The sequence below is a fragment of the Lathamus discolor genome, chromosome 6 (assembly GCF_037157495.1).
Source record: "Lathamus discolor isolate bLatDis1 chromosome 6, bLatDis1.hap1, whole genome shotgun sequence".
NCBI lineage: Eukaryota > Metazoa > Chordata > Aves > Psittaciformes > Psittacidae > Lathamus > Lathamus discolor.
Window position 1 is genome coordinate 57,203,419 of NC_088889.1, and position 112,550 is coordinate 57,315,968.

A 112,550-nucleotide genomic window follows, 5' to 3' on the forward strand; every position below is an offset into this window, starting at 1 on the left:
GAAGGTTTCTTCTCAGTATAAGATTTTTACTCTCTTAACTTTGATTTCACTGATAGTAACATTCTGCCAGGTAATACAACCTGCGCAGTAGGGTATCATATATGCCAGATGCTATCACCTCTGGTCTCTTGAAGCACAGCAACCAAAAGATGATCCACAAGGTACAGATTCCAAAAGAATCCTTCCAGTCAAATGTTTCTGACTGTGTTGTGCGCTTTTAAAGAGTGTCTGTAGTACCGGATAGAACCAATTAAGTGTCAGTCCCTTAAATCCATTAAGCATCTATTATTCAGTACCCTGATTGTATCACAACAATAGCATTTAAAGTCAGCCAATATCTGGACAGATGTTCCAATCTCAGTAACAAAGGAAAAGAGTTTCTTCTTTACTGGAATCACTGTCTGTATCTTAATATTACTAACTATAAAAGCAATTGCTAGTTACTCTTTTTTTTTTTTTTTTTTTTTAATTTTGAGTATTGCAGGTAACCAGAAGTATTCTTTCCAGTCTACGCCAGAAATGTCTTAGAGAAATGTGATTAACGAATGTCCAGCAAAACCACTGAGATGATAGAAAAGTTCTGTATCTATTAGCTAGATTCAATCGGATGTGGGGGAGGTACACTATGTCAGGAGGGTCACTGCCAACTAGAAACTTAGGTGCACTGGAATGTTTATTCTATAGCAGCTTACTCCATAAGCGTAATTTTGTCTTTCCTCTGAAACATAAGACTTTATTTTTTCTCATTTAGCAGAAGACAAAAGTACTAATTACTTATGGCCCTATTAAATGAAATCAGATAGGGACTAGTTTACAGATGCTGTTTTGCCAGCTTCATCTCGAGAATCTGCAGTATGATTCTTATAGCAAGTTCAAGGCTTCCTTCAGAAGATATTAAAAGTAAAATTCTTTGCAAAAATGAAAGCAATTCATAACCTCATTTGCCTCAACACAGACATGAAGCAGCATGTTGTCCAGAAACACAATTCTGAAGAAAGCTGAAGGAAAAAAAAAAACATTTTATCATAATTTTTGTACCTCATTTTACCAATGTCATATTTATTTTCCCTCATCTAATCTTTATCGATGACAGAAAAATAAATGTTCTTAAACTTGCATTACAAGTTTAAGAAAATTTAATTATTAGTAGTATAATTTAATTTTAATTTCTATTTTCATTTTTAATAATCCAAATAGTTTTACCAAAGTTATCCTGTTTCCACATTCTATCTAAGACAATGAACTGGCTCGAAACAATAAACTGTCTCTCTTCTGAAGATGAACCATGTGTGAGTGTATGCCATCCTTAACATCTTTCTAATTCTTATCACTAAACCAACTCCATCTTTTTACTCCAAAGTATGTCTCTCAGGCAGGTTCCTGATCTCACACTCATCAGTCAGTGTTTGAAAACATGTTATTTCATTATATTTTTAAAATTAACTTCCACTTCTGCACCTCTCACACCTTCTCAAATGATTTTTGGACAAAAGGGAAAGTACTGCACTGTGAATGTTTGTACCACATGCTAGATTACCTCAGATTCTGTGTATACTTTTAGAGGAACCAGAAGCCCAGCCTCAACTATGCCTTCCAAAGAAGAAGCACCGATGTTAAAAGTGACTTCTTGAATTCTGGTAACTCCTTTTGTTGATTTACCTGCCACTGGCTGTGGTTAAAACTGAATCCAAGAGCAGAAATGGTTCTATACACAGAGCAAATCAGGTCTTGCAAAACTTTGTTAATTTGGACTTACCATAACCAACGTTACACCAGTCCTTTCATTCTGAATCTTAGACTTACCAACCAAGTTTGTCATGGAGGAAGAATTCATGGGAAAAGGATCTATGTAGTTAGTTTTGACTAGTTCAACACCACTATAACATCCAGATCTTCAAGGCATGGAAGGAATTAGGTCCTTACAGAAAACTTTGTAGTGAAGTTCTGTATCCACTCTATGCATAGAAGCAAGTAATCCAACGTACATTGTAGAAGACTTTACTTAAACCTGAGAATGTTATCCATAAAAGGTATATCTACTGTAGCAGCATAAACTTCAGTGCAGGCTAATTTGACCTACTTCACATGCACACACACAAAAAAGTGAGTATTGCCTTTGAAAGTATTTTAGGTGTGTTCTTTTGTGGACTTTTGTGTGCTCCTTAGCATCCCTTGGTAGCTGTGAATTGAAGTGTGACCACAGATGTAGATCGGTTGTAATTATCTCGTTGGGTTGTTACCAGAATAAGTGATATGCCTCATATGGAGATGTATTATTGTTGACAACAGCTCAATCAACAGTCAGACCTTCTATTATCATTTCTGAACAATTAAGACAACTTCAGCTACAGTTACATCCACCTAGAATCATAGAATAGTTAGGGTTGGAAAGGACCTTAAGATCATCTAGTTCCAACCCCCCTGCCATGAGGAGGGACATCTGACACTAAACCATACCACCCAAGGATTTGTCCAACCTGGCCTTGAACACTGCCAGGGATGGAGCATTCACAACCTAACTGGGCAACCCATTCCAGTGCCTCACCACTCTAACAGTAAAGAATTTCTTCCTTATATCCAATTTAAACTTCCCCTGTTTAAGTTTTAACCTGTTACCCCTTGTTCTGTCACTACAGTCCCTAATGAATAGTCCATCCCCGGTATCCCTGTAGGCCCCCTTCAGATACTGGAAGGCTGCTATGAGGTCTCCATGCAGCCTTCTCTTCTCCAGGCTGAACAGCCCAAACTTTCTCAGCCTATCTCTATGCGGGAGGTTCTCCAGTCCCCTGATCATCCTCGTGGCCCTCCTCTGCACTTGTTCCAACAGTTCCATGTCCTTTTTGTGTTGAGGACACCAGAACTGCACACAATACTCCAAATGTGGTCTCATGAGAGCAGAGTAGAGGGGCAGGATCACCTACTTCGACCTGCTGGTCACGCTCCTTTTGATGCAGCCCAGGATACAGTTGGCTTTCTGGGCTGTGAACACACACTGAAGCCAGCTCATGTTCATTTTCTCATCAACCAACACCCCCAAGTCCTTCTGTGCAGAGCTGCACTGAATAAACTGAATTGTCCCAACACCGATCCCTGAGGGACACCACTCATTACCGGTCACCAACCGGACACTGAGCCATTGACCACAACTCTTTGTGTGCGGCCATCCAGCCAGTTCTTTATCCACCTAGTGGTCCACCTATCAAATTGATGTCTCTCCAATTTAGAGACAAGGATGTCATGCGGGACAGTGTTGAACGCTTTGCACAAGTCCAGGTAGATGACATCAACTGCTCTACCCCTGTCCATCAGTTCCGTAGCCCCATCATAGAAGGCCACCAAATTGGTCAGGCGGGATTTTCCCTTAGTGAAGCCATGCTGGCTGTCACCAAGCACCTTGTTGTTTTTCATCTGCTTTAGCATGCCTTCCAGCAGAGTGCTCCAAGATCCTGCCCGGCACAGAGGTGAGACTGACTGGTCTGTAGTTCCCTGGGTCATCCATTTTCCCCTTCTTGAAAATAGGGGTTATATTTCCCTTTTTCCAGTCGTCAGGAATTTACCTGTTTTCACTTCTGCAGACATGCTCTGAACCAACCTTTGATAACATTTGTACATTCTTTTCCCCTTGCTCTTGGAGTACCAATTAGTTGCATATTCTGTATACAGAAATAACAAATATTTTAAGGTGGATTCTAAATGCATTAATAATTAAATGTATCTTTGAAACAAGCTGTTATAACTTGAAAATATCTAACTGGAAATATGTATCAGCACTACATTTTATTGAATAAACACTGAGGTTTGCTACTTTTTTCTGAATTTTAAAATTGCTTCAGTATTTCTAAACAGTTTATGGAAACCCTGAGATAAAAAAGTTGCTGGCAAAGTTGTCACCAGATATAAATGCTGCCAATGCTTTCATAATAGATAAAATGTTATTTTTACCTTCTTATTTTTTCTTTGTATTAGTTTTAAATATTCATTTTTAAAGGAAACTAAGTGGAAAACTGCTATGTAGAATAATATAGCTGTAACTTCAGACAAGGTCATTTGCATCTTTTTTCAGTTAAAGCAAAATGAAACTAAACAGTTATAAAGTGAATTTTTTATACACAAACAAAATCTACACACAAAATGCTGACAAAACAGCATACTGAAACAAGCATAATTTCTGTAGACTTCAAATTATCTGTTAGGAAAATATATGAACAAGATAAGTAAAATACAAGTGAATGATCATTAAGTGCCAGCTTCAGTAGTGCAACATTTTATTAATGAAAGAAACACCTGTTTTTTAACACTGCTTATGTTACAAAAAAATGCAGTGATAGTAATAATGGCAGCAAAGGGGGATTTGGCACTGAATATATAAAATAGCAAAAGCATGTCTCAGTGGTCTTCTAAATGGAGGAACAAAAAGCTTATTAGTAGAAAATAATAATAAAAAAAAGAATTCCTTTTAGTTATTTAAACTGGCCAATTAAAGAGCAGAATAAAAATTTGTTTGTGTAACATAGTGCAATACAATTTACACAAGGTTTTCTTAGGAATGTTACCTTTTTTTCAAGTCAACTGATGTAAACACAAATATGCTAAGTTTAGGAATTGCATTTGTTTCTATTCAATGCAACTGCACAACATAGAAATGTTTAGTACTCAAAAGGTGCACTTTTAAAACTAGTTTAAGTTGCAACTTGCTTGAATATTTGTAGCCAAATTTATGCCCTTTTTTCTTACTATTATTTAGACTACAATGGTAGTGTTCCTAAAAATACATGTGTGGAATGTCTAAGTTTTATCTAAATCTAAAATTTAATATAAGACAGTGATATTTATCTTACTATTAGGCTTTACACGAAGTTTTCACCATCTGCTTTCCATTTGTCTGTTTCAGGATGTGCATCAAACTTGAAGGCAATATAATGCAGGGCACATTAAAATAGCCATTTTGAAACAGTAGTTTATCTTTTTTTTTTTTTTTTAAACTTTAATTCTCCTGAAATTTTACATACAAAGAATAAATGAAATACGATCTTATTTCCTTAAAATTTAATACCGGAAATTGGTGCAAGGTAAAAATCTACGATGTGGTTGACTTGTTTTTAAACAGGAACCTGAGTAAGGGCAGGAAATATAGCATTAGACTTAAAGAATAAAATTCCTTAATAATTTAAGTAGCAGAAAAGGTTTTTAATGTTCTACCACAAAACAGCAAGGCAACAGATGATAATGGCCTTGTATTCGATGAATTATCATGAACACCCACTGCAAACCTTAATATTTTTCTGCAAAAATAAAACATCAAGTTATGCACAATAATAAAAAGCATCAGAAATAGATGCACCTGGATTATTTTTTTTCTTTTTTAAACCACAAATATCAGAACTCAGCATTTATGTCACAGTCATTGAACAGGTGCTGAGGTGACTACATTAAGCACACTACTGCACTAAGTAGACACCCCATAACAGGCTTGCACTGCAATGATAACATAGTTTTCTTATAGGCACAGACTTTTTCTCATTCATGTTCAAAAACAACATGAAATAAACAACTCAAGACAATATTAGGATTCATCCTACATTTCCTTGTTAGCAAAAAGTTCTTGCCACTTTGGTAACAGAAGTCACTGAATGCTTTTAAAAATTGCAGGTACCTCAAGAAAAATGAGTTCCATATTCAGCAAGGCAGCATTTTATCAGGATATTTTATACCAACTAAGGCATAAAGAACTTTGCATCAGGGTATATAATACTCAATCTTTGAATAAAGTTTCATATTCTGTGTGGCGAAAGTGCATAGGAGTGGGATTCCACTAGAGTAGAAAGAATCCTCTCACAGTATTAAGGCCTTTCAAATATTATGTGAAATGTGTCAGGCTAAAGTCAGCACAGTGGAAAAAAAATAGGCTATCATCATACTGGACACCACTGAAGATTTCTTAGCATGTCTTGTCTTCTAGTTGTCGCTCATCATCTTCATCAGCTTCCTCAATAACCTGAATTTCATCTGCTTGAGGTAAAGGTGAGATCTCACCCAGCAGTTTAGCTCCTTCAGCTTTATTTTTTTCTTCCTCTTCAATCATTTTCTTCCATATTTTGTGATTTTCACTGAGATGGTGTGTTAGCTGGCAAAACACTCGTCTACCTTTTTTTCTTTGAGCTTCTGTAAAATTATAAGCATATTTGATTGTTTGAGATTCAAAGTAATTGTATTTTACACATAAAAACCCAACGGCACATTTTAACATACGGATGCTTATTCAGAACATTTAAATAGTGACAGGGCAAATGATAACAATGAGTTGTTTTCAAATTTCATGTCTCCTGGTATTAACAAAATTTTATTAAAAAACTTATTAAAAATGACAATATTTGTACTGTACAATTTCAAGCATCTTTGCTATGTTTGAATCTATTAAATGATAACCGTAGGCACCAACTGAAGTACAGAAACTTACTTAAAATAAGATCATGTTCCATTTCTTCATCATCACTCTCCAACTGTGCTCCATCATCATCTTCAGTACTTTCTGCATCGTCCTCTTCATCAACCCATTGGCCTGGAAGCAATCCAGCTGCATCATAGGAATTACAAAGGGGGCCAACTATGTGAGTGATGAAAGATTCTTGCAGTTTTGCAAGCTGTGGAGAAGAACGATCCATGAAGGGGCTTATAGGTAACCCAAGACTTGCTTCTTCATCACCCTGAAAAAAAAGTGAAAAAAAATGATCAGAACTTCTCATAAAATTAGCTTTAAATGTTTATTTGAAAGATTAGTTTTAAGGAACCAAGTAACCATCACATGGATTGTATCATCTTTTTACTAGATGCAATAATAGGATAGACTAAGTGAATGAACATGTAATTAGGCCAATTTAAAATAAAGACACACTATGGCTCAAACTTGCATAGCCTGTAACTCTTCTCCCTTCAGCTTTGCTGTGAAATATTCTTCTGCATAGATAAAGACCTAGTTCTACTGGAGCTGCTATTCCTCTTCCTTTATAGGCCAGCTTCAGGGTAGGCAGAGATTTTCAATTGCTGAGCTAACGAACAGAGAAAACAAGAAAGCAATCAGCTCGAGCAAGGCATTGTAGTAAATGGCTTCCTCCAAAAGTCATAGAAGAATGAAATGAACCATAACATCTAGAATAAATGGTTTGGTTTAGGTTTTTTTCCCATTTTATAAATTGGAGAAGAAAATATTGAACAGGTGCTCATACATAACTGAGTTACAATCCTTTACCTCACCACTTCTGTGCACCTGACAGTTTTGCAAAAAGGTTTTTCTTAAAGGAACAACTTAGAATACTACAGTCTTACAGCAAGCGTGAACACTTCTGATTATTATTGCTATTGCTTAAATCTCCCAAGTGATTTTGTTGTTCATTTTTATCTTCTTGGTTTGAGAAGAATATTTTTCAGTCCTTGCTTTTTGCCTCATGAATAGTTAACTCCTCAGAAAATTGACTATGGAAAAATGACAGAGTGAAAACAAAATATATTTAGGGGGCTTACAGAAGTTGTAAAAGTAAAAATAGGCAATGAATTTTCAGACTTTTTCCCAGTTAATCTTGATAGAATTATTTACCAAAGTTCTGCTGTAAAGTTCTTGTTTACATTTTAATACTATTAGTTACTAATGTGTATTTTTAATATTTAATTTTTAAAGTTTTGAAATATTTTCTGTCTTTGCACTGCATTAGCTGAATATACATTTCCAATCTTGTGGATACTATACATATCGTTTCACCTGGAAACATACCAGTTAACTTCTCAACGTAGAAGTTACTTTGGTTTATCAACATCATCCTACTAAAAAAAAAAATAAAAAAAAAAAAATAAACTGATATCTGAAAAATGGAAAACATTGGCACAGAGCTTGTTTGCAAGCTTCTAACGCAACTGATAGCAAGTAAAAGGTCATATTCATACACTACCTGTAAGAAAAAGTTTTCAGTATTCAGAAAGAGAAGACAGAAGTACCTTATCTTCAGATTTAACACAAGGAGTAATGTTTGGTTTAGTTCTATATTAGGTAATGCAAAGAGCTGTCATTAAGAAAAAGAGTAAATTGCACTTTCCATACCCACCTGTTCATAAAATTCATTAACAATGCCTTCTGTCCATTTCAGATGCAGCTCTCTGTCTTTTGCTGGGCCATTAATATCTGCCAGTTTGATGCATATTTGACAGGCCAGTAGGCGATCATTTTCATTGCTCCATTCTATACCATGACTGTTGATATCATTGACCTGGATTGAGGAAATACATTTTTAAAACTAAGTTAAAACAACAGACACTTGCATTATTTTTTCTATATAATTTTTTATCTTATACAGTAAAAAAAAAAACCAAAATAAAAACTAACACAAGAAGAACCACCAAAAAATAAAACCACCCAAAAAGCCCTCATAAAAAAAACCCATAAAAGCCCAAACTAATTTACTATCTCTCAGAAGATGGAAGTGAGAGGTATGATCACTGTCTCCTGGGGGTTCCTATGTCACATCTTCTAGGATTATTAAACAATCAACAAACTACAGTTGGTTTGTACAAAGGAAATAGTTTATTTGCATTTTTTAGTAACTTAAATTTAAATAGAAAACTTTAAATGCAAGCCATTAGTATCAATGATTAGCAAAACTAACCAGTATATTGTGCCCAGCTCAGTGCAGACACTAAAATGTAACAAACCTTGGCATTAAATTCTGCAAGGAAATCAAAATGCTTCTTCAGATCTGTGGCAAGGATTGCTTCAATCACTAAGAAACGAAAGCGCTTGAATTCTACATGATCAAGATTTGATAAAAAGTTGTATTCTGGTCGTGATAAGAAAAGATTCCAGGCAGAAGCAGCATGGTGATTTTCTAAGACTGATCTGTCATTGTAGAGAACAGCCTACGAAAAGAAAGGAGAAAAAAAAAAAAAAAAAAGACAAACCCAAAAGAGTCATAAATGACAGACTAAAGATTTAAAATTATAATAAATATGCTGAAGCTTAAGAGCTAGTCAGAAACGAGTCTTTAATAAAAAAAAAAAAAAAAAAAAGAAAAGCATTGGCAATGATGTTTTGCTTTCTAGTTTTGAGAGTTAAGGTGAAAGAAAAATGGCAGATGAGGAAAAAAAGAACAATGAAACTATACAATTAGTGAAGTTTTTTTTCTTTCCTGAGAAGTCCTTAATGATATCCTAGTGATGTCTACATTCATACTGCAAACACACATAAACAAACCACTTAAAATGTAAACCTTGCACTCTTGGTAGGATTAGGGAAGCACACATCCTGACATTATAAAAAACCTCAAATCAAACCTAAACCTGAGATCTAAGTATATGCTTTTAATTCTTCTTAATTCCAGTATTGTTAAAAAAAAGAAGAAAAACAACCAAAACCAAACCCAAACCAAAACACATGAACTCCAAAGCATATAAGAACTGTGGTTAATATGAAATGGTGTGAAGAATCACTAGTTTTCAATGCGCTAAGTTTAATGCTGATGAATACATTTTAACTGTGAGTTAACTAAAATATTAAAACAGTAGGTTTTACTCACAACTCCCGTGTTTATACAAAACATCCTAGAAAATAATTAATTTAATATATATTACATAGGACCTGAAAAAGTTACTTGGAAAATGGCAAAATAATCTGTATGTTTTGAGGAAAGGAAGACATCATTTACAAAATGAATGTATTTCTGAAAATCAGAGATGAATCTCTGTATTGTTTGGTTTATTCTTCCTTGCATCTGTTTTCAACAGAAATATATAACTGCCTATATCCTAAACGTCTCTTATTTTGCAATGAGGAATTGTTGAAAACTGAATGAAAAGTTAACTTTTAAAGTCTCCATCTCCTGGCAAGCTGTACTGGTTTCTGGTTTACTACTGTGGTGGTGTTATTATTTTAAGTTTTTTGTCTCTAATTTTTAAGAGATCCAAACAGCCATTATAAATATTCTTCCCCAGATACTATTCCACTCTTTAGATAAGAATATCTCACTATGCAGTTTAGGCATCTTTTCTGCAGTGCTTTTCCTTCCTTCCTTCCAATTCTTCCCTGCCCCACCATTTTTTTTAATTTTTTTGTTATCTGCTATTTTGTTCAGCTTTATCCTGTTTTACCTCTCGTCTTAGCCTTTTAAACCCTGAAGAGCACAGTATCTCCTCTCTTTCTGCTCTCTGTTCTAACAACAAAGTCGAATAAGGGAGATAAAAACAAGGATGCCTTGTTATTTCTTCTTATTTCACTCACCCTCCCTTAAAGGTAATGCTTATTTACATTTTTACAGTAATGGCAGACACCACTATGATTTCAGAGGACTCCCAAAGGTATTAATGAACTAGCTGCTTAGACAGTCCTAGGGCCAGCTCTCTATGAAATAAACTTTTACTCTAACCTTCATTGCTTTATATTATTTTCAATTTTGCAAATTAAAAATTATTTTTACACATATACACAACCAATATGGAATTTATCAGGCCAAATAAAAAAAAAAAAAAAAATAGAAGTACTATACAAGTTAACTACAAATTACTTCCCCCATTTCTTAAATTGGCAAAATGATCCTGAACAGGCTACAGAAGGGATATACAGAAGAGAAATTGTCATTATTCTGATTTCAGATACAGACAAGTAATTTTCTGGTTAAAGAATTTCTTACCTGAGGTGCGTTTGTAGCTACTAGAAAAGCATTTGTACGACCAGGATGATCATAATCATGCATGGCAGCTGCTACATATAAAGCCATCAATTCCAAAGCAGGAATATTTGATGCCAGACAACCATAACTATCATCAGCAATAAAACAACTTTTTGAAGAAATGTAGCTGACTTGAACAGGAGAAATACCACTGGCTTCATCTAAGAAAATTTAAAATACAAAAATAAAGGCGGTTTTTTTGAACATTATTTCATTCATATTTTTATAACATTTTAAATGACTCAGCTAGATAACTATCCTGAGCATAATCTTAATACAGTTATCCTTGTAACTGGAGCTGAATAATTGGCAAAGAAAAACTTGTACCTAAAAAAGAGAAGTCACACTGTTTTTTATAGATAAACTACCAATTCTGAAGAAGTTGAAATGCCAGTAAATCATAAATTCATCATAGCCACACAGGATGTATAAAAGAGGAGGGAGGGCAGCCTTCCAAATACATAAAAAGCTTCAGCTATTTCATGACATTAGACAAGGAGGGCAAAATCCTACAGGATGTTATGGAGCCTGTAAGAAGTGTCCCAAAACTGGAAAGTGGAACATTGCTGTTTTGAAACCAATTCTTTACCTAGCACTGCATAAAGATACACCTTCGGATCAATTTTTCAGACAAGAATTCGCATTACAATGCTGAGGGATAACTATCATTCACACAAATAAAGGACACTTTCAGAAGAGCTTTGAACAGTCATAATCAGGAAAAAGAAGTATTTTTAATACACCACAGTCAGAGATCACTCTTGCCATGCAACTTTAGAAAAAGAAACAGACTTTACAATTCTGGCAATATTGTATTATAGGGCACAAATCCAAGCTTCCTGCCCTCATCAGAAGAGGAGAGGAAGGAAGAAAAATTTGCTTTGGTCCTTGAAACTCCGTGGTGCCTTAAAAGACATAAACCAGATGAAGTCACTCTCTTTGCAGCTACAGTTCACTCCATGCTGCACAAGGCTGGTTCAGAGGAATGTTTCAGCAAGTGCAGAAGGTAAACTAGTGGAGTAAGGAATACCGCCATCTAGTCTGTGCCTCTTGACTGCAGTAGAGTTGTCATTTAGATTAGAAAGCAACCGTAATAATCTAAGCTTTTAATTATTAATATGCACTTGTAGGTATTTGTGCCGTGAGAGGGAATGAAGAGGAGAAAATCTAGCAAAAATGTACATCTCAGAATCTAAATTACAGATCTTGGAAAACCCACATGGATACAAATGGCTCCACATTACTGTTAAGGTCTATCACTTTTTTACTTTCCCCTTACTGTCATGATGCTAAAGACCTCCTGCTGTTATGTACAACTGGAATTTCATTGCCTTCTTAAAAATGACAGCACTAAAAGAGAATGCTACGATTTCTCTCCAATCTCAGTAAGGCCAATAAAGGATCTTTCAGCATCTTCTGTACTATTTCTATAATTCGCCCATTTCTTGAACTGCAGACCTATAAGAAAAGCTCAGGGGACAGTGGAAACTACTGCAAAAGGAACTAAACCCCTTATGTTAGAAACATGTGCATGATAAGGAAATTCATAGTTTTACTCTCCTCTTCTTCCAGACAAAATCACTGCTTAAAAAAAAAGGAAAGAAAAAACAATAGTGCTTCTTTAGTCACTGCATAAAAAAGGAAGCCCTTTTGCCTTAATATAATAAGTGAGGATTAAAAATCCTAATAACACTGACAGTGGAAGTTCCAAAACAATAAGAATATATATTTATTATTTTAATGTACCTTTTTTTTTTTTGTCAAAGAAAACAAAATTATTTTTATAATTTTTCTTCCCTCTAGTCAAGTCTCCAGTCTGAACCCTTTTATAACACTCAAAGGAAGAAAATGCAATAGGGTGCAATCGGTGGGTATTGACAAACATAGAAAAAAGAGAAAAGTGACAGCAGAGGGGCTAATTAGTAAGGAAAAATAACATATAGTGTATGATGTTCTGTACAGTTCACATATTAGTTCTTAAAATTACAGACCCATCTTGTCTTTTTTTACTGCACATATAAAACAGAGTTCTTAGAGAATGCTTGATTTCCCCATATTATTTTTATTAAATACATAGTTTTTAATATAAAAGTGTATATTTAGAATCATTCTACTTTACTTACAGTATACATTTTAGTAAAAACTACAAACCTAAGCTTATAAATTAATTACATGAAATCACAGACAACAGAAAAGTAAGCTTCATTAGAACTAATCTCATACAAAAGTTGAATTTGAAGTCTTTATTTCTCTTTAAGGGATGTTATTGTTAGGGCAGTCATTTGAACGTCTGCATGTGATACCTAATACAGGATTCTGAAATACTCATTTTTACACTAAAACCATTAAGCAGAACTTAAATTAAGTTACATACTTTGACTTCGGTATTTTTTCTTTGGTCTATTTAATTTTCTAATTAAGAAATACTAGTCTAATGTATTTCAAATACCAAAAATATGCTGACTGTAGAATTATACAGGAGTTTCATTCAGCATAGAAAATTTATTAAGTGAGCCTGTACTCTTGTCTAACAAACTCAACATTACTCATCTAATAATTTTTCTAAAAATCTACTACATGGTATTTCTGAATGGTGCATACTAACGCTGTGATATTTCTATTGCCTTATATTAAAATGCAAGGCAATAAAAATTTAGAGTTATGAGAATAATTAGGTATTTTCTTCCAGAGTAATTTGTTTTACCTATTGTAGTTTCATTAAAATATTCTTATAGCAAAAGAAAAACATACCCCAACCTATGTGAATACATACCCATATCACTTTCAATCATTTGCTCATTAGGAATTTGCTGGAATCCAGGAATAGGCCGTGTTGTCAGATACCATACTGCATGAAGAACATCTGTTGCATGTATGCGATTGTGATCTGAAAATTATCAAAATATAATAAAAATATTATCTGAAATATAATCAAGAGGATCAAAAAGGGGAAAAAAATAAATAAATTCAAAACAAAACCAAACCCAGAAAAACAGACAAACAAGAAAACAAACAAACAAACCAAAAAACCCCCAAAAACCAAAAAAATCTGTAAAGTACCAAATAAGGGAGATTTTGATTAAATATAAAGGAAAAATTGAATTTAAATTGTTACTGGGGGCTGTATCAGCAAATGTTTAAGAAGCAAGCTAGATAACCATCAAACATCCTCTAAGCATACTGCACATCCTTCCTGAGAGTCAGGAAGGGATTAAGTAGCCTTTTAAATCAGTGATGGTGAGCCACTAGCATTGCTTCTAATCTAATACCTACAAGCACCGTGGTATGAACATATGTGACATGGGAGCTGGAGGGGTAGGGGAAGCTGGAGGGTGGTTTTTTATTTCCCAATAAATTTGTCTGCCCTAAACAGCAAGATGAATAATTATGGTCAAAATTCTCTATTTTCTTATTATTCTATTATGGGCCTAAACCAAATTTCTATTAAATCAGCAATTCACCCACTGAGTTCAGTATGTTTGATTCAACTACCCATCAAATTCAACCTATATATTAACAAATTCAGATATTAAGTCCACCGATTTTTTTTTTGTTGCAATTCACTAATCAGTTCTAAATTCTGAAAATTTAAAAAATATATTAAGTTCATATATTGTCTGTATTAAACATCAAAATAATGCACAAAAGAAGACACAAATATAAAGGAAAATAATATGTAATTGGATAGTACTTACAGGGAATATTTCGGTAGCCATTTTCTAGTGCACGAAAGTAATTCATGAATTCTCGAGTTGGGATTTTGAAAATTTCAAACAAACCAGTGTCTTGAAATAAGGTGTAAGTTACCTAAATATATATTAAAGTGAATTTTAGTTTGAAAAATATACCTAAGCATAGTCTGCTTTTTCATGTTTCAAAACATTCCTGTATTTAAAATTTTGCTTGCTGATAAGTTGGAAATTACTGACATTCCATTAAAGATTATTTGAAGTTATTATTAAAGAGATATGTTTAATGATTTTTTTATCACCCTTGCAAATACAGAATAAGTTTTACTTTACCGATAAATTCTAAGCACAATTGATTATTTTTAATAAAATTCTCCCAAATTTGCATAATACTCATACTTTATTCCATTAGTGACCTAAAAAAAGGCAAAATCTATATTCCTACTTATTAAAAAACTCAAATTACTAAATATAGTAGCGGAGGTAAAACAAAAACAAAAAAACCTAAGCAATACTGACAATAAAAATATTTTGTGGTCAGATCAGAAGCAAATCCAGCCCACACTATAGCTCCATGATTGCTAAATCCACTATAAAGAAAGAGACAGAAGCTTACAGATGACATTGATCAATGGGAGAGGCTGCGGAAGAGCAAACAGGATTATGCTTTTGCACCTGCCAATAGATTTGCTTCAGCACAACATGAAACTGCACAAAAAGAGCTTAATAGTAAATCAGAAAGAGATAAAAAGGGTTACTACATGCAGAAAGCAGCATGGAAAAAAAAAAAAATCCCATTGTTTGCATGATTGAGAGGCAAAAGACTGCCTAAAGGATCACTTCTCTTCCCACACAGGTGTAGCGCTGGGGGAAATATCTTACTGAAATAAAGAAAAAAGAAATGGTTCACAAACACAGTAATTCTGAAAGCAGGAGACATTTTTTTATAGGAAATGGCATATTACTACAAAACCTAGTGAGTGTGAATCTAACCTATTTTTACATTGAGAATAAAATTCAGAAAATTTGGAGCAAGTCATCTAGAGATCAATCACTTTCTATGGCTTACAATGAGATGGAGAACATGAGAAATTACATCTGCACTTTTCAAGTTAGCATTCATATCTATGTTGACTACAAAATTTTTTCACAGTTTAAATAAAATATGATAGCCTCACAAGCTTTACATACCCTCCCACATATAATAAAAGACAACAAACCTGGCTAAGGATCCTTCCAGACTGATCTCCCAGTTCTTGTACAAGGTCAAAAATTTGGAAATTCCAATTGCTCATCTTCTCCATTAGTGAATCATGGTCTAATAACATTAGTTCTAATGCAGGACTCTGATCCACCTGTGTGAAAGTAAGGTACTTTATCATCCCTAAAATAGCAATGAAAACTAATCTTTCAGTTTTATTGGCAAAAAAAGCCATGAAAACGATAAATCACCATTGAACTTACTGAACAGTGTTCTAACTATGACTATGAGGACATAATAAATCAATGGTATAAATAGCACAGTTAGGGCTTGACTTTTCATATTCTAAGGCAACAGATTCCAGGCCTTCTTGAGACAGTGCTATGTTTTCATTCTTACTCCTATTTAAACAAAATGAGTTAATAAACCAAAGCAAAAATATGCATAGGCTTACAAAACATTTACTGAGGTTTAGTAGCTCATTAATTAAACAAGCTTTAAAAAAAACACATGTATAAACCTAGAATGTTAGTAAAGCTTAAACCATTTGTCTCCCTGCACTTCCAATGTACTGCACTGTGTGAATGTTAATTTATAAGCCTCACTGAAACAGCCCCATCTTTCATTAACTTCCAGGAGAAAATACTAGGCAGTTAGTGTTTGAGCATTCTATCAACACTACATCTACACAAATTAATTTTGATCAACAAAAAAATTAATACAATCACCATCGTTCTTGTCATTTGCAAATAGAATTTATGCAAGCTGGAACACAGCTTGTTAAATGAAAATTTTAATTTAAATGATGCACCATTTCCCTTCAGAAATCACGATTCTTAGCAATGCAATGACTTCTTTACAGCATGTTGGAAGTAATAAAGGAATACTGTGTTGATAAAAGTTACTGCAAGTTTTTTTTTTGCAGTTACATGCTTACAAGCAGATTATTTTGTGTTTGATCGATCATTTCCTTCGTTTCAACTTTTTTCTTCTCTGTATGGTGGAAAGATTCTTTTGAAACACCAGCACTTCCAATTTCACCTTAAAGAAAATACATGCATAAATACTACATCAATAATTTATTTGTAAATTACTACTGTCTAATAATTCTTGAGCTGATCATACAGATTATTCACAGAAATATCAGTAATAGCTTTTTTAAATATTTTTTAAGATTTCCAAAACAAAAGTTGTAAAAGACAAAATTTATTAGCCAAAACCTATTTGAAGATTGAGAAAAGCTAGAGGCACAATTTTTTACTTGCAAAAATTTGTTTAGTGATTAGGTTAGCTGAGATGGCAGAGAACTTGTCTGATATATGGAGTACAGAACCACAATGTTTTGACTAGAAGCCTATTACAAAATCCTTACTATGAAGCAGGCAATAGGATGATTAAGATAATCTAAAATAAGTCACAAACTAAAACAGAATATATGTATAGAAGTTACTTCGGGTATAGGAAAAAAAAAATGGGTAGAACTACAGAAATTTTAATTTCATTGGCTTTTTAAGAAAAAAGGCAAACTGATAGCAAATATTTGTCTATTTTGAAAACTCACCGGATTTCCTGTCTTTATACTCTGCAAATTCCTGTTCTGGCATTGGGACAGGCTTGAATATCTGACGTCCACAGCTTACAGAATACATGAAAAATATTTACAACATTGAGTAATTTTTCTTTTGATACAGCTCTGCTGTACTGAAAAATAACTGTAAATTTCTTAAAAAGACATGCTTTTGAAGGTTCCTCCATAAAATTACCTTAGTATTTTTTCCTAAATTGGGCACGTACAGATTAAGCCTGTAATTTAGAAAATAGTCAAGCAACACCCCTCATGGACTCATCTCACTGAATTAATAAAGTAGAGCTAATTATTTAGAAAGTATTCAGAAATACAGGATACAATTCCCAGGTAGGAAGTCCTCCTTTTCTAAAAGTTTGTAAAATATTTTTACTCTGTAATAACTGCTGCCTTTGAGGATGAGCTATTTGAAATCAGTGGCATACATACAGCATTCTTTAGTCTCCTCTGGACAATATAGTTACAAATTATTATGAAATCTTTATTTTTTTTCTAGCATACTAGTAGCTGTATAAGTCTTGTTCTGTTTTTCATTTTAATTGTATTATTTTCAACACACATGAAGTTACTAAAAACGTAACAGTTTACAGTACCTGCTACACATATAACCTACAGATGTTTTAACTTGCTGCTGAAAATCTGGAGAACTAAATGTGTATCCTGGAGGCTTATGTATATTAATGCTTGGTTTTGTAAGAAAATCAGCAGTATCAGGAAACTCTACAGGCGACCAGCAACTGAAAGCCCCGCTGGAGACAGATCCATGACTAGGTGAACCCACAGGACTCAGGCCAGGAGATGCACCTTCCAAAACAAACATTGCATGGGGTTCAGATTACGATTAAAACATTGCTGCTTAGAAAGACTGAAATTAAAAAACAAAAACCTTTTATGTTGTAAAGAATGTGCAAGCTGTCAAGACACAGTCTCTAGTTCACACTGTCAAACGCATACTAAGTACTTAGATCTATTCCAAGTTTTCAGATCTACAACTATGTAGCAGTCTAGACCACACACCTGAATGGCCAAACTATGTAATGTATTATAGCATCTGGCTTTTAAAGGTTTGATTTTGGTTCTAGATTTGGCAAAATTAATCAGTAGCTAAATCTTTCCATATTCCTTTCTGATTCAGGACTGCTTTTTTAACTTAAAAAAGAAAAAAGAAAAAAGAAAAAAAGAAAAAATCATCAAAATCAGTCCTGTATTTATAACTGACCTAGATAAAACTCTTTTACCACATTGTTTTGCAATAGAGAAAAAATATGCTTGAGACCTTTTTAAAAACAAAGTAAAAACCCCTTTTTCTCATGGGGGATTTCAACCACCCTGACATATGTTGGAACGATGGCACTGCACGGCACAAGCAATCCAGGAGGTTCCTCGATTGTGTGGAAGACAACTTCCTTCTGCAAGTAAAAGAGGAGCCGACAAGGAGAGGTGCCATGCTTGACCTCGTGCTCACCAACAGGGAAGGGCTTGTTGAGAATGTGGTACTCCAGGGCAGCCTTGGATGTAGTGATCACGAGAGGGTCGAATTTGAGATCCCCAGGACAGTGAGAAGACCATGTAGCAAGCTCACTGCCCTGGACTTCAATAGAGCAGACTTTGGCCTCTTCAGGAGCCTGCTTAGTAAGGTTCCATGAGATATAGCCCTGGAGGGCAGGGGGGCCCAAGACTGCTGGTTGATATTCAAGGATCACCTGCTACAAGCTCTGGAGTGCTGCATCCCAACTAGAAGGAAGTGTGGCAGAAGGGCCAGGAGACCTCCTTGGATGGATAAGGAGCTGCTGAGGAAAATTCAAAGGAAAAAAGAGGCTTATAAAAAAATGGAACCAAGGACAGGCGGCCTGGGTAGAGTACAGGGATATTGTCCGGGAAGCTAGGAACCAGGTTAAGAAGACTAAGGCCCAGTTAGAATTAAACCTAGCAGGGATGTTAAGGATAACAGGAAGGGATTCTACAGGTACGTAGCAAACAAAAAACAGACTAGGGACAACACAGGCCCCCTGAGGAAGCTTTCAGGAGAACTGGCTACACAGGATTTGGAGAAGACTGAGGTTCTGAATAGCTTCTTTGCCTTGGTCTTCACTGGCAAAAGCTCTGACTGCACCACCCAGTTCTTAGAAGGTGGAAGCAGGGACTGTGAGAATAAAGACCTTGGGCCCACTGTAGGAGAGGATCTGGTTGGAGACCATCTTAAGAACCTGAACGCACACAAGTCCGTGGGACCTGATGGAATCCATCTGCGGGTCCTGAAGGAGCTGACAAATGAAGTTGCTAAGCCACTGGCCATCATATTTGAAAAATCATGGCAGTCAGGTGAAGTTCCCGACGACTGGAAAAAGGGAAATATAACCCACATTTTCAAGAAGGGGAAAATGAAAGACCTGGGGAATTACAGACCAGTCAATCTCACCTCTGTGCCTGGCAAAATTTGGAGCAGATTCTCCTGGAAGGCATGCTAAGTCACATGAAAAACAGCAAGGTGCTTGGTGACAGCCAGCATGGCTTCACTAAGGGGAAATCCTGCCTGACCAATTTGGTGGCCCTCTATGATGGGGCTACAGAATTGATGGATAAGGGTAAAGCAGTTGATGTCATCTACCTGGACTTGTGCAAAGCGTTTGACACTGTCCCACACGACATCCTTCTCTCTAAATTGGGGAGATATCAATTTGATGGATGGACCACTCGGTGGATAAAGAACTGGCTGGACGGCCGCACACAAAGAGTTGTGGTCAATGGCTCAATGTCCGGTTGGTGACCGGTAACGAGTGGTGTCCCTCAGGGGTTGGTGTTGGGACCGGTCTTGTTTAACATCTTCATCGCTGACATGGACAGTGGGATTGAGTGCGCCCTCAGCAAGTTTGCCGATGACACCAAGCTGTGTGGTTTGGTTGATACCCTGGAGGGAAGGAATGCCATCCAGAGGGACCTTGACACGCTTGTGAGGTGGGCTGATGCCAACCTTATGAAGTTCAACCACGACAAGTGCAAGGTCCTACACCTGGGTTGGAGCAATGCCAGGCACAGCTACAGGTTGGGCAGAGAAGAGATTCAGAGCAGCCCTGCAGAGGACTTGGGGGTGCTGGTCCATGAGAAAATGAACATGAGCCAGCTTCAGTGTGCACTCGCAGCCCAGAAAGCCAACCGTATCCTGGGCTGCATCAAAAGGAGTGTGACCAGCAGGTCGAAGGAGGTGATCCTGCCCCTCTACTCTGCTCTTGTGAGACCTCACCTGGAGTATTGTGTGCAGTTCTGGTGTCCTCGACATAAAAAGGACATGGAACTGCTGGAACAAGTCCAGAGGAGGGCCAGGAGGATGATCAGGGGACTGGAGCACCTCCCATATGAAGACAGGATGAGAAAGCTGGGGCTGTTCAGCCTGGAGAAGAGAAGGCTGCGTGGGGACCTAATTGCAACCTTCCAGTACCTGAAGGGGGCCTATAGGGATGCTGGGGAGGGACTCTTCATCAGGGACTGTAGTGACAGGAGAAGGGGTAATGGGTTAAAACTTAAACAGGGGACGTTTAGATTGGATATAAGGAGGAAGTTCTTTCCTGTTAGGGTGGTGAGACACTGGAATGGGTTGCCCAGGGAGGTTGTGAGTGCTCCATCCCTGGCAGTGTTCAAGGTCAGGTTGGATGAAGCCTTGTGTGGGATGGTTTAGTGTGAGGTGTCCCTGCCCATGGCAGGGGGGTTGGGACTAGATGATCTTGAGGTCCTTTCCAACCCTAACTGTTCTATGATTCTATGATTCTATGATAAAAACACCCAAATGGGTAAGTACAGATAAATAACAAAAGCAAACACACTTTCATCAAAAAGAATGAAGTGCCCATGAGGAAGAAGAGTATTGCTAGTAAATAAGGAATGCATAGATAATACACTTCCAATAGCATCATAGGCTACAGTGATTTGACGCACACATCCTGATAGTAGTATATAATTGCATTTTCTTACAGTAAATGACAGGATTTTTCAAAGTTCTCATTGCTTGGTTTTAGAAACAAATGTCACTTCACTACCGCAAAGAAAGACTGGAAAGTTGAGAAGAAATTTGTAAATTCCCTTCCAGAACTTAATCAGATTAATACTCTAATGTTGGTTAATTAATTTCATCCTTTTTTACATGTACAAATTCAGCAGGTTTTAATGCATAACATTACACTTTATTGTCCACAAGATTAAGTGGAAAAAAGCAGAAAGCAGCTCAGCTTTTATGAAGACAGAACCATTAAGAATACACAATAGTGTGTTTACATTCAGATCTGGCCTGAGTTTGTACACTTCCTAGTGTTTAGAAGACTGAAAGGGAAACAACCAAACCATCAGTAAGTAATTCAGAGAAAACTGGTCAACTTTGGGGTTTTTAAACAACAAAAAAATAATAATTAGAAGTGCATTCTCCTCACTCAATGCAACCTGCTTATTCTAACTTTTATAAAACAAAATTATTAGACCAGTTTATTTTTAATCATGGTAAAACAGATAGGCAGAGATGTCAAAAGAAGTATCAAGTTTTCACTTAATATGGGCAAACAGACCAGTTATAATTTCTGAAATACTGATATACACATTATTTTAGCAGTACTGATACAGTATTTACTAGCTTATTATACTGACAGTGTTAGAATGAATTCTATGCCAAATCCTTCCACAATTTTAATATTCATCTCAGATGGCTATCAGATGGTCTTTAGGAGTGTCTTACCTGATCGTCTGGGACCTATATGATGAGCCAGTGTCACGGAAGATGATCTTTGTTTTGGTATTGTCAGCATATTTGCACCAAAAGATCCATTTGAATGAGATCCTTGGCTGTAAGTAAAACAGAGTGGTTTTTTTCTTTCCTACCTTGTTTTCAATTTTTGTTAAATAAAATGCTTATAGAATAGCCAGACTGCTCTGTTACAGGCCCACTACCATGCAAGAAAAAGAGAGTACAGAAAGAAGTAAAATTGAAGTTCAGCTAGAGAATATATGTCAATTATAGGGACTAAAAACTGTTGGGTACTGAGTAAAATTAAGAGAAAACTTTATACAGTCCTAAAATGACAGAGTATATTTGGACAACATGCCATAGGTTTTACTTTCTAACATGGTTTCCTTGAACATTATAACAAAGCAGGATATTTTCTAACAGATTTGAGAACATTTAAGATTGATTACTTTGGAAATACTATGACAATCTTACACAGCCATGGCTTGGCTTTTCGAATCAATTTTTCATATTTAAGAATTTTATTTATTATAATCTTAAAACTAAAGCTGGTTTTGACAAAGACATACTGTATTTCAGTAGTGAAATCGTTAAACTCAACTGTTAAATTATGCCATCTGCTGTTCTAGCCATGAAATTGCACTCCAAAATTCCAGTTACATATTTCCTTTAGTAAAAAAAAATATGTGATATGGAATTAAAAATAACTGTATGCATGTATTCTAAACTACAAATATTTTATGTAAAACTAATTCTTTCATTTCTGTGTGGGAAAACAGTATTTACCAAAACAGATTTAACCTTGTTTGATCAGATTTCAAACAAAAGTCAAATACAGAAATAATACTTGATCTCCCATAATTTGTTTAAAAATACTAATATACAGAAATTAGTTAAGTAATAAACATGGATTTATTCTTCTGAAGACTGATGATTCTGACGTGTTAGTCAACTTTAAAAAATGTTTGGGTTGACAACTGGGAGAGATTGAACTTTTCACTATTTGTACACTGTTTAGCTATCACAGCTTGCATGTATTCTTTTAACACACATAAAAATGCTGCAACAGTATTTAGTGTAGGAAGACTGTATATTAAGCAAGGTTAGTTCATCTTGAACTCGTGTTTGAATAAGAAACCAAATAAAGAATCTGAATGCAAATAAAACAGCAGCTCTCAAGAGTGTTTTTTGAACATTGTCTGGATAGAAAAAAAATCTCCAACATTTTGTAGCAATATTAATTTTTTGTTCCATTATTTAATATCTTATCTTTCTCAGCTAGAATTCAATTGAAATCAGTCATTAAAAGTAAAAAATATTTTGACTTTTTATAAGCTTTCCTATTAGTGAACAGTTTGCTGTTTTACTCTCCCTTTTTGCTATTAGCTTGCTGCTTCTTGCTTTTCTTCTAACATTCATTAAATCCTTCACTGGACTGAATCAGCTTCCCAAGTCAGGAAAAACTGTCTTTTTATTGCTGTTACTTTTCTTACAAATTAAGGGGCTGACTCAAGAGCCAGAGCCAATGGTACTGAGTGCTCTAGGAATGCAGGACTGCCTTTTTTTGGCAGCAGGAACAGCTATGACAGTTTGGTTATTTCATTTCACCTTAGCTGTAAGGTAAGCATCCATGGTGGATTTTTGAGTTGATTATGTGTTAGAAGTTAAAGGGAACCTGGTAAGAATGATCACTGGGAGAAGAAGATGGGGGCAGTGCAAGTGCTGGCAAGTACTCCGAAGGGCAGGACACAAATCACAAAAAAGGCAAACACATATTCTGGGGCTGTATGGAGGTGACAGGAGCAGGGAAAGGGCACATGGCTAACTAGAAGTACTGGTCATCAGGGTCAACAGATAATAGAAGTGATGGAGGTATGAGCAACGTTGTTTTCTGTATTGCTACTTTCATTAGGTGAGCCTGAGTAGGTTCTTCGGTTGGTAGAAGCTGCAAGGAAACTCTGCAAACATGCACTGCATCTGCACCAGCAGTGCTAAGCCTCAAACTGAGATCCAACAGTCTGTTTAAAGCAATTTCTCTGGCCTCTGATTATTTCTCGTGGCTATAACTGGGGAGATTCTTTCAAACACTGCTAATCAAATCAGCATGAAAATACAGTCTTTACTACTACTGTTATAACTAGTATGTTCAATTATATTTTACACACAAAATTAAGTTTTGCTATGTTAAAACTTGAACAGCATATTTTACCAAGAGGAAAAAGCTATTGGCAAGGGCCAAATTATCTAAATGATTCACTTCAAAAGTAAACAAAATACTGATATAATAAATTCTTGGATGTGTGTTTATAAACTTTCATCCACTGCTAGTAATTATCAGTTATCAGCATAATACATATTTTCTTTTAAAGAATGCCCTTATGACCTATGTAAAACCATTAAAATCTTAAGAAATACCAAGTGTATTAAAAAAATAAAAAAGGCAGCAAACCCACACACATTTTAATGTATTTAAGCTGCAACACAATTTCAAACATCTGTTGGACTTCTTTTAGTTGATGTGAAGCAAAGCCATACATATTTACACATTTAAATAAAACTAAATATGTGACATTTCACTCGTAAGGCACATTAAACAAAAAAAGAAAAAATGTACTATTATTTTAATCCTAATTTAAAACGTAATCTTAATTCTGGAAAGAAAAACTATTTGCACCATACTGACTAACAAGTAGAGAAGAGATGATTTTCTTCATCTACCTTACTGACTGATTGATGACCATAGGAATAATAAATGTTGCAATACACACAACAGTGGCTACTAAATGAGAGAAAGCTATGTCATCTTTTTTAATTAGAAAGAAACTAAAAGGAAAATATTTTTAAAATTAAAAATACGTTACAAAGGAAAGAAATTTTGCGGCATGTGGAAGTTGGAAAGAGATAAAATTTTAAGTAAAAAGGAAAAGAAGGAAGTCCATAAAGGTTTAGAAGTTAAACAAGTTTGTTTTGCAACCGTGTATTTTGAGCTTTTTTTTTTTTTATTTCCTACTAAAACTGATAGGCATACCATTCAACCTCAGAATGACCTGATTTCTACTTGAGATCAGAGTTACAAAGTATGGTATATAATTAACTTGAAACATTTATCCAGTTTTTTCTGGCAGAATTTGGAGACTTGATTCATAAAATTTTACACTAAACACTTCTGCTACCATGTTCCAACCTTGCAAACATGAACATTTCAGAAAGGATGCATTTATTATTGCCCTTAAAATATGGTTAAGTGCTGACCTTAATGTGTTATATTCCTGATGAGATCTCTTGCTGTTACTCCGTTCCCATCTAGATGTTGATTCCACAGGTGGAATACCAGAAACTCCTGAAGTCCGTCTCAGCTGTGGTGTTGGCAGGCTATTTCTGCTATTTAATCCCTGTTGAATAATTTAACCATGATTAAAATCTATGTAATTAAAAGCAGACATTAAAATTTTATTTATAGTTTGTGAAGACTATTTATTGGAATTTTTTATAACGAAACAATAAGTATGGTATCTTACACTTATTCATTGCTCAAGAAAATAAGATAGATGCAAAGTATTTTGCTTACTAGGAATAATTATTTTTCATATCTGTTTTTTTCTTTCCCCAAATTAAAATACGTAAAGATACTTGTAATCCAAATTCCATGTGGTCCAACAATTACTCTTCAGAGTTTTTAAAAACGGAGACCTTCTAGAGACAGCTGCAGAAGGATTATGGATTACTTTTTTATATATCCCAATCACATGACTATATAGTCAGCTCTCAAGATAGCCTGAGATTTTGATAATTGAGATACTAAATATTGACAGTGCAAATATGATGGAGCTTCTGGAAAGGGCGATGCACAACGCCCAGGATCAGTTCTAGTCCATCAAGGCTCCCTCTCTGCTTCCATACCAGACCCACATCACACAGAAACCTTCCCAGACACCTCACCACTTCCAGCCTGGACACTGTGTTAGTTTAGGCACACTGTAGCCCAGGCACTGGGAGTCATCTTTGTACTTGAACACAAAGCCCTCTGCAAAGCAGGACAATGTACTCAAACAGTCCTGTATGGAAATAACTCAGGACTTACTAGCTCTGCTTTACTGAAATACCCTCAAAAAAGTATATCCATGTTTAAATAACAACTAGTAGAACCTAAATAATAGAACGGATAGGATCACTGAACTGAAACTGCAAAGTCAGCTCTGGCAATTCAGCACTCCTTGCAGAGATGCTGTATTTTAAACAAATTTGTAACAAAAAAAAAGAAAAGAAAAAAAATTATCTCTAACTGCATTCAATCCCCAATCCACTTGCTAACACATTCCTAGATTTGGCACTCAGCAGAGGGAGGGGTGTGTGTGAAGGAGGGAAGATTCTTCTGCATGGCATAGATGTGAGTAAAAAGGATGCCAGGGGAAAAAAAAAAAAAAAAGTTTAAAACAAAAATCCAGAGCAATATTTGCAGTTTTGGGTAAGGTCTGCAGGGTTGTGTGTACGGACAAGTGACCCTTTGAAAAGTACCATTTCAAAAGTCTGGCAAGAAATTACTTTGCAATTTTAAGCTTCTTCTGATGATCAAAAATCACACTTAATTCACAAAGCCCTCACATATTAAAAAAGAAAAAAAAAGAAAAGTGTTGACAAAGAAGAGTATGGTCTCTTAGCCTGAAAAATGAGACTGCTTTGGGTCCTTGATATGGGATGTACCTCTGCTTTGCTGCAAAGCTGTAGTCACATCCAGTAAGGAGGAACTGGACAGGCAGAATAAGACCACCATACCACACACAGAAACATGCAGCGGTCCTTAACCAGCCCTTCCAGAAAGAGAACTGGAGGAGCTTATTCTGCCTGCTATCATACAGTGGTGGTGCTCTAAGGCTAGAATGAACTTCTCTGTCAGCAGACCATATCAATCTCACCTGAGTGCTCTCTACAACAGTTGAAAATCCCCAACACTGGAGGAGAAATATTCACTCTGAAACAAATGCACTCATTAACACAGTATGGAAAGAAGGCCCTAACACTTGTACTTATTTTTTCTTCTTCCTGGCTATTCCAAGAATGAGGGAACAGAGAGCATATGACAAAACTCCCCTACTAGATAAAGAAGCAAAGAATAAAAAAACATGGGCAGCAAAGGACTAAGGAAGTCCAGATTGCTCTGTGCTAGGCAAAGTCACTGGTAATCACTATATAAAGAGGAAAAATTGCTCTGGAAACAAAATCTAGACTGTGCCAGAAATCAAAGTTATTATGAAAAGAATTTCAGTTACCAGCAATAGCAAGGCCAGGAGACAAGAGGTGTGGATACTCAAGTGCTTGCCTAGACAACTTTTATTTGCCTGAAATATGAAAACTGTTAACATCATGTCTCTTAGTAACACCAGAAATCCACCAATCTGGCAAGTATACTGTCATACACTAGAAAATCTGGGAACAGTTCTGTCATGATGGAAGTGAAAAGTCTTTCCGTTGCAGAACAGTTCTGAGATAGTTTTTCATGCAACCAAGATTTTCTTTTTAGGAATTTAAATAGACAGATCAGTGAATAACAACAACAGGGCAGTTTACGCTTACCAAGAAATTTGAAGCAAAGAGTTCTTATCAGACTACCAGTTATTGCTTCAGTTTCTTTCTTTTCTTTGCTTTTTTTTTTGCTTTTTTTTTTTTTTTCCTCTTTATCATCAGAAGTGAAAAAAAACCCAACCAAACCAGAACTGAATTCACTTTGGAAGCCAGTCAGAGAAGAGAAATTACAGTGTACATATAATCCTCAGCAAAGAAACAACTTCTTTAAAATATGGAGGCTTTTTCTATTCCATGTCAGGGAAAGAGAGAATGAGAAACTTTCAATACAGTCTGAGAAGTTCCATTTCAAAAAATACTTTCCATGGTGTATCATAATCTGGAGTTTACCCCTCAACCTACATCAAAGTCAAACATTCAACGAATGACAGTGACAAGCATGATTTTATCCATCTGGTAGACTAATATAAAAATAAACTAACCCCCAAGCCTTAAAGAAAGAGTTCCTTTCAGGAAGGAGGAAAAGAGAATAGCTGTGAAAAAAATGTAATCTTTCAATCTCACATAATCTTTATAACCAGTCTTCAGCAATGAATATTTTTTCATTTTAAACAATTCTGACTAGCTGGATAGAATTAATTTAAATAGTTAGATTTTCACATTCACATAAATGATATTTTTCACATTGGTATACCAATCCTTAGCAGTAAAGAAAAACATATGCTGAATGATTAAGATCCATAATGTCCTGGGTTCATCAGGACACCTACCTAACTGATCTCTGCAGACATCCATGTGAAATTCCAAGTAATTTCATGCTACAATAATCCTACAGGATCTTCTACAGAATGATCTGTAGACACTGAGCTTTTCCCTAAAAGCCTTTGTTGTGACAATGGTTCTCAACAGGTATTTCACAGGATGAATCTGGCTGAAATCTGGCAGTTATCTGGCTCCAAAATAGCAAGCCAGTTTGGGACAAGCTGCCCACTGTCTGGAAATGGAAGCAACTACAGGGCAGGGACCTCCCAGACCACCCTCCAAACAGTTTCAAACTGCCGATACTGGGTTACTCTAGCAAGTAATTCTAGTGCTGGTACACTGCAGCCAAGTTCCTACAGTTGAATGTTTTTCCACCACATTCTTTAAGATGTCATATAGTAACTACATTCTTGCTTCCACTCATGGAGAATTGACAGTAGATTTACACACCAGTCCCATAATGGGATGTGCTGCACAGAAAGAAGAGTTATTTCTCCTTTTACACAGCTGATTTGCTTCTGTCTGATGGCTAGTTTGATGCTCACAAAAGTAAATCTATTTGGAAAAAAGGCCAAAGAAAAAGCCACATTGACAGTAATTGCTTGATCAAGAATGTGGAAGAATCAAGGAGAACCCTGTTTGTGCCATATCATGAGAATATAACACCTTCATTTTATTTTTGGTTTTAGCTTTTTTTAATCCTGTGTTTGAGAAATCATGCATCAGAGTGTAGGCCAGTGCTTTTACCTGTCTATCCATCAACCCCTTAGATTTGGATTTTGGTACCTATCTACATTCCACTCAATGTGTTTTCACAGCTGCTCTCTTCTGACCCCAAACATAGTTCACAGATACTCAGTAAAGAAGGCACTATCCATACGATTCTTTCCAGATTAATTTTCCTTGATTCTCTTTTTTTTTTTTTTTTTTTTTAATTGCAACACAGACATGAAAGGGAATTAAAGTCATTTGACCTTGAGCAGCTTTTGATCTTTTTCAGCAGGATCCTCTATTTCAGGGCAGGGGAAGAAACCAGGAAATGGTGTGAATGGACTAGCCTTTGGCCTGCATGTGCCTGAGAAAGCACCAATCAAGCTATTAATGCTTCGAAGGGAAGAAATCACTTGTGGTGGAAGGGATGGGTCAGTCAGGAGGTCTGTTAGCATGCTCCGAGCCTCATTTAGTACTGAAAGATCAACTCCATTTCCACTGCCAGCATTCTAGAATAGATGGAAATGTTGCAAGCTATTAACATGTCAAAACATTTCACAGTATTCTAAGATTTAAATAAGCATCTTATCCATTGCAAATGTAAAATATAAATTAAAAAAATAATGCAATGTATTTTTCTTTTGAAGAAAATATATACCTATACACATGTTTACACACCAATTTTGTGTTTTTTTTCCACACAATAATAAAATATTTCAGAATGCAATATTAGCTTTCAGTTTATTTTTCTCCATTTAAGATAAACATTTGGTGCCATTTTTTTTAACTTACATTTTCATTAATTTCTTTCAGAATTAAACTTAGTATTCTATCTCTTTCAGTAACACCAAAAGAAATTTTGGTGGCCTGTCATAAGCCTCTTACAGAGGTGCAATTTCCACAGCTTCATTATTTTTATTAACCCTAATTCTAATGAAACAAATCCTAACAATTTTGTAAAAAAAGTGATTAGTTTTTATTTAGTATAATTCTCTGAACTTGAACAGCATTAGCTGATTAGATAGAAGGTACAAGAGAGAGGGGGAGAAACAGGCAATCAAGAAAAAGGTGAGAATCTGACAGACCTGCACTTGGTGACATTGCTGGGGAATCACTCCTTAACTTTATGCTGTTGGGTATTTCAAAAAAACTCACTCCCACCTTAGTTAGGTTTGAGACTATTCCCATATACACCACAGAAAGAAGACCCCTGACAACTTGGTCAGAACTGCTAAATATCAAGCCTCTCTTACATAGAGCTAGAATGTACTAGGTCAACTTAGGTAAATAAAACATCAAAAGAAAAAAATTGAAATGTGACAGTTTACAGTGAACTCTGTACTCAGTCATATACTGACCTGGTAATAGGGCTTGTACCATTGCTTCAAATCCCAATCCCAAAGTATCATCTGTAAAGATAAAAAAAAAAAAAAAACAAAAAAACAAGGTGATTAATAGGTGATATGGTAATGCTGTAAACCAAAAACGGAATACATCTGGATTATGTGATGCAGCGCAAACCGCTTCTCTCCATGTTTTTATATATAATTTAGGCCATCTTCTCAGTTAATGCTACCCCAGTAAAAGTCCTAAAGAAGAGTCTGAAGAAATTGCATATAACAGAGGCATCTTAATGACAGAATTATTATATGGCCTTATTTATTTCACTATTTCTGGAATGTTTATAAATCATTTAACATGTTCATTAAATTAGGTGGTGACAGTGCTTTCCTGCTTCTATTCACCTCAACATATAAAAGCAAATCTATCCCAAAACCTCCAGTATATTTAATAAATTTTTTCTTTCCAGAACCATTCAAATAGTAGCTATTTTACAAATACAGTGCAGAAAGAATTACATTAACATAATTTGGTATTTTAAAAGGCAAAAAGCTCCCCAGGTTAAAACCTGATAATTTTAAAAGCATTTTCTTGCAGGAGGTTTTGTTAGGTTTTGCTTGAATATGGTTACAAATCTACCTGTTCTCAATAACTTCACAAAACCCACCAAACCCACAAAAGAACGTCAGCAACACAATCTGAAGATACTATCAGCTTCAAGTACGTCAACAGCACTAACTTTATTTCTGTTCTATACCGACAAAAAATAAAAACAACATGCAAGAAATAAAATTCAGTTGCCTGTTTTGCTTCAAAAGTGTTCAGTCTTCCTGACTTGACAGGTTCTTATTATTCTCTGATAAATGAACTCATTTGCACAACATGTGTTCAAAATTAAACAAATATAAAGATAACCCTTTTTTTCCTTCTTTTCCATAACTACAGAGCATGAATGATGTGCCAATACCCCACTCAGCAGTTTATATTCTGAAGTCCTGTATGTTTTTCTGCTTATTTTTACAGGTAAGAACTATGTTTGGTTTTGTTCCTTTCAGACTAACAGCACCTTCATGGACCAAACATAGTGTTCCAGACTGTCACCTTCTTTCCAGCAGAAGGTGCAGAAAGTGTCAATTAACAAACACAGGCTGACATGTCAGCAGTAGCCAGGCAAAGGCTCTTCTTCTCTTCTGCTATCTTCATAGAGATACCATTAAACCATGTTTAAAGTTAATAGTTATGACTTGCTATGAAAAGTGAAGAGATCCATCATTAAGTACATGCTTAAACTACAACTAAGATAGGCTATGTCAGAAAGTCATATTGCGCACAGCAAGCAGATCAAGAATTAATAATATAAGAATTTGAGTCTTTTGGGTATTTTTTAAGTGATTAAAACTTCCATCTCCTCATTTTTTATCATTTTTTTATTAATTTTTTTAAAACCTTAAGCATGAGATGACTGTTACACAGTGACAAGCATTAAGGTGAAGATCACCATTTGTTGATCATACTCATTTTGCACAATTCATCTGGTTTTAGCATGATCATTGTAAAGACAAAGGGTTTTTTTCTTCTGTAATAAACTAGAATTAGTTGTCCATCTGGGCATTTGTGTTTGTTTCTTCATTCTCAGGTATCTCTTTCCAGATTGACATTTATTTACTGCAGCAAACAAAAGAAAACCTTCTGGTTTCATTCTGTCCACCCTAGCTTGGATGCTGAGACTGCATTAATTTGCTGCATTGACTTTTGACTCAACTAGCAACAAAGATCAGACGTGCATGTGAGTTTTGTTACTTGTATCAGTAACCTTGGAAACTGATGGTCCACAAAATCATGTCAGCTTGCTTGCAATTTTGCAAACTTTCATTAGTGGACACAAAGGAGGTCTCCCTCTTCTGATATTCTATTTTTCTTTTAAATACTTTGTAAGTTAGCTAATTTTATCTGTTTGTTGTATATAAGAACATAATAAAATACCTATAGTCTTGCTAACTCCAGAATATTTCTCTACTAAACTTTAAACTGCAACTGCTTTTACTGATGCAATCTCCTTTATTCATTCTTTAAGCTTTTGTGTACATGTATGTTCACACACACTCATGCTCACATAAGGTACACTGTTACAGTTTTGGGGCCAACCTATATAGCTAAACAAGTTCAAAACTTTCTTTTGGCTTTAGCCCTGATATTGTAAAAAAATAATCTCAAAGTTGCAGAGGCAGCAAATATTTAACGGAAAGTGCTACTGCTGCATCTAGTGTCCCATACCAACCTAGTATACACAAGGTAAAATAATGTGCACAGCTCATGCAAAATCTACTTCCAATGCAAAAAATTATATTTTAAATGGTAGGGCACCATTTTATACAATTTTAATTAAAACCAAAAATTTCACAGGTTGGATTCATGATTGAAAATTTTCTGTTGTCATTTAAACCAGAATATTTAAGTTTCCCTGCTGATACCAATTTTACAGCAAAGAAACTAAAATAGTTTTAAAATAAACAAAACTTAAGTTTACCTGTATGGTGACAAGAGAATTTTTTATTTATAATTTATTTTTTTAATTCACTATACATCACCGTTAATTTGAAGTCCCATCCCCTGAAAGAAGACAGGGGTAGTATATTAACACAGCTGGCAGGCTACCACAGTCTATATTAGCTGTAAAATGTTCAGGGCTCTTTCAATGTGCCACACACAAATAAAATAAGCCAAAATAAGCGGATGAAAACTTTAGGCACAAAGCAACAATTTCTTCTACTAAACACAAAGGAAAAAAAATGCAGATCACTATACAATGAATATTTTCCCATGGTAAATACAACTCGGTACTTTTCAATCCTAATCACATCTTTACAGGTTAATAACGAAAAGGGGGTTATTACCTTCCCTTAGCTGCTGACAACACACCACAAGATGGCACTCAAATCCAGAAATCCTCCCCCTCAAAAACAATCTCGGGAGAAAGGAACAGAAACCAGCAGCATATCCCTTAGCAGAACTTCCGCAGAATTGAAATGGTTTGAGGGACAGGGGATGTGTGCGGTGTGTGTGACAGTTTTAAAGGATAAGAGCTGGTAAATTCTGCTTCTTTACAAAAACTTCTCTGTTTAAAGAAGAATTTACTCTCTACCATGCTATTCACAAACTGACGGTAAAGAAACCATACTTTGTTTCTCACTACTTAACAGACCTAGTTTCATCAGCCTAACTTCATGCCTTACAAGTTAAATCTGGAATACTAAAAAAGCAGCATATTTGGCATTATTTTTGTTGAGAGTCTGTTAGTCAAAGCCTTAATTAATTCTGGTGGATCATTAACAAAAGTTACAAAGTATTCCTAGAGCTGCATGAATGTTGCAACAGGAGTAAAAAGGACACAGTTTACTTTTAATGTGAATAGACCAACAGACCTTAAAATAGGTCTTAAGCAGAGACTTGGCAATTTTTGATTTTGCAACCATAAAAGTTGTTGCAGAAAGATCTGTAGTCTGTAACGCTAAGATTTTGTAATCCACTGCACATAACGTTCTTCCTCGCCTCCTCCAACAAGAAACACCTGATCTAGGAGGGACTTGAGTCACAGAAGTTCCAAGCTACAACTTAAACCTCTGTGTAGCAACTCATACACTTTTAAGCACCCACTGTCAGTGCCAACTCCGACAGCAATTGCACATCTGGGAGGTACTCTGAAAATAAAACTGCAGTGGGCTCTGATACTGCAGATGAAAGGTGAAAAATGTATAGCCTTCTCTCCATAAGCACATATACCAAATTACCAGTCAGTTTGGAGGAAAAGTCCTCTTATCAGCCTGACTCTAACCCTAGAGTCTCCCAGTCAATTCAAAGAGCAATGGTCACACTTTTGTGATTTTTTATGATAAGAATTTTGAAGGACAATTAATGAAAACCAAAACCAAACCCCATGCATAACACAGAACTATGCCTTGCTGTTTAACAGTCAGGAACTGTTTACATTTCTGCTTAACTACAGTAATTGAATCTTTTTAGCCTATGAAATAAATTTCAACACAGTTAAAAGAAGACAAGCCAGCTTATGAAAACCCTTTCATTGTGATATTATCTGATTTGGCTGCAGTCAGGCAGTGATAGGTTTAGTTCAAACTGAAACATGTCATTCAAAACAGGCAATGAGTATCAACAGAAAGAATTTACATCACTGGAAATACAATTTTTTTAAAGGCTTTAAAAGTTGTTAAAGCTCAGCAAATCCTCCAGAGGGTTGCTATTCTGAAGAATGACACTATATTCAGTTCTATGGGTGGTTAGTCAAACCTAAGGAGATTTTTTAATATATATGACTTACTGGGAATATGCAGGAAAATTGACAATAGCCATCAGATATTACTTTTTGTTTATATTTTCTAAATCAATGAAAACAGTATTTCCATATACTCCAGAGGCATTGCCATGCAATTTGAACTTGAGGATTTTAGAATCAACTTCTCTGACACTATTTGTAACGCATCTATTCACTGGGGAGGAGGGGGTGGGAGAGGTGAGAGGAGTAGAAGAGGTGAAGGCCCTGATCGTTGAATCAACCCAAGAATTACCAAAACTTGAGGCTAGCACACACTGTCAGCAACATAAGAAAAATTCGTTTAGAAAATACACAAGGTAACAGTAATAAAGGCCTTCCCTAATATAATACACCTTACAGCTCAGACAGCAACAAGAACAAACAATAATAACTTTTACAAAGAAAAAGGGAAAAAGTGCTCCTGAGAACTTTATAGACTAGATAAACTAAAACCAGATGAGAAAGAGGAGAAGACAGTCAGTGAAAACCAGCTTCAAGGGATTTTGTTTGTTTTTTAATGATTTTTCTAAACAAAATGTTATCTTTCCTATGATGGTACAACCAGTATTTTCCAGGGCCTGTAAAAATGTGGCTTTCAGAAGTGAGTTGATGCCATGGAGGGTGAAGTTCTTTTGGATCTTCTTTGTGCAAGTGCCATAGCTCCATCTGGCTAAAGTCACACTGAGTAGTATTTTCAACTTCTAAAGGTTTAAATGCAATAAAAGTCTATAGGGTTTACTTTTCTTAAGTTATAAACCACTAGAAGTACTATCAAAGTACACTAAGCACTTTGAAACTTTTTTTTTTTTACTTTAATGCTCAGCTTAAACTATATTTGGCTAGATAACTGGGTACTAATATTTTCAGAATAATTTAACTTATAAAATACAAAATTTTATCATTTTGGCTACCTGAAAATTACTTGTGTTTATGCAAAGTTATACTAAGGACAATATGCAGAGATTTAAAATATATGGCTACCAAAAATGTTTCAGAGCTAAGAAATCTAAAAATCAATTCTAAAACTAGAATATAATATCTACTCTATAACCTAAGGTGAAATGTGCACACTATCTGAGGCCATACACAATGTAGTATCGCTGTTTGACTGCCTGAACTAGGTAAGGGGAAACTTTTAGTTCCAATGATGATATTGTTCAGAAGATTCAGCCTATGCTTTAATGCTTGTTAAGAAAGCTTGTCCTACCTGCCACCACCCATTCACATTCCATGCTCCAAAATTTTAATGGGGAGAAAACAAGTGCAAAAATGAGCTTCTACTTTTGACTGAGTCTTTCATTGATCAACTATAAAAAAATTCCTAGTTGCTAGTAGCATCTATTTGACACCATTAGGCATTAGCTCTGTAAATAAGTATTTCCATAGCAACCAAGCATAGAATTAACTAAACAATGAAAGCAAAACCATGGCAACTTGATTCAGAAATCAAGTCTGTAAAACATCACCTCATTCAAAAGCTAAATACTACAACCAGATGAGAAACTAATTTATTGTGAAATATGAAAAGGATAACCTCACTTATCCCTTTCTTTTCATGACTGCCTTTCAAATGTGACTGATGCTAGATTCATTGATTTTACTTCTAAATTAGTCTTTTGTTACAGCTTACAATCATTTAGCTTTTCTAATCCATGTAATTTAATGATACAAAACCAACACAGCAGTATACAACCTAGAAGTCTTGATTTTATTTATTTCTGGGGGTTTCTCCCGCTCTCTAAAAAAAGGTAGATTTTTAAAAACAGTATGTTATTAAGTAGTTAAGTTGTATTCAGTAACTAAGGTGATGCAACCAAAGATGACTGTCAAAGTAGAGATAGCATTATTTAGATAACACAGACAACATGCTGTTGTGAAATCTTGCAGGCCAAGACAACAGCCACTAGAGTGAATTACTGTAATCAAGACAAAATTTAGCACTTGGAAAAATCATTCGATACGATACTTATGGCATTTAGAGTCATGATATTTCTGCACTCACTAAACCTATGAAAATAAATGGGACAGGAAAAAAATAGGATATTTTTTGAGTCTTACTACTTATCACTTCCTGACTCTACACAATTTATTTATCCAAGGTTGCAAATGGCTAATAGGTTATGAAGTCTGCAGATAGCCACAATCTTTGAACAGAAACAAAGTGTTTGCATGAGTCTAAGGTTTAGATACATGTACTGAAGGAAAGAGACATATCCTGCCCTAGATGCTGTTTTTGACTTTACTGGACTCTTTTATGAAAGGCATTATCTTCAATTTTTTAGGAAGTCTAGAATCTTCTTCAGAAGAAAGAAACTTACTTCTACTTTATTGCTTTAGTTAATACTATTCTATACATTAAATAGTTCCTGTAACACATTTGGCCAAACACACAAGAACAACACTGGCACATACAGGTGTCTGGACACCATAATGTTTCCACCAGACTCCACAGTATTCTGTTCTTCCCTGGAAACACAAATCTTTGACAAGAGCCGCACCTAAGTAAACTTTAACAAATCACTTTAGACTGTTCATGTATTAAGTTACTGTTTTCAGTAACTTTGTCCTCAGCAGAGGTATAAAAGCAGAGCAAAAATGTCCCACTGTTATGCCTTCAGCAGGCTTATTCTTAAATTTAGTATTTCTCCCTGTGAGCTGAAAAATATTTTTTGGTTGGTTGGGGTTTTGTTTCTTTTTTACACATTTGTTTCATTTGTTTGTTTTTAAAAAGCCATGCTACTTCTGCTTTTGTAACCAGGAGTATCAAGCAGGTCAGCTTCTACTTTTTCTGCTGTAAAAAGTTTCATGGGTTTTTTATTGCTTGTTATGTTTGCTCTGATCTTCCTTTAAATATTTTCATTTTAAGATCTTCAAATGTTTCAAAAAGTTTTTAAAAGGTGTTTTGTCTATCAAGGGAATGTAGGATTTTTTTAATTTTTTTTTTCTTATGTAGTAATGAAAAAATGGCTAAAACCACACTTAGGTCATTTCCTGTTCCTTCTAGGTTTTGTCAGACTTGCGCGTCAGACTAAAGGCCAACCAGTAATTTATGGCAAGTGGGGGAGGGAGGCCAGAGGAAAAAAGCCTGCTATGTGCAGATGTTTTAATTGCCTATTATAAGCATTTTCCTTTGGAGCATGTGGTCCCAATCACCATCAAAGAAAAGAAATAGTGCAAGGTGGATTATTCCTCTGACCAAGTACAGTTGCTTCGGTGTTCCAGCATTCTGTACTTCTTTTACTGTCATCCAAAACCTAAAACCATTTTTTAAAGTTGTGTTTATTTTATAAAAAGCAAAATCTAGAAATTGCTCCCAAAACATCCTTTTCACATTTACCTATTGGATTATTTTACAGTTACACATAGTAAAAACCTTTACTGCTGTGTTGACACACTGTCAATGTATCATACTGGAACAGAAGGAGAGAGCAACCTTGCATTTTGTCTTTCTGCAATAGAAGGATAAGCACAAATCTTATGCTGAAGGATTTTACTGTATGCTGATATTTTCTTCATGCAGTAACTAAAAACACTAGAGATGAACTGATTTCCCCTCTATTTACTTGATTTTTTTAACCAATGGGTTTTTTTCCACCTCTTATACTAGAGATATAGGAATGAGTCTCAAGATCTTTTTTCCTCTCAGCAAAAAGAAACTATTTCATATGACCTCAAGTTGGGTTTTTTTCAGCACTGAGCTGAAGAAAAGGAGATACGAATTTTTCAAAGATTTTTATAACAACCTTCTCTATAAAAATCTCATAAAAATACTTACATTTCTCCTCTCCTCCCAAGTACCCCTCAAACAAGCAGCATAAAGTTAAGCTGTACAACTCTGTCAGCCAAAAAACTAACATGAATGTAAGAATGGGTCACATCAAATGAATTAGACCAAACAATCACCTAGACCAACCTCAAGATAAGAATATTTGTGACTAAACTGTGTTAATTCTCAGAATATTTGTCAGCCTCAGCAACAAGGAGCCCTAAGTTGTATGCCTTCCATATTACAAAGGTCAGTAGATCTTTCATCTTTGCATTTCTCTGATCATCTTTTCAGAACCTACGTAAACTTCTGGCAGATACAGCATCATACACCAAGGCATTTCACAAGTTAAATGAGGATTATACAAAGTTCCCTTCCTTTCTGAATCTGTCAGCACTAAATTCCTACAGTGGAGAAGCAAACAATCAGCAACACTTTCATGAAGTCTATCCATGGAACAATTTGTTTTTGCAAAACCTCACAGTTGTTCCTCAAGCTAAATTCAGGCACAAGACACTATTTTTCTCAGACCATGAGGCTGTATTTTCAAATCCCCCAGGCTAGATCAGAGACACAGCACCTTCAGAGTAGCAAAATGACTAAACACTGCCACTTTTTTTATCGCATTAACTGTTGTCTTCAGGATTTTTACAAAATTGTGACAAGGTACAAGCTTTACACAAAACGGTTTTGTTTTCTTTATATAACTTGATGATGACCCAAAAAGAAACATTACAGGGACCAAAGTTAGGGAAGTAAGCTGAAAGAAACTGGTCAAGAAGCCAAAGAAGATATTATGTCATAAAGGAAAGCAAATATTGCTGCAGTGCTGTGGTTGGAAGTTATGCATGGGGACTGAACTAACTAAATTCTCAGCTGCTCAAGCTAAAGAATTAAAAGCAATAATTTAAAAACAGATGAGAATATAATTATGAGTTTGATTACAAAAGCACTTGTTAGTGAAAGTCAAATCAGTATTAAAAAAACCCCAGACTTAATGGACATGTTTCTGGTTGAAGTGCCAGGAAATACAAGATGAGGTCTCTTGGGGGAAAAAAATATTGAAACTCTTAAGAACGTCATACAGATTGCTGTCAGAAACAGAGAACAATGGAATGCAAATTGCTGCATTCTACAGAAAGTGCCAATTTACTTTTCTCTAATGTATTCATGTTAAGTAGTACTTTAGCTGGCAGCTTCCTAAGCAGCTGAAGAAAAAAAAATAAAAAAATCAAACAGCAGCAGATTTGAAAGAACAGAGAAAATTATTTTCCATGCAGTAATGTTGTGATGCTGCTCTAAACAGGGAAAAAAAAAAAAAAAGAAAAAGAAAACCCACAAACAACCCAAAACTTGATACACTCATCCATCCAGGAAGAGAGTATGCAGTCAGACACCTCTGTGGTAGTTGTTACTACTTGTTAATCTTGCTGTGAAAAAGCTATCTACGAAACGATTGAGGAATGAACAAGCTCAGTTTTCAGTTATAAAATGGAAAGAGAGTCCCCAGTACCATGAAACTCCAAAGTCCTTGTGAAATGTGTTGTGGTTTTTTTTCTTTAAATAACATTTAATAGCACGCCCTCCTGATATGTACTCACTTTATGTAGATATATGCTGAATTTCACACTCTGCTAATATGGTAATTAATGGTACACTTCCAGGAAAGAAAAATCATCTCTGTGCCACAATCAGCATCTCCAAAACTACAGGTTCTTTTCTTCATTGGCCTCTTCATAAGTTATGTTTCATTCTGCTGTTCAAACTATCACCGGACTCTCCTTTGGTTGAAGACAAGACATACTGTATAACCTACTACCTACAAAGGTAATGTATGTATGTAGTATCCTATCCAAAAGCCTGTTTTCATTCCAGTGTTTTGACTTACTCTCTAAGCCACTTTGCTGCCCAGTTCATGAGCACAAGTTACAGCTAGGTACAACATTCTTATTGCAAAGGTTTCTGAATACAGGTATAGGAAATTCTAGTTGACTTGTTCCTTATTCTAAGTAACCTACTGACTTCTGCTTCTATAAGTGGTTACCCTAAGATTTCAAAAAGTGATACCCCGCCCCGAAAAACTCAAACCTTGTGATAAATCAAGTTGAAATGATCTTAAAAATACCCAGACTTCACTATTTTTTTTTCTTTTATTTGATAGCATAGTTCAAATGAGGAAACTAATATGAAAGTAGAAGGTCAAGAAGTGTCAAGTGTCTTCCAGCAATTGTAAGACTAGCTCGCCAGCCTTTTCTATACAAGCAGAACATTGAGATGTCTTTTTAAACTGCAAGACATTTTTGGCAAAATCATCACAATAGTGAACAACACTGCCAGTGAGAATATCATTTGCCATTTGGGACAAGGATTACAATAAAGTTGCAGTGTAGCATGCCCAATAAATCTATCAAATATTATAAATGCATGCAAAGTAACTTTTCCTTGGGGAACACCGCTAATTTTTTATTTCTCAGACTTTTACTAATAGCCTTTAATGTGTTTTCTATGAAGTCTCTTTTAAACTATGTTTTCAAAATAGCTATGAATGAGCTGAACCTAACAAAAACAAGTTCACACTCATCTGTGACTAATTCTGTTCCTATCAACAAATTCAACTCTCAGCTAGCATCTCCTCTTGCATATGTTTTGACTTTATTTTTTTTAAGTAGAAAAGATGAAAATACCTAGAATTTCAAACTAACGCTAACCATAGAAAAACTATGGGATGCCAAGATTCCCAGCAGTATCTAACTCGAAAAATATTGTCCCAATGAGGCAAGCAAAAAAAGCTTTTGGAACATTAATCAGACCATTGTAATTGGCTATTCCATTTAATAAAGATTATGAGTCTTTCAAAAGGCAAATGGTTATACAGTTGGGGAGGAGGGTGTTTAACTGAAATCTATGTATCTCATGCTTTTTTTTTCATTACAGGAATTATAGTTTTAATTCTAAAATTAATACACATATCCTCTAAAACATTTAAATACAATCTTTACACTGAAATGTAGCAACTAGAATTTTTTTCCTCCAAGTATTTTAATGTATCAGTTAACTTATTATATTCAAAATGTATATATTAGTCAAATATCCTTGTAAAGTACAAACTAAATAAGGAGATAGACTGGCCAAAATAAATAATCAAATATTTAATCATGCCTGATCCAACTCATGAAAGATGAGATTTAATTACAGTAACCTTCAAAGGAATAAAATCTGTATAATGCGGTATAACCAATCACAAGCAGTGTCTTGCATCACAGGACTAGAAATTAGCAGCTATTACATCAGCTTCTAAAGAGATCCAGAAGAACGTGGGGAATCTGTCAGAGGAAATGGCCAGAAACTGGGAAGGTGGAGGTAGAGAAACTCTACGAAATGAGTTTATAGATGCACCATTTAAATGACACATCGACAAAAATCAGTAGGATTTTCATACGTCGATACCATGGCCAACAAATCTACTTTTGAAACAGATTACACACAGCAATAGGAGTGAACCAGTCAGCCGGTGTACTTTGATCTTAAAACCAACAAAAATCTTGGACACAGTTTCCCCTTAACCTCTTTGAAGAAATTGTATTTATATGGGAAGAAAGAGATGGCTCTCCTCTGGGTTACCAATTTATTAAAACATGGAAAGTAAAGAATAAGAGTAGAAATTTCACAAAAAGAAAAAAAAAAAAAAAAAGGCCAGTGGCACTTCATCAAAGGCTCAATCTGGGATCTATCTTAATCAACTCAAAATGAACTGAAAAGGCGAGAGAAGCCTGAAGTGTCAACATGCACTGATGACTCAAAATTCCTCAGGATAGTCAGAAATAGATTTGATCGTGAAAAAGCATCAATAGATCTTAATATAGAGAGTAAATTTGCAATAAGACATTGCTGAAATTCAGTAATAGCTGATGAGTAAATGCTGAGAACAGAAATAAATTTTAAACTAGTTATTTAGAAAGCTGGGATCATATTACATCAATAGCAACCAGGAAAGAGATCTTGAAGTCATTTGCATCAGCCCAATTCTCAACATTAAATGAAATATTAGAGAAGGAACGTGAAACAATACAGAAGTGTCACTGCATAAATCCATGCTACACCCACACTGAGTGCTGCCTGTAGATCTATCAGCATAGAAGAAATGAAAAAGGACATGCTATAAGAGAAATCAAAGATTCTACTGTGAGGAGCTACACAGACTGACATCCCTCTAAATGTGAGGAAAACACAGGATTGTAACAATGCTCTGTAGTTACCAAGGTTATGGAGAAGGTAAATACAGAACCGTTAGTCACTGTTCACAAGCCCATGAATGAGGGCCGTGTAATTAGATCATCTGGCAGCAGGCTTAAAACAAACCAAAGGATAAATCTCACACACCACATAATTAAATTATTGCAGTCATTGCTGCAGGTTTTAAAGAAGCTAAATGTAACCAAAGATGTCAAAAAAGGTTCACAGATCAATCCATGGCTATTCAACACAGCCCAGACATATCCCTCTAGCTAGGACGGCCCAAATTGCCATTTGTCAAAACATGGCTGAGAAGCCCAGAAGGAAAAAAAAAAACCCACTTCATAAAAACTGCTGGGTGGACCAGTTTGATATTATCTCCAACTAATGGAGGTGATGGGTCCAATTAAATAAGCCCATCTTAGCAATATTCCTAGTTGCAGCAAACTGTACTATCCTTAGGAAGTTTCCTTCTAAGGCCTGGTTATCGAGTGGCTCCTCTCATCCATCTCTGTTGTTGAACTACAGCTCTCCAGTGCCTTTCTGTAAATCTCATTGTTCCTCCACACTTGTAGCCTGGAAGCTCTCCTCTTCCCTCCACTCAATATGTTTCAAGGGCAGCAGCAGTCTCCTAGTCCCTCCAGAGAATTCAAAGGACCCAGTCATTCCCTTTAAAAGAAATACAGTTTAAAAAAAAAAATACGTATTATCTACCAGATTTCTTTATATTATAGCTTAAATATGACAATCCAATTGTACCTTTTGCAGAGTAATTAACATTCATTCGTGGAGCCCTCCTCCACAAACAACTAAGTAGGTACCTTCTTCAAAACTTAAATACAAGGCAGATCAAAGAGCTTGAAAAACCTCTATTACATTTCCTTTTTAGACTTCTTTTATTTTTATATACGTATGTATGTATATATCTATACATGTTTATACAGGTATATGTGTATACACACAAACTCTATAGAAATGGGTATATAAAGTAACTAATCCCATTATGAAAGTTTCTTAAAAGATATCATTGAACTAACAGTATTGTCACCTCTGTCATACTAGAGCATCAGCAAACTAACACAACAAAATACATGAAGAAACATCATCCTGCATAACACTCAGAAAATCCATTGAAAAAGTAAGCTATAAAACTTTTGCATTTTCATTTATCTCAACTTTCCTTCTTTTTACACTTCCAAAATGTGAGTATCAGGCTCGAAACTAAAAATAGTCAGGAAGATTCACCAGTGACAAATAGGGAAAAGAGTAGCACTTACAGTGGCTTAGATCTCCAGTAATAGACCCCCACATGAAATATTAAAATAAACACAAAACTGAACCAAACTGGAGACTGCAATCCAGCAGAGCTGAGAACATCCAATTAGAACCTACTTCTTGAAAACCAGATTGACTTGCAAGTCTAATCTGAAGATGGGCAAGTTGGACAATGCCTGGGCAATATGGTCTAGTGTGAGGCGTCCCTGCGTGTGGCAGGGGGACTGGAACCAGATGCTCTTAAGGTCTTTTCCAACCCTAACCATCCTACAATTCTATGACAGGCACTGTCATAATCATAACTATACCTGCTAAGTCAGAATGCATACCCCTCTAAACTAAATATTGTATAACCAAATAAAAGAACAACAATTCAGGAAAGATGTGTAAGAACTCTTGAGATCAGCACTTCCCTTAAAACCTGCTAGAGACCTTCAGAAGTTGCATTTGAAATTTTTAATTAAATGATGTTTATTAGCAACTACAGTCCTAAATGAAAACATGCTCAGTTCTTTCCCATTCTTTATCCTTCAATAGTTTTAATATTACTGGTACAAGAGAAACTAGGTGAGCTTGAGGGAGGGGAAAGGAGAAATATGGAAGGACTAATATTCTGGTGAGTTTCTAAATTACCATTTCTGAGCTTCCTATTTTCTTTCAAAGTATTACTTAATATTTTACAGGCACTTTCCAGACTGCTCAGCTTGCCATACAAAGGTCCATGATTTGTTCAATCTACATATCTGCTTATTTTTTAATTTGATTGTGATGGCTGATGATCATATGAGCACATTACACTGTACGGGGCAAATAAAATGAATGAACAGTTTTTAAATGTAACTTTACATATGCTTTTAATTAAAGTTGGTCATATGACAGGGAAAGAGAAAAGGATCAAATCCTCTAGTGAAGGGTATTTATTCTGTTGACCCGCAAGTAAAGGGCATTTATTCTTATGAACCACTCTAGATTCCTTTATGTCAATTATTAAACATTTTCTTTACCCAACTGCAAATAGAATAATGTAAGGTTAAGCTACTTGAATTCTCATATTCAAGCAGGAATGTTTTGAAGTAAGGATAACCAAAATAATCAATATCTTATCCCCCTGAAAAAGTAGCAGTAAATAGGTAGAGAGTATTTGTCTCTTCAGTCCAATTACTGGAGCAAATAAGACAGCAAATAACAGCAAATAATCTGTATTTAAGAGAGTGTCTGGGTTTCAGGCAGAGTGGCTGCATGGCACTTAGTTGCCAGCTGGACTCAAACCACTACAGTCAGAAATAAACAAATTTCATATAGAAAAAGTTCTATTTATGTTAGTGGAACTGGAAAGAAAATCACTGACATATAAACTTAAATGTCATGGATTGAAAGTAGAGATACTTTACAGATCAAATATTTCAAACAAAAGATTACAGTCAGGGAGCCATGAACTCAGAAATGAAAAAATAGATTGACAGAGCTTCTCTGAAATATATGGCAAGAAAGAATGATTTCTTCCGTGTTACCATCTTTGCCTTTTTTTTTTTTTTTTTAATCTATCTCTCTGGTCATACTGTTTAACTTTTTCGTATTTGTTTCTGCCAAGGACAGTCAGCTGGCCTATAAGCGCAATTACATCTGCAAGACATACATATTACCAGGGATTCTGATCCAGAGATCAGTCAGTACATGGCAGGAAAAACAAAAATCCCCCAAATCTCTCCATAATTTTGAGGAAGACAGACAAATTTAGCAGGTTAACACAAACAGGGAAGATGTTTTCTTACTTTGGAACTCTGTGACGGGAGTTGCCTGGGTTTCCTGTGCTTCAGTTATGCCACCAGTTGCCGAAAGTATCATTTAACACTGAAGAAGAGCAGCCCAAGTTAAGCTTCAAAAGCAGAAGATAAAACTGGATACACTCAGTCAAAGTTATGAAATATTAGGCCGAATAGGACTATTCTTTACTTACATCGCACAGAGCAGATTGCAGTAATTTCTGCACCCATCCCATAACTACCAACTGGTTTACTCTGAAGCCTATTTTTATAAGAATATCTGGGTCTTTTCACAAAGCTAATTTTAGTTGAGAGAATATGCGAATGAATGCTTTAGATATCTTCTCTATATTATGTCATACACAGCCTAACAGAAAAGCTTTCAATCACCTAATTTCTAGGGACTATGTGGGAGCACAGAAAATCCATCCCCCCAAAACTAGTGTTACAAAAAAAAAAAATTAAAAAAAAAAAAAAAAATCTGATTTGAACACTTAGAGCAAGAGATAGTTCATATCTATTTTCAGATTCTAACTTCCTTCTCTTCTTGAAATGAATACACACATACCTAAGGTATCTTTTGTACATAGAAAGAGGAATTATACAAGTTCAGTACAGCAGGAAGACCACTGTTATATTTCAGCATTTGCTCTCAGTAGCAAAATGAACAAATGTGGCATTTTAAGAAAAGTAAAAATTGGTGAGGCAGGGGGAAATCAGACACTTGTCATAACCACAACCGCTAAACTATTTACATGCTTTAACAATTAAAAAGTAATTTATAAATAAGAGCACAATAAAGACAGACTTTGGCTCTATGGCTAGTTGGTAAGCAGAGCTGCTTTGCAGTACTTCGTCAACCGTAACGGAAGAAGACAACGAAACACAGAGATTTAACAGTAGCCCACATACAAAGACAGCTTGGACCAATATTGTAGATCAGAAGCTCTGACACAGCTCAACTTAAGAGGACTGTTTCCCCAGGGAAGAAGAAAAAACTATTTTCTCCAAGCTAAATTTGGTTAGAGACCAATTCTTCTTCAGAGCCTATTTTTTCTCTCCTTTATAGCATGTCCTAACTGGCCCTGATTTAGATTAAGAAACTTTCCCACCTTACCACCACAGCATGAAAGCCTAGGACTTCACTGGAGGAAATCATTGATGTTTCCTCTAATAATCCTTTATTTGCTTGAGTATGAGTTCAAATCACATATCACATTTGTCAAATGCATGTCTTATTGCAGAGATGCAAACAGAGACATGAGTTTCAGAGAAGTCTCTATGGCAAAGGTGATTCTTAAAGCCCACAGGAGGATCGCAGGCATGGTCAATGGCAAAGAAGAATCTCTGAAGTACAAACTAGAAAAGACCAAAAGTAATTTGCTTTAACAAAATACATCAGTACAGGAACAAAAGAATAACCAGACAGCAAAAGTATTAAATTGCTCTGGCTTAAAAGTGCTGTGGAGTTTTTAGAAATGATGATTCTAGGATGAAATTTTTGGTTTATGATGTTGTGGAGATGCATAGAAAGCCAAGGTTAATTTTACGTGTCTGTTCATGGGTCCCGCTCATGAAAGGAATTTTCCAGTTTCCAGAGCAGCAGTATGTGTGTACCAACAGGATGAAGATACGGATGGAGAAGCATGACAACAGAATTCTTAACTACAAAATATTGCACAAGTCTCTTACTACTCTTCAGAAGTAGTTTTCTAGAAGTTTGGCTATTAAACTTCTACATGGGAACTCTGAGCACAAAGTCTAGAAGAAAAATGTTACCCACAAATATGTCTAAAACTCTTTAGTAGAATATTGATGTTTTCCCATCATACAGCATTCCATTTCCTTTTCAGCTACCACCCTTAAAAATACTCATACTCTTATTATATAAAGGGTATAAATTCTCTTTTCTCTGATATAAATTATTTTTTTCAGAACCTTCTTTCACGTAGGAAAAAAATCACTCATGTTCTTAATGTAATTTAAGATTTTCATGCTGACTACATTGTAGTGTCTGTACAACCCTAAAAGTCTTTCTAAAAGTACAGATGATTGTCAAGTGTGCTATTTAGAAACTTACAAAAATATTAGCAGGGTGTACAAAAAAGACCCCACTGTGAAATGTCATCTCATCAGGTCCCCTCTCACAGAATGGTGAGAAAAAAGTAGCAATGTCCCAATTTATGGGTGCTTCTCTTGCAAGCCATCTGCCTCAAGCAAAACAGCTGTCAGTGATGCAAGCTGGGAAAGTAGCCAATCTGGCTCACATGCAACCATATACCCAAGAGAGCAATTAATAAGTCACAAAACAGTACCCGATTATGCAAGCATTTTTCAATCTTGGGGCTCAGAACAGGGCTGAAAGAGTATGAGACCGCTTGAAGGAACTCCCAGCATTCAACTCAACCACAGTATATGGATGCTGCAGCACCACCTGACCTTTCTTTTTTATCAGCTTTACACAAGATAAAGTGGGAAACTACATTTCACCTAATGGCTGGCAAGCTTTTTTAAAAACATGCAACCAGATGACAAGATTTAAATTGCACGAAAGTATCTTACATAATTGCTTCAGTTTCGACTCATGCAATGCCGTCTTTCATTCAAGATCACAGGGGACCGTGATTCAAGGAAAGGGCCAATGATTATAGTGACATTATTTTGCCCTACTTATGCAAGAGAATTAAAACAAACATTATTTCCATTGTCTTCTTTCAAGTGTTACCATCTGAGTTTTGTATATTTTGTTCTTTAAAAAATTAATAATTTAAGAATGTAATAAAGAAATCCTCTCCAGCCATGAATTGAAAAGCAGCCATAGATTTTATTTTTTTTTTTGGCAGGTAGCAAGCAAGAGTCAAGCTGAGCACATCTGAGTAAGTTTTGACAGTTGTAATATATCAAATTAATTTTTCCAATGCTCTTTTGTTCACAGCAAGTTTTCACCAATTGTCAAAATAGATGAAAAGGAAGGACTGCACATGTTTCAGTCTCTGGGGGGCATTCTCTTCATCAGGAAAAATGTAAAGACTATGTTAGAGCTAAAAACATTAGTCCACACTTTGTATTTTGACAGATTGACTGCAGAAATTATGTATTAGGAGACTATCTCCAGGCTCATAAAGAAAACACACACTAATCCACATGCATAATAGAAAAAAAAGCAAAACAGAAGCATTATTAAACATGTAAATATGCCTTATTTGGTGGTGGGTTTCTGTTTGGTTTCATAACATAGCAGGAAAAGTTGTTTGCCAAAATATTATTACAGTATCACTGCTTGGCAACCGTCACTACTGTGGAAGATATTCTAAAACGAAAAATACAACTATACCTCTGCTACAAGCCCTATCACAACTTAACTTCCCCAGAAAAGTGTATAAAAGTTAATTTTGGTTTCAAGAATAGAAAAACTAAGGAGATGCCTAAATCAGTCATCTCTCTACCTTCTTCCTTTCTCCTTTCCCCACAAAATAAAAAAAAAATATTCATAGAGACTGGTAATTTATTTGCATTTGTAGCAAAATAAAAAATAAAAAAATCATTATAACTGTACTTAATAAAGCAGTATACTAGAAAACATAAGATCAAAATTTGTTTGGTAAATTTTAATTCCAACAATATAAACAACTTCAAAGAGGTACATAGCAGTCACACACCTACTCAAACTACTTGATTCAACAAGACATTTAGAATAAACAAAGAGGAAGTGGAGTAAGACAGGACCATAAAGAACTTCACATCTTTAGAAACCTCAGGATAACAAGGCAGAGGGGAAACTCCTGCTTGATTACCCGGTACCTGCAATGAAGTTAAAGATTTACAGAAAGGAACTCTGTTCCTCATAATTTCAGCGAATCTTTTGCAAAGGACTCACTATTGAAGTGAGAATGTTTTAAAAAAAGCAAAAACAAACCACCAAAATGCAACATGAATGCCCCTAAATTAATTGAATGAAATCATGTATGGTAAAGAAGCAAAAGGGAAAAATCTAACAATTTTAAATTTAAATTGAAACTAAAATTGCCATTCACTTAAAATGTTTGCGAGGTCTTTCTCAAGCAGGTAATCTCTACCGACTATTAGACCTCACACAGAAGCTTACAATGAAACCCTCAATACCTACAACCCCAACACTTAGAGGAACTGGGTCATCAGTAAGAGAACTACATTTCTAACATCTTTTTTTTTTTTTTTAAATTATGCACCAGGTTCACATGCTAGCAGGAAAGAGAGGACAGCTGTAGAGGCAAATACAGACAGCACAAACACTCTCTTGCATCTTCCTGTCTGCAAGGCAGAATCATCTAAGTTTCACTGCCTTTGAAAACCAAGCTAAAATACATATTATAGCTGCAATACTATTTAATGAATGAACATACTTCTTCCTCTACAGGAATTGCTCTTTCTGCTCTACTAATTTATAAAAAATTAAATATAACAGTTTAAATCTCTTGCACGAACTTGTGAATGACATAACGAAGTGTCAGGCAACCTCCCTCAGAACATTTAAGGAATGTAAAAGAGCTGCCCTCTCCCTCCTGCCACTGGACCCTCTCTTTCAATTCCCGTATCACAGAGAAATGCTGAGGCCATGCAGTTACCCCTCAGATTCAGATAAGGATGACAGCTATCTTCGACCTCAGCCATAGTACAGTTTTGTTGCTTGTACCATCCAAAATTTAGCTTTGTAAGCCTTTGAATACATTTCGATACGATGTGCACTGTCAATACTTACGAACACATTTGCCACCTTTAAGCAATCCAACAAAAGCAATCAAAACCTTTAAAGATACTTAGATAGATAATAACTCTACAAGCTTTTATGACACGAGATTTACCCAGCTAATAACTGATTTTAGAAAAACCTCCTATAGGCATGCAATTACTTTATTATTTACACAGATAGTATAAACACTTGCCAGGAATGGCAAGTGAATGTGATAGGACAGGCATGCATGTATCGAGGCCTGCCATTTACTTAACGAAGTAAAAACAGTAATAGAATAATGAAGCATAAGCTGAGGAGTGACCATTTTAGACCACCTAACAAACAAGAAGCTATTTGTCAGACACTAACATACTCCAAGCCCTTGAAGGGACAGACGAACATTTTTAGTCAGCCATTGCAAGGCACAACTATGAAATTTTCCATTCCGCTTCACAGTACTGCTGCTTTTATGGGTGGATTCAACCCATAAATAATAATTTTGTATAACAATAAAACAAAATGCATTTTTATGCAATATAAATGTGGTTAGTCTGATCTGTAAAAAGATAAGATTTTGGGGTTTGTGATGAAGCCCATTTGAGCAAGGATCAAGCTTAACCTAAAAAATGAAAAGAAAGCTATATGATTCACATGTAACAATACAACTTCCGTTTATAAAACGACTTAAGAATTGTTTTCCAATATTTTTTATCTATAATGCAAGCTCCTGTGTTTTTTTTAAAACACACACCCACTCAATGAGTACTTGTGTGTTTAAAGAAGTTAAACAGTGTCAAAAAGGCATTTACAGGAAAATCGAAGTGCTACAAACTGAGGAAGATCAAAAGTATTACACCAGAAATTAACTATATTCACAATGACACATTCTAAGCCTATTACACTTCAATATAAACCAGCTGAATAAACTCTATCAGTTAACTTTTCATTGTAACAGCCATATATTGAAAATCTACAAGTTCAGCTGTATCTTTTGAATGCTGAGTTGCACAAACTTCCTAGAGCAGAACCACCAAAATTTATTCATTCTTAAAATAAAGATTTAAGATATTTAGTAGTTACGTATTTCTTCTCTACCTATGTTATGCTTGATCTTCATAAGAAATAATGAAAAAAATAAGATCTTTACTTTATTATAGAAGAAAAAAAACACATCACAAGAATAGCTTTTGTATTATTATTTTCCCCAGACAAAATGCTATATTCAGTTCAAGCCACCACTTGTTATCTGGAAGTAGTCCTGGGTGGCTGGCACTGGGTGGCCAGCTCTGGGTAGCCCTGCTTGAGCAGGGGAGTTGGAACAGATGCTCTTCAGAGGTACAGTCCAACCTCAACCACCCTGGGATTGTATGAACTGCAGTTAAAGTTAGTGCACATCAGGTCTGTAGTCCCAAATGAGACCCAACAGTTTTTAAAAATTTTGAGCAAGTTCCAGTATTTCTTTTTCATTCATTATATTGTTTTGTGGAAAAGTTCTAATAATTTGTTTGTATGTCCACACCTGAACACACTGAATAACTTTAGAACCACGACAGAAATTGATTTCTTAGGATCTTTTTTTGGGGGAAGGTGACAGACCACTTATGAAGTCACACCACTGAGAGAGAGAAAGAGAGATAGTCTGCATTTTGTCGTTTGCTTTTCTATACCAGGCACCGTATTTTTGAAATAAAAAGGGGAGTATAGAAATATTCATTATTAAAACACAAAGCAAATAGAACCAATAGACAGTGGTACAAAAACATACAGAAAAAGTCTACCGGCTCACTTCTCTTTCATCAATTTCTTAATAAGAAATTCTAGTACCTTCTTCCACCATTCATTTCCCTTTATTTGTTGCATTGGTCCAAATCACTGTAATAATAGCACCACACTAGTCATCAACTTGTGCACAACTACTGAACACTAAATTCAAACAGCATGGTCATTTGAAACTTCTAAAGGTCTAAGGATGCCTCCTGTTTTCAAGCTACCATTCTGACAATCTGAGATACCAGAAATCAAATAACTCGCGCAGCTTAATGTTCCCTCTGGACCCATCAGTAATGTGCTACAGCTATGGCACTGGGCAGATGGTGCCCTAAGGAAACTAATGCTGCTTCTGCCTTCACTCCAGCTCAGATAACAGCAGATTATAGGCCATTCCTCATCTGAGCAGCAGAAAAAAGTAAACACATTTAAAACCTTTTACCACAACTCTACAATTTCAGATGTATATCACCATGGCCATTAGGTTATTTAAAAGTACTTCAAGTTTCCCAAATCTATATAGCACCCAGTTTTACACTGGACTCTATCGTAAAGGGCCTTGAATTTGAAAAATTGTAAGTCAATTATCTAAACAGTACTTCAAACCTGTGGGAATGTTTAAGGGGCATGATGAAACAGTGCTTGATTTATTCAACAGCTGACAGCTAAGGGCCAATGATCTCACTCTAGAGCATATATTCAGTAATTCCTCTATAGCATTATTCTAGACTGATCATGCATAATGACTGTCAAACGTAAAATATTTGCTCTGTGAAACTACAGGATTGGTTAGTAATTACCAAAATGTTTATGCACTAGATCAGTTTGACAAGTCGGATTATGGAAGAAAAATAACCGTTGTATACATTTAAAAAAAAAAAAAAAAAAAAAAAGAAGGAAACTCCTTTGGCTGGAAAATAACTTTCCAGAAAGCACCCACCAGGGTGTCCCTTGGTACTGTTTGTGGCAATAATATAAACTGTCTGTCCTCTTGAATTGCTATTTTTTTTTTTATTTTTTCTTTTAAAACAGCCTGTGCCTTCTTTCCCTGAAAAGCTTATGCTCCCAAAACAATTCCTTAATAGCCAGTATTAAACTGAGATACTGCAAGAAGGATCACATAAGCACCATCCTTTCTGGAATTGCAGACATGCTTCCCCCCTCCTCAGAAGCAGTTTGTGAGTTGCATTTTATAATACTTTGATAACAGAGACTACTTAAGTGGACAGATTGACTGATAAGAGAAAACAAAAATATTTTTCTTTTAAGAAGACACCAGTCTGCACTTGGACAATACCGAAAGCCACTGCTAAGCAGAAACAAGTTTAGAGGTCAAAAAACAAGTGCCACTGATGCTATCTTGAACAATAATCACTGTATCCAAAGAATCCTTCTGCTATTGCATTAATGTTTCTTCTATGATGAGGGAAAAATGCAGACTGAACCTCATAGGATTGCCAGATGTCCTGTATAATTAAGAAGTTGTGTTCTAGTGGTCAAATCCAATGTACTATGAAAAGTATATATGGTATGGCTTTTCCTTTATTTCTGTGCAACAGGGTTTTTTCCAAGCACACAGAAATCAAGGCTACGGGCATCTAGAGAAAGTGGGGTTTATGCAGATAAATTGTACTTTCCATGGACAGCTAATCTATGTACGCACAGCTTAGTTCTCTGCCATTGTTCCAGATTTTAGCATCTAAACTCTAGCAACCCTAGAACACTGCCAAATTTCTAGAGACAAAGAAAGAGTTTGTTTCAGCTCCAGATGTGATTGTGACTAAGGAGGTACTTCTGACCTCCTTCCTCTCTCCCACTGACCTTGGCAAAATACTTGTAAAATGGAACTATTTATATTCATGAGTTGCCCTCTCATAACTAGTTCATTACTGCATATTCAGCCTGTACAAAAAATGATTACTGGTGGTAAAAGATGTAAATTTGACTTTCTTTATTCTATTAACATGCAAATGTTTGAACCAAATTGCCACAGGATGGTGGGAAGGGAAAAGAAGTTAAACTGCTCAGAAATCAGCATACTACGCTAAGCAGATAAAATATGTCATCCTGAACAGCATATTTACATCATTTTAGGCAGTTAAAGACTGGGAGATTGTTCTTCACTCACAATTCAGATAAACGGGGATGGCATGGAATGACTGAAACTGCCTACCACAGCAGTGGAAACAATTCTCCAACTAAGTATTCATTGGACTTCAGCAATTTTAACCTAAATCTTCATATGCAAAATGGTGAAAAATTCCCTAAGAAAACAAAAAAAAAACCATAAAAAACCCAAAACACCACCAAAAAACAACAACAAAAAAAAAACCAACACAAAAAAAAACCACAAAACAAAACAAAAAAAAAAACAACCCACACACAATGCCAACAGCTCAAAAAACATTTATCATCAGTTTTAAACTGTCAGTCAGCATATGAAATTATAGGTTCAAATCAAGGGGATGGAAATTATGTTAACTGAACCTGTACTCAGACTAAAGATAGATGCTGAGATTCCCAATACCAATGTTATAATAAATGAAATCAACCCATTAGACATTCTTACATGTGTTATGCAAGTAATAGCCCTAATTTCTTTGTAGTATTGTAAAGAAAGTGCAAAGTAAATTCTTGAAAGTTATGAATAAAGTAATAAAAACACTAAAATGTTTACAATCTTTTGAAGCAATCTGATAAATGCAAAGCTCTCAATACATATGCCTCTTAATCTAGGAAACGTGAATTGCCTCATTTTTCAGCTAGTAGAAATAGGTTGATAATGTATGACTCAAGATATGAGAATCGCTGCTGTTTCAGGTAGAGATGAATCTACCCCAGTGAATCAGGACATTTTTTTAATCATTAGGCCCTCTCAGACCCATCCGTTAGGCAATTAGTGTGGTGCAAGCTGCCACTTTTCAGCTGCTTCATCTGAAGCCTCTTACTGTTTTTAAAAAACAAAATACTTCAAGTTATCACCCCTCAGAGAAAACACACTACTGGGAATGTATTACTGCACTGGAAATAAAAGCAAATACATTGGCAATTACTGCAGAAGAGCTGATGTACCATAAACTAGCCAAGCCATAGTATCATACCCACCCCCATGTCTAAGTGATTAGGGGATAAAAGGTTAACTTAGACCATTTTAAGTAAGGAAACAATCCAGTATTTTTTTCTATTCCACATATTTAGTGTGACCTTATATGTTCTTTACTATAAACCTTACAAACCTTTACTGTAAATCTTACAAACTGTGAATTGGAATACAAATTACTTTATATAATGAATTTTCTAGTGTTATTAAACAATAATAATAAACTTTATCTTCTCCAAGACAGATTAAAGCATTATGATAAATATTTTAAAGACAGAAATACAACTGGAATAGACTGGTTATAAGCATAACGACATAGCATCAGGAAAAGATTCTTTGTCATTCAGCTGTTACAAGCTCAAAATGATCCTTTCTCATCATACTTTCAACCCTGAAACAAAACCAAGCATAGGTCTTTAAAAGGACTTACCAAGTATAGAATTTATTGCATCTCTAATTAGCTACAGTAATTATTTTTTCTTAACACATCCAGCCAGTACCTGGAGGAAAAATAAGTGATTGCTGGAAAAGGAAAGGCTCTATTGTAACCACATACAATGGAAGTGAATTGAGGGCTATTAACATTCCAAACAAAACTGCAAAGCATAAATGCAGATGCTTTCTTAAAAGATCACAGTACTTCACATATGAATCCAATATTTGAACAGATGTATATTATACTATATAACATAGTATAATATTATACAGATATATATTATACTATATAATATATACAAGGGGACAAGGGGGAATGGGTTTAAACTTAAATAAGGAAAGTTCACGTTCGATATAAGAAATAAATTCTTTACTGTGAGAGTGGTGAGGAAGCAGAACAGGTTGCCCAAAGAAGTGGCAAATCATAGAATCATAGAATAGTTAGGGTTGGAAAGGACATTAAGATCACCTTCAGATATTGGAAGGCTGCTATGAGGTCTCCACACAGCCTTCTCTTCTCCAGGCTGAACAGCCCCAACTTTCTGAGCCTGTCTTCATACGAGAGGTGCTCCAGTCCCCTGATCATCCTCGTGGCCCTCCTCTGGACTTGTTTCAACAGTTCCATGTCCTTTTTATGTTGAGGACACCAGAACTGCACACAATACTCCAAGTGAGGCCTCATGAGAGCAGAGTAGAGGGGCAGGATCACCTCCTTCGACCTGCTGGTCACGCTCCTTTTGATGCAGCCCAGGATACGGTTGCCTTTCTGGGCTGCGAGCACACACTTGTGGCTCATGTTCATTTTCTCATGGACCAGCACCCCCAAGTCCTTCTCTGCAGGGCCGCTCTGAATCTCTTCTCTGCCCAACCTGTAGCTGTGCCTGGGATTGCTCCGACCCAGGTGTAGGACCTTGCACTTGTCATAGTTGAACTTCATGAGGATGGCATCAGCCCACCTTACAAGCATGTCAAGGTCCCTCTGGATGGCATCCCTTCCCTCCAGCATATCAACCAAACCACACAGCTTGGTGTCATTGGCAAACTCACTGAGGGCGCACCCAATCCCACTGTCCACGTCACCAGCAAAGATGCTAAACAAGACCCGTCCCAACACTGATCCCTGAGGGACACCACTCGTTACCGGTCTCCAGCCGGACATTGAGCCATTGGTCCATCTATCACATTGATGTCTCTCCAATTTAGAGACAAGGATGTCATGTGGGACAGTGTTTATTGCTTTGCACAAGTCCAGGTAGATGACATCAACTGCTCTACCCCTGTCCATCAGTTCCATAGCCCCATCATAGAAGGCCACCACATTGGTCAGGCAGGATTTCCCCTTAGTGAAGCCATGCTGGCTGTCACCAAGCACCTTGCTGTTTTTCATGTGACTTAGCATGACTTGCAGGAGAATCTGCTCCAAGATTTTGCCAGGCACAGAGTTGAGACTGACTGGTCTGTAGTTCCCTGGGTCATCCATTTTCCCCTTCTTGAAAATGGGGGTTAGATTTCCCTTTATCTAGTCGTCAGGAACTTCACCTGACTGCCATGACTTTTCAAATATGATGGACAGTGGATCAGCAACTTCATTCACCAGCTCCTTCAAGACCCGCAGATGGATTTCATCAGGTCCCATGGACTTGTGCACGTTCGGGTTCTTAAGACGGTCTCCAACCAGATCCTCTCCTACACTGGGCCCAAGGTCTTCATTCTCACAGTCCCTGCATCTGCCTTCCAAGACTTGGGCAGTGTGGTCAGAGCATTTGCCAGTGAAGACTGAGGCAAAGAAGTCATTCAGAACCTCAGCCTTCTCCAAATCCAGGGTAGCCAGTTCTCCTGATAGCTTCTGGAGAGGGCCCACATTGTCCCTAGTCTGTCTTTTATTTGCAATGTAACTATAGAATCCCTTCCTGTTATCCTTAACATCCCTGGCCAAGTTTAATTCTAACTGGGCCTTAGCTTTCCTAACCTGGTCCCTGGCTTCCTGGACAACATCCCTGTATTCTTCCCAGGCCGCCTGTCCTTGCTTCCACCTTTTATAAGCCTCTTTTTTCCTTTGAATTTTCCTCAGCAGCTCGTTACCCATCCAAGGAGGTCTCCTGGCCCTCCTGCTGCACTTCCTTAGTTGTGAATGCTCCATCCCTGGCATATTCAAGGCTACGTTAAACTGGGCCTTGGCTGATACGGTCGAGTGGGAGGTGTCTGTGCCCATGGCAGGCTGTTGGAACTAGATGATCTTAAGGTCATTCAGTCCTTTCCAACCCAAAACATCCTGTGATTCTGTACATTTGCAGTAAAGTTGTATAAAATGTAAGCAGCACACAAACTGCTCTAGACATGAAAAATCTTACGGTTAATGTTTTAGAATCATAGTAGCACTGCCACATTGTCTTGTGAAAGACAATGGAGCAGGTGCACAGACAGAGCACAGTACTCTGCTTCTTTTTTTTTTTTTTTTTTTTTTTTAGTCCAGGGTATGGCTCTATTCTTGCTGAATGTGCTTCGAAACTACTCAGCAATAATTTTTTTACTTCCTGTGGCTTTGGTATAGTGCTTACCATGATAATACCCGAATATTCACAAATATTCTTACAAAATTAGCTACAAAATACTTGTAAAATATTGAAGTATTTTACTGATTAGTAACTCAAAAAACTACTAAAATGATCTTGCCAAATTTGCATGTCTAACTGAATCTTCAGTTTCTTTCACCACTTACATACATTTTAAGCATTCAAACTACTGTTGATAGTCTTTGGCTATGGCAGAGTGGTTATCATTACTGCAAAACACATCCATAGTCTCAAAAAAAACCCTAAACCACCAAAAAAAACCAAACATGAACCAGAAGACACGTACAATTAGCAACCATTTAGGAAAAGTTAAATTTCAGTGACTCACCAATGACCTCACACACACAAAGAAATTTCAGTGACAAAGTCAGAATAAAACTCAGTTCTCCTCTGTAATGTTCAACTGCCTCAAGCCTATGCTCATCTTTTCTTTTTTTCTGACCTCTGACTCATTCTTTACACCTACTTGGGGGCACAGAATACTGGGAATTACAGTGACAAAAAAAACCTAAAAGATCTGTCATTGTTCACTGTGATGCACCACAAATTTCACAATTTGGGGGGTAGGGAGAAGACAGGAGAAGTGTACGGAATTATAAAATTAGAACATACAAAATCGTAGGCACTTTTACTTCCAGACCTATTTATTTTAATTCCTTCAGAAACAGCCCATTTTCATTTTTTTAGTGCTATTGCCTAATTGTTCTCAAGAAGGTAAAGCAAAACTTCCCAATTCCATCACGTCATCACATTGACAGACTGACGCCACCAGAGGATCTCTGCCAATGGAGCAAGCAATGGTAGAAGTCAGGTTAGTATCTTTTATAGAGATTAATATTAGAAAGCACAAAGACCCTTTCTCAAGTGCTTGCTTGCGGCAGAGGGAGGTGGTGTCATTCAGGGTCCAGTACCTCTTTTTTTTTTTCCCCCAAAAAAGTCTTTCATGGTTTGTTTTACGCAGAGATTGCAAACCGATGAAGATAAAAAAAACCAAATAAATATTGAGACGGGGAATATTTGGCAAAACCAAACTTAGATCTACAACTTGGATGCACAAAATACTCTTTTGTCAAAGTATTAATGGAACTCTGTAGCAAATTTACAGTAATGGATAGCTGTGTAGCCTGTTTTTGAATTCAGGTTTGGTTTGAGAAAGTTACTCATCATCGTGGATAAAAGCCAAAAGATTCCTTATGATGTTCAAATATGGTAGATTATATTGGGAATTTGGCTAATGTTTATTTTTCATTCATGTAAGTTAAAAAATTACTAACAAACAAACAAAAAACCCAAAAACATAAAAACAACAAAACCACCTCACAAACCAAAAAAACCCCAAACATATTATGACTGTAAAACTTAATTTACTTGTGCTTTCTTCCCTCCTTTTCTGTATACAATTACAATCAAGAATACCCACTTCAACTACGAAAGAAGCAACAAACATTATCCTACTGGTTTAAACAAGAACATAAACTAGTGTCGTGGTTTAAGCCCAGCCATAAATCAGAACTACGCAGCTGCTCTCTCATTCCCCCCTTTCTTCCCCGCACTCCTGGAGGGATGGGGAGGAGAATCAAAAGAATGTAACTCCCACAGGTTGAGATAAGAACAGCCCAGTAACTAAGGTATAACACAAACCACTACTGTTACCACCAATAACAAGGGAAATAACAAGGGAAGAGAATACAACCGCTCACCACCTGCCGACCAATACCCAGCATGACCCGAGCAGTGATCTAGCCGTTCCAGGTAACCCCTAGCCTCTTATAGCTTTCCCTACCATTCATGATTCACAGACTACTGTCATATCCTCTCTATACCCATTCTTTTCCATCCTGCAGTCACAGCCCACTGCATTGAGTCTGGCTGGGACAGAGTTAACTTTACCCACAGCAGCCTTCATTGTGCCTTATATAAAAGGGTTTCCAATAGCTTTGGTTATCCATGTTACTACTTTCTCTTCCCTTTCCTAATCTTGCCTTTTAGAAATACAACCAGGCTGTATCAGATGGATCTTTATTCTCTACAAACTTGCTGATTCCTTCAAAAAACTGTCATTTGTTTGATGCAAGACTCACTAACAAAAGCAGTGCTGACTTTTCCACAAAACACTATCCTTCTCTGGGATGAGTAATGTTAATGTTTGTTATGATTTCTATGAATTTGCTTGCTATGAAAATTCATGATTATTGGTCAACAGCTCTTTAGAGTTCTCCTGGGAACTTTCCATTAAGTGACATGACATCAGCCAACTTGCAGTCAGCTGGGACCTAATTAATTTTAAGTAAAAATTTTCACGTTACATTTAGCAATTTGGTTGTTCCATCCTCAAGTTTCTCAAGAACTTTGGGCATGTGTTATCTGGTCCTGGCATTTTGCTGGTTTTCCTTTAACAAATTTCTCTTACAACACTTAGATTTGACTTAAACCCTCTGAAACACTGCCTGTAAACTTCCAGCACAAGAATTTTCCCCAAGCTCTCCCATAGCAAACATCAAAAAGCATCTTTTCTTTTCCAGCTGACACCTTATCTTATACAGATTCTCCTTCTAGTTCTCAGAACCTACTAGTCCTATAGGCATTCTGGGTGGCTTCAAGCTTCCAATGCATTTGTACAAATATTATTAATAATTACATTTTCTACAAGTTGCTTTTCAGATTATTTTTTATCTGCCTTGGACTATTATATTTAACTTGTCTGTTCTAGATACAAGCTCAACTTTTTTCAAGAATGCTTATTTTCCTATGAGCCATTATTACCATTCTGTTTAATTATGGCATCTTTCTTTTCATCGTTTTATCTTGGTTTGATACATGGCATTGCACTTGTCTCAGCTTTGCGGTATGATGTCTTTGAATACTCTCTATGCCATCTGCAGTGATCTACTTTATTTATTTTCCTTTTTATTTTAATATTTTTTCTGAGTGGATGTTTTAGTTTCCATTGTTCCAATATGAATTCTGCATTATCACTGACATTGCTATCATCATTACAGATGCCTTCTGATTACTATTTTAAAGTAGATCCCAAATATTCTTCTTCCTGGAAGAAGCTAAGAGTTGTGTTTCCTTTTCTGGTTTCTCTGTCTGCTTTGATATACAATCAAATGGTACCTGAAGAATTAATCTGAGCACCCAACCCTCATACAAACCCTAAGCAATCTACAAAACAACATATTTCATTAATGTAGTTTTAAAATTCTTAAGTTGCCACAAAATGCAAGATCTCTGAAGGGAGAAAAAGTCTTGCTGAAAGACTTTAACATTTAATTTGCTACCACCACCTTTTGAAACTTAGATTTAACACATGCTGATAAGGTTATATTAACACAGTAAACTAACAGACTGTTTGAGGTATTGGTTAAAGTACCTCAAATACTCTATAGTTTTTTTGCAAGTTTAAATGCAAGAAAAGAAAGATGGGACACGCAAAGTTGTAGGGCCTATTTCTACAATGACAGAAGAATTACGAGTAATAGTCAAAAGTGACTCTAGTTCATTCACACAAACTAGCAAGGAATATGCTAGAAAACTCCTAGAGAACTCTAAGCTAAAAAACCTAGGTGGTACTAGCTCAATAGCCAGAGTGGCTGGAGTTCAGCATTGATGCAGTACTTAAATATTTGCTCAACTCCTTTCCCAGGATTCATACCCTGAGAAAAATTACATGCTACTGCAAACATGCCCTCAGCAGTACCTGAACTAGTTAGCTATGTCTACACAAAATTTCACACCAACAGGTACCTAATCTTCTAGGATAATTCCATTTGAAAGAAACCTCAAGAGGTCATAGAGTCATAATCTGTCAATAGTAGATGCTTTCTATGACAGAATAAATGTTATCCTGTATTCCCATCTTACCTTTATACCAAAAGGAGTAGTTGCCAATTTTATTTCCCTTGTGCTAATTTCCATTTCAAGCCTCGTTTCTACTCAGGTTAGAACTTCACATATCAACAGGCGGTTAACTTTTTACATCACAAATGGGATTCCCCTTGCAACCGCCATAAGCTGAAGTAGGATGCTAACTATTAGTCATCCAGAGTAGTTTGTGGATAACTGCTGTACAACACCTAAGAGAACCAACTATTTAGCAAAAAAAGAATGGTAGGCTTCTGAAACAAGGCAACGAGGCAAAGTTATCAAGAGCAGAAAAAGAACAACTAATATTTCACAAAATATGCTATGAAACCACTCTAGGGATATGCTAACGTAGTTGTCTCCAATAAAGAACAACGCAAAAGAAAATCACAAGATAAATTCTATGTGCCCAAATTGCCTCCAAAGACTACATGAGGCATTGCTATATTTTAGTTGAAACTAATCTATTCAGACAAAACACCTAGTTTATCTACAAGCCTTTCCCTTTTTTTTTTTTTTTAGCCATATATGAACTATTCTTCATAGAAGTTTTTATTCTGGACTACAGAAAGACAAAAAACATCTTCACCACTTACAAATAGATTTGATTTGACACTTCAGAAATGCACCTTCTCAGCCAACTTCCCTATTAATTGCTGTGTAACACATGATAATTTTAATGCTGTATAACACATGATAATATTAATTGCTGTATAACAAAACAAAGCTATATCTGTTGAAGTCTCCTAGCCTTTCAGGATATTTCTTAAGACGTTAGCTTTATACTTGTTTAACTTTATATGTGGAATAAAAGGAGAGGTGAAATGATAAGTTGGAAGAAGAAATTTACAGACTTAGAGTTCGATCAAATTTAGATTTTCATAATCTTTGTATAAACAGTGACCAAATCAACAAAATCTTACTGTAACCCAATTCCCAGGGAAAGATTATTCCATTTCCAGCATCTCATACTAACATCACACATCTTTCCAATTTATTCAATTCCCTTATTAAAACTGAATTTTGTAAATGAGCAAGAGCTCTGAAAAGTTCTGTTGACTCTACACTGTGTTTCAGAATCTTAAAATTGTAGTTGCCAGTTTAAGATGCATTGAAAACCTGTGGAAAAAAAAAACTCTAGATGATAAAATAATGCAGCCTTAATATACTATGACACTGCACTGAAAATACCATTTTTTGAAAAGTAACATTGGACTGCTAAGAATAATCCAGCAAACAACTTACCAAAAAGTTACAAAGAACCAGCATGGGTATTTCTTGCAAGTTAAGAGAGAAAAGTTTCTCCGTTTGTCTATTACAAATTTCCAGAGAGAAGTTTTTGGATCAGAGCCCAGTTACAAGTTTGCAAACTAATAGAACATACAGTATGGTTACTAAGAAACCTGAGACAAGAATGGTTGCTATAAGTTGTACTGCAATTAGGAAATGTAATAAAAGCCTGTTGCTTTGTCTCAATTTAAGGTAATTATGGTTAATTTACAGATGTTCTTGAAAATTTCATTTTAATATTTTATGCTCTTAATTTCTTAATTTAAGGGGGGATTGTAGTAACTGTTTAAACCATTTAATAAATTAAGTGGATTCATTAAAAAAAAAATAAATCAATATAGAAACTCAATGTATTTTGTATCATAACCCAAAGCAAAAGCTTTTAAAATATGAAATAGGAGGACAGTTACAGGACCATAAGTCATAAAAAATGAACTATTGTTTAAAAAAAACATTTATTTTTTATTTTTACTGATAAGACATGACTTAACAAGGAAAAAGTGACCTTTCCCCTGTCTCTAAGCTGTATTTTGGGATCTGCTATGGCTGCCCTTTGAAGTTAGTGACACTGAAAGAATAATATTCGGAATAATTATTAATTTACAAAAACATACAATGTCGCAGAACCTGCAGAACAAATAGTTGTAAAACCCCAAACTATATGTCCAAGATGCAGTCATTTCTCTGTAAGTATGCAAAGACAGATACACTAATTACAACTGATCTCACACAATACAGAACCAACAACTTTCCCCTGCAAAAGAGAATCAGTGTAATAGCATGGTATGATTTCTCAGTGAGTGGATTCACTCCAGGTGTTTTGCAGAACATCTGCTACCACTGGGCAGAACTTTGAGTGGCATCTTGCTGCAACAAAAAAAATCCTGATTGCAGACAGTTACCAACCTCCACAAAACACCAAAACTATGTATTACTGCAATATATTCAGTCTAAGAATATACGAAGTCATGAACTTTGACATATCAAGCTGGTCTCTAAAATCACCTTAAAACAATTTTTAAACATATTAGTTACTGTCACTGTCAGTTGCTACACTGAACTCATGATTGTTACAAATTCTGCCTAAAAAACTGGTCAGTATAAAGTTGAACTCAATAGACCACCAGAAACAACTAGAAAGAGGTAGGACAAGCCAGGTCCAAAACAGGAAGAAGCAGCTCTTCACTAGCAGGTAGTAAGCAACCTGCCCTGTCAAAGGAAGTTGTAGATGCAAGAATTATAAATAATTTCAAGGGGAAGCTGGGCAAAGGAGGAAGTGCCCATAAATTGAAGCGGAGACTGAACAGGCACTTACAACTAAATAGCTAAACAACATTAGGAAGTTGCCTGAGCTGAAAACAGGTGGAAGCTGAGAGAATGTAGGAAGGTGGGGGAAAAGTATCATACGTTATCATACTTTTATTTTTCATTGGCCTCTGATTATGGCTACTTTCTCCACCCCACCCCACCCTCCCACCCCCCATGATCTTTAATGCATTTAATTGCACATTAGCCCTTGCAATGGATGGGAAGATGATAAGCAGCAACTTATGATTACTGGCTTTATTGATTTTTCCCTTGGTGTGCTGCTTCTGGAGACACTGCAATAACTGGCAGATGCATAGGACAGATAGAAAAGGCTCTAACCCACCTTTTGGTCCCCCCAAAAATGTTTACTATGCCATCTTCAAGTCAAGATTGGGAAAGATAATTAATAACAGATAACAGATGTTAATCTTGACCTTCAATAAAAAGAGATTAGAGACAGAGTAATAAACTAAATGAACCCTTAATCTGAGCCATTTTTATGCTTTTAAAGTAATGAAGCTCACAAGTTACTTCACCATTTGTGTAAGAACAGTTTACCAAATTAAGCATAAATTCCTAACTCTACCTCTGCTATTGAAAGCTAGAGAAAAGATTCTTAAGAAAATATGGTTAAGGGGAATGAAAATACAATAGAGACCTAGAAGAAGCAGAAGTAAGGACAAATGAGTAATAGCACCTACAGCTACTTAACTTTCATTAACCTGAATTAAAACCCACTGTGTTGTTTTGAACAATGAAAGTTCCCAAGACATGTTTACAAATGATACCAAATTGCGGTAACCAGATGGTACATGCAGGGGCAGGGCTGCCATCCAGAGGGACCTAGACAAGCTGGATGAATGAGTGAACAGGAGTCCTATGACATTCAACAGCAATACAAAGCCCTGCATTTGGGAAGGAAGTCTCCTGCAACTATACAAGCTGAGAACTGTTTTTCTGAAAAAGACGAAGGGCTGAACACGAGCCTGTCATGTGCCCTGGCAGCAAAGGTGGCCAACAGTATGCTGATCTGTAGTCACAGAGGCCCAACCCACCAGACCAAGGTAAATGACTGCCCTGTCTGTTCAGCATTTCTGAGACCATACCTAGAACAGTATATCCAGTTTTGGGCACTGACAGACATTGATTAAATGGAGCAAGTTCAACAGAGGACCACAGGACTGGAGAAATCCTGTGAGGAGAAGCTGGGGGAGCTGGTTTTGGCCACCCTGGAGAAGAGATGGCTTTTGGGGGTATCTATCAACAGTCTGCCAGTGTCTAACAGGAGGCCATCAAGACAACAAAGCCAGGCTGTACCCAGCAGTGCCTAGTAGGAAGATGGAGCCGAATGTTGAAACAAGAGACATTCAGACTATATATAAGGAAAAAAATTCTCACTATGGGGACACACAAGTAGTGGGACAAGGTGAAGCAGAGTGCCCAGAAAGGCTGTGCAGTCTTCATCCTCAAGGGTTTTCTAGGGCAGACTGCACGGCACAATAGTTCAGGAAATGGAAAAAGATGGATCTGGACTTCAAGACCAGACCAGTAAGAACATCACAACAGCCACATTCAAAGTCAGTCCCATTCAGCTTGACCTTTTCACTTTTATGCTTGCTAACCTCCTCTTATGTCCCACAGGCACTTTCTTTAATTTTAATCTAATTTAAATTAATTTGGAGCATTACTCTCAGCTTCATTTAGTTCTGAATAATGCTGCCTCTATTCTTCAACCTGAAGAAGAGATTCTATACTTGTCATTTTTCTTCCTGCTTTATTAAGCCATTCAGTACTACTATTTCCTGAAGGTTTTAGCTTCACTCTTTGGCCTACTATGACTGCAGTCCCACAACTATTTCCTTTACTTTCACTAAAAAATTTTCGTACAAAGAGTTTTTGCTACAGGTAATTTTTATTCAGTATTGGTGTGCTGCAAGTACGATCAAGGACAAAATAAAAATTCGCAAAGGTCATTAAACCAGCTCCACTCCAACTCCATTTGACACAAAGGTATACAGTAAAATATTACAAGAGCATCATTCCAGGCTTTCCAAATGTATGGCAAAAAATCTCTAAGTAAATATGTTTCGCTTGATCTGGAAATTATATGTCTGCTTTTATTTCTAATAGTCCTATTTCTAACCTTGAGACCAGGTATGTGAAAGCTTTACACTACAACACATACTCCTTTTGAATTCTCATTCTAACTGTGCTATAGGAAAGAAATAAAAATGCTACCACTTTAAAGCAACAGCAAAGAGACTATATACCGCTCCTTATCGTCTCCTGCAAGCTAGATACTGTGGCATATGCAACAGAAGATACAACTGCTAATCAAAATAAAACCCAGAAAAAGTAAAGTATGACATTGCAAACAGTGTGTATGCTTATTTAAAGCAGCAATCTCTTTGGCCTAATCTCGTTACATACTTTCGTCTTTTCTAAGAGTCTGCCCACAGCAGATAAACACACAAACCTTCTTGTGCTGCACCAACTGACGTCAGCAGTCGCTTAGGAACAGCGTTTGGTGCAAAAGTGGTAGTACCGAAACTATGTTTACAATTGAAAAAGAATGACAGTCCGCAGTGCTCACCAGTGCTTCAGGAAGAGAGATACAAATTTAGAAATAAAAACTGTAAAAGATCTTTTCTAAAACTTCATGGGATTTTAAAATCATGTTTATTTGCTTATATACTTGCAGTAAATACCAAGAGTAATAGATTTCTTTTTCTCTATTTTAAATAGTACAATTTCCATTCCCACCCCCCCACCCCAAAAAAAAAAAAGTCATTAGTTTTGGAATGCAAGCTTTGAGCTTCTTTCACTTCTGTTTAATCTGCAAACAAAAAATCAAATCCAGTAACAACTTCATTGGGTAACTGTTTACAAGGACAAAGCCCTGCTGTCCCAACAGCAGGGAAAAGAAAGATCTCACAAAACAACCTGCACCAGTAGAAATAATCATCCCATCACTATTTTCTAAATAGTCAAATGTTTAGAAAGTTTAGCATTTAAGGAACTTAGAAGTGCTCTACTTTAAATAACCCCATTCAAAAAGTATTCTGAAGACCCTCAAGAATAAACAACATAAAACTATACAGCTGTTAGTGACAGCTTTCCAAATAAACTTCATTTTACAGTTGCAGAATTTTAATTTATAAAGAACATATATGAAAACTGTATGTACAGGTTTATTTATTCATAGAGAGTAATTTACAAATAAAGCCCAAATTTTGAGTACCCTGATACTTTCCATTCCACAGCACCATATTATAAAGTTCTAACCACATCTTACACTTCTGGAAATCTATTGAAGAAGAGGAATTAAAACAAAAAAAAAACCACATCATTAAAAAAATGCATAGTTTGCAAAAGTTCAAACCCCATTATTTAAAGTTAAGTGCTAGATTTATGTATTACATCTCTAGTAGGCATCCTCCAGCTTAAGGCTATAGAAATTAAGAAGTTTTCTCAACAGATCTGGGCCTAATAGAATGCGCTGTAATGTTAGACATCATAACAGAGAGAGTCTGTACCCATGCACTCACATTCCTCCTGCTGGCTCCGAGGAAACATGAAGGAAGAAGCTAAAACTAGAATGGAGAAGAAAAAAAAAATGAAATGTCACATTCAATAGTCACTCTCAGTCCCTGAACCGTAATTAGTTACTCAGACATGAGAAACTGTGTATGCATTTCTCACAATTTTTTGCTGTGCACATCTCAAAAAAAACCCCAAACCAAACCTGTACCTCTTCCTTTAAGGTAACGTAAGAACTACTATAAATTTGGGTATGCTAACTGGAGCATAAGTTATATCAAGTGGCAGTAATCAAAATCAGAAACATTCCCTCTTCACCACACCAAAGGAAAGCCACCATCCATATGCAAAATGGAAAAACCATATAAAAGACAGTAAATAGGGATAATCCTCTATTTCTAAATATTAAATTCCTGACAAGCAAACAGTTTTACACAATTCATCCCCAAATTCTCCAAAACCAAGACAAGGAAAAGGAAAAATGAACATTTGATCTGAAGCAAATAATGTGTTGTTTCATTTATCTCAGTATTTTTTTGTCTGCTACTGAGTGGAAGACAGCTGTTTCTGTGATTTCAGTGTACCTCTAAAGAATATTGTTTCTGGACAATGTCTAGAAGTGATCTGGGCCAACAATAGCTATTTGACCCCAGACTGAAGCATTCTGACACTAGCCAAAGGTCTAAGTAGTTTATCTGGAAGTCAAGCAGACAGATCGTAAGAAAAAATTGCCTCTACTAAACTCAGCAAAGCCTTCCTCATTGACTCTGATGTAGTTCAGAAATTGCTCTGGCTTGCTTTCTGATTTATATTACTGTACATGGACTCTAAGTCAGCATTTCCAGGATTCTGAATTTACTTCCCATCACACCTCCTACCATGACAGCCAAGAACCGGGCTGTCAGTTTTCTAATACCCTTGGGGAACAAGGCATCATTTTTCTGCTGCTGTCTCTGGAAACTATCAAGGTGCCGAAGGGAACAGCTAGCTGTTCAAACTGCTACACTTCAGGAATTTTTGAGTTCAACTGTGCTTCAATGGACAGCACCAGCAGGAGACTCTGTTGTCCAAGGCTCATTGCTGGTAAATATCCCATAGAGAGACATTCAAAAGCCATCTGGATAATCTCTTATATATAACTTGTGATGGGAAGCAAAGACCCAGAAGCAAACGTCCAGTTGTTACCAAAAATGCAGCCAATGCATTAAGCACAGAATTCTAGTTAGAATTATGCTCTTTACAATGCCAATTTTGTATCCCATGAAGAGGTAAGACTTACTGGGAAATTGATTTTGTTGTTATTCTAATAATTGGTCTTGGAAATGACCAAGTGTTAAGTGTCTTTTTACCTTTTTCACACTCTTCTTCATAAATGTTAGCTACTTAATTAAACAGACACACAAACAAACAAAACCCCACCTCACTGCTGAAATAGACAACATACAAATAAACAATATAATAAGTGATTAACATACAATCTAATCTGCAAACAAAACATGAACTTAGAGATGCAACGAGAAACTTTTCTTAGAGAAGAAAAATAACTTGGAGCATCAGAAAAAAACTCAGGAAAATGAGTGGGCATCAATGATAATAAACCCTTAGGCTTTCTGGTCATTCTGAGACAAGAAATTCTATGAAAATTCATATTTTCCTTGAAAAGCAGGCTTCTTCACTACACCCTTTTATCTGCTGTCCATTTTACTATTCAGGCCTCCTCAAGAATGGACAGTGACTATTCTACTTTCAAATAGGTACAACAGAAAATAAAATACCAGCGAAACAACTTGCTTTCACATCCCAGCAACAGTAGTAAAGCCTGCCTCATACTATGTCAAAATTTGTTCAATTGTCTCCTTCAAAGAATGGCCATTGCCATTCTCAATTAGTAGTCTTTTACAAACAAAAAAGTTATAGTCTACTGCAAGAAAGGCTTGCAGCATAAATAAATCAGCCAATGAGATACCATTTAATTTATCTTGGAGCTGTCATCACTAGACAGCTTGTTTCTGTAAAGACTGAAGAACAGTAAATTAAAACCTACAACATGAGAGGAAATACACTGTCATGTTTCATTACATAGAAGATCATCTTCCCAAAACTTGAGTAAAATACCCCAACAAGGAACACCAGAACAGCAAACACACTTTTTCAGAAAAAGAGGTAAGTAGCTTTCTGAGGAGCACAAACCGTGAAAGCCTTGGAACTTTAGTCTTATGACTAGATTACCTGGCAACTTGGAGTTGCAAGCTGTAAATACCCCATATTCCTGTATTTAGAGTATTTGTTCCCTCTGCCTTTTGTGGCTTCTTCAGTTTTTTGGGTTTGGGTTTTTTGGGTTTTGGGGGTTTTTTTGTTGTTGGTTGGTTGGTTCTTTTTGCTTTTTAGTGTTGGTTTTGTTGGGGTTTTTTTTTGTTGTTGTTTTGTTGGTTGTTTTTTTTTTTTTTTTGTAACCAGGGTGCTAGTAGGGTCCCTTTCTTCTCTTTGCTGGCTACTTATTGCCATTAAAAATTACAGAAAAATTATTATTTGAGATTATTGTCCTCTGTCAAACAAGCCAATGAATTCAAAGATACTAGGGATGGATGATGACATGACAAAATAGTACTTGAACTGTCTAATGTGTGCACATATACACATGTGCATGCACATACATGAATTTGTATTACTTTTATAAAATATTAGGGTCATAATTTAATACAGGGTTATATTGCCAATAAATTCATCTATGGAAGTACACCCAAAAAGAAAGTCAAAATAGCCACTTCAGAAATTACCTGAAAAACAGACATCTGTGGTAAGGGAACAAAAATTATTTATGAAGTCCAGATATTTGACAGCATGAGACAGCGTCTTTTATTAGTATTTAACAGGAAGATAAAATAGGATACAGGATACTATTTCTTAAACACTTTTTGTCCTGTAACATAAACTTTAGGGATACATTTGTTTAGCTAAAAGATATGTTAGCTTCTTGTAAGGACTATGATTGCAAGAAGTAGTGCAAGTTCAGACTAAAGCTTTAACAGTGAAAGATAATATTGAGAAAACTCAACTTGGAATTCACAAAAATGAATTGGTTAAGACTAGAAAAGCTACTTCTAAAAAACATGCTGATTCATTTGCCCAATGGAACAGTTCAATTGAGCTGCTCTTCACTGAAAAAAACCCAAACATATTGGTGCTTTAAAAAAAAGTGATGTGGAAACTTGTTATTACAAACATTTTAAGACTGACTCACACTAGTATGTTTAAACAATGTTAACTCTCACAATCACTCTTAAACAGTTTTAATTAATTGCCTCAGGACACAGAAATTGAGCCACTACTTTGCAAACTAGAAAATGCAGTTTCTCAGTGTGTATAAATGATTACTAAAAAATTACTACAACAGCTTAAACAAAAGCATACTGTATAGTTCGTACAGGTTATGAAACTAGGCAGTCTAATAACATGTTTTAAATGTAAAAATGAAAACACTAATTAAATTTCAAAGGTTTTTGATGGTATTTTTGACATTAATAATAATTTTGCTAATATCAAACAATTGTGAAACTGCTTTGAAGTTATGAGATTTTGGTATGAAAATACAGGGCATTTTACAATATCACACTTCGTAACAAGTCAGTCATTAAATACACAGATCTAAAAAGGGAGTGGGAAAACCACATTTTATGAATGTTAAGCATTCTATTTCCTTCGTTTCTTTTTATTAAAAAGTTCTAATTTTGTGGTATATGGATTTGCTTTTTCTTATTTTTATTTTTACCTTTGAAGTAAATGTTCTAACAATCATTACTAAGTAATCAGCACAGCAGAATGCAGCAATCCTTCAATCAAATAAAAACAATAAAGCTACATAAATCACTTGCAGTTAAGTTATGGAATGAACTAAAAAAAAAAAAACAATCCACGAGTTCACTAAACAGTATTCATGATAATCTCAATATTATTTGCTTTCGTATTGAAATTTTGAAACATTTTGGATATGCTGTTGGAGTTTTCTGAAAAAATACTCAAAAGTACTATCTTTAAGCATTTGGGCAGAGTAAGATTTTTTAATAAGCTTTATAAATGTTCCAAGAAATACTGAAATCTAACAAATACAAATGCATTAAAGCTTTTTTTAGCATTTTAACACAGCAACAAAATCTGGAATCTTATTGTGAATCATGCTATATCAAATACCAATACAGTCAAACACCTGAGAGATTCTGAAATTGCTTCTGCTCGATGTATGTTTCTGACCAAGTGATAAAAAAGTACTCTTTCATTTTCCTCAACCCATACAGGACTGTAACCAATGTAATTAATTAACTAAATCAGCACACAGTACATTTGCATTGACAACAAAGCCTTCATCATACAAGAATGATAAGGTTTTGACTGGAGGCCCCCACATAATGCAGTATAGAAAATAAGCCAAGGAAATTGGATTAGAATTGCTTGGCTTATACCCCTGTCAGCATTGACTGTTTACAGAAAACACTGGCTAAATTTCACAGAACATTCAATTTTTGATAGCTTGGGCAAAATATTTTAGCCTTGTGGGCTACTCTTCCAAATGTTCAATTACCAAAAAGATTAATTGCAGAATGGAATTCAACACAAAATAGTCCCCTCCATGTTCACCCAATTTCCCAAGCAGGTTTCAGTGTGCTGCTAATTATCTCAGCTCTATCATTAGCAGCATTAGATATAAGTATTTTAAAGCCATCACAAATAGTAGTCACTATATCCCTTTTCTTGAGATGTTGTAGGGTCATTATATCTTTTTTCAGTCTTTATAGTGGATGACTGCTAAGGGCCCCTCTTACACTCTTCAAAAGTGCTTGCAAAACTGTCTCCATCAATGAATAATTCCCTTCAACTATTTCTTACAACATATGCCTAATAATGTTTTCAGTTGGAAAGTCTTCATACTGTTCTAGATCTGCAGTGTATTTCTGACAACTACCCATACCTACAAGGGCATATTCTGGGAATTCCAGTGACAGAAGACCCTGTACATCCTTCATGCAGCATCATCTAGAACAAATTATCTTCTACAATGACTATCAAGTAGATAAAGCCCTAAAAATTGCTAAATCCTTATTTGGACTTAATAATAAATAACAACAATAATAGTGTTGTAACTCCATCTTCTGTCTAGGAATAACTGGTATGGAAGATAAAAAAAAAAAATTATCAAGCAAACTCTGCATGACATCAAGCTTTACTTACAAACCTTATGCTTTTATAGTTGTGTTTCGACTTTACGTGATTAAAGTTTTCTCTCCAGTTTATCATTCCTTTCGCTTCCCTCTTACTCTTCCTGGGTTTGAGTTAAATCTTTGCCAAGCATCTTTGTAATTCACATTTTTCGTTGGTTTTTAAAAACATGAACTTAAGGGCAGATTTATGCTTTATCTTCCTGAACATTATATTCTTTAAATAAAATAAAATATGTGTTGAGAAACTGTCCATGTATTAGAAAAGCATTATTAGTTACATGATGCAAGATCTAATATTTCAGATATTATAAAGGGATAGAGCTGACAACTCAAAGCAGCAGGACTGCAGGTGTTTTCACAATATCTTCTCTTTGAAAATAAACCTCCAGCATCTGGTAGAAGAAAATTCAAAAAGTTCACAACAGAAACAGATACCTGATGTCATTTGTGGGTACTCCTCAGCAGATTAATTTATTCAAAAGCTGAAATGGGACAAGTGGTGTGCCTGCTTCCATTTCTCCACTCCCTATCTCTTCTGCAAATAATGATCATTGTGGCTAATTCCTTTTACACTGGTGAGTACTGGAATGATGGACAGAAGATAGAAGCAAACACCTCTATAAAATGAACATAACACATACTATGAGTTATGAAAGGAATAAGTGACATGACTGGATTGCACAATTTCATATTACAGAAAATTGTAAACCTGATAGAATTCTGAAGCTGGCAGGAGCAAAGTCATGGGACCTATTTGTTCCACGCAATTCAGTCTGGTCTTGAACTATCAAAAAGAAACTGTCATTTTGATCACATTTTCCTTTTTGCTGCTGTCACATGTGACTTTTCAGCAACATGAAAATTAAGAGCCAAGAAGGGTTACTGCAAAGGGCTGGACTTAAGATTCCTAACTTCAGCAACTTATTTTATCGTAAATCTGAGGTACCCCCAAAGAATTGCGCAGAAAAATCATCAAAATACCTGGAAGCATCAAAGAGGGAAAGAAGCATTTCCCAATTCAGCATGAGAGAACTTCCACTTGTATAGTCTAAGGGAATATCTTTTCTCCTCTAGGGTATTACATATTTAGTCCTGTAGGTGGAAGCACGATGGATTGATGAGAGTCCAAGATTCATAAGGTGACTCACAAAAGTGTTATTACAGTTTTATGGCATTTCATTTTACTTAACTCTGAAAATAATGAAGAATTTTCACAAAAACAAAGCTCTGTTTTAAATGAGTGCCAAACACCCAGATATTAGGAAGAACCTGATTCGCATGTGTCCTCTACCAGTTCATTCTGTTCTCGCATATGAATGCGGTATGATTTTGTCTGTTAAGACACTATCATAAGTTCTTTTTTAAAAGAACCCTCTTCCCCATGTACTGTACAACTCTAGCTTAAATATCCAAACTGCACCTTTCCATTTAAGGTCTTTTGTGAAAACTTTGTGTATAATGTTATATGCAGGCATGATACCACACCTGACTGGAATTGCTTAATATATGGCATTTTAAGTACCTATTTGCCATACTTCTGCTATCCAACGTTGAAGTATTCTGCTCCGTTAGCCTCAAGCAGACAAACACAGAATATACAGTACACTCAAGACATAGAAAAAATATAGAGGATTTTGGGTGTGAGGGGGTGCTATTTTGACTGATTTATTGGGACATTCGAACACATCCATTCTTTACACTGCAGTACCATTAGTTCTCTTAAATCAGCACAGCTTGGCATTGCAACAACAAAGGAGCAGTCCTGCCTTCCCTCAGCTGCTCATTCCCACCCCTGTCGCTCCCTCCCTCATGCAGCAAAAGCATTCATGCAGACACGTGGCAAGGAGCTACAAAAAGAACTGATTACTTTTAACATGGATTAGTTCCCCAATTTAGTTCACTGTGTAGTCTCATGAATGCTTGTGTCAGCACAAAAGGGGATGGGTGTCAGGGCAGGAACGAGCAGGCAGTGCTGGGAAGGACCACTCCTTCCAGTGGAAGTGCCACAAAGCATTCAGGGAATTGGAATATTTGAGTAGGATCATTTAGATGAGAAAGGGTATGTCCAAAGGTCAAAAAAAAAAAAAAAAGTTTCCTTTTCTGTGCCTACATAAGAATTACTTTAAATTGGACACAGTTCTTAGCATCAGAAAATTATTGTGCTCTGACCTCAGAGCTCAAAATTTTAATCAGGACTTGCACTGCAATTTTGCCTCCCAGTACACAAAAGCTGCTGCTGCACCACACATTTTAGTTAGCTCTGCTGCTGGTATTATCAGAAAAAAAAAAAAAAAAAAATGCCGGTGGGGAGGAAACCACCAGAATATCAAGGAACAATGAGAAAGACTGGGGGAAAAAACAGAAGATATCAGACACAAATACAGGAGCTCACCATTCTAAAATGAAATATAATAAAAGTAGGGAGGTATAGAAAAGTTACTGACGCTACTGTATCACTTGGCTTCAAAAGCCATTGAAGTCTTGGCCTCCCCCATGCATCTTAGCAAAAAACATTTCTTCTAAACAGCTACAGTGCACAGAGGACTATGTTTTAAGTCAGAAATATTTATGAAAAAACTACCCCAGAAGAAAAATATAAGGAGGTATGAAGATGGGGAATAATCACCTGAACTAATCTAAGGCAATGAAAAGGAGAAACATACTCTCCATTCCACAGGATTTTAAGGAACTTTACATTCTGTTGATTAAGGACTGAAATTCTATGTGGATACCAAACACAGAGAAAGCCTGACACTGAAGAAGCTGGAAAGAAGTTACTTACTTGGACACAGACAACAAAAACAGTGAAAATCACAAAATAGTAAAGGAAAACTTGCAACATGCCAGGAAAATTTAGGGATGGCTAAGGCATTCGTCTCTGTAATTCCCCCTAGCTTTTACCCTCCAAAAACCCAAAACAAATAAAGAAGCCCAAAGAAGTTCACTGCAGGCTGAAGCTGTGATGTCCTAGGGTGGAGCTGTAGAGAAATTTCCTATTCACAGGAAAGAAAGAGATTTTAATATCAGGAGAAAGGGGCTGGTGAACAGAAGTAAGTCTACATCATTTCATCTATTGATCTTAATAATGACACAGAAACAAACAAACAAAAAACCAACAAAAACCACCATACATTACTGGCGAAGATGGTTTTAAAATAAAAATACTTGGAAAAACACTATTCAAATTAGACAATGGGAATAATACTGTTTTTTTAAAAGACTGCCCATCTTAGGTGATTCTAATGATCATTTAGGTACATAACTATATGATGAGAAAATAAAACAAAGATAAAAACCCCCTTGTGCTCCACAGAAAAACATGAAAATATTCCTGCTGAACAAAATTATCTACGCAAGGTGCTCTGTCTGCTGGCCATTTTAGCTACATGCATAAAGAAGCAATGGACTACCAGTCACTTTCTTGATGTTTTCTACAAAATACTCCTAGCGTAAGAGTTGCAAATAACATTTTACTGATTTGTTAAAAAAAAAAAAAAAAATCAAACCAGAAGAAGATGGAAAAGACCTTAATCCCTTTTCTCCTTCATAGCACCCATCTATCTGGTTCTAAAAGTCACAGAACATACAGCATTAGAAAAGTGGATTTAGGAAGTAAGGAGACTGCAACAGATATAAACCAAACATTTCCTCAGAAATCATACAAAACTTCAAAGACTTTGCTGAAAAAAAAAATAAAAATAATGCTGTCCCTTACTGCAGTGCCTGAAACATTAAACAGCCACATAGTGTCCTACGATGCTGCAGTTCAAGCTGTTATTACTGTCTTGCATGAAACATGCATGGATACCAAATATCAGTACAGACATTCGGAAAGGAGCAACTGCATGTTGTCAGCTCATAAAAGCACTTTGAAAGTGGCTGAAAAGTGCCAGAATGAAGATTAAATTCAGATCATTAGACAATATTAAAAGTTATGAAAAAAAAAAAAAAAGTATGTGATCATTTAATTCCCATTTACATCACTGAAGGAAAACTGACAAGGCTTACAGGCTAAAATACTAAATGAGGGTAAAACAAAATATTCAACATGGTTAATGCACCTGTGAGGGTGGTGAGGCACCGGCACAGATTGCCCAGAGAAGCTGTGGCTGCCCCATCCCTGGCAGTGCTCAAGGTCAAGTTGGATGGGGCTTGGAGCAACCTCGTCTTGTGGAAGGTGTCCCTGCCCCTGGCAGAGAGTTGGAACTAGATGGGCTTTAAGATTCCTTCCAACCCAAACTTCTGTGAATCTGTGACTCTGGTACATAACTTGCAGGCATTGCCCTAACAAAAATGGCAAAGTTACTGGATGTACACTGAGGGAACCCAGCAGCAACCTAATGACACCATAACCTCCATTTTAATGTCGAGAATTGAAGGGATAAAGAAGATTCAGGACAAAATTCACAGTTGAAAATTGTGATTTCCAGAGCTTGCTGTGGTAATATTTAAATCTCAATACTCATCGACTTCAGTGGTAAAAATGCATAACTTGCAACTCAACTAATATGAATACATACCAGATAAAGCACATACCAAGCCGTGGTCACATTCAGTGATGTGAGGTTGGACAAGTCACTCAAGCTATTTTGAACAAGCAGGAAATACATTTACTCTTCCTTTCAAATGGCATCCCAGTGCTTTAACCATCTTCACTCACACATGATTTATTTTTCTTTTCTTCGTTTGTTTTTTTGGTGGTGGTGGGTTTTTTTGTTTGTTGGTTTGTTTCTTTTAATAAAATTGAAAACAATGCCATACAAAGATCCCAGGCCATATAAGACAGTGATCAGCATTTGGAATGCAACCCCAGTGACCAGCTAACCATTTATAACACTGGCCTACAGTGTGAAAAATGTCCTAAATATATGGGCTGCCAGAGTCTTACAGCCAAATTAATCTATCAGAAATGTGCAGAAGCAGAGATACGCAATCTTTCTAAGCCTTGCATTCGGGGGGGGGGAGAGGGGGAGGGAATGGTGACGGAGGGGGATGGAGAGTTTGGTTTGGAGCTGGTTTTTAGTTATTGTTAGAGAGGGTTGTTTCAGGGGTTTTGAGAGGGTGGGAAGATTTGGTGATTTGCTTGGTTGTTTTATTTTTTTTTCTCCAGGAGCTTTGCATATAGACTTCTGATACTAACACAGCTCTAACAGATGATCTGTCAAAGTTTTTCTTTTAACAAGAAAGAAATGCGGGTCTTTTATACAGAAGAATTCTTCCAAAATAATTTGAAAATCCTAGTATTCAAATGCTTAAAAATATTTAACTAAGTTTCACACAATCATAGGAACATTAGCATTATTCTGTATTAACCTTGACATTTTAACAAGTTTAGCCTTTAACTATGTACTATAATACTAGTTTATTAAAATCTAAGTTTATTCATGTGTTTGCCTATTTAACAAAAAAAAAAAAAAAGTAAAAGCACAAACACTTTTGGTTAGAGCTGTTGGTCACTGCCTGACTTTTCCCTAAAAACTAACTAGCCATAGCTAGCCATAAGGCAATACCCACAATAACACACATCAATATTAAATCAGCCACTTTGAATTTGTTTACAGTTTTTAAGTGAAATGCAGAAGACATGACGATTTTCTGAGATAAAACACACAGCTTTCAACACAAACTGGGTTATATTAATGACTAGGTAACCACTGGAAGTTTCTGAATTTTAATCAATGCAGAAATAAAGCATTTAGAAAGAGAATTGCTTGCTTTAGAGGTTAAACCTCAGGTAACATTCATTTTGAAAACTATGTTTTAATAAGTAACACGGAAGAATACTTTAGTATAATTGCTGGAAAAGACAGTGGTATCAAACAGGTGAAACTTGCACAGTACTTAATTATGGTAACTAAGGAAGCTCATTTTCATACAGATCACAAAAATCTGACTACAAGTCTTTCAGAATCAAGCACAACTACAATGTTCTTTGGGGAAGTAGGCTGGAGAGTTTAAACAATTTTTCAATTTATCCTGAAGTAGCAATTTGCAAATTCTCCTGTGCGCCATAGCCAAAGTCACAACCGAACAGTTTGAGCTGAAGCCAGTCTTTTCCTTTGTAACAGTAGAGTTCAGCTTGCAACACTATCAAAAATAAAAGAACTGTAAGCTAATTGCTGGCAAGTATGACGCAAGCAGTTTCCTAGGTAACAGCCCAAGTTGCTGAAGTGCCTGATCCAGCATTTCCTCATCTGTTTGCACTCACACCAGCAGTCTGACAATGTAGTCACTGCATCCTGTTTCACTCAGCAGCCAGAGAAACATACTGAGCTTAACCCTTGACTAACATCTTTGCAGTTAACCTGCCCGATCTATAAATTTTTACAGTGACACTTTGTGTACACACTTTTAATTTTCTCACACCTTTGCAACAGCTCTCTACACTGCATTTTCTTTTTAATAAGGAAAACATAAGAAAATATCTTCTGAAATTAAAATACATGTAACAGATCTTTAATTTGCATTTGTGCTACTGAAAGTTTCTGCCACAAATTAAACTTAAAAAAAAAAAAAAACACAACCCCCCCCAAAAAAACTAGTCACCTGCAGATTTTACAAAAAAAAAACAGAATTATCTGTAGCTCTGATTTTATCTTTACAGTTCCAGAATTTTCCTGCTTTTATACTCTAGCCAAAGAAAATTAGATACAAACATCAAGAGGATCTATCAAACTACTTGTCATTCACTTCAAATAGGCGTGTATTCATATATAAGTAGAAAGCATGTTTTAACAATGTATCACAAACCAGTTACTGCATACACCAAGGAAAACAAAAATTTCATTTTGAGCTAAAAAGATGTGGAGAGCATGGATCTCATCAGTGAGCTATCTTGCACGGAAACTGCAGATTCTAGAGCAAATAAAAAAATTATCAAACATACTAATTTAAAAAGAAAAATGCAAATGATGCCCTTTCTCTAAATACATTGCACAAAGAATTATTTTATGAGTTATTTTTAAATATTGATTTGAATTTGGTCGTTTCAGGACATGAATAAACATGAAACAAACTATTTCCAGCACAGACCTTTTATGTGCTGACATCGGTGATTATCTGGTATAAAACACAAATGTTTTTCTGTACTATGGAATGGTTGTGGGGCACAAACAAAGCAAAAAGGCAAGATAATTATTTTGCTTAAAATTCTGGGCAATGCTTCACCAAGGCAAAATGCACATGAAATTCACTGCTGAAAAGAGTCTGCCACCTTCACTGACTGATCTACCCAGTGAAATTTTTAGTGGGAAATCCCCTGAAGTGTTCTGAAAGACAGATGACAGCCAGGACAACCTGTCACAGCAACTTCCTGACCCCTAAAGAGAAGTAGGCATCAAAAACGCGAAGGTGCAAATAAGAGGTGATGTTAGGGACTTTTCAGAAAAGCTTACTAACTCAGGATGCCAGTTAGAACTGCTCTAAAAGGAGATCTAAACCAGTCCTGATTTTCCAATAACTGGAAGGCTCATTCTTTCAAATACATCATGGATTCTTGAGTTTCCTGGGAAGCCTTCTTGGCCAAATCTAGTATCATAACTTATCCGTATTCCAAAACATAAAATGTGAGGGTTTAGGCAAAGAGGCTCAGGGGTCCAGACAAACGACTGGCGGGAGTTAAAACTCCAAGAAACAGCATGCAGGTAGGCACTGGCAACTATACTTATACAGAAAATAAGAAACAAAAAAGAGGGCTACATGTTTACACAATATGACTGATGATCTGGCTTAGTCAGCAATTAACTACTTGTTAGCATCTCAGTGATGTTTCTCTATAATGCAGATGTTCCCATCAGCAGGCTTTTCTACTCTATTAGCAGTTTCCCTCTGCATCACTTCCTCTCATAGACCTGCATTCCTCTTTGTTCTGATGTTGCAGCAGGCATATACTAGGTAGGAAGGCAGAGAAAAAGAAAGGTTTTCTTCACCAATAGACTATTTCCCTCAATTGAATGGAAAGCCAGCTCAGGAAAAAAAAAAATAAAAAAAAATATTAGTCTAGTATGTGGTCATGTAAATTCCAGAAAGAGATCAGGAAGTTTCATGGATGAAGAGGCAATGATAGGCAGAAAACCTGTGATGACATAAGGCATGTTGTGGAACCCAAATATCACTGTAGTGGAAGGAAGAAAACCAGCACAGTGTAATTAGACTATTGTTGCAGTGTTATGCTGGGTTATAAGAGATTCCCACCTCAACTCTATGCGGCAATGGATTAGGGAGTCCTGAGAGAAATCATAAGCCACATGACAGCTTCAGGTTATGGGATCCAAAGTTCAGACAGGTTCTCCAAAACTGAAATATAAAATGGTTGCTGAGGACACCTTAAAAAAAAAAAATGAGGTTTTAGATGCCTGGATTAGAACCAAGTGGAAGAACATCCACATACAAGTTCTGTCAGAGACCACTAAAAAATACTTATATCTAAATATGAGCACAGGCACCAAGTGACAACCATTTCAGTTAAGTGACTGATGCCTAACAACACCATTTTGAGCAGAAGGGTAGCCTCTACAGGGCTTGGAAGTCTACCCAAATACTGATGATTGAGTGTTTTTGCAATGCTCAGAATTGTTATCTGTCTTATCCACCAACTACAAAATCCACCATCACAACATGCGAAAACTCCAGCTGCCTCCTCCTATACTCTGGGACACAAGAAGAAAAATACAGCTCTGTTCAGCAGGCTAGACAACTCCTAAATGATGCTCGTGACGATAGATGCAGGGAACTCACTGCTCTTTCTTTACTCAAGCTTTTCTCGGCTTACCCCTCTTCCTGAAATCTGCAGAGGTAATACTGCAGAACATCTCAAAAAGTGAAGCACAGTTGATGGAAAAAAAAAAAAAAAAAGAAAAAAAAAAAAAAAAAGACAGACCTGGGACAGAGCTGGTAATCTAACAGACATGCTGAGCCAAAGGATTACTCAGATATTGGAAATAAAGTTCAGAATTAAAAAAAAAAAATAAATAAACCTGAAGAAGTCCAGTTAAATTTGCTTGCTCTTGGAGATAAAGCTCAAACTGCATCTGCTCTTACTGACCCTGTTACAACTCACACTGTAATTGGAATGAAACGCCTCAATTAACTTGTACATTTCAACATCAGTGTTATAAAGATCAGGCAAAGCTTTCTTATAGCTTTCAAACAACCCAGGAAGGTACATTGCCAAATACAAATCCTCTAATTCTTTCCCTCTATTTTGAATGGAGAAGAAGTAAAAGGGAGTAAGATGTTCAGCATTTATTTTTTCGGGCATGGTTCATTCCCTCTTAGCACTGGTCAGCCACCCACTCTGGCTACAACTGCAGCACTTGAGCTAATACTACTTCTATTTCTCCCTCATCACTTGCTTACAATAGAGAAGTGTTAGGCAAAATATAAACAAGATGGCTAATGGCTTAGTCTTCTAAGAAAACAAACCAAAACAAAACCAACAAAAACAAACCCCAAACAAACAAAAAAACCCCAACACCTAGAAAACCTTTGTCCCCTCTATCCAGGAAATAAACAGAAGGTTGTTTTGAGCTTTGAAACTAGGGAAGATGTACAGATTCTCTTTGCACAGCAAAGAATAAGCTACTAACTACAAAAGCCTACAAACTCAGATCTTAATAAATTTGCAATTGTGCTTATGTAGAATGAAGCTACTGAGTAAGTGCCTTGCATCTAACTTGCAGAACTACAAGAACAAAGTGAGAAAACAAAGATATTTACAATATTTTATAGTATCAAGGTAAAAGATAAAAGTCTGTATGAGTGCGACACACCTTTTCAAAATCAGTCTACTTGTGTGTAATTTTTAAATAATGGACATTTACATGGTACTGAAGTAAGAGATTCTAGGAACATTTTTATGCTGAAAATGCAAAGACCTATTTATTCCATTTTACACAACATATGTAACTAAATGTTCTACACTTTTTTTAAACAATAATTTGATTGCTAGGTTTCTAGAAAAATTAACGGTTTTCAGCCAGACCATTTTTATGCCTTTGCTGAAAGATACTTGCAATTTTGGACCAAACTAGGTTACTGATCTTGTAACAGGTAGAAAGAGAAAGAATACACTGATAGGAAGAGGTGGTAAAACTATGGTAAAAATAAGAACAGATAAGGACAGAACAGAGAAAGAAAAATTATATTAAAGAAAAAAAAAAAGAAAGAAAAAAAACACACACAAGCAAGTAAGCAATTTATTATCGAACATTAATCTCCTGTGGAATTATTTTTCTTGTCCTTTCAAGGCCCAAATAATTAAAAATTAAGACATGCTTTCTAAAGGCACGCCAACCCTGTCCATCACCGCCAGTCAGGTGAAAGGAACACAGCTTTAACAATGTATTCATCTGAGATTGTTAACACTTGCTACTAGAGAACTAAAGTTATAAATTACATTAAACCCTGTGAATATTTAAACAAGTAAGGACTATAATCTCGGTCCTTAAACACTGTAAAACACATGTTCTTTTCCACTTGAAAGCTTAAGTGTTCTGCTGACTCTAGGGAGCTTCCTACTAGAATAAGTGTTAAGAGAAGTACAGAAGACTTACAAATCTTTAGCAATGAGATTCTAACTAGCAACTAGTCCTATACAAGAAAAAATGCATAAGGCTAACCATGTAACTTTACAGGTCCATTATCAAAGCCGTATTGACTCCTGCAGTTAATTCTGAAATGGCATCACTTTGTTATATGAAATACAATTTAAACCTTTCTAAGTTGTAAGATACTTCCCTGAACAAGCTGTCAACTTCATATTTACAGACATAACATCAGTTTCTAAATAAATTTGTCTTGAAATTTTATCTTTAATGGTGGGTTACCCAAATTTCATATGCAAGCAGAGTTTTACTCAGTTTTAAACAAGACTGTTTGAGGCCTAGGGCCCTTTAACTAGTTTTTATTCTTATTCTTCATTTAAAAAATACTACCTTTCACATATAGACTGAAGTACTATTTTCTTCTTCAGAATATTCTGCACATGTCTCCAATATGACAGTCGTTATCCCTGAGGGTTTAAAAACACAGGTCACGCTTAAAAGCAATAGCCAGCATCTGCCTCCACTCAGCTATTCCTGTTTTCTTATTTTCATCTTGACATCACAGAAAATTGCTCACAAACCTATTATTTTCAAGCTTCTTTAAAAATCATTTGGAATGTAACTAACAGGCTGGCAGTTATGAAAAATAAAATAATTACAGCAATGACAAAAAAGACTGGTCATGAACATGAGCTCTTTTTTCTTAACCAACTTGTTCAACCAAAAACTCCAAACAGAAGGAAAAATTAGATTTTCTATAGTATAATGGCATGGAAACATTCTATGGTAATAAAAAGTAGTAGGAAATCCTGATACAGATTCTAATGAATGCTTGCCATAACTGCATAAAAATAAGTTAACACATATTTGTAATCAAAATACTTTCAACTACGCTTTGCCACAGCAGCACAAAGCTGTTATTTACATTATGGTAAGCACTCATTTTAACTTCAGATAGACATACTATATTTCTTTAATCATTGGAGAGATCCTAAGTAACATTCTTCAGCTTCTTACTACTAAAAAAAAAAAAAAAAAAAAAAAAAAGAGAGACTAGAAGATGCCTAGTTAAACGTGTGTGCATCATGAATTGAAATTCTCCCATTGCAAGTTTCATTTGAAAACTGCTTTATAAGCTGCTTCAGTGATCCCCGAATGGATATACTATGTTGCCCTGAAAATGCAGCTAGTTGAAGTAAGGACAAAAGGAGGACACATACAGGGTGGACTACACAAGCTTGTTTGTGTTTTCCAGTTAAGATGTGAAATATACTGCTTTATCCCAGGCTGAGATGTTAGGAAGAACCAAGCCACTGTCATCATTAATGCCTGTGTTTATTTAACCCAGTCTATAAACAGTAATACATTGTAGATACATCTGTGTTTCAGTGCCCTAGTCCACAGACAATCTCAATGGAAACAGTATAACCCAGATCAACATTCATCTTTCCTCAAGCAAAATAAATCCTGTTTCTTGCAGATCCAACTAGTAAAGAGTAAAACTGTGTGAGTGTGCTTTTACTTCTTCCTGTCTGAGCCAATTCCTTCAGGGCAGTGCCAGAGCAGATGGCATTTCACAGGCACAGCAGGATCTAAACTTCTTCAGTCTTGTAATCTCACCTTCAGGTCTCAACACAATTTTCCCTCCACTACTACCAACTCATAAAACCACCAAAACTGCTTGTATCTGCAAAAATGCAGTTTAAATTAACTGAAATTTACCTTAATACTGTCGAACGAGGATAATTCTAAGGGGGTGAGAATGTGTACTATACTATGGAATTGCAAGAGAGGTTTCAAAGAGCCTGTGAGTGCATTTACACATCACACTGTCTAGGTTGCAAACCAAATGAAATGAGGGCTATTGCAGGCATTAATCCAGACAATGATCACTTAAGACTTCTCACAAAAATACTTCTTTCTCTTTAAAGTTAGCATCATTAAACTATACACAACACTGAATTTTAGTGACTACAAATAATGTTTTACAAATACAGAGATTAATCCCTACCTCAGAGAAAGCTCACAAATGTCAATTCATTTTCACAATTACAAGCCAGCTCAAAGGCCATCCACTTCTGTAAAGCATGAATATCATAAGGTTTCTTGGTCACAAGAAGTCTCTCACAGAGGATAGCAAGATTAGTGTTTATCAGTCATCAAATGTTGAAAACCAGTAGGTGCATCGGTAGTTTGTGTGAAAGGATTAACTGTTCTGGAGAGCCAGAAAGTAGCAGAAAAAAATCAGCGATACCTGGTCATAAAAAAACCCCTATACTTCTTGTCCTATATTAATAATTTAAGAGTACCCAGAAATTTAGAATTCCTTTAGGAGAATCTACTAGACAGAAGGAACAAAATCATATTCTTAAAGCAGCAAACAAGTATCACACAACAATGCTTAGGAAGGGGAAAAAAAAAATAATTAATTAAAACCTCCATGTAAATTATGCCATGATTGAATCTGTAATGTTAAACTGACTCTTCAGAAAAATAAAAATACCCTAAATGTAAATACAAGCCTTTAATTTTGGGTCACATTGGAACACAAACCATGCTAATCCTCTTAGTGTTAACAGTTAGCCTAGTATTTTTGGCCTTTAGTTTAGCTCATATCCTGTTAATGGGGTTTAACCTAATAAAAAAAAAGAAAATGTAACAACCAATAATGAAGATTAAAAGAAACACTCTAATACCATAGTGCCTATGCAGAGAGTCATATTTCAGCTTTCATTTCAATAAAGGCTGATAAAACTTACCTCTGCAAACCTTAAACTGCACACACTTTCAGAAAAGTTTATTCTGTATTATGAACTTTGCTGATAAAACCATACTGACAAGAGATGCAACAGGCAGGTGTAACACAGGCTTGCTGTATCACCACCTAACACTGGCACAGTTCCTTTGGGGTGGGGGAGCAGCACTGTTTGTTTGGGGCATGCTGAAAATACTCACCCCAAATTAAATCCCATGTGTATTTCTCAATTGCTCTTACCAGTGTGGATATAGCTATATTGTTAATCATACCAAAAAGTCAGGAATGTTCCTCATAAAAGAGGAAAGATTTCTCAAAACCAAATCCAAAGCACCCAAATACAGCTTTACATGGTACATTTTCTGTGGTATCTTGAATAGTTTTAAATTACTACATTATATAGGAAAAAGATCATTTTAACATTTCATAAAACACACTATCATTTATCAAATGAACGATTAATGGAACATTTGCTGCAAATATGCGTTTAACTTCGTGAAGGTACTTGGGTTTGCAACTCGGCACCAGGTAAAAAAACTTGTCAGGATTACCATTCAATCAGTCATTTAACTGGAAATACGACACCTTTTTCTACACCTCTTGTCCAAAGTGAGGTTAGCACTGAGGCTCATGATTGTTCTGCATAGCAGCACTGGGTTTCATAAATAATGGACTGTCAAATAAGCAGAAGGATTTAAAAAAAAATATTTTGATATCTGTGCCCTTTTCTGTCCTGCTCCCAGTAAATATGCATTTGTTTCAAAAGAACATACAATGTGTAAAAGCTAAGAAGAAGTAGGGATGGCCCACCACATTCAAACATACTTCTGGTCACCATCTGCCCATATCTGTATGTATGAATTATGTCCTTTCCCAAAGCTGCACAGTCTGTTTTCAAATATAAAAATGCTCTGAAAACTATAATTTTATTTCAGCAGTCATTTGCTGTTATGCCATCTCTAGCTCCTAGAACACACTATTTTGTCACACTCATCACTAATGCCATTCACTTAACTTGGTCTTCCATAAGGACAGATCCCTCTGATATGCTCCTGTGACACTTCCCATTTCCAAACACCATCATCTGTCAATTTACTTGTTACCCTGTGAACTCCAGTTTATTAACATCTGTGGTTCCTGTCTGTTTGTAAGCCCCTAGCACTCTTTTATTTCCACTAGATCCTTAAAGTAACTAATCCTCTTTATGCTTTGTTAACATTCTCTCATATTACACAGTCTGCCCTTACCAGACCAAGCCCTCACTTTTTTACCTTTATAGTGCCTGCTACTGAGTTGCAGAAAAGGGCCACTTTTTTTTTTTTCCATTAAATTTTATTCTGTTTAGTCTTTCTATCTTAAGCATTGTTTTCACCCAATGAAAAAGTCATGGTGAAAACTGTATCCTTTCAGTCCCCTTTACTCTCATCTTAAACTATTCTTTCAGCTCTCTCTCCAGACAGTTTTATAACAGAAAAATTGAAGAGATTTCAACAAAACTATGGCTGTAATTTCCCATGGTCTGCCGTCCCTTCTCATTTGGCAGGCAGAAGTTTCTCATCAGTTCTCCTCAACAAGATATTGCATCAACAATAGAACAGACTACATCTCCCAGTTCCCCTGCCTGTAATCCTCATCTTTGCACAAAAGTACAAAATTTACTTTATTCCATCTTCAGCGACTAGTATTTGAACATCTGACCCAAGAATTACACTTGGTTTTCTTCAAAGGTTTGTTTGAACAAAGGTAAGGCTGCACAAAGTTTTCATTTTTAGGTATCCAAAGCCAGAAGAAAATATTTTTTTTTTTAAATATAATTTTACTATCAATTGTCAAATAAGGCATGGGCTTTAACAGAATTCCTGTCCCCTGGTTCTGGTATTCACTCACTTTTTCCATAAAACTTGCTGGAATTTGCTACCTTTGAAACTTCTAAGGCCATAATATTGAATCAGTTCAACTGGTCAACTATTAGAATAGTACTGTCACATGCACAGACATACACTGTCTCACAATATGAGATTTTTTTCCATGAGAAAATATACCCGACTCCTTGTACTTCTCTTTCATTTCATATTTAACTTTACAGAATGTACTGCTCACAAACTGCAGCGTGGAGGCTGTTCCCTTTGCTATTCTAGACACATTCCTGGGCACCTTTTTTCCTTATCTCTAAAACTTTCTTTCATGAATTTCAAACGTTTTCCTAGTCAAAGCTGAAAATTAGTGCTTTATCCAATAAATCCTTTAGTTTTCTTTGACACAGCCAATTACACAGTTCTTGGAACCTTCTCTCCCAACTTCCTCCATTTCTTTCCTACTGACACTCTGGCCACCCCTTTAATATGCCACCCTCACCTTCCTCCAAGTTTCTTCAGCATTTCCACAGCAGCTGTCTCCCTCCTTTCTCCTTTTACATTATCTTTCTAGGAAACCACACCTGCAGAAACAGTCAACCCCTCCGCTACATTGACTGGTCACTTTGCAGAGGACACCATCTTGAACGCTGACCATTGGTATCTATGGGCAGACCATGCTCAAATCATCCTTTCTTTCTTTGCATTATAATACCTCAGGAATATAACTTCAAGATTTAAAAAAAAAAAAAAAAAAAAAAGATGCAACTCTTACCAAGAGTCTCATTTGACATTTCACCTAGTGCAAAACATTTTGTCAAGGTCAGACAGAACCAGACATCCTATAAAACCCAAATACAGATGCAGAAACAGTTTTCCAAGACTATTCCTTTCACCATGTAATCCTTCTCTTTCTATATTCCACACTCAGATGTATCTCATTGAAACTGACTACCTTCACAACTTAACACACCCACATTTTACCTTCATTTTCTCCATAAGACAAACAATAAAACCCCAAGAGATGCAAAGTCTGTTAACAACAGGAACAAATCTTGATGTGCAGATACACTTGTGGCAACAGTCATTGTAATCATTAGAACATTTGACATTTCAAAGAGCTAGTTTGTCAAATACGCAGCAAGAAGAGTTACATTTTATGTTATTGGCTGCCATCAACAAGTAAAGGCTGATGTGTTTCTAGGCTGCAAACTGTATCCGAATTTAACAATTTTAAGACACTATAAAATATATATTAACAGACAGGCTCTGCATTAGAAAGTTTATACCTCAAGTACTTAAGGACAGAGTATAATTTGTTTCAAAAATAGGTAACAGACACAGAAATAACTTGTCTGGGAACAGGGAATTGCATTAATTTCAAGTTACATAAATATTATAGACTCCTGAAATTAAGTCCTCATCTTTCTAAAGGTAATGTATCAAAGGTACAAGACAGCTTCGGAAAGAAACTGGGGAGAGGTGGCAGTCAATCCAACAACCTAACCACAAGACAATTCTTCCTGTAATTAACAATGTGCAACATGAAAGCAGTCTTTATCCATGAAATATCCCAGCCTCCTATATATGTGAGCCTAGTTCAGGTAACTAGGAAAAGTATCAGCTCTGCTTGCAGACTGATTGGGACACATATCCTGTGTGTTTAGCTACAAAAGCCTACTCTTCACTCAAGGAAAAGAATTTTCCTGATACAGAGTGTTTACAAGATCTCCAATAGTGAGAAGCACCTTGTAGATTCCAAATTCTGATTTAGTTTTCATGTGGAAAAAAAAAAAAAAAAACAAAAAACAAACAGAAATCCAGTGCTAAATATGCAACTGTCAATGAAGACAATCTCTTTGATACCAGCAGCTGCAGGTACAGCTAATAGATTGCATCCAATTAATACTTGCAATCCACCTATACAAAATCTGTACTACCAACCAATACTGAAGTCACACTGCTAATGAGCGATTCCTCTTTAGGGCCAAGAAGAACACTGAGGTAAGAATACAAAAAGCCCATTTACTGCTTAAATCATATAAATCTCTGTGAGCAGAAGTATTAATACAATAGAACTCAGTAAAGACATTGCATTTGCATAATTTTAGCCTTAATCATAGTTCTATTGCTTCCTTCTCTGTGTAGTTATGTATTTTGACAATGCCATTTAAGTATACCCACATAAAAAATTAAAGATACAATCTGTTCAAGACTCTGTCCTCCCACCTCAAACTACATTCTGCTTACAGGATCCTGCTCACAGGCCTCTTTCCACTTCTACCCCAGAAAACAGTGATAGCTCCATCCAGTTCCAGTGTGCACACATTGCTGGTCTTACATACCTCTGTCATATGTCCTTCTCCCCCACCGCATGCACACAGACCCCTTAGAATTGCTGGCTTGAACTTATTAATGAAAATACAAGCAAACTTGATATCATTATTTTCTTGTGTATTTAACTAGACAAAGAGTCTGCAAAATTTCAAATAAACAAGTAATTGAAAACTTCAGGTCAGTACTAGCATTCCCTATTTTTCTCAAAGAGTAACTAAAATCTGCACAAGAGGAAGATTTTTCACTATTGGAACAATCAGCCATTGAAATAACCTTGCCAGGGAAGTGTTGGATTCCCCAACACTGGACACCTAAAACTGAGCTGGACAGGGCCCTGGGCCACCTTTTTAGACTGTGCTTTTGCCAGGAAAGGGTGGATCAGATGATCCTTGAAGTCCCTACCCACCTGGTATTCTATGATTTGATAGATCTGGCTTTTTTTGTTCTTATATGTCCCTGCTTGCAGAGGTTCATACAAACCTCTACACACAAGAGGTTCACAACAATCATAGAAAGTACATCTAATGGAATCACAGTAGCAACTTAGCTCTCAGTCAACAAAGCATTCTTGTCATGATGAACCTGTAGCACATTCCTTGTATTCCACTGATCTTGCAAACAATGCTCATTAAACTCACTCTTAAAATAATATTGGAAAAGAAACATTGTAATTTTTTATAAAAACTACAAAATATGCAATTAGTCCTTAAAGAAAATTCACACAATAAATGTTCTCTGAAAACCATCAAGTGTGTACATTCCCTCTGTTTCAAGGAAACCATATAAAAACCTTGTAGTGTTTACTCAAATAAAGTCACACATTATGGGCTTACTTCTCTCTCCCCCGCCCCCAAACAATTGATGTTTTATCAGCTCTGCAATGTTTGATCTCTCTCCAAGTCACACAGGGATCAGAAGATTTCACCTGTGTTATCCTTCTAAAATCATATATAAAATACTGCACAAAACATATATCCATAAATCTCATTTAAACTGTGATCAATAAAGCATAAATATTTATTGTAAAGCATAACAGACTATTAGGAAAATAAAGAACTTCAGATCTCTGTTATTTCTGTTCACTTCTAGAGATAAAGATATCAAGTTCTGGAAGTCTACCAAACAGTTACATTTTATTATGAACACGTATGATTTAAGCACCGCCAATAAATTCTACATCTTCAGTTAAGGTTGACGTTTATGATGTTACTTACAGAATAATAAATGACTTAACCTGAAATATGTGCATGCCTTTAGGAAGTGAGACAAATACCAACAGAAGCATTTAGTAACTTGCATGAGAACAAATATCTTCTATCACCTAGGAACGTTAATGAAACTATATTTTCTGGGGGTTTCATATTGCAGACAAATGCTGGGGGGGGGGGGAAATTAAAAAAGAGAACACTCACTATCCAGAAGGGAAAGAAGGGAACAGAGAAAGTAAATTATTATACAGTATTCCTTACGTCTCTTAACTGTTAGTACAATATTTTAATGTGTCTTCCATAGTATGCACTTGATAATTTTAAACTTATTGAATGAGTTGTTTCTGAAGCCTCTTACAGCATACTTGCATTTCAACCTCTTAAGCAAAAAGAGTTACCGCTGTATTACTCTATTGTGCAGGGAGAGAAACGCTCGGAAACTACTCCACCGTTTCAGATTCACCTCGTATTTTCTCACACCTATCTCACAGTCAATCACATCAAGTGCATTACGGAATATATGTCAAAGCAAAATTAGAAAATTTTATTTAGAAGCCATCAATTTCAGCCACAACAGTAGTATAGGGGGGGTTCTGTAGCCACAATCTCTTCCCAGAAACTGTTCGTTCGCACGTTTAATGAATACACTGCCCTTATTCTCCTTCCTATAACGGGGTGATAATTCACTTGTAGCAGCCTCGGGCCAGTTCCACCGGCGACACAACTCGACGTTCCAGCAGTTCACGTGCAAGTTCCCAAATGAAAACAAACCTACCACCCTCCCCCCACTACTCCCCCTCTCGGGGCTTACACTACAAGAAACAAGATTCATTGAAAAGTTTTCCGGGAGGTAGAAACCAACAGAGTTCCATTCAAGAAAACTGAGCGTTTCGGGCATCCCTCCAGACTCTACTGAACAGCTCTCTCTTCAGTAAAAAAGGAGTTTAAATCACATCAACTCAAACCTAATGTTAATTTATGTGAAGCGAGGAACAGAGGGTAAGAGGGAGAGAGACAGACAAGGATATCTGCAAGGCAGAACAGTTGCTACTTAGACAACACCGACATTTGATAAATCATGTCCCTCAAAACCTGGTATTTCTTTAGCACTTAACGATCATTTTGTCGACAGAAAGCGGGAAGAACCAATTGCGAGCAGCTAGAAAGCTGTGGTTTCTTTCTCTCGTAAAGTCTGTCAGAAGCAGAGGAGGTGGGCTTTGGAAAAAAAGCAATCAAAATAACAAGGTAGCTGTTAGCTGAATATGTTTGATACGGGGTTTTGTTCCAATCAATAAGAATTAGTTCTTCATATTTAAGATCGTACAAAAAGCGAGCGAGCTATAGCAAACACATTATTATTGCTTAGCTTCCATAGAGACATAAAGTATTATATCGATTCTACAGAACCGAGATGAGAAACCCGCTAAGGAACTAACGTTTTCCTCCATTCCTCCAACAGGAGCTTGTCAATTAGCCAGACATTCAGCACAAACACGTTCAGCGGTTAGGAAAGCGAGTAGCGCTCAATCCTCAGAAAGTTTTTTCCTCCAGTTTCGGAGACACCTACCTGCTCTCTGGAAATGCAAGGCAACGAGGGTCTCCTAAACATTTTGCAGCTGCCATAGTAGCTGGCAGAAGTTTCCCCTAAGGATACGCAGCTAGATCTTCTCCTGGGTCTGATCACAGGCACTTTTTCCTCCACGCTGGGGAGCCGTGAGTGGTGGTGATGCTGGTGGTGCGCTCCTCGTCTCTGAGCCGAGAAGATGCCGTGCTCCCAGCCACAGAGTGCCAGGAGGCAACCTGCCATCCCGACCGAGCCGGCCAGCAGCGGTCTGAGGGCGGGGGTCACGCAGTGAAGGCTGGTGAGCGACACCAGCCACACGAAGCTGGAGACGACCAAGACGAGAAGGCTCCGCCGAAAATTCAGGGAGCTATGCAGCAGGGTGAGCGCTGCCACCGAGCCCAGCACCGTCAGGAGCCTGCCTATGAGCATCTGCGACTCGGCGGGGGGCTGAGCCTCCTCTTCGTGCCCCTCCGCGGGCAGCAGACACTGCAGCGCCACGAAGTCCCCCGAGTAGCAGCACACGGGAAGCGCCAGCAGCCACCAGCGGGTCGTGCCGCCGCCGTGCTCCCCGCGCCTGCCACCGGCCAGGTAGCAGGTGAGGAAGAAGAAGGCACAGGCGATGCTGAAGAGGGGGCTGAGGCAGCGGGTCAGGCACAGCAAGGCGTGCAGAGGCCGGGGGTTCCGCCAGCTCCTCCCGTCCTGCTGGCCCCCGGCGCTGTCCCGGTCGTGAAAGGCCAGGAGCGAAAGGACAACGGCAGTCAGGGCGCCCAGGCAGAGCAGAGCCCGGCAGGAGGTGGAAAAGGTGGCGGCGGGGAACAGCAGCAAGGAAAAGAAGCTCTTCGGAGGGTCCTGCCTCAGGGGGGTCGCGCAGCTCTTCACGTAGCCGTTCCGCAGGCTCTCCGGGCTGCCTCCGCCGCCGGCCAGCGCCAGCGGGGCAGCCGCCCCGCCGCCGTCCGGCTGCTGGCAGTGCTGCGGGGGTCGGCTGGGTCCGTGGTGGGAGGCGGCCGCGGTGGCGGTGGCTTCTCTCTCTTCCCTCATGGTGGTTGGGGACGGGGATGAGGCGCGGGTCGCGCTAGCTCCGGCCCGGCCGCGCCTCCCTCATCTCCTCAGGAGGAAAGCGCCGGGCCGAGCCGCCGCTTCTCCTGCGCAGGCAGCGGCGTCCGCAGCATGGTGGGTGAAGACGGGGAAAGAGAGAAGAGGTAAAAGTCTCGCCCGCTCGTTCGCGTTCCCCGAGCGGATCCAGCGGCGGGGACTCGCTGTCGCCTCCCAGCGTCCGGCGGCGGCGGTGCCGCGGTGGGGGTGGGAGTGAGGCGGCAAACGGCCCCCCGTCCTCCCGCCTTCTTTGCTTTGCTTTGCTTTGCTTTTCTTTTCTCCTCTTCTCTTCTCTTCTCTTCCTCCCTCCCTCCCTGCCGCCGCTGCGCACGGCGCGCGCGGAAGCCCTTGAGGCGGCACGCGCCCGGGAGCGGTTGCGCGCTAACGGCCGCACGGTAGCGGGGGCGGGGAGGGGAGCGGGGGCGGGCAGGCGCGCTCGCGCTCCACGCCCGGCGCGAGCCGCCGGCTCCTTCCCGCCGCCCCGTGCCCGGTGGCCGCCGGCCCTGAGGCGAGCGGCGGCGCGGCCGGGCGCGCCTCTGTCCCCGGTAGAAGCGCTTGAACCGTGCGCCCGTGCCCTCCGGCGCGGCCAGCCGCCCCGAGCCCGGCGCTGCTGGGAGGGGTGGCTGGGACAGAGCTGTGGAGACAGGGACGCGTGACGGGCTGGTGTGACTTTGTGCTTCATCTTGGTTTTCGGCTTTGAAGTGCCACGGGACTGTTGTTAGCTCATACAGTGTGAGGAAGTGTCTTCCCTCTTGGTTTTGGTTTTGGTGGGGTTTTTTGGACTTGACGAGTAAGTATTGACTAGAGTAATTCTCTACGCTCGGGCGTTTTTCAGTCTTTGTTAACTAATTTACAGGTTAGACCGCGTTGCTCAACAGGTTTGATTTTTTTGCAGAGCTAGTCCCTTTGGAATGGAGCAAAATAATAATTTAGGACCATTTTAGACTGCTGCGAGTGAAAATCGGCAGCTAACGGGATATTTTGAGTCATTCCTTCCCTCGTTCATCCCGTTAGTTTGCTTCTCGAAGAGTGACTGCTTAGCAGTTTTAAAACTGTAACTGTGCATCTTTAACTCATTACTTAAAGTAAGTGTCCTCTGAGCCATGTTTCTACATAATATTGTAAGGCTTAAATTGAATTGATTTAGAAATCAGATCGGGTAAGTCGGTGATGGAGGTTTTTGCTTGCTTATTGAAACGAGGATGTCTTGGAATGTACTCCTTACCGTTGCTCGTGATTTGCTACATTTGAATAGCACTCGAGCAGCGGTTGCTTTGGGGAAGCTGTAGTGCAGCAGGAAGTGCTGCTGCTGAAGGCTACGGGCCTAGAAGTTGACAATATGCACAAACCTTCCAGCATGATTACTTACAGCAAACACAATATGCAGTGACAGACAAAGTTACTCTGTGCGTAAGAAGATGGAAATAAGTAATAGATTTTTTTTTTTTCCCTCCTGAAGGACAGATCAAATTGATGGAATTTTAATACTGCAATACACCTTCCTCTGTTGGAAATACCCATACACACTTTCCCAAAAAATGAATTCTGTCCTGACTCGGTACACATAGTACCAACATGATAGTACAGAATCCATGTAAAAAAGTTTTCAAAAGGGAAAATGTGCCGTTTCTCTGGGGATTATATTCTTACATTTAGTCCTTTTCATATGTTAATTATATCAACTGGACCACAATCAAGTATACATGTAAATGTTTCAAGACTCAAATGTATCTTGTTAGTATTCATATTCTTTATTTGTTGATTCCTTTGAACTTGGCTATAAGTAAATGCATTCCATAAACAATTAGATAGTGTAGTCTTCATTAAAACTTCTTATTTGAATATACATGTCTGTAGCAGTGGACACTAGAAGGTGCCCTTAATACCGCAAATGGAACCATTTGTGGCTTTAGCACTTTCTGAATCGGAAGTGGTGTCTTATTTTTGACAGTTCTCAGTAGATTTTTATTCCACAAATTTGCCAAATCATACAGTTTTAAGTCCCCATAGGCTTTTGGCATTTGCAGGAAGAGGTCCTTGCTTAATGAGGTTTGACTATGCATTGTTGAAATGTGGGGTGGTTTTGTGGTGGTGTTTTTTTTTCTGGGGGAGGGGACTTTTTTGTGGGCTTTCTTGGGGGGAAAGTTATTGGTTTTGTTTGTTTTGTAAGTTTCCTATCTGTGTTTGTTCATTTTCCTAGAAACAATGAACAGTTGCTCTCTACTCACCTTCACTCTTCAGTTCATGATTTTCTATCTTTCCTCAGTCTTGTACTTCCCAAGCTGGAGAGTTTTAGTCTATGCTTTTGCAGATGAGGAGACCAGGATTTACACACAGTATTCAAGACATAACAGCAGTCAAAATAATGGTTTTTATGTCATTACCCAGCTCTTTCTTTATAATTCCTGTAATTTATTTGTTTTGCTTTGGTAGGGAAGTGAGAAAGCGGGTGAAATGAGCATTGTTCAGTGTTGGCCTGTTCAATGTTGAACAGACGTGGAACCTTGTTTTCATAGCATTAACTATGTAGATTCCAGGATCTGTTTTCTGACTGTTAACATCCACATCTCCTAGATAATTCTAGATAATTTTAAAGGTGAGGTGGCAGGATTTTTTTTTTTTTTTTTTTTTTTTTTTTGCTGTGTTTACATTATGGTTATCTACGTTAAATTTCACCTGCTTATGCACTCCGGATTGTGAAGTTATATGCGGATTCCCTCAGCCACTTAGCTTCAACAGCATACTTCACCGCCATACTGTTTTCAGATCATTTAGCATGATTCAGTTAGCTTTTATTTCAGAGGTATGCCTGAAAAAAACAGCTTCAAAAACAGCTGTTCTCTAGTATTATCTTCATTAACTAATAGTACTCTTCCTAGCATATTCCAGGCCCATATCCTGAGTAGTTTACAATCTGATCGTGAACGGTTTCAGTATAAAGAAAAGCTGGTTTGAGTAGTTTGGAATCATAGAATGGTTAGGGTTGGAAGGACCTTAAAGGTCATCCAGTTCTAAGCCTCGTGCCATGGGCAGGGACACCACACGCTAGACCAGATTGCCCAAAGCCCTATCCAGCCTGGCCTTGAACACTACCAGGGATGGAGCATTCACAACTTCCTTGGGCAGCCTGTTCCAGTACCTCACCACCCTCACAGTAAAGAACTTCTTCCTTATAACCTAAATCGCCCCTGTTTAAGTTTTAAACCATTGCCCCTTGTCCTATCGCTACTGTCCCTAATGAAAAGTCCCTCTCCAGCATCCTTGTAGGCCCCCTTCAGATATTGGAAGACTGCTATGAGGTCTCCATGCAGCCTTCTCTTCTCCAGCCTGAACAGCCCCAACTTTCTCAGCCTGTCTTTAAAAGAATATTAAATAAATTTCTCCTAGTGACAGAATAATTTTTAGAATAATACAATACCTTTCCATATACTATTCTTTAAGCATATACAGAAAAATATAAAGCATTTCACTTAAATTGGAATGAAAAAATAAATTTCAGGGTGATGTGATTTTTTTGTCATCTTATAGTTTCACTAACAAAGAAGATGGGTAGTTTCGTGATTTGGGATGATTCTTAAAGTACCTTAAAGTACCTTAGAATACCTGAACCTGTGTAACAGTTGCTATTGATGCTATGGTCTTGAAGTACAAACAAATGTCTTCAGCTGCTATTTGATAAGCTTAGAAATTTTATATCCCAATTTTTATTTAAAAATACTGAGTTACTGTTGTCATTGTTCTCTGTTCAAAACCAGAATAACTAGAAAGAACAGAGAATATAACCATGACTCCTTAATTCAAGGCTGCAATCTGGGCATCTTTTTTGTCCAGTTTCTCTCCTTGACCTACACATCCAGAACATGTCTAGAATGAGTAGGAAGTCAAGTAAGGGATCTAGGAGACCGGCGTGGTTAAACAAGGAGCTGCTGGGCAAACTCAAGTGGAAAAGGAGAATCTATGGATTATGGAAGGAGGGGCTGGCCGCTTGGGAGGAATATCGGACAGTTGTTAGAGGATGTAGGGAGGCAATTAGGACAGCTAAGGCCTCCTTGGAACTCAATCTTGCTAGTCGGGTTAAAGACAACAGAAAGGGCTTCTTCAAATACATAGCAAATAAAACTAAAACAAGAGGCAATATAGGCCCACTGCTGAACGAAGTGGGTACCCTGGAGACAGAGGATATAAAGAAGGCAGAGGTGCTGAATGCCTTCTTTGCCTCTGTCTTTACTCCTGCAGACTCTCCCCGAGGGCCCCGGATTTCTATAGCCCCAGAAGGAGTCAGGACAAAGGAGGAGTTTGCTTTGGTAGATGAGGATTGGGTTAGGGATCAGCTATGCAAACTGGACATCTGTAAATCGATGGGTCCGGATGGAATGCACCCACGGGTGCTGAGGGAGCTGGCGGAGGTCATTGCTAGGCCACTCTCCATCATCTTTGGTAAGTCGTGGGAAACGGGCGAGGTGCCTGAGGATTGGCGGATGGCAAAGGTCACACCAATCTATAAGAAGGGCAAGAAGGAGGACCCGGGTAATTATAGACCGGTCAGCCTTACCTCCATCCCTGGAAAGATGATGGAACAACTTATTCTTGACTCCATCACTAGGCATATCAAGGATGAGGGGGTCATTAAGAACAGCCAACATGGTTTTATGAGGGGGAAGTCATGTATGACCAACCTTATAGCCTTCTATGAGGAAGTGACTAGGTGGAGGGATGATGGTAGAGCGGTAGATGTAGTTTTTCTTGATTTCAGTAAGGCATTTGATACTGTCTCCCACAGCATCCTCATAGATAAGCTAAGGAAGTGTGGGCTTGACGATCAAGTAGTGAGGTGGATCGAGAACTGGTTGAAAGGAAGAAGGCAGAGAGTTGTGGTCAATGGCGCAGAATCTAGCTGGAGGTCTGTGACTAGTGGAGTTCCTCAGGGGTCGGTGCTGGGACCGGTGCTGTTTAATATTTTCATCAATGACCTGGATGAGGGAACTGAGTGCACCCTCAGCAAGTTTGCTGATGACACAAAACTGGGAGGAGTGGCTGACACACCAGAGGACTGTGCTGCCATTCAGCGAGACCTGGACAGGCTGGAGAGTTGGGCGGGGAGAAACTTGATGAAATTTAACAAGGGCAAGTGTAGAGTCTTGCATCTGGGGAAGAACAACCCCATGTACCAGTACAGGTTGGGGGGTGAAAGTAGTGAACGGGAAAGGGACCTGGGGGTCCTGGTGGATAGGAGGATGACCATGAGCCAGCAATGTGCTCTTGTGGCCAAGAAGGCAAATGGCATCTTAGGGTGCATTAGAAAGGGAGTGGTTAGTAGGTCAAGAGAGGTTCTCCTCCCCCTCTACTCAGCCTTGGTGAGGCCGCATCTGGAATATTGTGTCCAGTTCTGGGCCCCTCTGTTCAAGAAGGACAGGGAATTGCTTGAAGGAGTCCAGCGCAGAGCCACAAAGATGATTAAGGGAGTGGAACATCTCCCTTATGAGGAGAGGCTGAGGGAGCTGGGTCTCTTTAGCTTGCAGAAGAGGAGACTGAGGGGTGACCTCATCAATGTTTACAAATATGTAAAGGGTAGGTGTCAGGATGATGGAGCTAGGCTTTTTTCAGTGATATCCAGTGATAGGACAAGGGGCAATGGGTGTAAACTGGAACATAGGAAGTTCCACGTTAACATCAGGAAGAACTTCTTTACTGTAAGAGTGACAGAGCACTGGAACAGGTTGCCCAGGGGGGTTGTGGAGTCTCCTACACTGGAGATATTCAAGGCCCGCCTGGACAAGTTCCTGTGTGATGTACTGTAGGTTACCCTGCTCTTGCAGGGGGGTTGGACTAGATGATCTTTTTAGGTCCCTTCCAACCCTTGGGATTCTGTGATTACCACATCCACTTGAATATTTCTAAGTTTTAAGCATTCCCTTCTGTTTGCACTGGACTTTTCTTTTATTTTTCTTTTTTTTTTTTTTTTTTTTTGTAAATGCTCTGGCTATTTTGTGCCCTGTAATCTTGGAATTCACAGGGACCACCCCTGTTCCAAATTGCTGTGCTTTTCACCTCTAAGTACCTTTGTTGTCTCCTGTTCTTCAGACACATCAAACGCAAACATTTGTTTATTCCTTCCTAATTTAGTCCTGCAATTCTGATCAGTGTCGAACCATGTGAACAACTTTTGCAACTCTTTAATAACTTTGGACACAGTTGTCCATCCCTTCACTTCAGAAAAACGTATTGTGCTTTCCCTTGTATCAGCGCAGAAAGGTTAATCAAATTCTAGGAAGTCCTTTTCAAAGTTTCTCTTCAAGCCTTCCATGTATTCATCAAAGGAATAATAATTAGATCTAATGATTATTGTATGTAATTGTGCCCTGACTGTAATCCTTGCCCTTTTTACATGGTGTCTAACTTGGAAACTTTCACAGGGTAGTATTTCAGGAAGCTATGAGACACATCGGTCCTCTTTAGGTTCTCCTTTTTGTGTATTTTTGTGACAGAATTGTCTCAGATATGGTTGACAGCTCTCTCAAAGCACTGAACTTTATCTTGGCCAAAATGCATCTGTTCTATTTGAGATTCATTTTTAATAATGGGCTTAGACGTAATCAACTTCTTTAAACAAAGTATCTTTTGAAACTGAAAACAAAAGAAATTTCAACTAGCTACATGGTTTAAATAGCTTGGCTTTCTAATCATAATCTGGGATCATTTGTGTAGAAATTCTTGTGTGTGACTGAAGAATGGCTAAATTGATGCCTTGTTCTGGGAACAATATTCTACTACCTGATTACTGGTGTAGTGTAAAGCATATGGGGAAAAAAATACAAAACCACCACTCCAAAAAAACCACCAAAAAAGAAAACCAAAACAAAAAAACCCAAAGGTGGGATCAGAGAACCTATTTTACCTTGGAGCTCTGAGTTAACAAGTTACTGCATTTGCTGGTTTCCTTTAATTCATATCCCTAAGAAAGTTGACACCCAAATACCATGTTTTCAATTATTTTTCCTTTGAATATTAGAATTTCAGCAATTATTTTGTCAGTTAATATAAAAACAGTTAAGAAAGTGCAGGCAGTAACTGTCTGTGTGTACCACAACTTTGTTATCAGTTTTACATCAGATGCTTGTATAAATAAAGAAGTGACATTACTACAGCTACAATCAGCAAAAAAACCCTCAACAAACAAAGGAAATATTACACCTCCAGAAAAGCCATATAAGTGTGGTTCACTTATGGAAATCAAAAGGATTAACCAAACTGGAATGAACACTTGAGAAACGCCAGCATTACATGCTATCTTTATAAGTTTCCATTGCAGCAAGCACTGCTGCTGCTCTGTTTGGTAAACTGCAGAAATAAGTGCTGCAGCTAGCAGCTAGAGCTGCATGGATGCTCTCATATTTATCTGTGGTAAATATATTTAAGGCAAGCTATGATATCACCTGCCAAGATGTGCAAATGTCTTCATCCCTGAAATCCTAGAGAGATCTGCAGTGGTCCATAGGCAAGCAGACATAATGGATACAAGTGACTGAAGGATACTAAGATGCACTTACTAAAGGAATTTTAAAAATGCAGGTAAAAGGGGCTTTTTGTGCAAGTGTATTCACTATGCGTGGTGTCAGTACACTTGCAATAAGGTGTTGTTAATGTATTTGACATGTCTAAGGGTGGGAGGAGAGAGATCCAATTGTATCCACATTAAGCAAAGCATCTAATTTCAAAGGTAAGTCATGACATTTTCAATTTCCTCATGTAGCAGCAAAGACCAAGTTACTACAAATTGTATATTTTAGTTCAATTTGTCAAAAATGGGCACATGGCAAAAAAACTGGAAAGGAGTAGTGGAAAAAAGGTTTTCCTTGTATGATAAGATGTCCCTAGTGGACATAGTGCTTGTCAGGTTAAAAGATGGAGCTGCTACAAGTGCCGTTATTAGATGAGATTTCCTATTTCTGTTGAAGACAAATATTGGCGCCATGATCCAAGCTGTAGATCAGCAACAACAAATTTTGAGGAGCAATCTGTGTAGCAGAAAGATTGCGTCAACCTAGTTAAACACTGTTTAGAAGGATACAAATCTTTATCTGATCTCTTTATCTGATCTCTCAAGTTTTTTCTAATGCTCATATATTTGTATTTATGAACAGAAGCAGGAGTATGTTGACTTCTGGTACTGTACCCAGATGCTTCTACTACTGTATTTTTTTAAACTTAAGCTATCACTCTCCTCATCTGAACAAACTTGTATTCTTCTGAAATGGACCAACATGTGCATCTCCAGATATGCATGTAATGATGTACACCTCTTCAGCTGAAATGTATTTTCATCATACCGTAGCTCTCACTTTAATGGTGAAATTGTCAACAGACAATGATTTCTAATGTATTACAAACAGGATGCGTGTGTGCTGTGTGATTTCAATAGTCAGGCCACGTATAGTCTGCATATTCCGTGAAATAACATTAATAGTCTAACACTTCATATTAGCTTTGCGGAAAGTTTTAATGGAATTACATAACTTTTAAAAATATAATTTTTATGCAATCTATAATTTTAAAAAATTGTGAAATCATTCAGAAATTGCACATTTAAATAAATGAGGATGTCTTTGGCTCATCTTTTTTCCCCAAGGTACCATGAATTTGTCTGCTAATTTCCTAATAAAAATAAAGATAATGAGCTATCAAGTTCAACAAACAGCTGTCAAAATTCTGGCTTTAAGATATTAGAGAACTGTGTAATTACATATGGTACTGACTTTTTTACATGAGCTTATTTGGAGAATAGTGGTTTATTTGAGTACAATTTGTCATCCTATGGTATAAGCAAAACTGATTAATAATGAATTAATAATAAAAGAGTAAATAGGTGACTTTCTTCGTATGTGGCATTTCTCTATAAAAAGTTTATGCTGAATCATGTTTTATTATAAAATCTACACCTTCAGTTAAATAGCATTAAACTTTAGAATACATACTAATATTTCAGTAGCAATTCAGTCCTTAACTTGCTAGTTGAAATTTCTGTTCTGAATTGAAATAGAAGCATTTTATGGACTCTGTTAATTATTAGTGCTAAAGATTAGATCTAACTGGGGAGCTGGTTTGGTTTTTCAGAGAAGTCTGACTTAACACATGAGCATCAGATCCATAAATATATCCTGAAAAAGATCAGAATCAGTCTGAGTCAGGTCATTTATTGAGAGGGAAGGAAAATAAAAAGGTGAGCTGAATCATTTAGTCAGCTTCTCTCGTTTCCATGTCTTTCAGATACCCATTTTATTGACTCTAAATCATTAAGAGAAGTTGTTGTTAATTAACATTCATTTAAATTCTGTTAAATTGCTAAAATTACATTGTATTGTCAGCAGGCGTGAAACAACCCAGTAAAGAAATTGTGCTGAGTTAGACCTCTTCAGGGTCTGGCCTGTGGTGTTTCATCACATGCTTGAGTATCATGTCAATTATCCTGTTTGCCTGTATTATTTCATCCAGTTATGTGTATGAAACTCCCATGTGTTTAATGTATCCCAAAGTTCTTCAAACTTAATGCATTCTTATGGTAAGCATTGTAAAAGCCTGGACCTAGAAGAAAATTATATTAACATATTCACTATTTGTCTTGTTCATAATCAAACTGAAACCTTTGACTGGAAGTATCAGGCTGCAGATGTCTGAATAACAGTGCCATGATAGAAAATATGTGGAAATATGTACAATATCTTACCTCTTGAGTTAAAAAATAATATTACCTGGAATATTAAGAATTCAAAGATTATCATAAAGTATTATATACCATTATGTTGAACTCTGAAATGTTTGGAAATTAATTTGGGTTTAGCATGCAAGGTCGTGATGGTGTAATAAGAAAGTCTATGAAGGCAAATCTCCAGAACAAAACAGGTAAAGGTAACAGAGAAGCCTAAGTGAATCCTGTAATTGTGACTTAGTAACTATTTCTTCTGGAAATTCAACATGAGTTTAAAAGAATAGCTTCATTATGCAATTAAACTAATTAGCTCGTTAATGTGGAAGTATTTTGTCATTCTAATCACAGATGGAATTCATCAGGAATAAAATGCTGTAGGAGACAGAAATTGTCTGGTTTTAAAATGATAAATGTATGTGGTTTATGTCTGTCCTCTCAAACCTAAGCACTTTACCAGCACTTCTTAGATAAACTTTATTTTTCTGAATTGTTGAGACCAAATTTTTTCATCATACATAACCTGAGCCTTTGTTGTCTAGGAATTCATGACATGCAGTGAAAATGTTCCAATTTCATCCAACTTGTTTAAGTAACCTTTCCTATTTAAGTCTGCTCATTCAGCTAAAAGTTGCCTTTCTTCCTCATATAATGCAATAGGAGCGTTCAGCATTCGTAATCAATACTGTGTACAATTGCAGTAATTTATCAGCCTGCTCTTGGCATCTCAGCTGAAGCCTTTCAGCATCCTGAGTTTATTGAAAGCAGTACCCATTGTGTGGTTTGGGCTTAAGGCAACTCAGAGCCTGAACTTACAACATCCGAAACTGCACACCAACTAAAGATGTGAAATGATTTTGTAACTGATAGGTTTGCTGCTTTTGTCTCCTCTGTGTGGTATAATGATACATCATAATTATTTACAAACATTGACGGATTGTATTTAGTTGTCAAAGGCAAACAAATATAGGTAAAGCAGACAGCAGTTTTACCAGATCAAGTAACAGATAAGTGCTTTGATCATTTAACTTAGCTATTTTTGTGCTCAAAACTAGCGTGGATTACCCTGAGGCATGATGTTATAGTAAGAGGAGGAAGAACAGTTGGATGTATTTAAATATTTCCAAGATGTTCATTTTTGTTAGTTGATGTTCTTTATGAGTAAGAATATAGAGGCTATTTTAGAAAATACTGCTAATCTACATGGGGTTTACCCAAGCAGCAAAGACTAGTCCATCTCTCCCCTCTTGTTAGCATGTATGTGTTAATATGTATGAATTGATTACGTAGGCAAAAAATGAGGGTATGCTGTGGCAATTTTACAAATTCCAAATCTAGATAACACAAATATATTGACTTCAGTTGATTAGTTTTTATGTGCTTACTTGTAGCTAAAATGTGTCCAGCATACTGGGTTATAAAGTAATGGTGTAGAAACAATCAGACATGTGGACCTGTTGGATCTTTCTTGCAGTAAAAGAATAATAGTTGGCCTGCAAGAACAAAAGCAACACATTTAGAAGGGTTCTTTCATTGCTTTGGAGTTTTTGTGTTTGAATTAACAACAACCTGAGAGGAAAGGACCTTGAAAGAGAGCAAACTGGACACAGCAGTAGATTTTACCAGAGCTGATTCATGAAATGCAGTTTACGCTATGATATATTTGCACTTATGCTCAATTAGTAATAATTAGGTAGCAATGACTAATTCTTAATCTAACTGTATCAGTGAAGAACTACATTTAAATTTACATTGTTAATTGATTTCTTATTTATCACGTACTTGCAGGATCATTTATACCATTCTGTAATGATTGCTGTTGTGATTCTTGGAAATCATGGATGAATCTTGGATGGAATCATGGGAAAAAAACTTGAGATTTTTTTTGAGACCTGAAAATCTATATAGTTCAACCTCGATGGAATTGTGATTATATTCGGGAAAAAATGTTATATAAGTTGTGAATTCCATGAAATATATGTATCTTATTTTATTACAACTATTAGCATAACACTGACCATGAAGTTAGAGGTTTTTATTTATTTAGTGTTTGAATATTTTTCCTTTCAAGAATAGATATTGCATAATAAATTTCACTGATACAGTGTTCACAAGTGCTGATCTACAACTGCATACTATGTTTACTTGATTACTTATATTGCTATATTTGAAATGTCATCTTTACTAGAATTAGAATGTTCATTAAATGTGAATATTTTGCCAGTATATTGCTAGAGAAAAAAGCATAATGCACAAACAGTACAATTAGTAAATTAAGTGAATATGTACCTGTATTACCACTTATTATTGTTTACTTCCTTGCTAATTTGTGAAATTTGCTACTTTGTAATCAGTTTCTCTGTGCCTGCTGCTAATTACAGAGACTCTAAAATACTTAATAGTTGCTACTTAGTACTAAGGTGGGCTTGATAATGGTTTTAAAGTTTGTGATTCCTGGCTACTTTGAGTTTTAGTACTTAATTATTGTAAGGCTTATTGCAATGTTGTAGTTTTATAAATATAAGTCTCCTAGATGCATACAACCTTTGGGATCTAAAACACTACTTACTGGTTTCATTACCAGCTATGTAAAAATTACAAAAAAGCTATGTATCAGGGGGTTAGCCAAATACCAATGAAGCTGAATGACATACTTTAACCGAAGTTGATTGCATCATATAATTAAATTGCTAATTCTAGGGCACTTTTGTAGAAGTGAATATCAGATGTCAAGTAGTATTGTTAAAAGTTGGGTTTAAATAAGATTTTATGTTCTTCAGTTTTGGCCTTGATTACTTACCGTGAAGTTACGTAAATTTGTTAAAATATTACATACTTGGCATGTTTGATTTCTTTAATGATGAAAGTGAGGAATCTATTCTTTACAAGTAAATTGAGTTCCGCTTTTGTTTATTAACATGTCCCCTTCCCAGGATTGATGCATTCTTCCTGCAAGTTCTGAAAGGGGTGGAGGGAAGAAGGAAAACAGCATTTTTAAAGAAAATGTTTAGTTAAACTTCTGATGCTTTTTGATACACTAGGGGAAAAGAAAAAAGATAATCATTTTCTGGACTAATTTTATATACTTCCAAGTGTAGGAATTCTTAAAATGTACATGGGGTGGTTGTGGTGTTAGTTGAAATGCTGGCAGGTAATCTATTTAATTAGCTCCCCGGCCAGGTCTCTTACACGAATAGGTCTGTACCAAACCTAATAGTGCCATTAACATATTTCTGAATAGAGAAATGTTGAATTTCTGTAAAACATATTAATCTGGAGTGTAAATTAAAATGACTAAGGAATTTTCAGGTTTTGAGTGGAGAGGCCCAGTTTCATACACTGCCCAGCAAAATAAAAGAGCCTTAGACAGGGTAGTCAGGAATGCTGCTGTAGTATGTAGGGTTTTTTATTCTGAGGCTTTAGGCAGTAATGATCTATAACCAGGATCATGCTTCTGAGAGGCCTAGCTAAAAGCCTTTGCATTTATAGCTGATACAGGAATATATTGACTTGGGACAAAAATGAAATTACTATATTATTTTACTGTACATAAGGTACAAAATTCCAGTTGCTAGAGCAGTATGCACAAGTACATTTCTGTTTCTGTTAATCTGAAATATATATAAACTATTTTTATAAATGGACATGACATTTTAGAAGATGTTTGTGAAGTCAGTCCGTGCTTTCCCAGTTAACTTTGAAGGTTAGTCTTAAATGACAAAATGACTTGCAAAAATTGAACTTACATGAACCTTAACCAATAGAATCAGGTACTTTCCATGTATTTTAAATTATTTAATCACTGAACATTGTTCACAAATGCAAATGTAAATTTTTTAGGGTGCAAACAATATGTTCCAAGAGTTGAAAGCCATTTCCTCTGATAATAAATGTGATCTGTTTTTCATCCTTCCTCACCTTTTTTTTTCCCCTTTTCCCACCTCCTTCCTCCATTTTTCCATATGGGCAGGCTATAGGGCTTTCTAAGGATTAGCTTCCTTAAAAAGCTTCCTTGATGATTAATAGTAAGCCAAACATGCTTTGTTTAAATTAGGCAAGGATTCAGTATTCTCTTTATCAGCCGATCTATGTTTATGTTCACCCTGAGAGCATATCTTTACTAGTACTATAGCTCAGATAATTTTACTAATGACAGCAGTAGGAGCATGCATGACTGTCAACCCCCTGCATAATTTCCATGTGAGAATAAGCACAGTCTTCTACTCAATTGCTCTTAAGTGTGTACTGAATCAGAATGATTCCTCATTTCGTACATGTATCTGGTAAGCTGACTCCCAACTTTGAAACATTTAAGGGTTTTTTTATAGCTACTACTAGTATTTTTATCCTACCTTGTTTAGGCTCTGCTTGGGGTTTTGAGAGGTGCACTGATCTTCACAATTGTACCTTAGTTTCAGATAACCACTACCATTGCTTTGATAGCCCGTATTCCTGGGCAGATTTGTCTTTTTGCCCACTGAGATCATTCGCACTAGCTTTGCGAGTATTTGTTAATTAGGTTTGTGGGTTCCTCAGGAGCAAGTAGCATCCAAATCCCGTCAACACAGCTAGGGAATTGCTTTTGAACACCCTGTTTCAGTCAGGATGGGACAGAGCTGTACTCCAGACAATACCTGGGACCCTGTGACTCCTGAGTAAGACCTTAGTAGTGAGTCAGCTCCATGACCATGGTGGCAGTTAGAGAAGCGGGTCATCACGCTACCTGTTTTTCAGAGCCCTAACACAGTCTATTGCCATATTACCATGTTCTTAAGGGAAAGATCTTCCTGTGGTCTATATCTGTACCTCCCCTCAGTGTTTCCTACGTACTTTCCAAGGCTATTTTTCTAAGAACTTCTGAGTTACATGTGCTCTATAAAAGACTGGACTCTTCAGCCTCACTCCAGTTCCACATTTGGAATTATCTTGAGTGCTTCTCAAACTATATCCACAAGATCTTTGACCATATGGTGACCTTTATCAGATTACTGCCCAAAGATTTTTGCCAGAAGTTTGACACTCAAATTACTGGTCATATGTCATCTACACCAATCCTGCAAGCCTCACTTGATGCAGCAGGGACAACAGTCTGTGCTTTCACCTCCTCCTTATTGCTTAAGGAGTTTTTTTGGCTTCTGTGTTCCTAGGAAGAATAAAGCAATTATAAAGAGATTCTTTAGCATGATTTCAAGGGAGCAGTATGGACTACAAAGTGGTGTGAGCTGGAATATCATGCCAGAAGCAAGCAGAAGTGATAGGAGACAGCTTACTCTTCTACTGGCTGTTTAGTATAGTTTTGCCCTTTTTTTCTGAAGCACAGACTTATTGTGGCTGAGTCTGAGTAACATTAGAGTGTTCTTCTAATTACCCATTCTTCCAGGTCTTTATAACAGATGCTTGCTTTCTTGGCTAGAAGTTGTCCTTGGGTGACTTGAGATCAGAAGGAGGTAAGCTGTCCTCCCCAGAAGTATAGTATAGCATGTATCAGACATTTCTGCTAGCAATCTGCCTGGGTTCTTGAAGGAGCTGGAAATCAGATTAGGTCATTTCAAGCATCTGTATCACAAGCAGAAAATCCATGACAATGTTCTAGAGACTTTTCTACAAGAATATGGTTAACCAAGACTTTTTCTTCTCGTAGATGTGAACAGGAAATGCCATCCTTTTCACTCCAGAGTGTCTTCCAGACCCTTTTGTAATCACCTGTTCAAGGGGACAGACGCTTTCATGTCAACTATATGTGTGTTTCCTAATCTTCAGAGTTGCTTAGAAAGATACAATAGGATAATCATGATCATTCTGGTAGGTATGGATGAATGTAAGGGAGATCTGACATAATTTAAACTTTTCTGTTGAACTCTGTTCAACTTCATTATTGAAGTTGTGGGGTTTTTTTAATTTTAATCCCTGGAGAATTTTGTTTCCCTTCAGAGAAATACCCTAATTAATAGAAGAACAAATAAAAGGCAGATGTATTTGGCCAAGTAGACTTAATTTGCCATGTGATATACAGAAAAGCCAATTTTCCTTTTCTTGGCCTCTTGGAATTCTGCTGTATTTCCTGGATAGTGCTGGGTTCTTCTATATGCTCAATCCATTTGACAGCTGTTTCAGCACTGCGCTTCCAGGCTGGAGGCTTCTTTGTTTTTGTTGACACTATAGTAATTGTATCCTGAAGAGTCTGTTAGTTTGTTTGGTTTTTTCTTCTTTATGTACTAGTTTTCAAGTAGGATCTTAATATCTTAGTTATTTCCTTTGAGTCTGAACACTTTTTGAGTGGTCAGAAATGGTACTTGAGCTTTGAAGTGTCTGTGAGTGCCTATGAATCTTCATAATTTTTGTTACTCTTGGAAAGGAGTATGCATTAAGAAAAAAAACCAGAAGAACACCATATGCAAAGGTAGATATATATTAAAACTATTATCAGATATTTAAAGAAAAGACCTTAAAATGGTCTTTTCTGTAATGGATAATGGTCTTTTCTTAAAATGGATAATGCATACATGCAGCAGTACAACTTAGGAAATTGCATTTCCTGAGCTGAGAAGCATTCTCATTCTGTGAAATTGATAAGTTTGATAAACCACCTCTAAGCAATGAAGTACTGCTATCATTTTACCTGTATGCTAGAGTTGCATATTATTAAAACCGTGTGTAAAAATACAAACGTTATTCTGTCAATTCCTGTTACATTTTTTAATTTCTTTCCTTCTTTGTGGCTAAGCAGTTTTGGGCCAAAATTCAGAAGACCATTTACAAATACGTTGCTGCAGGCTGAGAATCATTATCTAGATTAATCCTTTAAAGTCACAAGGCAAATGCTGTGATATGAAATTTAGAGATATACCCATACCCACCAGCTTTCAACAAAGCGAGAAATAAACTATATATACTTTCTTAGTTTGATTTAAATTTGACAGTACTGACTACATGTTCAAGATCTAAGTAAAAGTATGGCTATACTGAAGTTGAAAAAGAAATTGTAACTCGGAAGCTGGATTTTAAAACTGTGGTTGAATATATACTGAAGAAATGTTTAATGAGTCTGCAGTAGAAATATATATTGATACCACTTCAGTAGAGAGCTACATTAAGAAAGGGCAAACTGTATATTTGGGTGAAGTTTGGTAATTATAGATAAGGAAGCAGTGTCAGAGCATATTTCAAATTAAATTGTATAAATGGGTTTTGGATAAGATCCAGAACAAATTAACTTAAAGTTTTGCTTTAGTGGTAAGAAGACTATATTTGTCTGAAACCAATGTAAATAATGTGTGCTGACTGTTGTGTAAAGTTAATAATGAGAATACAGAATTTGATAAAAGGAGCATTCTCTTTGTCAGGAGCTTATTTTGTAGGTTTTACCTATGTGATTTTGCACAATATTAAAAAGAAATATAAATCCATTCATATTTGCTACTCACTGTGAAACAAGGAGGTACCCAGGGCTTTCTGGTAATTGTATTGCCTCAATGCATTTCCAGTTGCATAACAAAAAATTGATAACCTCTGTTACTGGTCACCTTTAAAAATCTGAAGGTACAGATTTGATTTCCCTCCTGGAAAATACATCCCTGATTTTATTAATTATTATAGCACAGTTGAAAGGATCTGTACCCTTCAATAGTCTTCTGATTTCACACTTGCTCTATTCTTATTTATTATTCTTTTTTTTTTTCCAAATTATGATTTCCAAGTATAAAATCTTCCATTTGGTAATACCTTTTGTCTGAAGAATTATTATTCCTGTTCATTTAATGTGATAAACACAGCTTAAAGATACTTTGGTGCTACAGAATACTTTAGTGCTCTGCTGTGAATGAGACATCTGTAGTCACAAATATATTTGATATATACTTCTTAAAACCAAAAAACATGTGCAGATGTGTTGACTGCATAGTGATAATGCTAATAACTACTGCAGAGATTTTTAGATACTCACCAGTTAGTTTCAAGGCAGGTTTCTATAGAGTCGGTCTGTAATTAATTTAGAGCTCTTCAGGCCCATCACTGAATCCGTCCATGAACCAGGCTTAGAAGCCAAGGGTTGTGCCAAATACTCTGGATTTAGAATTATCCTTACATCAC

At 36.7% G+C, this 112,550-nt stretch overlaps 1 protein-coding gene and 1 long non-coding RNA gene across 3 annotated transcripts; one reads left to right on the top strand and one right to left on the bottom strand.

Annotated features, from left to right (window-relative positions):
• Positions 1–2,290: 2,290 nt before the first annotated feature.
• PDE3B (phosphodiesterase 3B) lies at positions 2,291–95,164 on the bottom strand. Of its 2 annotated transcripts, XM_065682956.1 has the most exons (16): positions 93,674–95,164; positions 30,259–30,309; positions 29,164–29,409; positions 25,160–25,299; positions 21,899–22,005; positions 17,775–17,985; positions 17,158–17,231; positions 16,534–16,637; positions 15,616–15,750; positions 14,402–14,513; positions 13,480–13,593; positions 10,668–10,867; positions 8,698–8,901; positions 8,094–8,255; positions 6,458–6,704; positions 2,291–6,162 (listed from the first exon to the last, which is right to left on the bottom strand). In XM_065682956.1, the coding sequence occupies exons 1-16, from the start codon at positions 94,706–94,708 to the stop codon at positions 5,939–5,941; spliced, it is 3,366 nt and encodes a 1,121-aa protein (XP_065539028.1). In that variant the 5' UTR covers positions 94,709–95,164; the 3' UTR covers positions 2,291–5,938. The 2 variants fall into 2 exon arrangements, with proteins under 2 accessions (XP_065539028.1, XP_065539029.1); XM_065682957.1 differs by lacking the exon at positions 29,164–29,409 and having other exon boundaries at positions 93,674–95,162.
• A 116-nt stretch (positions 95,165–95,280) lies between these two features.
• Positions 95,281–108,369, top strand: LOC136016174 (uncharacterized). The gene is made up of 2 exons (XR_010613521.1): positions 95,281–95,552; positions 106,251–108,369. It is a non-coding gene; the product is annotated as an uncharacterized LOC136016174 (long non-coding RNA).
• The last annotated feature ends 4,181 nt before the right edge of the window (positions 108,370–112,550 follow it).

Coding starts and splice junctions, on each gene's coding strand:
- PDE3B (XM_065682956.1), bottom strand. CDS start 94,708: ATGAGGGAAGAGAGAGAAGCCACCGCCACCGCGGCCGCCTCCCACCAC. Junction 29,410..30,258: donor GGTACAAGCCCTATTACCAG/GTCAGTATATGA, acceptor CATCTATTCTAG/AATGCTGGCAGTGGAAATGG. Junction 22,006..25,159: donor CAGGAATATAACACATTAAG/GTCAGCACTTAA, acceptor TTTTACTTACAG/CCAAGGATCTCATTCAAATG.